General features: G+C 43.3%; 10 protein-coding genes across 16 annotated transcripts in view; 4 read left to right on the plus strand and 6 right to left on the minus strand.

Annotated features, from left to right (window-relative positions):
- Positions 1–3254: 3254 nt before the first annotated feature.
- Positions 3255–40602, plus strand: LOC106588084 (integrin alpha-L). The gene is made up of 31 exons (XM_014176752.3): positions 3255–3388; positions 7724–7838; positions 10889–10986; positions 11212–11279; positions 11643–11757; positions 11969–12099; positions 14611–14753; positions 14880–15033; positions 21612–21747; positions 21971–22047; positions 22297–22420; positions 22564–22706; positions 22943–23083; positions 23287–23484; positions 23607–23737; positions 23924–24078; positions 25691–25857; positions 26066–26188; positions 26343–26413; positions 26532–26673; positions 28009–28107; positions 35832–35911; positions 36116–36193; positions 36293–36371; positions 36616–36720; positions 36824–36865; positions 36985–37110; positions 38216–38329; positions 38435–38464; positions 38564–38674; positions 38775–40602. Exons 1-31 carry the CDS (start codon positions 3340–3342, stop codon positions 38826–38828), a joined length of 3399 nt encoding a protein of 1132 aa, XP_014032227.1. The 5' UTR covers positions 3255–3339; the 3' UTR covers positions 38829–40602.
- A 3965-nt stretch (positions 40603–44567) lies between these two features.
- On the minus strand, positions 44568–54052 carry LOC106588056 (uncharacterized). 2 transcript variants are annotated; one of them, XM_082965183.1, is made up of 12 exons: positions 53582–54052; positions 53299–53415; positions 53008–53143; positions 52325–52556; positions 51671–52233; positions 51403–51519; positions 51125–51240; positions 50781–50889; positions 50534–50673; positions 46432–48140; positions 46233–46334; positions 44568–46051 (listed from the first exon to the last, which is right to left on the minus strand). In XM_082965183.1, the coding sequence occupies exons 2-12, from the start codon at positions 53370–53372 to the stop codon at positions 45384–45386; spliced, it is 3966 nt and encodes a 1321-aa protein (XP_082821309.1). In that variant the 5' UTR covers positions 53373–53415; positions 53582–54052; the 3' UTR covers positions 44568–45383. The 2 variants fall into 2 exon arrangements, with proteins under 2 accessions (XP_082821309.1, XP_082821313.1); XM_082965187.1 differs by having other exon boundaries at positions 52325–52550; positions 53299–54052.
- Positions 54053–54242: 190 nt separating this feature from the next.
- LOC106588082 (group XIIB secretory phospholipase A2-like protein) lies at positions 54243–57398 on the plus strand. 2 transcript variants are annotated; one of them, XM_014176751.3, is made up of 4 exons: positions 54243–54730; positions 55685–55761; positions 56493–56658; positions 57007–57398. In XM_014176751.3, the coding sequence occupies exons 1-4, from the start codon at positions 54472–54474 to the stop codon at positions 57123–57125; spliced, it is 621 nt and encodes a 206-aa protein (XP_014032226.1). In that variant the 5' UTR covers positions 54243–54471; the 3' UTR covers positions 57126–57398. The 2 variants fall into 2 exon arrangements, with proteins under 2 accessions (XP_014032226.1, XP_014032225.1); XM_014176750.3 differs by having other exon boundaries at positions 54273–54730; positions 55685–55773.
- A 1776-nt stretch (positions 57399–59174) lies between these two features.
- Positions 59175–70163, minus strand: LOC106588043 (uncharacterized). 3 transcript variants are annotated; one of them, XR_006761562.2, is made up of 6 exons: positions 69923–70163; positions 68595–69477; positions 64055–64267; positions 60690–63896; positions 60243–60406; positions 59175–60141 (listed from the first exon to the last, which is right to left on the minus strand). XR_006761562.2 is itself a non-coding variant. In XM_045706416.2 (6 exons), the coding sequence occupies exons 2-6, from the start codon at positions 69435–69437 to the stop codon at positions 60132–60134; spliced, it is 4365 nt and encodes a 1454-aa protein (XP_045562372.2). In that variant the 5' UTR covers positions 69438–69477; positions 69923–70163; the 3' UTR covers positions 59175–60131. The 3 variants fall into 3 exon arrangements, 2 of the variants coding, with proteins under 2 accessions (XP_045562372.2, XP_045562374.2); XM_045706416.2 differs by having other exon boundaries at positions 60315–60406; XM_045706418.2 differs by having other exon boundaries at positions 60311–60406; positions 69923–70162.
- A 132-nt stretch (positions 70164–70295) lies between these two features.
- LOC106586544 (uncharacterized) lies at positions 70296–81792 on the minus strand. Its single transcript, XM_014173958.3, has 5 exons — positions 81553–81792; positions 79686–81057; positions 76381–76521; positions 71657–75207; positions 70296–71560 (listed from the first exon to the last, which is right to left on the minus strand). Exons 1-4 carry the CDS (start codon positions 81588–81590, stop codon positions 74356–74358), a joined length of 2403 nt encoding a protein of 800 aa, XP_014029433.3. The 5' UTR covers positions 81591–81792; the 3' UTR covers positions 70296–71560; positions 71657–74355.
- Positions 81793–81888: 96 nt separating this feature from the next.
- LOC106588031 (uncharacterized) lies at positions 81889–102870 on the minus strand. 2 transcript variants are annotated; one of them, XM_045706432.2, is made up of 5 exons: positions 102830–102870; positions 102595–102706; positions 90224–90742; positions 87049–87189; positions 81889–85301 (listed from the first exon to the last, which is right to left on the minus strand). In XM_045706432.2, exons 3-5 carry the CDS (start codon positions 90689–90691, stop codon positions 82944–82946), a joined length of 2967 nt encoding a protein of 988 aa, XP_045562388.2. In that variant the 5' UTR covers positions 90692–90742; positions 102595–102706; positions 102830–102870; the 3' UTR covers positions 81889–82943. The 2 variants fall into 2 exon arrangements, with proteins under 2 accessions (XP_045562388.2, XP_014032176.3); XM_014176701.3 differs by lacking the exon at positions 102595–102706.
- A 92-nt stretch (positions 102871–102962) lies between these two features.
- On the minus strand, positions 102963–109933 carry LOC106588003 (uncharacterized). The gene is made up of 4 exons (XM_014176667.3): positions 109665–109933; positions 103837–106791; positions 103593–103667; positions 102963–103363 (listed from the first exon to the last, which is right to left on the minus strand). The coding sequence occupies exons 1-3, from the start codon at positions 109728–109730 to the stop codon at positions 103611–103613; spliced, it is 3078 nt and encodes a 1025-aa protein (XP_014032142.2). The 5' UTR covers positions 109731–109933; the 3' UTR covers positions 102963–103363; positions 103593–103610.
- An 896-nt stretch (positions 109934–110829) lies between these two features.
- Positions 110830–118609, minus strand: LOC106587987 (secernin-2). Of its 2 annotated transcripts, none has more exons than XM_014176651.3 (9): positions 118526–118609; positions 117422–117590; positions 116671–116852; positions 115271–115470; positions 114342–114557; positions 113864–114029; positions 113223–113403; positions 112806–112965; positions 110830–112702 (listed from the first exon to the last, which is right to left on the minus strand). In XM_014176651.3, the coding sequence occupies exons 2-8, from the start codon at positions 117587–117589 to the stop codon at positions 112810–112812; spliced, it is 1269 nt and encodes a 422-aa protein (XP_014032126.1). In that variant the 5' UTR covers position 117590; positions 118526–118609; the 3' UTR covers positions 110830–112702; positions 112806–112809. The 2 variants fall into 2 exon arrangements, with proteins under 2 accessions (XP_014032126.1, XP_014032133.1); XM_014176658.3 differs by having other exon boundaries at positions 110830–112718.
- Positions 118610–128117: 9508 nt separating this feature from the next.
- LOC106587977 (gamma-crystallin M2-like) lies at positions 128118–129141 on the plus strand. The gene is made up of 3 exons (XM_014176640.3): positions 128118–128185; positions 128408–128650; positions 128790–129141. Exons 1-3 carry the CDS (start codon positions 128156–128158, stop codon positions 129087–129089), a joined length of 573 nt encoding a protein of 190 aa, XP_014032115.1. The 5' UTR covers positions 128118–128155; the 3' UTR covers positions 129090–129141.
- Positions 129142–135711: 6570 nt separating this feature from the next.
- LOC106587962 (transcription factor Sp6-like) overlaps positions 135712–141715 on the plus strand; it is a 12052-nt gene continuing 6048 nt past the window's right edge. The window contains exon 1 of the mRNA XM_014176625.3: positions 135712–135981. The gene's annotated coding sequence lies outside the window, so the exon portion shown is untranslated. The remainder of the gene's footprint in view (positions 135982–141715) is intronic.

Raw genomic sequence — 141715 nt, forward strand, 5'->3', positions numbered from 1 at the left:
AATGTTTGCAGTATAGCATAAAAGCCCCACAGGGAACAGAACAGAATTTTATGCGAAACAAACACACACAAAGCACAAAAATCTAGTGGAAAGACAGGATTCCAAGCTGGTCCAGAGTCTATAATGTTTTTTGTACTGTTATTATGATGAAACTTGCCACAAATAGCAACGGGTAAAGAGAAAGTTTGAAGTATAGTTCAGTAATCAAATGTTGGGTAGGATGGGGGTTTCATACGGGAAGAGACAATACAAACAAAAACTACTAGATGGTGTGTAGATAGTTCAAACAGAAGGGAAATGTTGCAATCTGCAGAGGACATCCTCTGAACTTCAACACACTGCAATAAGCTGTGCACTGAAAGATCAAACACACAAGGGGTATCCCAACACTTATGTAAAAATGTATTGTATTATTTCTTATATTTTATATTTAACCTTATCTGGACAGGTAGTCTTATTGAGACCAAGGTCTCTTTTGCAAATGAGGCCTGTAATTACAAAGATAGACATCAAATAGAATTATAAAATGCAAAACTGCACAAACATCAAACATGAGGGTATTGAAACTCAGCAACAGCTCACACTGTACGTGTCAGTGTCAAACGGATGCCACTACATAGACAAAGAGCATTGTGGTTAAAACGGTACCTGAACCTTTCCTCCCACAGACTATTTGTGTACTGAGCTATCATACTCTACTTATCTTATCAGAGCAAATGTCAATGTGTACAATGTGCCAATTGGGACTAAATTTGATATATTCATATGTAAAATAAAACGAAACTCAACTGAATAACCAGATAGACTCAGGGTCACCCTGTTGAAGGCTGTTGTAGCCGCAACGCATCAGTGTTTTTTGTTTATGCCATACATAAGCCATAAGACTTTAAACATTTTTCCACTACATGAGTGTCTTGAGTTCTTCTGGAAGTTTGTTTGGACAAACGCTTTCCCGGCATTGTTTACTATCCAGCATCAACTTATTTTTGTTCTATAGTATTTTATCCCATGATCAAAGAGCACCTTGTGGATGAATTCTAAACCACAGAAGCACTCCTCTCCTGTGTCTCTAATCTTTCTCATATGTTTGTTGTTAGCCTCATTTAAAGCATCACTTCCAGACACCTGTTCTGTCTCAAATAAGACATTGTTGTAGATTGGGTGTAGTATGTAATCTGTATGTAGGTTTCTCACATTTAATACTTATACGGTTTTCTCACTATGGAAGTGTAAAAGAAGGGGATGGGGGAATGTACCAATACTATTCATGCAAAAGAGGAATGAGCAAAAAACATGTACAGCGCCTTCAGAAAGTGTTAACAGCCCTTGAATTTTGTTGTTACAAAGTGGGATTCAAATGGATTTACTTGTCATTTGTTGTCAAAGATCTACAAAAAAATACGCTGTGATGTCAAAGTGGAAGGGAAATTTGAACACTTGTAAAACCTTAATGAAAAATGAATAACTAATATATCTTGTTTAGAAAAGTATTCCATCCCGAGTCAATACATGTTAGAATCACCTTTGGCAGCAATTACAGCTGCATGTGAGTCTTTCTGGATACGTTTCTAAAGAGCTTTCCACACCTGGATTGTGCAACATTTTCCCATATGTAACGGCCGTCGTATGAAGTGGAGCAAGGCGCAGCGGGTTGAGTGCTCATTTTAACTTTTATTAGAACACATATGAAACAAAACAAGAACATTAACGGATGACAAACAGTCTTGCAGGCTACACACAGCTATGCAAAAACAACTTCCCACAAGGGACATGTGAAAACAGGGCTACCTAAGTATGACTCCCAATCAGCAACAACGATGTACAGCTGTTCCTGATTGAGAGCCATACCAGGCCAACACAAAGAAATACACAACATAGACAGATCATAGAAATACAAAATATAGAACATAACCAAAAACCCCTGGAATACTCTAAACAAACACCCCTCTACATAAATACATATCCCAACAAACCCCGAACCACATAAAACAAACACCCCCCTGCCAAGTCCTGACCAAACTACAATAACAAATAACCCCTTTACTGGTCAGGACGTGACACCATTATTATTTTCTAAATTCTTCAAGCTCTGTCAAATTGGCTGTTGGTCATTGCTAGACAACCGTTCTCGGATCTTTAAGTCAAAACAGTAACTCAGCCACTCAGGTACATTCACTGTCTTCTTGGTAAGCAACTCCAGTGTAGATTTGGCCTTGTGTTTTAGGTTATTGTCCTGCTGAAAGGTGAATTCATCTCCAAGTGTCTGGTGGAAAGCAGACTGAACCACGTTTTCCTCTAGGAGTTTGCCTGTACTTTTTATCCTGAAAAACTCGCCAGACCTTAATGATTATAAACATACCCATAACATGATGCAGCCACCACTATGCTTGAAAATATGGAGAGTGGTACTCAGTAATGTGTTGTATTGGATTTGCCCCAAACATAACACTTTGTATTCAGGACAAAAATTTCATTGATTTGCCACATCTTTTGCAGTATTACTTTAGTGCCGTGTTGCTATAAGGATGCATGTTTTGGAACCACAGCCATTAAACTCTGTAACTGTTTTAAAGTCGTGCTGAAATTCCTGAGCGATTTCTTTCTCCTCCGGCAATTGAGTTAGGAGTTAGGAATGACGCTTGAATCTTTGTAGAGACTGGGTGTATTGATACACCATCCAAAGTGTAAGTAATAACTTCAACAGCTCAAAGGGTTATTTATTTAGTCGAATACCTATTGACTCAAGACATTTCAGCTTTTCATTTTTAATTAAATTTCACATAAACTTTATATGTTCGAATTCATAATCAAATATGCTTCCCAAAAATAACATGGGCGCTGTGGAAGAATGTTTATTTTGATTGGTGATGTTCTGCATTTATCAGAGTGCCATAAGGTAGCCTAATTTCAGATGGATCCATTTAACAGGATTATTAAGGAAATTGTTATTCTAGCAAAGCATGTACATGTTTTAATCAAACTGTTATCTTAATCTGAATATCCACAATAATCAAATTATTGTGTACATGTAACCGTACTCATTATGGGGTATTGTATGTATGCCAGTAAAAAAAAGAAAATACTCTATTTAATACATTTTAAATTCAACAAAATGTGGAAAAAGTCAAGGGGTGTGAATACTTTCTGAAGGCAATGTACATCCACATTCTCACCCAAATTATAGTGAACTGCCACAGCTACTTTTGGGGGTGGAGACACCTCATATAAGAAGAGGCACACAGGAAACAAAGTGCAGGAAGACGAGTAAGTTTCATTTGCAAAGGTTGAGTGTTGCAATATTTTCCTCACTGCATGCTAGTGAACAAAGTGAAATAGAAGATGTCCAGGCAGGCACCCCTCTGCCTACTCACCTGCATGGCAGCCATGGGTAATCGCTGATTATCAGGATTTCACTCAGCTTAATATTCAATTACATATTAAAGTGGTTGGAGAAAACATCAGCTGAACTCGTAAAAAAAGTAAATGACTTACATATTTTAAATTACAGTTTATTTTTTGGGGAGCTGAGTATGAAATACTGAAGTATGTTGAACCGTTCACACCATTGTAACCAATAAGTATAGTTGAAGTAGAGGAGGATATGTTTTCAAATGGATGCTTAACTTGCACAGGGATCATTTATGAATCTTCCACCAACATGGTTCTGTGGCAATGCACCACATAACCAATAAGCAAAGCATTAACAATGAAGGTGCCAACACACACTGGACCAGAGCCATGTATTTGGGCTGGACTAACCAATTATGGGACCCAGGGCAAGAACGTATTTAACCAACTGTTAGCCTTAATGTAATTCAGAACACAGTGGCATGTTGTAACGATTTGGGAGAAGCCCAGGTAAAATGGAGACACGTATAGGCTAACCTGTGTTGTCCAGGCGATGTGCCAGCCCATTGTTTAGCTGTTTTGTGCGTCTCCGCGGTAGGAGTGGCAATATCAGGACAATGGCCAGAGGCCAAGCGCTCGGCCAAAATGATAACACAACAGTCTAATCACAATGCTCAACAACAGATATGAATGAATTTACTTTAGGAAACTTTCTGAATGGACATAGAGAGAATAAGCAAAGTCACACGCATATCCGTCAAAAGGACCCACCATTTAAAGCCACCAGCGCATTTCAAACACACAACAGCAAATCACATTTCTCCTTTCCTAAAAACGTTGGCTAATAAAAACCTAGGCCTTGGATAATGCTAAAACAATGTAGCCTACCAAATTAATTGACAAGGAAAGTTTGAAGGGGGAGAGAGAGCTATGCCTATTATTAGAGCACATGTATTGATGCAAGGGACATGTTTGGACCGGAAAAACCTTCTCCATACCGGGGATTAAGGCTGTGTGGCGTTTCTGATTTATTCTGCAATTCATTGTGTATTGACAGTAAATCAACTTTGGCTTTGATTATTGTATCAAACCTAGAGAACGTCTGACAGTCAGGAGTCTTAAATATTGGTTTCAGTGATCAAATGGTAACCTACTGTACCCATAAGAAATCCAAAATGCTACTAGAGGCAGGTAATAACTACATGAAGGTACGGTCTATGAAACAATACTCCAAGGAATGTTTTGTAGAAGTACTTGGAATTTTGGATTGGTCTCATGTACTAAACTGTGATGATGTTGATCAAGCTTGTTTCTGTCTGCACTCGACTCTCTGGCTCCGATGAAACAAAGTAGAATCAAACAGTGGTCAAGGAAATGGATCACTTCCGCGATCTTAGACCTCATAAGGAAAAGGGATCGCTACCTGGCCAAATTCAGAAGGACAAATCTACGACAAGATTATGATGGTTATTTTAACTGTAGAATCCAGGAATGATACAAAATGGATGAGGCCAAATCCCAACATTACATAGATGCTGTTAATGACAATTTACTGTACATCAGCCTCGTAAACTGTGGAACATTTTAAAGGACATTGGCTCAAAAACTCCCCATAAAGTAAAATCCTGTAGGATTGGCCTGGATATTGATGATATTTTATGCACTGACCAGGCAAAGGTTGCAAATTATTTTTACAATTTTTTGTACCGCTATAGCTTAATCTCTAGTTAAGAAGTTACCGAGCTGCTCTGGACACTATGGCCCGTCTTTCAATAAGAACCGTTACCATAGCAAAGGTATCACAAATTATTTGTTTGAGCTGTGCATGGTAACAGAGGACAAAGTTTCCAATCTACTATGCTTGATGAGCACAAACAAAGCAACTGGGCTGAAAACCTTCCTGCAAGATTCATAAAGGATTGTGCTTGTATCACTGCTAAAATGATAACGCATATTGTAAACCTTTCTATTAGTAGTAGTACATTTCCCAATGATCTCGAAACAGCCCGGGTTGTTCCGCTCTACAAGAAGAGCAGTAAAACAAATGTAGCAAACTACAGGCCTGTGTCGATCCTCAGAACCTTATCCAAAGTTGTTGAGAGATTAGTTTTTAATCAACTTGAGGGATACCTTCTCGAGAACTTCTTTTTGAACTCCAATCTGGCTTTACAACGGCTCATTCCACTGATACTTGCCTTATCCACCTTTTTGATCACATTAAGCAGGAAAGTGAGAAAGGGAACTATACAGATATGGTCATGTTAGACTTGCAGAAAGTGTTTGACACTGTAGACCATGATATTCTCCTGATGAATGCATGGGTCTATATGATGTAGCAGTGAATTGGTTTAGGTCTTATCTGACCAACAGAACACAAGTATGTAATGTTGGTGATGTTCTGTCAGAGGCCAAAGAAATATCCTGTGGAGTACCACAGGGATCTATTTTAGGGCCTCTCTTATTTCTTATATAAGTCAATGATATGCCAGATACAGTAAAGTGCAAGCTCCTGCTTTATGCTGATGACTCAGCCATACTTGTATTAGGGAAGGATACAGTTTACATAGAGGAGACCTTGAGTAAGGAATTGCATTTTGTTAGAGATTGGTTGACTGACAACAAATTGTTGCTACATTTGGGAAAAACTTAATCGATTTTGTATGGAACAAAACACAGATTGCTTAGGGCTGACAAGATAAAGGTAAACTGTGCAGGCATGGATCTAAAACCAACTTATATTGGTGTGTCTCTAGATCAATCCCTTTCTTGAGACTTGATTGCTGCCAAAATTCTTTCTAAAATGGTGAACAAATTGAAATTTTTATATCGTAACACTAGATATTTTAACATCAAAGTTAAGAAACTGCTTGTCTCCATCTTGATTGTGTCATTTTGATTATGCCTGCTCTGCTTGGTATAGTGGGCTATCAAAAAAGCTGAAAAAGAGAATGCAGGTCATGAGAAATAATGTTATCAGGTATATGCTGAATGTTCCCCCGAGGACCCACATAGGGTTACAGGAGTTCCGGGGGTGGGCTTGTTGCCTTTGGAGTCCAGAGCAGACAAACTTAAACTTAATCATATGTTTGACATCTTAAATGATTGTGCCCCAGGTTATATGAAAAACCACGTTAATATGGTCTATAACCAACACAGTTACAATACCAGAGCTAGTGTTGTCTTGTAAAATCCCAAGAGTAAACAGTACTGCGAAGAGTACGTTTTTCTATACAGGCATTTATCTATGTAATAGCTTCCCCTTGGAGATCAAGCAAAGAAAAAGCAGAAATATCTTTAAAAAGCAGGCAAAGGTTTTCATTTGGACAAGGTTGCCTAAGTAAGAGAAACCACTCCACTGCCTCTTGTGCCCCCTACTGCTGGTCAGGTCCATTTATTTGAATGATAGGTACGATGTGCAATGAATAGATTGTTTTTAAATGTCAAATGAATATGGTTCATTTTTACGTTTGGGAAAAGTGCAGTGAATAGTGCCACTTTTTAGGTTGTCAATATAAATGAATGTATTTATGGTCATTTGTAATTTTGTCTTGCCTTTTAATCATTATATGTGTTATTGTTTTTACCATCGAGGACCACTTTGGAAACAAGCATTTTAATGAATACTTTCAAGTGATATCCTCTGGGTTCACATTGTACATTTTGTTCTACATGTATGTTACCCAAAATAAATTCAATTAAATATGTGATTGTAGGCCTATATTATGAAGGCCTGTATGATGATATCTAAATCTGTCTCTAGTGGATATTATTTGCCTCTGTCTTGCATAGCACAGGTCAGGTGGTATGGCAGCATAGGCCTAAGAATTATAGATTAATATATGAATTACCCTCATTTCTAATTTACACATCTCTCAATCTTCATTGTTCCTGTCCTGCACAATTCACACATATCCGCTGGCATCATCTCTTCCCTCTCCTCTCTCTATTCCTAATAGCTCTTGTATGAGTTGGCTAGCTCAATGCGAGTCCCAGGAATAGCAATATAGTTTGGTCACTTATTTTGAGCAAGTTTTTAAAACTAAAATTCGAGGGGATAAGGGGGGACTTTACAGGGTGGTGAAAGTGCAAGATGATGAGCTTGATGATCATTTCCAATAAATATCGAAGGTCTTATTCTGGTGACACGATCATCAACGCTTGGCTGCCATTTGACAAATAAAAATAATCTAGCTTTTCATGTGCACTACCTCATTACGCACACAGTTTAATCCTCAACAAGTCAATTCGATCTCTGGTGAGAAAGAGTGCATATTGTTTTTATGGAGATTTTTGAATATTCGCATGAAAATCTGTCACCAATTGGATGGACACCTAGCTAATCATCTGATTGTGCTTCTCTACCCTTCTTTGCCAGCTGTCTCTTCAATGGCTTTCAACATCGATGAAGCAAACACAAAAATCTACAAAGGGGAGGAACAGGATTTCTTTGGATACAAAGTCCTGCAATTCATATCTGGCAAGGAGAAAGGGCAAGTGTTACTGTTATCATATTAGTGAACAATGTCAAGCATTATGTTACAAACTTCATCTGCAACAGTATTGCACACTTGAGGAAACAAAAATGACCAGAAAAATGTCTGCAAACATGCACTATATACAGTACCAGTCAAAAGTTTGGACACACCTACTCATTCAAGGGGTTTTCTTTATTTTGACTATTTTCTACATTGTAGAATAATAGTGAAGGCATCAAAACTATGAAATAACACACATGGAATCATGTAGTAACCAAAAAAGTGTTAAACAAATCAAAATATATTTTAGATTTTAGATTCCTCAAAGTAGCCACCCTTTGCCTTGATGACTGCTTTGCACACTCTTGGCATTCCCTCAACCAGCTTAATGTGGAATGGTTTTCCAACAGTCTTGAAGGAGTTCCCACATAGGCTCAGCACTTGTTTGCTGCTTTTCCTTCACTCTGCCGTCCAACTCATCCCAAACCATCTCAATTGGGTTGAGGTCGGGTGATTGTGGAGGCTAGGTCATCTGATGCAGCACTCCGTCAGTCTCCTTCTTGGTCAAATAGCCCTTACACATCCTGGAGGTGTGTTTTGGGTCATGATCCTGTTGGAAAACAAATTATAGTCCCACTAAGCGCAAACCAAATGGGATGGCGTATCGCTGCAGAATGCTGTGGTAGCCATGCTAGTTAAGTGTGCCTTGAATTCTAAATAAAATCACAAACAGTGTCACCAGCAAAGCACCCACTACACCATCACACCTCCTCCTGCATGCTTCCTGTGGGAACCACACATGCGGAGATCATCCCTTCACCTACTCTGCGTCTCACAAAGACACGGCGGTTGGAACCAAAAATATCCAATTTGGACTCATCAGACCAAAAGACAGATTTCCAACGGTCTAGTGTCCATTGCTCGTGTTTCTTGGCCCAAGCAAGTCTCTTTTTCTTATTGGTGTCCTTTAGTAGTGGTTTCTTTTCGACAATGAAGGCCTGAGTCACGCAGTCTCCTCTGAACAGTTGATGCTGAGATGTGTCTGTTACTTGACCTCTGTGAAGTATTTATTTGGGCTGCAGTCTGAGGTGCAGTTAACTCTAATGAACTTATCCTCTGCAGCAGAGGTACTCTGGGTCTTCCTTTCCTGTTGCGGTCCTCATGAGAGCCAGTTTCATCATAGCGCTTGATGGGTTTTGCGACTGCACTTGAAGAAACTTTCAAAGTTCTTGAAATGTTCCGGATTGACTGACCTTCATGTCTTAAAGGAATGATGGACTGTCGTTTCTCTTTGCTTATTTGAGCTGTTCTTGACATAATATGGACTTGGTCTTTTACCAAATAGGGCTATTTGCTGTATACCACCCCTACCTTGTCACAACACAAATGATTGGCTTAAACACATTAAGGAAAGAAATTCCACAAATTAACTTTTAACAAGGCACACCTGTTAATTGAAATGCATTCCAGGTGACTACCTCATGAAGCTGGTTGAGAGAATGCCAAGAGTGTGCAAAGCTGTCATTAAGGCAAATGGTGGCTACTTTGAAGAATCTCAAATATAAAATATGTTTTCATTTGTTTAACACTTTTTTGTTGACTACATGATTCCAAATGTGTTATTTCATAGTTTTGATGTATTCACTATTATTCTACAATATAGAAAATAGTAAAAATAAAGAAAACCCCTTGAATGACTAAGTGTGTCCAAACTTTTGACTGGTACTGTATGTCCGTAGCAATGTATTTAGAAAATATATGTCTCTGTATATGTCTATATTCTTCAGTGCACATTTACTTACGTTTCTTAAATTATGTGAGCTGCATCAAATGCCCATGACTATTACACAGTGAAACTACCTAATGTGCATCAGTGTATTAGTTATGCATATGTTGATGGAATGGAAATTCTGAACTGTGCTTCTTCAAATCACACCTCTGATAACATCCTGCCTATGCTTTCTTTCATCCTTCATCATGCAGTTGTCATTGTAACCTTAATAACCAAAATGAAACGGATGTACAAAAGTAATTTACTACATTGTCACAAATGTTTTGCAACCACTCTTAATCTAAAGTTTGTCATACACTCAGTGGCCTGTTTATTAGGTACACCACCCTGTTCACGAAAATGGATCGCTCCTATAGACAGTGAGTCTCGTGGCCTTGGCTTGCTATATAAAGCAGGCAGACAGACATCGAGGCATTCAGTTACTGTTTAGTTGAATGTTAGAAAGGACTAAAAGAGTGACCTAAGCAACTTTGAGCGTGGCATGATCGTCGATGCCAGGGGTGCTGGATCCAGTATCTCAGAAATGTTTTCCCCCCTGGGCTTTTCACAGTGTCTAGGGTTTACTGAGAATGGTGCTACAAACAAAAAACATCTAGTCGGCGGCAGTCCTGTGGGCGAAAAAAGCTTGTTAATGAGAGAGGTCGAAGGAGAATGGCAAGAATCGTGCAAGCTAACAGGCGGGCGGGCCACAGACAGACAAATAATGTCGCAGAACGGCATCTCAGAACTCGTCAATCCTTGTCATGGATGGGCTACTGCAGCAGACGACCACACCAGGTTACACTCCTATCAGCTAAAAACAAGAAGAAGCGACTCCAGTGGGCACATGAAGCAACAGGAACCGTGATTCATCGGACCAGGCAATGTTTTTCCACTCTTCAATTGTCCAGTGTTGGTGATCATGCTGATGGCAGAATCAGGATTTGGCGTAAGCAGCAAAAGTCCATGACTGGTATAAAGTCCACCTGCCTGGTATAAACGGTACAGGCTGGTGGAGGTGGTGTACTGGTGTGGGGAATGTTTTCCTGGCACACGTCAGGTCCCATGGTACCAATTGAGTAACAAACGTTTCTGACACCTTAGAATCCATGCCCCGAACAATTCAGGCTGTTCTGGAGGTAAAGGGGGTCTGACCCGGCACTAGATGGGTGTACCTAATAAACTGAGTATATATATAAGTAGTGACACAGGCTCATCTAAATCGACCAATCTATACTGTTATTTCTCACCCACAGGGTAATGGTCAGTGTATACTGTTATTTCTCACCCACAGGGTAATGGTCAGTGCACCATATCAGAAGAATGGATCTGGTGGAATCTGTAGATGTGCTCAAGACCGAACAAACTGTACAGACTGTTACACTCCTCAAGGTAGAGATGGAAGTTGATGATACACTATACTGTACTTACTGGACTGCAATTTAGAAAGGTGGCTACCATAACAAAATGAATAATTATAAGTATTATTAGAACATGTAACAGCTATCACGGTAACCATGGCTAATTGAGTATTAAAATATTGTTGAAATGTCAACAAGATCTTGAAAATGAGAAACACTAGTTGATTCTGCAAGTCTGCCTTTTCCCTTCCAACAGAAACTGACACAATCAAGTACATTGGACTGTCTATGGCTGGACAATCTACTTCTCCTCCAATGTTCACTGTAAGATAACCACCAAACATTTAATTTGATCATGTTCTTGTTTTCAAATACTCCATGTGAGTGTACTGTGCATATGTAATATGTTTGGCAGCATTTACATAGGCAGCCCAATTCAGAATTTTTCTTCACTAATTGGTCTTTTGACCAATCAAATCAGCTCCACCAATTAGTGGAAAAAGAATCAGAATTGGGCTGCCTGTGTAAACCTGAATGACTTGTTTCACTTGAGTTATAAAACAATATCTAAGCAATCTAAATATGGTCATGGCAAATTCCTGTAACTCTCTCTTTTGAAGACATCTGAGGTCCACCAGACAATCCATTATTTTATCACATTTACAATGACGTATTCTCCTCATTCAGGCCTGCAGCCCTGGCCTGGCACACGAGTGTGATGGGAACTCCTATCTGAACAGTATCTGTTATCAGTTCAACAGCCAGCTCCACATCACCTCGAACTTCACACCTGCCTTCCAAGGTATAACAGTGAAACTTGAACATATCTGTAGATAACATAACCTAAGATTTTTTGGTATATATTGACTGTTTATTCATGTCATGCTAAATTACATTAGGATTAGGTCACAAAATATTAATTGTGAATGATAAGATCTGGATTCCTGAATATGTGAAGAATGTTGTGAGTGTTATACATCATATACATTCATGTAATTCACTTTCTCTTACAGAATGTACTAAGAAAATAGTGGACCTCGTTTTCCTCTTTGACGGATCAGGAAGCATGACAGATGATGAATTTAATAAGAACAAAGGTTTCATAAAGAATATCATGACAACCCTAAAAAACTCCTCAATCAAGGTATTCTTCCCTTTTAAAGTTCATAACTGAAATCATGCTCGTGAGGTTGCTGAACATACATCTGTTTATCTACACTCTTAGAAGTAAAGGTGCCTAGAAGAACCTTTTGAGTTGCCACCCCGGCGGAACCTTTCCAGTTCAAACAGGTTCCTTGAGGAACCTCTTCTTAAAAGGGTCTTGGAGGAACCCCTGTGTAAAGGTTCAAACCATAACCTTTTTCTGATGGGAGGAGTTACATTTTGAACCTTTTTAATAATACACTGCTCAAAAAAATAAAGGGAACACTTAAACAACACAATGTAACTCCAAGTCAATCACACTTCTGTGAAATCAAACTGTCCACTTAGGAAGCAACACTGATTGACAATACATTTCACATGCTGTTGTGCAAATGGAATAGACAACAGGTGGAAATTATAGGCAATTAGCAAGACACCCCCAATAAAGGAGTGGTTCTGCAGGTGGGGACCACAGTCCACTTCTCAGTTCCTATGCTTCCTGGCTGATGTTTTGGTCACTTTTGAATGCTGGCGGTGCTTTCACTCTAGTGGTAGCATGAGACGGAGTCTACAACCCACACAAGTGGCTCAGGTAGTGCAGCTCATCCAGGATGGCACATCAATGTGAGCTGTGGCAAGAAGGTTTGCTGTGTCTGTCAGCGTAGTGTTCAGAGCATGGAGGCGCTACCAGGAGACAGGCCAGTACATCAGGAGACGTGGAGGAGGCCGTAGGAGGGCAACAACCCAGCAGCAGGACCGCTACCTCCGCCTTTGTGCAAGGAGGAGCAGGAGAAGCACTGCCAGAGCCCTGCAAAATGACCTCCAGCAGGCCACAAATGTGCATGTGTCTGCTCAAACGGTCAGAAACAGACTACTTGAGGGTGGTATGAGGGCCCGACGTCCACAGGTGGGGGTTGTGCTTACAGCCCAACACCGTGCAGGGCGTTTGGCATTTGCCAGAGAACACCAAGATTGGCAAATTCGCCACTGGCACCCTGTGCTCTTCACAGATGAAAGCAGGTTCACACTGAGCACGTGACAGACGTGACAGAGTCTGGAGACGCCGTGGAGAACGTTCTGCTGCCTGCAACATCCTCCAGCATGACCGGTTTGGCGGTGGGTCAGTCATGGTGTGGGGTGGCATTTCTTTGGGGGGCCGCACAGCCCTCCATGTGCTCACCAGAGGTAGCCTGACTGCCATTAGGTACCGAGATGAGATCCTCAGACCCCTTGTGAGACCATATGCTGGTGCGGTTGGCCCTGGGTTCCTCCAAATGCAAGACAATGCTAGACCTCATGTGGCTGGAGTGTGTCAGCAGTTCCTGCAAGAGGAAGGCATTGATGCTATGGACTGGCCCGCCCGTTCCCCAGACCTGAATCCAATTGAGCACATCTGGGACATCATGTCTCGCTCCATCCACCAACGCCACGTTGCACCACAGACTGTCCAGGAGTTGGCGGATGCTTTAGTCCAGGTCTGGGAGGAGATCCCTCAGGAGACCATCTGCCACCTCATCAGGAGCATGCCCAGGCATTGTAGGGAGGTCATACAGGCACATGGAGGCCACACACACTACTGAGCCTCATTTTGACTTGTTTTAAGGACATTACATCAAAGTTGGATCAGCCTGTAGTGTGGTTTTCCACTTTAATTTTGAGTGTGACTCCAAATCCAGACCTCCATGGGTTGATAAATTGGATTTCCATTGATTATTTTTGTGTGATTTTGTTGTCAGCACATTCAACTATGTAAAGAAAAAAGTATTTAATAAGATTATTTCTTTCATTCAGATCTAGGATGTGTTGTTTAAGTGTTCCCTTTATTTTTTTGAGCAGTATATATTGTAGTGGTGGCAGCCTATCAGATTGGAGCCGTGGCTTTCATATAGGCACTTTTTGGACACCCGTTAGCATAAATGTCATTCCTGTTCATCATGTTAAGTTTGTACACTGCTTTAAAAAATCTTGAATATTTATGCATATTATTTATTCTAATATAATATGAATAATATTACAATTTCTGTTTACATATAGTAATACAGTGGTAACTATTCTAACTTTGGGATTTGCGGAGGCTCTTGAGGAACTGTAAGCCTCTGTAAGCCTCATTGAAGCTACAAAACTGTCGGTGTTCAATCTTAACATGTGATTACAATACAACAGATCAGATGAACAGGAATGACAATTACTTTAAAGGTGACCCCAAAAATATCTACGTTATTACCAAACCCCTACTACGCCGCACCTCCATTCCAGGCTTCATCCAGGAGCCCAATGCTACATTGAACCATTAAAGGTTACTCCAAGAATCCCTCAACTAACCGAAGCTGCAAATATGAACCATTGACTAGCAATGGTTCCTTGAGGAACTCCAGGGGTTCCTTGAGGATCTTCAGGGTTCCTCGAGTCACCACTAATTCTAAGAGTATATGTGCTATACACCCACGCTGCTGCATGGAAAGTATGGTATGAAATCAATATTAGTTCTCTTTTTCTCTTTTTTAAATCACAGTTCGCAGCGGTTCAGTTCTCAACAAACACCAGAACAGTTTTCAACTTTCATGACTACCAAGAGGGAAGAGCCTTGACTAAACTTTCGAGAGAAGTGCACATGGCTGATCTAACCAACACACATAAGGCAATAGACTTTGTCTTGTAGGTCACAGTTGATCATTATTAATCAGTTTTACTTTCAAAGTTCTGACCGAATACTCCGAATCAGATCAAAGGGAATTGTGGTGAAAGAAAGATAGCTTGATCTGTTGTTTGTGTCTAATTCAGAAAAAACATTTTTGAAAACCAAGCTGCCGGCGCCACCGCAGATGCAACTAAAGTGCTGGTCGTAATAACAGATGGAAATCCCAGTGATAGTGATAAAAGGTTAAACTCTATCAAAAGAAGTGATGAGAAAAACATCATCCGCTTCATCATCGGGGTAAGTCCTTAAAAGGGGATCCTGCATAACCCCAACACAACACCACACAATTGTATGACTTACAGTGCATTCGGAAAATATTCAGATCCCTTGACTTTTCCACATTTTGTTACGTCACAGCCTCATTCTAAAATGTATTAAATTGTTTTTTTCCCTCATCAATCTACACACAATACCCCATAATGACAAAGCAAAAACAGATGTAACTTTAATTTAGCAAAAAAAACATGAAATAACACATTTACATAAGTATCTAGACCCTTTACTCAGTACTTTTTTGAAGCACCTTTGGCAGCGATTACAGCCTTGAGTCTTCTTGGGTATGACGCTACAAGCTCGGCACACCCGTGTTCTTCCATTCTTCTCTGCAGATCCTTTCAAGCTCTGCCAGTTTGGATGGGAAGCGTCGCTGCACAGCTATTTTCAGGTCTCTCCAGAGATGTTCGATCGGGTTCAAGTCTGGGCTCTGGCTGGACCACTCAAGGACATTCAGAGACTTGTCCCGAAGCCACTCCTGAATTGTCTTGGCTGTGTGCTTAGGTTCATTGTCCTGTTGGAAGGTGAACCTTCACCCCAGTCTGAGGTCCTGAGCACTCAGAAGCAGGTTTTCATCAAGGATCTTTCTGTACTTTGCTCCGTTCATCTTTCCCTCGATGCTGACTAGTCTTCCAGTCCCTGCAGCTGAAAAAAATCCCCACAGCATGATGTTGCCACCACCATGCTTCACCGTAGGGATGGTGCCAGGTTTCCTCCAGACATGACACTTGGCAGTCAGACCAAAGAGGTCAATCTTGGACCAAGGCCCTTCTCACCTGATTGTTCAGTTTGGCCAGGAGGCTAGCTCTAGGAATAGTCTTGGTGGTTCCAAACTTCTTCCATTTAAGAATGATAGAGGACACTGTGTTCTTGGGGATCTTCAATGCTGCAGCAATTTTTTGGTACCCATCCCCAGATCTGTGCCTCGACACAATTCTGTCTTGGAGCTCTACGAACAATTCCTTCAACCTCATGGCTTGGTTCATGCTCTGACATCACCATCAACTGTGGGACCTTATATAGACAGGTTTGTGCCTTTCCAAAACATGTTCAATCAATTTAATTTACCACAGGTGGACTCTAACCAAGTTGTAGAATCAATGGAAAAGGGATGCACCTGATCTCAATTTCGAGTCTCATAGCAAAGGGTCTGAATATTTATATAAATACGGTATGTCTGTTTCTTAATTTTGAAACATTTGTATAAAATCTAAAAACCTGTTTTTGCTTTGTCATTATGGGGTATTGTGTGTATATTTATGAGAAAACAAATGTATTTAATCAATTTTAGAATAAGTCTGTAACGTAACAAAATGTGGAAAAAGTCAAAGGGTCTGAGTACTTTCTGAACGTACTTTAATTCCATTACAACTATTTAATTCCCATAACTACAGCTGGCTGATCACTAGCCAAAACATTTTGACTAGAAGGTATGCTCTCCTCCTAGTTGAAACGACCAAATGCCAATATATTTGCATCTCTGTGAACTTCAAGTGAAATGGTTTGCAAACGTACCTCAATCCAGGGATGGAAGGTTTCGCTGTAGTCCTACTTATCCCACAACAATTTATGGTGAATGGAGAAGATTTAAATAGTGCTAGTTTTTTATTAAACTGCCTTGTTCATCCTAATGCTAGTTAGGTAATGCTAAAGCAGCAGTATTTGATCTTCTCCATTTACCCTTGTGGGATAATTAGGAGAACAGCAACACCTTCCATCCCTGGATTGAGGTACACTTTCAAATCGTTTCACTTGAAATTCACAGAGGTGGAAATATATTTGCAAATGGTTGTTTCTCCTCCTAAAAATGTGTCTGTTCCCACTCCCATCAATACCTCCACAACTGCTAGTAAATGTACAAATGCTTTTTAATCCTCTACTAATGATCCTGTTCTGTCATCACACTGATGATTTGCTGAACAGGTTCAGTGGCACCAGTTAAAACCACAAATCAACTGTCTGCCTTGGTTAAATGACCACACTATTGCCTTAAAAAGTGTACTAGGAATGCAGAACGGAAATGGAAGGCCTACAAACGTCAAGTATTCTATGAGATACTGAAGGATCTGATGAAAAATTACAGTGTTGCGGTTAAAGATGCAAGAACAAACAACTTCTCTACCCTGATCTCTGAGAACTCCTACAACTCGAAAATTCAGTTTTAAAAAAGCATGCTGTTGGTGCCCCCCTAACAGGGACAGGCTCGCATCCCCTGATCTCTGCAAACAGTTTTTACGATTCTTTACAGAATTGTAAAAAAGTTGCCCTCGACTGGTGCAGGTCATATCTATGTGGCAGACGTTTCTCAGTGAGCATGGGTGCTTCAGTATCGACCCCAGCACCTATTCACTATGGCATCCCTCAGGGGTCAATTCCGGGCTCCATTTTTTCCCTCTGTACATGCTTGGTGACATCATCCGCAATCATAATATTCAGTTTCACTGCTTTGCAGATACCTTTATTTAAATAATCAGACCCAGGATTCTACTAGGCTAACATATGGAATTGTTTTAAGGTGGTCATACCATGGATTATTTAGCTATTTTTCTTTTAGCTATCCCAAAAAACAAAACTAAAATAATTTGATAAAATATTGAATTTGGCCTTTACTACTATAGACCATAGCAACAGTTTGAATAACACATTCGTGAATTGCAAAAGAGACAGTCAAAAAAGAAGTCCGAAGGAATAAGGATTTGAAGTGTCTGTCCTATATCTAGGAGATATAACAAAGCTCAGGAAATATTCATGTTTTTTGGACACATATTTAACCCCTTATTTTTGTTGGCACAAAACTACCTCCATACTTCCATTAATTTGTATGGGTCTCCTTCATTGTGTTTGTAAGAGACTCATCTTTCCATAGAGTGGTCATAAAGCACCTCCTCCCAGCTGCCCACTGCACTGAGGCTAGGAAACACTGTCACCACCGATAAATCTACGATAATGGAGAATTTCAATAAGCATTTTTCCACGGCTGGCCATGCTTTCCACCTGGCTTACCCCTACCCCGGTCAACAGCTCTGCACCCCCCACAGCACCTTGCCCAAGCCTCCCCCATTTCTCCTTCATCGACCTGGCCAATGCTTTCTACTCTGTCAATCACCACATTCTTATCGGCAGACTCAACAGCCTTGGTTTCTCAAATGACTCTCACCTGGTTCACCAACTACTTCTCAGATAGAGTTCAGTGTGTCAAATCGGAGGGCCTGTTGTCTGGACCTCTGGCAGTCTCTATGGAGGTGCCACAGGGTTCAATTCTCGGGCCGATTATTTTCTCTGTATACATCAATGATGTCGCTCTTGCTGCTGGGGATTCTCTGATCCACCTCTACGCAGACGACACCATTCTGTATACTTCTGACCCTTCTTTGGACACTGTGTTAACAAACCTCCAGATGAGCTTCAATGCCATACATCACTCCTTCCGTGGCCTCCAACTGCTCTTAAATGCAAGGAAAACTAAATGCATGCTCTTCAACCATTCGCTGCCCGCACCCGCCTGCCTGTCTAGCATCACTACTCTGGACGGTTCTGACTTAGAATATGTGGACAACTACAAATACCTAGGTGTCTGGTTAGACTGTAAACTCTCCTTCCAGACTCACATTAAGCATCTCCAATCCAAAATAAAATCTAGAATTGGCTTCCTATTTCGCAACAAAGCATCCTTCACTCATGCTGCCAAACATACCCTCGTAAAACTGACTATCCTACCGATCCTTGAATTCGGCGATGTCATTTACAAAATAGCCTCCAACACTCTACTCAGCAAATTTCATGTAGTCTATCACAGTGCCATCCGTTTTGTCACCAAAGCCCCATATACTACCCACCACTGCGACCTGTATGCTCTCGTTGGCTGGCCCTCGCTTCATATTCGTCGCCAAACCCACTGGCTCCAGGTCATCTATAAGTCCAGGTCACCCAACCGTAGCACGTGCTCCAGCAGGTATATTTCACTGGTCATCCCCAAAGCCAACTCCTACTTTGGCCGCCTTTCCTTCCAGTTCTCTGCTGCCAATGACTGGAACGAATTGCAAAAATCACTGAAGCTGGAGTCTTATATCTCCCTCACTAGCTTTAAGCATCAGCTGTCAGAGCAGCTTACCGATCATTGCACCTGTACACAGCCAATCTGTAAATAGCCCACCCAACTACCTCATCCCCATATTGTTATTTATTTTTACTCCTTTGCACATTCATCTTCTGCACATCTATCACTCCAGTGTTTAATTGCTAAATTGTCATTATTTCACCACTATGGCCTATTTATTGCCTTACCTCCCTAATCTTACTACATTTGCACACATTGTATATAGACATTTCTATTGTGTTATTGACTGTACGTTTGTTTATTCCATGTGTAACTCTGTGTTGTTTGTGTCGCACTGCTTTGCTTTATCTTGGCCAGGTCGCAGTTGAAAATGAGAACTTGTTCTCATCTAGCCTACCTGGTTAAATAAAGGTGAAATATATAAACGTCCCCTTTTCAGGACCCTGTCTTTCAAAGATAATTCGTAAAAATCCAAATAACTTCACAGATCTTCATTGTAAAGGGTTTAAACACTGTTTCCCATGCTTGTTCAATGAACCATAAACAATTAATGAACATGCACCTGTGGAACGGTTGTTAAGACACTAACAGCTTACAGACGGTAGGCAATTAAGGTCACAGTTATGAAAAACTTAGGACACTAAAGAGGCCTTTCTACTGACTCTGAAAAACACCAAAAGAAAGATGCCCAGGGTCCCTGCTCATCTGCGTGAACGTGCCTTAGGCATGCTGCAAGGAGACATGAGGACTGCAGATGTGGCCAGGGCAATAAATTGCAATGTCCATACTGTGAGATGCCTAAGACAGCACTACAGGGAGACAGGACAGACAGCTGATCGTCCTCGCAGTGGCAGACCACGTATAACACCACCTGCACAGGATCGGTACATCCGAACATCACACCTGCGGGACAGGTACAGGATGGCAACAACTGCCCGAGTTACACCAGGAACGCACAATCCCTCCATCAGTGCTCAGACTGTCCGCAATAGGCTGAGAGAGGCTGGACTGAGGGCTTGTAGGCCTGTTGTAAGGCAGGTCCTCACCAGACATCACCGGCAACACCGTCGCTGGACCAGACAGGACTGGCAAAATGCGCTCTTCACTGATGAGTCAAAGTTTTGTCTCAGCAGGGATGATGGTCAGATTCACATTTATCGTCGAAGGAATGAGCGTTACACCAAGGCCTCGCGATCGATTTGGAGGTGGAGGGTCCGTCATGGTCTGGGACAGTGTGTCACAGCATCATCAGACTGAGCTTATTGTCATTGCAGGCAATCTCAACGCTGTGCGTTACAGGGAAGACATCCTCCTCCCTCATGTGGTACCCTTCCTGCAGGCTCATCCTGACCCTACAGCATTACAATACCACCAGCCATACTGCTCGTTCTGTGTGTGATTTCCTGCAAGACAGGAATGTCAGTGTTCTGCCATGGCCAGCGAAGAGCCCGGATCTCAATCCCATTGAGCACATCTGGGACCTGTTGGATCGGAGGGTGAGGGCCATTCCCCCCAGGAATGTCTAGGGACTTGCAGATGCCTTGGTGGAAGAGAGGGGTAACATCTCACAGCAAGAACTGGCACATCTGGTGCAGTCCATGAGGAGGAGATGCACTGCAGTACTTAATGCAGCTGGTGGCCACACCAGATACTGACTGTTACTTTTGATTTTGCCCCCCCTGTTCAGGGACACATTATTCCATTTCTGTTAGTCCCATGAATGTGGAACTTGTTCAGTTTATGTCTCAGTTGTTGAATCTTGTTATGTTCATACAAATATTTACAAATGTTAAGTTTGCTGAAAATAAACGCCGTTGACATTGAGAGGACGTTTCTTTTCGGACGCTATAGACGTTTTCGCGAGAAGACCGATTTTCAGGATGTCTCATGGTCTGACAAACAACTGTGGTCCCGCCACTGTCCACTGCAGATGCGGAAGGCAGACATTGGCGGATACGGCGGATTGTGACGCACGCAGCCCATGCAAAAAAAAAAAAAACAACAGCTCGCTATCTTAAATTGACGGATTTTGATGGGGACTTTTTTATTGTGTTACTTAGATTGACACACGGGGTCAGTCAATAGATAATGAAATCCCTGCTGAATACGCTTTTATAAAGAAGCTTTTAATGTATGATGTTAATTTGCTTTCTTTTTTCATTCTTCTTCCTCCTGTCTTTGTTAATTTGTTAGTACTTTTATTTTATGATGTGAAGCACTTTGTTACTTGTATTGAAAAGTGCTAAAAAGTATAGTTATTATAATTGTTGTTATTATTACTAGTCTCAAGGGTCCAGTCCAACTTCCCAGTTACAATGTGAATGTTTAAATATTGTTCATATTGAAAAGGAAATTAGACTTCACTATAATCCCACAAGCATTTCGCTACACCACAAGCATTTCGCTACACCCGCAATAACGTCTGCTAATCACGTGTATGTGACCAGTACAATTTGTTTTGAATTGATTTTATATTTCTTGGCAGGTCAAGAATGTTGATTTGACGAAACTAAAGTCCCTGGCATCAGAGCCAAAAGAGAACAACACTTTCCTCATCGAGGACTACAACGGACTAAAAGGAATCCTAGACAACTTTCAAAAAAAGATCTTCAACATTGAAGGTACAACTCCGGATTCAGATAAACTCTTAGTACTACTTACTTATTTTTCAGCAAAGTCCCTGTCAACTGAAAGTTGTTATTCATTTAAAAAACCTGAAGTGGAAATACTGGTCACTTCCTGAAATATACTGGTATTTATTTTTGGTGATAACACCTTACTCAAGAAATTCCACAGTAGAAGTATTATTGTATCGCTAGTTATATCAGTGTCCATATGTTCTAGGTTCCAAGACTGCTCTGGCTGGAAACTTGACTAAGGAGATGTCTCAGAGTGGGTTCAGTGCTGTCTACGTTGATAAGGTGAGATACACAATAGTATGTCCAGCATGTTTTATCATCTTAAATGTTCATTTGTAATATGAATCAATTGTTTTAAAATGTTTACTACAATGCTTCTACATTGTGCTACAAATCCTTGTAAATGCTTAAATATGAATGTATAAATGTAATGACCACCATTGAAACTAGTTTATAGACACAGTATATAGTTAATGAATGCTTATTAATAAATGTCATACAATATGACCCAATGTTTTATTTCCTCTACAGGACACCTTGGTTCTGGGCTCAGTGGGATCAAACAACTGGCGTGGATCTCTCTTTGAGACTGAGGGTCTGAGATCAGAGGAAAGGGAAATTCAGGACCCCACATTGGACAAAGATTCCTATATGGGTAATGGAATATTAAGCTCAACAAAATTATATTGCTCAAATGTGAATTTGAACAAACACTATTTTCAAGGCTCTGTTAGTTCAGATGTTTCAGTGAAGGGAGTGTAGTTACAATGGACCTACATTTCTTCATTGTTATTACAGGATACTCTGTAGCTGTTGGGAAGAAGAATGAGAACCTTCTATATTTTACCGGAGCACCAAGATCTGAACACATGGGACGGATCCTACTTTTTCACAAGGTTAACAACAACTGGACTGTGGCACAAAGATTGCCTGGAGAACAGGTTGGTAACATTAGCTAATTCTGCAAGCAGTGTGGTATCTGAATCAAGTTATACAATAGGGACAGCATGAAATCAGCTTTTGGGGTTACTTCAAAGGTTGAATCACTCCTCTGATAGTAAAGAGGAACACATGATGTCACTTTTTATGTTTACTTATGAGTTCCATTCAAAACCAGAGGACTTCTTAGAACATTTCAAAAACATTTTTGTATGAATGTAAGTTTTGATTTTCTCAGATGGGCTCCTACTTCGGGGCAGAGCTGTGTTCTGTGGACATAGACTCAGACGGCAACACAGACTTCCTACTGGTGGGTGCACCAATGTTTCACAAACCTCCGAAAGAGGGCAGGATCTACGTCTACACACTGAGTGATAAGGTGGGCTGAACTGTGAACCTCTGAACATCAGATTCAAATGCTGGATTTTTTGGTTGAATATGTTCATCAGGGACAAGGTAATCTGGAAGCCCATATTGATTCATTTGGATATAAATATCCATCATCTTCAATAATAATGCACAAAAAGACAGTGTAATATGGATTTATCTTCATGTGATCTCTCCTCGCCCTTCCGTTATTAGCTGGAACTGAGGATGGAGATGAATGTTTCAGTGCTGTCTCAGGGTAGATTCGGCTCCTCCATCTCGTCTCTCACAGACCTGAATGGAGATGGGCTGAAGGATGTAGCTGTGGGCGCTCCACTTGAGGATGATCACAGGGGGGCCGTGTACATTTACCTGGGTGAAAAGCTAAACGGGATCCGCCCTAAATTCAGCCAGGTGAGGCCGACGAAGATGGAAATCATTCAAAACGGCCCTTCACAATCAAATAAAACAGACATCCCTCCTGGGATATGAATATCAATGGCTTTTCATTAAATGTGTATGTTTTCTTACTGCAGCGCATCTCAGCTGTGATGATGAGATCTAAGCTCCAGTTCTTTGGCCAGACGATTGATGGGAAGATGGACCTGGGTGAGGATGGACTGACTGATATCGTAGTAGGAGCGCGTGGCGCAGTTGTCGTCTTGAGGTACGAGTCCAAAAAATGATAAGAAAAGACAGCTGGTTTAAACAGACAGTTGTTTAACCAGTAAAAATATCCCACTAGGGTGCGATCTGCACTGAACGGGGGCTGCGCTCAATGAGGTGTGGGCGGAGCTACCCAACATCGTACAATGTAGGCTAACATCCCAATCTTTATCTCGATCGCTCACAGGTCCAGACCGGTCCTCAGCATCTCTGCTCATCTCCACTTCCATCCTTCGGAGATCAGCACTGATAACTTTGACTGTCTGGCAAAAGAGATAATTTCCCCCGTGGTCACTTTAACAGCCTGCTTTAACATGGCAGAAGCAACAAAGAGTAAAGCTGGTAAGAACTCTCAGATCTTTAGGAACACTAAAGGCTTTGTGCATTCCAACAGAAATGGAGTCATGATCTGAGACTACATACACTACATGACCAAAAGTATCTGCTCGTCAAACATCTCATTCCAAAATCATGGGCATTAATATGGAGTTGGTCCCCCCTTTGCTGCTACAGCCTCCACTATTCTGGGAAAGCTTTCCAGTAGTTATTGGAACATTGCTGCGGGGACTTGCTTCCATTCAGCAACAAGCATTAGTGAGGACGGGCATTGATGGGCGATTAGTCCTAGCTTGCAGTCGGCATTCCAATTCATCCCAAAGGTGTTCAATGGGGTTGAGGTTAGGGTTCTGTGCAGGCCAGTCAAGTTCTTACACACTGATCTCAACAAACCATTTCTGTATGGACCTCACTTTGTGCACGAGGGCATTGTCATGCTGAAACAGGAAAGGGCCTTCCCCAAACTGTTGCCAAAAAGTTGGAAGCACAGATTCGTCAAGAATGTCATTGTATTCTGTAGTGTTAAGATTTTTCTGCACTGGAACTAAGGGGCCTAAACTGAACCATGAAAAACAGCCCTAAACCATTATTCCTCCTACACCAAACTTTACAGTTGGCACTATGCATTCAGGCCGGTAGCGTTCTCCTGGCATCTGCCAAACCCAGATTAGTCCGTCGGACTGCCAGATGGTGAAGCGTGATTCATTACTCCAGAGAACGCGTTTCCACTGCTCCAGAGTCCAATGGCGGCAAGCTTTACACCACCCCAGCCAACGCTTGGCATTGGGCATGGTGATCTTAGGCTTGTGTGTGGCTGCTCGGCCATGGAAACCCATTTCATGAAGCTCCCAACAAACAGTTATTGTGCTGACGTTGCTTCCAGAGGCAGTTTGGAACTTGGTAGTGAGTGTTGCAACAGAGGACAGACGTGTTTTACGCATTTCAGCACTCGGCCGTGCCGTTCTGTGAGCTTGTGTGGCCTACCACTTCATAGTTGAGCCGTTGTTGCTCCTAGACGTTTCCACTTCACAATAACAGCACTTACAGTTGACCTGGTGCAGCTCTAGCAGGGCAGAAATTTTAGGAACTGAGCTCTTCAGTCTCTTCTTCTACTTCCAATGTTTGTCTATGGAGATTGCATGGCTGTGTGCTCAATTTTATACACCTGTCAGCAACGGGTGTGGCTGAAATAGCCGAATCCACTACTTTGAATATATATAGTGTAATTGTGGCCTTGATGGTCTAGGTCGGAGCATAGTTAAATCACTGACAACAATAAGTGGATCTTGGTCTCTTCCTAGTCTGACGACCAGCGGAGGCTGTTGACAGGAGGACGGCTCATAATAATGGCTGCAAAGGAGCAAATGGAATGGCATCAAACACAGAGAAACGATGTTTGATACCATTCCACTTATTCCACTCCAGCCATTACCACAAGCCTGTCCTCCCCAATTAAGGTGCCAAAGGTTGTTCCTGGGTATGGATCTGGGACTTGAGAGTTAAGGTCTTGACTCCATCTCTGCTTTCTATTTCAATGCTGTCCGTCAGCAGGCAACCATGAGGTTCTGAACTTCTCTCCCTGATAAGGAGGCCATTTAAGATTTGTGTACTTTTCCAGGGGCACTGAGTGCAGGGATAAACATCTCCTACTCGCTGGATGTGGATCCACTGAGACAGAGGAGCCGAGCATTTTACAGCGACATGAACAAAGAGGCCAGAAGTCTTCTCGCTACAGTGGAGCTGAGAAAGGAGCGGACCTGCTTCAACCACTCAGTCTATATGACAGTATGAACAATGACAAACTGTAGCTATGCAACAATACAACAACCATGATGTCTCTCATAAGGAGGGGATTTAATGAATAACATTAAGTTGCTAGGTTGTTGAATTATTACTGAATTATTGTGTATTGATTTTATTCAGTGATGAGAATAATGAGGGTTTTTCAGGACTATGGATAGGGAAATTAATGCCACATTTTATTTTCTTCCAGCAATGCGTGATCGACACATTATCGCCCATAATCATCCAACTTGTTTTTTCTCAATCTGAAAGCCAACAAGAGGGTCTTACTGCCATTCTGAATACTGCCAGTCCTACACAGGCTGTGGTCGAGGTACGAAGATACATTCTGGGTCTGACTTAAACCTGTTCACTTACAATGATCAACAGTACTAGCAATGACTTTGGACTGAGTACTGTAATTTAGCCAAAGACCTGTAAAAACAGGTAATCTAAACACATTCACCGTTGTCTTGAATTCGTCATAGGTGCCCTTTGAAAAGAACTGCAAAGAAAATGAAACATGTGTGGCAGAGCTTGAGGTGGACTTCAACTTTATGTAGGTATCTGATAAACAGAGGCAACATAAAGTAACTTGTTTGTAGCTGTAATAATTACTGACTGCTCAAAAAAATGCATGTTTTCTCTGACTGTATGTATTTTGTCTCTCTTTTCAGCACATCAACTTTATTAGTGGTGGACCAGACTTACTTCCACGTGACTATAAGACTGTCCAATCACGGGGATGACTCCTACAACACCAGTCTAACTCTCCTCTACCCTCCTGGCCTCTCATTCTCCATGATGCATCTTCTGAAGGTAATACCGACACCACTCCATCTATTGTGTAATTCATTCTGATGTTTTCTTCTTGCTCTCATCTAAACCAGTGTTATTCAAACCTGGAGACCTAAAACATGTTCAGCCAATCAAGGGTTAGATGATTAGTTTAATCAGGGGTGTTCCTTCTGGGCTGGAACAAAAGCTTGCCTTGCTCATCTTGTGGGACTGCAGAACCAGGATAGAAGAACATTGATTTTAACATCAGTTTGCAGCCAAACATTTAAATGTTCACTACATGTGATAATTATTCATAAATTATTCATAAATCACTCCATTTCCTGGTTACTAAAATTGTAATAGCCTAATTTCAGTTTTGACAAAACAAGCAAGTATAGAGAATCACTGTACCATCTAAACAACTGTGAAATATATTTTCCAAAACCAAACATATTGTATTTTCAGCTGTTTGAAGCTGGTGTACGAAACCGAAAGTAAAACACAAAAACAAAATGCAACGGGAAGCACAGTTTTAGGTTCCTAACAAGCAGAGTAAAAAGTAAAACGGACAACTAGAAAAAACACAACCAAGTTTATTCACCCACTGGGTCATACAGCTGCAAAGACAAGGTATGATTACACAAGCACATATTTATAACCTCCCTACAAGGCGGGGTCAACACATACGTTTCTGTTGCAAGGCAGGAACTTAATTGGCTCCTCTCACTGGTGTAGTCATGGCCCTGCCTGATGCTAGAACCTTCGTGGGCGTGGAAGTGTATGTATGTGAGATAGTACTGTAGTAGGAGGGTCTGTGGTGGGCCCCTTTGGCTCCCCTCCCAGACGTTTCTTCTCACTTCATCAGTCCTCCCTAGTTCTGCAGCTGGCCTGCCTTATCAGGAACTGAAGCTAGACTGCTGCCCTTTGCCTTTCTCTGTAGGGACATTGATATTCAACAATAACATCTTTGAACAGAATATTAACTTAATGCACTTCCCCTTGTCTCCCTAACTTTCCATACACCAAATTCCTATACACGTAATCAATACGTTCTAGTATGGTAACATGAATAAGTATATTTGAAGCTAGAATCCAACAGAAATAGCACACATAGAACAGATCTACCCCTTCTCAGACTTGCTTTCAATGAGAATGACAGATCTATAACTCCCATTTGTATGTGAATTTGGTCGGGTCGCCCAAAAACGTACATATTGCGATTTATGCGTGGTGCACCTTTAAGTGTTGAATTGATTAGTTCCGTAAAGTGGTTCATTTTTAACATGCTTGCTTGTTTATTTTAGACTATGTCAGTGACTCAGTTGTACAAACCAGAATTATTTACACACTTGACATATTGTCTGTATTCCATAGTCTACAAGGAGAACGGTGTTCAGCTGTGGTGGTCTGGAAGGTGAAATGGACAGAACTACATGCAGTGTCAGCATACCTGTCTACCGTAGTAAAACTACAGTGAGTGATTACTTAGATATACCCGTAAATAATGCTCAACTGTGAATACACCGGTAAAGCTTTAAAATCTTCTTAAATGATAAAGACAGAGCTAAAAGCAGTAACTCAATGTCTAATTGAGTGACAGCTTTGATATGAGGATACAGTGCCTTCAGAAAGTATTGTGACCCCTTGACTTTTTGCAAATGTTGTTGTGTTGCAGCCTGAATTTAATACCCCATATTGTCAAAGTGGAATTATGATTGACATTTTTACAAATTAACAATGAAAAGCTGAAATGTCCAGACTCAAAATGTTTAACCCCTTAGTTATGGCAAGCCTAAATAAGTTCAGAACTAAAAATGTGCTTAATAAGTCACATAAATTGCATGGACTCACTGTGTGCAATGATGAGTAGAGTAGAGCATTACTTTATTAATCTCAACTTGGGATATTGTTTTATCACAGCATGCATCAATGACAAAATGACAGGACACGCAACAATGACCAACATGATAAAAACCAAACATTAAGACAAAAAGGCACATACACCATATCCCTAAAATAATCTGATTCAAGTGCTGTTTTTTTTTATCCTGCTTTGGGAAAGACAAAAACAAGCAACAACATTTTCTAATAGGAAGGCCTCATAACAGTTAATCAATTACTCATTAAACAGCTGTATGGCTGTTTGGTAAAAAGGACCATCTAAACCTCTCTATGGAACATCTGGGCAGGCTTAACCTGCTACTGAAGCTGCTCCTGTGTTGCATTACAGCCCTGGTGGAGTGGGTGTGTGTGTGTCATTGTCCATGATCATGTGCAGCTTTTTATGAACATGTCTTGCATTGATTCCAGGCTGCTGCCAATTGTAGCACTCTTAATGATTTTGTCAAGCTTGCATAAAAGTCCTCCTAAGGTAAATTCCCTTTCCAGCACAAAATGGCATAGGTCGCTACACTCGCCACGACATTGCTATGGAACATACGAAGCATTTTGTCACATACTTAAAAAAAATCAAAGCTTCCTTAAAGTACATTCTGGATTGGGCTTTTGTAGCCACGGAGAATCCTCCTTCCAGTTCAGTTTGTTGTCGACTGTTACACCTAAGCACTTATAAGTGTCAACAGTGCCAATCTCTTCACCAGTGGCTCAGTTCATTGTTGTGTGAGAAGTTATTTGTGTAAAGGGTAAACACAAAAGGTGACAGGAGAGTCCCCTGCAGCACCCCTGTGTTTGTACAAATCCAATCTGATACTGCCTGGTTCAGTCTTACGAACTGTGGTCTATTTGTCAGGTAGTTCACAATCCATTTGATTGTGTGTGGCTTTTCCAGGTGCTCATATACTCTGGAGGAGACAGAGCAGACCATCTTCAACACCAGTTTTTGGGTGGTAGGTAAATTACAAAGGATCCAGATAGGCTGACACCTCAACTCTTAATAAGGGTATTAAAACCCGCTCAAAAAGGTTATGACTTGTGATGTGAAAGCCACTGGTCTAAAGTCTTTCAGTGCAGTCCCTCCTGATTTCTTTGAGATGGGAACTACGCAGAATGTTTTCCATTTAGTAGGAATATCTGAGCATGTCAGGGACAGGTTGAAAATATGCTGCAGTATGAAAGCCAGTAGATTAGCACACACCTTGAGTACTCTGGCGTTAACTCAATCAGGCCCTGCTGACTTACTGGGATTGGTCCTCTTCAGCTGCCTCACTTGTTTCTTCGAGATGCTCATGGGCTCAGTGCTTCCCAGATCAGAGTCGAGTACCTCCCCTATCTGATGATGCTCTGCTGACAAATCGTACTTATCGAATCTGGTAAAAAAATGTTTAACTTTGTTGTTGTCCGCTGTTGCTGTAACCGGTATTCTTCCTACCATACTAGATATCCTGCATGTGTTTTGCTTGCAGCTTGCGTTCTAACGTCAGTATGTATTCATGTTTTGCTTGGCACAATAATGTCAGTAGAGAAGTTAACATAATCCGTTATGCATTCAGCTACCCTTAAAATCCTCCTCCCAGTCGTCTATAAATAGATTCCAAACTGTACCTTCAAAGCAGCTCTGTAGCGCCTCTCCAGTTTCGGGTGTCCATTCGTGAATCACCGCCTGAGTGACATGTTACTTCTGGACCAGTGGGTGGTACTTTGGTAGCAGCTGGACGAGGTTGTTAGATTGTCCAGTGGAGGCAGAGCAGTAGGCGTCTTCACATTGGTGTAGAGAATGTCAATGGTCTTGTCCAGACGAGTTTGAACTTAAACATACTGTTTTAAGGTAGGAAGTGTTGTGGACAGCAAACAGTGGTTGAAATCCCCAGAGATAACCAAGTAGGGTGATCGATGGAGTAGGTAATGTGGTGACTTCGTGGCCAGTTAAAGATTTGCAGACGGCGGGATGTAGACAATTACTATCACGCTAGGGAACTCTTAGTAAATAGTAGGGTCAGCAGCCCACTGCTAACACCTCCACATGAGGGGAACAGACCCTCTTCACTGACACCATTGACTGTTCACATACAGGCAGACGCCTCCCCCCACTTGACCCCCGAATGTTCCAAGCTCCTGTCAGCTCTGATGATCGTGAAGCCAACCACCTCCACATGGGAAACAGGTATAACCTCCGTTAGCCAAGTTTCCGTAAACCATACCAGACTTGTTTGCCGATGTGATCTCATATACGAAGTTGTTGCCGATAGTACCTCCGTCTTGATTACAAGTGAGCGGACATTTCCCATGATAAAGGATAGGAGATTGAGCTTATTTCCTCTCGTTTGGTAGTCATACGCCTCCCTGCTTCCCCTTGGTTTCATCTCAGGGGGCAGCTCTAGCTGTAGTGGGCTAACTTCACTTGGCTGTAGGGCATGAGGTTCATCCAGGCTGAACGTTACCAAGGTCTCTGCACTATCAGTGTTTGGTGCACTCCACAGTATCTAAACCCAGTGCGGCTAGCAGTAGTAGAATAAAGTAATTTAGCTCGTCTGGTAGGCTCGTATCACTGGGCAGCTCTCGGCTGTGCTTCCCTTTGTAGACTAATAGTTTGCAAGCCCTGCGACATCTAACGAGTGTCAGAGCTGGTGTAGTACGATTCAATCTTAGTCCTGTATTGATGCTTTTCCTGTTTGATTGTCCACAGTAGAATAAATACATACTTCCAGTACTCCATTTTCTTAGTGCCATCAGTACAACCACAAAAAAAAAAAAATACACAAGACAAGAAAATAATTTGCTCACTACAACAGGGTTAGAGCTGCATTTTGAATGACTACCTCATCTCTGAACCCCACACACAAAATGATCTGTAAGGTCCATCAGTCGAGCAGTGAATTTTAAACACCGATCCAACCACAAAGACCAGGGAGGTTTTCCAACGCCTCACAAAGAAGGGCTCCCATTGGTAAATGGGTAAAAATACATTGAATATCCCTTCGAGCATGGTGAAGTTATTCATTACACTTTGGATAGTGTATCAAAATACCCAGTCACTTCAAAGATACAGGCGTCCTTCCTAACTCAGTTGTCAGAGAGGAAGGAAACCGCTCAGGGATTTCACCATGAGGCCAATGATGACTTTAAAACTAATGATTGATAGGAGAAAACTGAGGATGGGTCTACAACATTGTAGTTACTCCATAATACTAACCCAATTGACAGTGAAAATAATGTAGAATGGCGCCGGAGAGGATGTCTGATGTTTCACGTGCTCCTAACCAACTGTGCTATTCAGTTAGTTTTTTTGCTTTGTTTGTAACTTTAAAAAAATATATATTTTGTACGTAATGTTACTGCTCAAGACCAAAAATAACTTCTGGACATCAGAACAGCGATTACACACCACGAACTAGAAGAAGCTTTTTCCTTTAACGAGTCCGACGTGAAGGATATAGTGCTTTCCCGGGAACAGGCCCAAATCCCTGTCATTTGCGTGAAGAGACAGAGAAAAAGGGGGTGGAGGTCAGGCTGCCTTTCGGAGAATTCGTAGGCGAGCGATTAAACCCCCACTGCCATCCATTCTATTGGCCAACGTGCAATCACTGGAAAATAAAATCGATGACCTACAAGCAAGATTAAACTACCAACGGGACATTACAAACTAATATCTTACATTTCAGAGTCATGGCTGAACGAGGACATGAATAACATACAGCTGGTGGGTATACACTATCGTCAGGATAGAACAGCAGCCTCTGGTAAGACAAGGGGTGTTGGTCTATGTATATTTGTAAACAACAGTTGGTGCACGTTATCTAAGAAAGCCACGATATCTAAGGAAGTCTCGAGCTCTCATGATAAGCTGTAGACCACACTATCTACCTAGAGAAATTCTGTATTTTTCGTAGCCGTCTACATAGCAACACAGACCGATGCTGGCACTAAGACCACACTCAATGAGCTATATACCGTCTTAAGCAAACAGGAAAACGCTCATCCTAAGGTGGCGCACCTAGTGGTTGGGGACTTAATGCAGGGAAACTTAACTTCCACCAGCATGTTAAATGTGCAACCAGAAGGAAAAAATATTAATAATTATAAAACTCTAGACCACCTTTACTCCACACACAGAGACTCATACAAAGCTCTCCCTCGCAGTCCATTTGGCAAATCTGACCATAATTCCAACAAAACTTAAAGCAAGAAGCACCAGTGACTCGGTCAATTTTTTAAAAGTGCTCAGATGAAGCAGATACAAAGCTACAGGACTGTTTTGCTAGCACAGACTAGAATATGTTCCGGGATTCTTCTGATGGCATTGAGTACGCCACATCAGTCACTGGCTTCATCAATGACGTCATCCCCCCAGTGACTGTACGTACATACCCCAACCAGAAACCATGTATTACAGGCAACATCCGCACTAGGCTAAAGGGTAGAACTGCAGCTTTCAAGGTGCGATACCGTAACCCGGAAGCTTATAAGAAATCCCACTATGCCCTCCGATGAACCATCAAAAAGGAAAAGCGTCAATACAGGACTAAGATCGAATCCTACTACCCCGGCTCTGACACTCTTCAGATGTGGCAGGGATTGCAAACTATTACAGTCTACACAGGGAAGCACAGCCGAGAGCTGCCCAGTGATACGAGCCTACCAGACGAGGTAAATTACTTCCATGCTCGCTTCGAGGTACGTAACACTGAAACATGCATGAGCGCATCAGTTGTTCTGGACGACTGTGTGATCACGCTCTCCGCAGCCGATGTGAGTAAGACCTTTAAACAGTTCAACATTCACAAAACCGCAGGGCCAGATGGATTACCAGGACGTGTACTCTGAGCATGTGCTGACCAACTGGCAAGTGTCTTCACTGACATTTTTAACCTGTCCCTGACTAAGTCTGTAATACTAACATGTTTCAAGCAGACCACCATAGTCCCGGTGCCTAAGAACACTAAGGTAACCTGCCTAAACGACTACCGACCCGTAGCACTAACGTCTGTAGCCATGAAGTGCTTTGAAAGGCTGGTCATGGCTCACATCAACACCATTATCCCAGAAACCCTAGACCCACTCCAATTTGCATACTGCCCCAACAGATCCACAGATGATGCAATCTCTATTGCACTCCACACTGCCCTTTTCCACCTGGACAAAAGGAACACTTGTGAGAGAATGCTATTCATTGACTACAGCTCAGCGTTCAACACCATAGTGCCCTCAAAGCTCATCACTAAGCTAAGGACCCTGGGACTAAACACCTCCCTCTGCAACTGGATCCTGGACTTCCTGACGGGCCACCCTTAGGTGGTAAGGGCAGGTAACATCTGCCACGCTGATCCTCAACACGGGGGCCCCTCAGGGGTGTGTGCTCAGTCCCCCCCGTACTCCCTGTTCACTCATAACTGCACGGTCAGGCACGACTCCAACACCATCATTAAGTTTGCCAATGACAACAGTGGTAGGCCTGATCACCAATGACGAGACAGCCTATAGTGAGGAGGTCAGAGACCTGGCCGTGTGGTGCCAGGACAACAACCTCTCCCTCAACGTGATCAAAACAAAGGAGATTGTGGACTACAGGAAAAAGGAGGACCGAGCACACCCCCATTCTCATCGATGGGGCTGTAGTGGAGCAGGTTGAGAGATTCAAGTTCCTTGGTGTCCACATCAGCAAACTAACATGGTCCAAGCACATCAAGACAGTCGAAGAGGGCACGACAAAACCTATTCCCCCTCAGGAGACTGAAAAGATTTGGCATGTGTCCTCAGATCCTCAAAAGTTTCTACAGCTGCACCATCGAGAGCCTCCTGACTGGTTGCGTCAATGCCTGGTATGGCAACTGCTCGGCCTCCACCGCATGGCAATACAGAGGGTAGTGCGTACGGCCCAGTGCATCACTGGGGCCAAGCTTCCTGCCATCCTGGACCTCTATACCAGGCGGTGTCAGAGGAAGGCCCTAAAAATTGTCAAAGACTCCAGCCACCCTAGTCATAGACTGTTCCCTCTGCTACCGCACAGCAAGCGGTACCGGAGCGCCAAGTCTAGGTCCAATCGGCTTCTAAACAGCTTCTACCCCCAAGCCATAAGACTCCTGAACATCTAATCAAATGGCTACCCAGACTATTTGCACCCCCCCACCCCTCTTTTACACTGCTGCTACTCTTTATTATCTATGCAGTCACTTTAATAACCATCTACATGTACATATAACCTCGACTAACCTCTACCCCCACACATTGACTCTGTACCGGTACCCCCTGTATACAGCCTGGCTATTGTTATTTTACTGATGCTCTTTATTTGTTACTTTTATTTTTTAAACTGCATTGTTGGTTAAGGGCTTGTAAGTAAGCATGTCACTGTAAGGTCTACATCTGCTGAATTCGGCACATGTGACAAATAAACATTTGATTTGAAGGAGGAAGCCTGTACATAATACAAATATTCCAAAACATGCATCCTGTTCGCATAAAGGCACTCAAGTAATACTGCAAAAACTGTGGCAAAGAAATTCACTTTTTGTCCTGAATACCAAGTGCTATGTTTGGGGCAAATCCAATACATTATCGAGTACCACTCTCCATATTTTCAAGCATAGTGGTGACTGCATCATGTTATGGGTATATTTGTAAATCGTTAACTGGAGTTTTTCAGGATAAAAAAATAAACAGAATGGAGCTAACCACAGGCAAAATCCTATATCCATGGTTGTCTGCTTTCCACCAGACACCAATGAATTCACCTGTCAGCAGGACAATAACCTAAAAACACAAGGCCAAATCTACACTGGAGTTGCTTACCAAGAAGACAGTGAATGTTCCGGAGTGAGTTACCGTTTTCACTTAAATCTACGTGAAAACTATGGCAAGACCTGACAGTGGTCAACAATCAATTTGACAGAGCTTGAAGAACTTAAAATAAAAATGGGCAAATGTTGCACAATGCAGGTGTGGAAAGCGCTTCGACTTACCCAGAAAGACTCACAGAAGTAGTCTGCTAAAGGTGCTTTTACAAACTATTGACTCAAGGGTGTGAATACTTATGTAAATGAGCTCTTTCATTTTCAATACATTTGTTAAAATAATATAAAAACATGTTTTTACTATGTCATTATGGGGTATTGTATGTAGATGGGTGAGATGTTTTTTTTATTTCATCCATTTTGAATTCAGGCTGTAACAAAATGTGGAATAAGTATACAGGTATGAATACTTTCTGAAGGCATGCCTTCCATTTTTTTCCCCCACTTCCACAGTTATGATCAAGTTCAAATCAAGTCTGACTTTGTGAACTATGCCATTTTCCTTTTCAGGCAGTGTTCACCAGTAAATTCCATATTTTGAATACATACGACTGGAACAACACAATGGAAATGACCGTCATCGGCCTGAGGTAGAAAATCTGCTTCCACAATGTGAATGTGTGAGAGAATCAGTCCAAGAAAATCCAATTTCCCCATGCAGTCAAAGTATTGAACATACATTGCTTAAAACTATTTTTATACAACCCCAATACCTTCTACTCAATTAGCTGAAGGACTTCATAGCATTCCATTTATGTACACAAAAAATGCATTTGCCTTTCCTTTATTCACAGTGACAATGGAAACTCAACCAATAGTTCCCTTACCAGGACCATCCCTGTTCAATTTGCAGTTGACCTGGTAGTAAAAGCGTAAGTCTTTACAAGCCTGTACTTAACATTTTGTTTGAGAATGACTCCAAGTTAATTGAATAAAATCAAGGTGACTTATATATCTTGTTGTTGTTGAAGCCTTCCCCAAGACTCCACCACATACATGAACTTTACTCTGGAGGACACATCACCTAAAAGACTGGTGAATGTATATGAGGTAAACAATCAACTGCTATTGCTGTGACTGATATTAAAAGTGTGATTCACACGATGTGGGGGTAATGTGCTATATCTTTTTATACTCCAAAAACAAACTATTTTAATATCTCTGTCACTCTAACCTTGAACTTTTGGTAGTTATGGTCTATGTTTTGTTACAAATTCTGTGACAAATGCCTTTGTATGAAATCTCTATACAAATGTTAGTATGGTTGAGTGATTAAATGTCCCACTGTTTACAGGTGCAGAACTTGGGACTTAAGTCTGTACCCGTCACAGTCACCTTCACTTTCCCAACTAAGCTTGAGCACAGATTTGAAATGAACTACCAAATATCTGTCTTACAGGTAAATTGTTCACATTGCTTACGAAAATGCTGACATTTTACTGCCACAATTTATTTCAATAGGAAACAGCCTAATACAAGTTGTGTTTCTTTTTTTTATAAAGAACCATACTCAATGTGGAAAGATTATCAATTCAACAACAGAGGTGAGTATTCAAATATGCCCCTCACTCTTGACATTGTTGGTAACCTATCCAATCAGGTTACAACTCAGTATAGTAATCATGTTACTGAAACGCACATTTTGCTTTCTGACTGTTTACAGTACTGCTCTCCAGAAAAATACTGCAAGTCCATCGAGTGTGAAAGTTTCCTTTTGGATAAGTTTTTGACAGTTACATTTGTGCTGTCTGGAAATGTAGCTTTCAAGGATCTCGATCAACATGCAAGGGTCTGTATTAAGCCAACTTGAACAAATGATGGTACAGAGTAACAACATGCTAATAATTAACGAGACTTTGGGACAGCAAACATCCCTCTTTAAATCTTTGTCATGCTTATTATTCATTAGCACGCTACACCATTTAAGCTAGAAACGCCATTCAAACTTTAAAACGTGCAGTGTTCAGGACCAGTGTGCTTGCATAAAACCTGTTGACGTATGTTATACTTTTTAAAGTATTGTTTTTTGTCCTCCATCTACTTCCGTTGGATTTCTTCAACATTCTAAAAGTTCCATTGTTACAGACTCCCATGAATTCCAACATTCTATTATACAAATCAAGAGATACAGATGTCTTAATAACAGCATCAACTTCATTCATTAAGTTGACTTCCCACTGTTGAATTACGCAATGCAAGAGACATGGCAAGTAGCCTTGTAGTTTTTGAACTTTTGTAGGCTTTTTTAATGGTCTTCAATGGGCAAAAATTGTAGCACAAGTTATCGCAAAAACGTCATAAAAGGCATCCGATTTTCTGATAAACTTGAAGCCCATGCAAAAGACCAGGAACACAGAAATATGACGTAGGAACTCGTCACTTGCCTGGCTTATTAACTGACAAATAAGCTACTTTCCCAACATCTTAGAGGGTATGACATCTTGGTCTACTTCTCTGCTTTTCAATTCTAAAATCAGAACAGAAATATCTTCCACCCATCAAATGATGCAGGTTTGTCAGTTACTGCATTGACAAAATTTGTCAACTTTTACAAACTGAAAATGTTATCACTTTCCGAGCTTTTTATACCACAACTTAGACGTTATGACATAGGAGTCTACTTCTCTGCTATTCAAATCTGAAATCAGACAGCTGTTCTAGTAACCACAACTACTTTGTCTGAACTTTTTTTTAAACATCTGCCGTTTTGACCACTTTCCCAACCTGTTAAGACAAAAACGTAGAGCTTCATCTAACTTCTCCGCTAATTAAATCTGAATTCAGAACACTTATTCTACTACCACAAAATACTTTTAAAGAACTGAAGCAAGTAACACAATTTTACTTAATGTAAAATTACCACCTAGTTCTACTAACAATATCTCACTCTACAGAGCTTGTCATTGCCAAAGAAATTCACTGGGGATAGAGAAACAGTCAATTTCATCAGTTTTGTCAAACTCAGCTATGACAAAAAACGATATGTCCAGACAGCGAGTGACCCAAGGGTAAGTTTCCTGTAAAAAAAAAAGAAAAACTTCAAAAGATATAAATATTTCTTGAGCAAAGATTCACAAAAGCATCAATTTTGTATGTATTTATTTGCTCATTAGGATAACTCTTCAAGCTTCCACCAAACACAGGTAATTCCATTTGTGGAATGAAACTGGTTTACTGTATAAGAATGGTTTTTAAATTGCTTGTTCCATCGTCACTCATTGTCTCAAAATGTATTTCTCCAGATTGATGTTCAGGCTGAGATCATCATTTCTCCCCATAGAGACCTGATAATAGGGACAGGAGTTGGAGTAGGACTCTTCCTCTTGATCATCATTACAATGGCCATGTATATGGTGGGTATCAAAGCTGCAACAGAACCTTTGCTTCTGCAATGTAAAGGACCAACACTTTGATTGTTGAACTGTTCAACATTGTTTTTTCCTTTCTACTCAGATGGGATGCTTCCAGAGAAAAAGCCATGATAATGAAGAGAATGAAGGGGAATAGAGTGAGCAAGATGACGCTGCAAAGGCTAACAATGTGTATGCTAACGCTTTGGAGAAGCAGCCACAGCCTGAGAGCAGAGCCAAAACCTCTCCTTGTTGACATTCAGACAGTAAAAAATGGCTTCTACGCTAGCAATGAGGGGGTAGGGGAGGGACCAAAAGAGAAACAGGATGTGTCAGAGGCAGGCTAAAGGAGTAGTAGTCTAAGCAACAACAAAAAATTAAACTCAGGCCGATTCAGATTTAGGAAATGTACTTGGTATTCAGACTTATGCACACTGAATACATGTAATTCAACCGCCTAAAAGCCTCCCACTTGTTGGCCAACAGATTTTCTCATGGAGTTTTCAGTACATTTATCTAGTGTAAATATTATCCAATATTTAATGGATTGAACTACTGAATGGCAACTTTCAGGATTAATCAAACCATTATACTGAGAAGGGCATACATTTTCTAAAGGGGCCCGACTCAGATTTAGGAAATATGCCTTTTCTTTTGCACACCTTTCCTACGCACTTCTCAGTAGTTGGTATTCAGACTTAACTTATGCAGCTGTGCAACGGGCTTTGCAGGCGTGGTTTCCTTGGGCACAGCGACTACATTTAATTAAACAGCTGAAAACCTTCCCACTTGCTGGCCAACAGATTTCCTTGTGGAGTTGTCATTCAATAGGGTTCAATACAGTGATCTTAAGCCATCCCTTTAAATATATTGTTGCTTTAATTCGAATTTGTCGACAGACTAGACTACATAGAGAACGTGTTCAGAATATATGGATCAATGAAAGATAAAGATGAATATGCATATAATTAGATGGCTGTTTCAGCACCAACTGGTATATTTAGGGACATTTTTGGGTTAGAAAAGTATGAATCATTAAAAAAAAACTGCTTTAGCGAGCCTTTAGGCACAATATATATATATATATATATTGATGAATGAAAAATAGTGGTTTGATTCATGCTGAAAGTTGTCAAATTCAATCCATGAAATTTGGGAAGGTGTATAAAAAGTGTACAATAAGTTTTGAACAACAGTCCTACCATAATCATGGAGCTGTATGACAACAATCCAGCCGCCGTGCGCCATGCTAGCAAATTATTGCGCAACATGTTGGCTTGGTGGGGGTGGAGGCCCACTTTGTTTTCTTTTCCCGTCAATGCAAATAATAATATGTTCTTAACTGACTTGCCTAATTAAATAAAACATGTATTGTGCTAGATGTTATTACTTGTGCTTTGAGATTATCAAAATGATCAATAATTTGTAGTTATGTGCCTTTTGTAATGTCATTATGGTGTGATAAGTGAAATAAATGATTATAGGTAAATGAGTAAAGAATCCACTCTGAAACTTATCTAATTAGTAATTGATGTAGAATGTGTCATGAATAATTAAAGTACTGAACGTAAGTCCCATAAAGGTCTAGAGGCTGGAGAGGGAGAGAAATGTGTGTGCGTATTAGAGGACCTAAGAGAACTGTAGACATTTGTTCTACCTGACCTAGCAACTTTGAGAGGCTTTGGAGGAAATATGGGAGTAACTCTCAAGGTCTCAGTAATCTCGGGGGAAAGCACAGACAGCGCTGGATAGTGATTAACAGTTGTGAGAAGTCCGGGGAGGGATACTGTTCACCTACTGTTTGTGTGTGCGTAGGTTATCTACTGTTGGTGTGGTGGTTTGTGCGTAAGCGGAGAGAGGATAAAATGAACTTCTTTGTTAATGTTGGGCAGAACGTTCTCTGAATAAACTGTACAGACCTTTTGCAGAAAGCCGAGTCCTTGCCTAATTATTAACCCATTGTCTTACAAACCATGGGAATTAGTCAAGGCTTAGAGTGTTTTTTTTTTACATTTAAGTCGCTCTTATCCAGAGCGACTTACAGTAGTGAATGCATACATTTCATCCATTTTTTCCGTACTGGTCCCCCGTGGGAATCGAACCCACAACCCTGGTGTTGCAAACACCATGCGCTACCAACTGAGCCACACAGGACCAATTGTTAATTATTATCATTGGGATAGAATAATTCCTATGACATGGTGGCAGCCCAGGTGCAATGTATGAAATGGTGAATTGAAAATGTAAAAAAATTGAGAAATGGAAATCAGATTAAAAAGGTATTTATACCCTTTGTAACGGCAAGCCTAAATTTGCTCAGGTGCAATATATATCCTAAACAAGTCAATTTGTTGGACTCCTGATCCTCTTCCAAGCTGTACGAAATTAATAGATCACCTGCCTTCAAATAATCTGTAAGGATAAATACCGCTCTCTCTGTATGGTCCCACAGTATGATAGTGACATTCTAAAGAAAGAGCAAGTCTGATGTGATTATAGAGAAGCACAAATCTGGGGAAGGGTACACGACCATTTTAACGTCATTGAACGTCCCTCTGAGCAGTCTGAGTGGAAAAATTAAAACCACCACGACACTCCCTACATCAGGCACCCACTCTAAACTTAGTTGCCGGACAAGAAAGGAACTTCTTAGGGAAGCTACTGAGGCCAACTGTGACTGAATGAGTTACATTAGTCAGTGGCTGCAATTGACGATGTATCAACAATCTCCAAGGCATTCCACAAAAAGGGTCTTTATGGGAGAGTGGCAAGGACGAAGCCCTGGCTGAAGAAAAGCCTTGTCTGCAAAGAGTTTGCAAAACATCCCCTAGAAGATGCTGCCGTTGTGGCAGAATGTCTGGTGAACGCTAAGCAGGATGTGCGGCTTTTCAGCAAAAGGGACTGGCAATATTGTCAGGATTGATGGAAAGATGAAAGGTGCAAAATACATAGAAATGCTGGATAAAAACTTGCTCCCCTCTGCCAAGAAATGTCCTGTGGAAGTTTTTCAACAGGACAATGACCCAAAGCACACTCCCAGAGCAACACTGGAGTAGCTTAAAGAAAATAGATGTTCTTGAGTGGCCCAGTCAGACTCCTGACCATAATCTCATCAAACATCTGTGGAAAGACCTCAAAATCGCAGTCTACAGTTCCACAACTTGAGGAATTTTGCAAAGAGGAATGGGAAAATATTGCTTTATTACAGTGTGCAAAGTTAGTTGAAAAGACTAATAGCTGCCAGAGGTGGTCCAACCAAGTATTGACCTAGGGGGATGAATACATAAAATGAACTGTCATTACTTTATTGTTTACCATTTTCTTTTGTGTGTGTTGGGGGGGGGGGGGGGATCTGAAGAAGAATGTGACTCAAATAAAATTTCCCAATCTAACGCATCAAAATCCAAGGCTGTGAGACTTCAAATGTGAAAAAGTGATGGAAGCCAAATACTTTTTCAAAGCACTGAAATTAAAACATTCTGAAGTGCATACAGTACAGAAACTCTGCTGGTTCAGCCTTAGAAGCCTAATGCCCGATGCATACGAGTTTTGTTATAACAGATGTCTATGCCGCATTTTCCGTTCCTGACACGTGCTTTGCTTTTCAACTAGCTAAAAGCTAGCTACTTGGAGTGTGTGTTAAATGTTTAACGCATGAAGTACACAGAACGCACCGCAGCCTAGTGCGGCTCACCCCAAAATAGCGTTGCGGACTGCTCCTTTGACAATTAATGACTTCTGCCGGAATGCAAAGAGTTTGATGCATCTGGTGGACTTAAGGCATAAAGTTTGGGTCTCCTATTACAATTGTGAATAACAGCAGAGCATTTTCTGGAGAAGGAGCCACAATACAATCATGTTGACATGATTTTCAGTGTGCTTCCATGACTGATTTCACATTAGTCTCCCAGTGATCATAGGGGGGAAAAAAATCAGCTCAAAGAATTGCCATGTCTTCAAGCGGATTACTCATTTACCTAGCTCTTATCAATTTATACATTACAGTGGATGGAGAACGCTGTTATTTCTATTATTAACAACAAAAAAATCTATTATATGCTTTTCCCACTAAAAACCGGCAGGTTCGCTCGACCTTATACAAGATTCCTCACGCGTAAAGATGGTGGAATTAAGTCAAGGTCAAATACAACTTATCTTTAGACACACGTCCACGACCTGTTGGGGCTACGGGTTAGCAATGAACCCCGAGACGGGATTGCTAACAAGGCTGGAAATTCAAAACATCAAAAATCTAATCATTTCAATTTCTCAAACAATCAACTATTTTACACCATTTAAAAGATAAACATCTCCTTAATCTAACCACATTGTTCCATTTTCAAAGAGGCATTACGGCAAAAGCATAAAATTAGATTATGTTAGGACAGTACATAGCCACAAAAGTACAAACATCCATTTTTAATGAAAGGTCAGGCGTCACCAAAAGCAGAAACCAGCTAAAATTATGCACCAACCTTTGACAATCTCCATCAGATGACACTCCTAGGACATTATGTTATACAATACATGCATTTTTTGTTTCATCAAGTTCATATTTATATCCAAAAACAGCATTTTACAGTAGCGGTGAAATTCAGATTTTTTTCTTCTCTGAAATGCTTCCGGTGAACAACGTTACAATTTACAAAATTACTATTCGAAAACATTGGTAAATTATAATATTGTCATTCAAATAATTATTGTTTAACATTTCGTAAATGCTACTGTATTGCCAGATTTCATAATAACTTTACTGGGAAATCACAAGTTGCAATAAACCGGGTGCTGTGCTAAGAACAATAGGCTAGGCTATACAGTTAGCACCATCTTGTAACCAGCTAATATCAATAATACTATCGTCAATAATCCCTTACCTTTGATTATCTTCATCCATTGGCACTTCCAGGAATCCCAGGTCCACTACAAATGTGGTTTCTTTTGACAAAGTTCATAATTGATGTCCAAATAACTCCAAGTTGTTAGCGCTTCGGTGGCTACTAAAAAGTAGCGCGGGGGGGGGGGGTGGGAAGTCACGGCGAAAAGTTACAAAAGTTTTTAAAAAATAATCTATTTACGTTCGTTCAAACACGTCAAACGTTGTTTAGCATCAATCTTTAGAGCCATTTTTAACGTGAAACATCAGTAATGTTTCAACCCGACCTCTCCTGTGTCTAGAAAAACGTTTTTGAAAAGTGTCTCGCGTCACATGATTAATGGAAGTGACAACATCCCAGGGAGGTCAACTTCCCTGCATTCTAATTCGATCTCTGTTCATCATAGACGCTTCAAACAACTTTATAAAGATCGCTGACATCTAGTGGAAGCCGTAGGAGTTGCGAAATGAATCCTTTCTCACTGTGGTATCTATTAAACAATGACCCCAAAAAAATTGTACAGCCACAAAATTCTTTTTTTCTCTCAGGTTCTCTCAGGTTTTTGCCTGCCATATGAGTTTTGTTATACTTAGACACCATTCAAACAGTTTTAGAAAATTCAGAGTGTTTTCTATCCAAATCTGGTAATAATATGCATATCCTAGCTTCTGAGTTGGTGTAGGTGGCAGTTAAAAAAGAGCACATTTTTTTCAAAATTCTCAATACTGCCCCCTAGCCCCAACAGGTTAATGTCTTACATCTCCACTCCGAACAAATAGCAGGTGAATAACCTGCTGTTCTCATGCTTAAGTTATAGGTCAGAATATGCATAGAGAGAGCGCATTAAAGGGAATTAAGTTTGAGTTACGTGCGCTTAACTTGGGTCGGAATCGTCCCCATAGAGAATAACTGCTAAATACATTTAGTCCGACCTGACCACAGAACCAGGAAAATCACTCAATGTGATTACGTCTGAAAGGCTTTTTCAAAAAAGTGGGTAATTAATTTCTCACACTGGGGCATTGGGTGTTGCATAACTTTGTTTATGAAATAAGTAGCAATTGCTTTTTATTAACTCAGGTTCCCTTTACCTAATATTAGGTTTTGGTTGAAGATCTGAAAACATTCAGTATAAAAAAATATGCAAAAGTAGAGGAAATTAGAAAGGGTTGACAAATACTTTTTCACAGCACTGTACCTTACTATAAGAAAAGAGAAGCACTACATGCAGAGCAGAACTGGTGCGGCATTAGTTGAAATAATGACCTTTACCACACGGGAATAAGAATCAGTTGAGTAATAACACTCCATTGTTCACTCATCGAATAACAGGAAATGTAGTCGGCAGGAGTGGAGGAAGAGAGAAAGGGTAAGTTGTCACTAGTTTACTGGCTAATTGTTCCAATAGGTAACTTTCTGCTTTAATAAAAATTAAATAAAATGTCATTCGTTTTTTTAACCTTAAAAATGTACATGATTGATGATTTAGTCTGTAAAAAACACAACATGCTTCATCTAAGAAAATCCCAAAACAATTCTCACCGAGACAGACTAGGCTGACAATTCATCAGTAACATTAGCTGTTGCTAAGTAAAGATATCAATGGGAGTAACACTTTTTATCAAATGGAGTTGAGGGTTGTGTGTAGTGCGCGCGCATAACTGGTGTCCTGCATTTTACACAATCATTTTTTGCAATGAATTGCTGTTCTGATCTGTTAGCGGGAAAATACACTAGAGCAAAAGTGGTCATATGAAGGACAAGTGTTTGTGTAAGTCTTTAGGTGCGTAGTCCATTGACCGACAGTGCATACAATATGAGCCATAGTCCAAATGCAGTTACTGTCCGAAGGGAGATGATGTGGGGTCAAAAGTCTTAAAAAGGTCTTTCAGTGTTTTATTGTCACCCACGTTGCCACTTTTGCACCTCATTTGTCCAGACAGTCTCTTTGGTTGTACATCAGTGTTACGTTGAGTGATCCGTACCATCGCTTGGATTGGTAGGTTGTGAACGCCGGGGGTATCCACCTGGACCTGTCTCCTACCTGAATTCCTGGAGGGAATGAGATGCTCTCCTGCAGCCTCCTGAGAGTTGGAGTCCTGTGGGGAAGGCTGTGGCCCGAGCCCTGCAGGGCTGGACAGTCCAACAGCAGGACCTGATGTTCTCTCAGCAGAGCGGGAGGCCAGAGGGACAGACGGCTGGTGATGGAGTGAGAGGGGAGGAAGAGGGGCAAGGTCTTCAAAGGACCACACCACGTCTTGGGCAAAGGTGGACCGTGGCAGGGTGATATCAGCCTGGCGATGGTGGCGAGGGTCACCGAGTGGCACGTACGGCATTAACGGTTCTAATGGAATCACCAACAGCTCATCTCTCAGAACGCACTCCTCCGGCTCCTCTCGCTCACTCTCCAGCTCATCAACCTCCACCTCCTGGCTCTGCCTCTGCTGTCCTGTGGAAGTAGATCCTCTGGTGATTTCGTCTTCACTGGAACACAGGCCATCACCTCCTGAAAGGGGTCACAACAGGTCTGACACACATCCAACGGTAATGGAGACAATCCTTAATATATTTTGATACACACTAAGACCCAAAACATTCTAATAGTTCAGCCAGAAGTAGGTGAGAAAATAAGAATAAAAAAATTAAGGACAAATGCACTACTTCTAGCATGATGTGTCTGACTATACCTGGATCTCTGCAGCTGTTACTGATTTCCTGCTCCCCTTCCTGGCGACATGGGCTCAGGCGTAGGAAGAGGGTCCTCAGAACAGAATGGGTTGTGGATGGCTCTGGAGGCCATGAAGTGGTGATGAAATGTCAATAATATAGTTGCATTTCCCGCAAAGGGACATTTAAAGTATTGTATTGAGTAAAGCAGGGCCTTACCAGTGAGTGGTGTTGGGTCTGGCTCCTCCTGTTTAGGCTTGACTATGGGGGGATACAGCCGGGTCTGTGTTGGAGGGTCAGGGAGGGTTGTCTGGCTGATGGGGCCTGCAAAGAGGCTTCGAAAGGGTTTTCCCACTGGCTTCTGAGTCTCAAGCATAGCCTCAAGTGAATGAGAAGTGACATTTCTAGGGGAATCTGGTTGGGTCTGTGTTAGATGGCCTGAAGTAAAGGTCTGTGTGAGGGGGCCGGCAAAGAGGCTACGGAATGGATTTTCCATGGACTTCTGGGACTCACTGACAGCCTCAACTGAGGATGTCCGGCTCTTGCAGACTGGAAGAGGCTCAGAAAACCGAATGGGGTCTGGAGGACCAAATGCAGTGCTGGGGGGATTTGGTCGGGTCTGTCTGGGAGGGTGGTTAGTGGATGTCTGGCTGATGGGGCCTGCAAAGAAGCTACTGAAGGGTTTTTCCATGGGCTTTTTAGAAGCTGGTGCCTTACGACCTGGGGAGTTTAGGGACTGTGAGGGAGGGTCGGGAGTGGTCTGGCTGATGGTTCCTGCAAAAAGGCTGCAGAAGGGGTTTTCCACAGGCTTATAGGTCTCAAGCACAGCCGTAACAGAATACGAAGCCGGCCTTTTACAGCCTGCAGGAGGAGCAGAGTCTGAAGGACCAAATGTAGCGCTAGAGGAATCTGCTTGATCCTGTGTGGGAGGTTGGGGAGAGGTCTGGCTGATGGGGCCTGCAAACAGGCTGCTGAAGGATGGTTTTAAAGGTTTAGGAGATCCAAGCACAACTTTAGCTGAATAATAAGCCGGCCTCTTATAGACTGAAGGAGGATCAGGGGGCCTAATGGAGTCTGGAGGATTTAATGTAGTGCTAGGACGATCTAGTTGGGTCTGTATATCAGGGTGGCGAGAGGACTGGGTGATGGGGCCTGCAACGAGGCTGCGGAAGGGGTTTTCCACAGGCTTGTGGGACTTTAGAACAGCCTTAACTGAATAAGAAGCTGGTCTCTTACAGCCTGGGGTGTTGATGGGAGAATTAGCAGAGTTCTGTATGAGAGGTGTAGTGGAGGTCTGGCTGATCGGTCCTGCAAAGAGACTGCAAAAGGTTTTTTTCACCGGCTTCTGGGCCGCAGAGAAAGCCTCAACTGAATAAGAAGCCTGCCTCTTATTCAGACGAGGACCAGACAAACTAATGAGGTCTGGAGAAATGAATGTAGTGCTGGGGGAATCTGATTGGATCTCTGTTGGGAGTGTGAAGGTCTGGGTGATGGATCCTGAAAATTGGCTGCAGGAGGGTTTTTCTACAGGCTTCTGGAATCCAAGCACAGCTTCGACTGAATAAGGAACATTTCTCTTGCCGCATGTAGAGTTTAGGGGTGGATCAGGAGGGTGGATAGAGTCTGGAGGAACTAATGTAGTTGTGAGGGGATCAGGTTGGGTCTGTGAGGTCTGGCTGATAGAGGCTGCAAAGAAGCTGTGGAAGGGTTTTTCCAGGGGCCTATGGGACCCAAGCACAGCCTCAACTGAATAAGAAACCGGTTCCTTAAAGCCAGGAGCGCTTTGGGGAGGATCAGGAGACCGAATGGACTCTGTAGGAGGGGCAATTTCCTTCTCCACGACCTCAGCTGACACTTCATTCTGACATACGGGGGTACTTTCCTCAGCATGTGGCTCAGAGGGGCATGAGCTGTTGTAAAAGTTTGGCCTGAAATCCAGACAAATGTAGCCAATCAATAAAACACTAGTGAATAACTTTAAATTTACTATCAACAGTGTAAAATGTAAAGCTCAACCACATACTATGCTAATACACTCCTGCGGTGTGGGGGTCTTACTATTCTGACACTACTGCGGTGTGGGGGTCTTACTATTCTGACACACTCGTGCGGTGTGGGGCCTTACTATTCTAACACACTCGTGCGGTGTGGGGCCTTACTATTCTAACACACTCGTGCGGTGTGGGGCCTTACTATTCTAACACACTCGTGCGGTGTGGGGCCTTACTATTCTAACACACTCGTGCGGTGTGGGGCCTTACTATTCTAACACACTCGTGCGGTGTGGGGCCTTACTATTCTAACACACTCGTGCGGTGTGGGGCCTTACTATTCTAACACACTCGTGCGGTGTGGGGCCTTACTATTCTAACACACTCGTGCGGTGTGGGGCCTTACTATTCTAACACACTCGTGCGGTGTGGGGCCTTACTATTCTAACACACTCGTGCGGTGTGGGGCCTTACTATTCTAACACACTCGTGCGGTGTGGGGCCTTACTATTCTAACACACTCGTGCGGTGTGGGGCCTTACTATTCTAACACACTCGTGCGGTGTGGGGCCTTACTATTCTAACACACTCGTGCGGTGTGGGGCCTTACTATTCTAACACACTCGTGCGGTGTGGGGCCTTACTATTCTAACACACTCGTGCGGTGTGGGGCCTTACTATTCTAACACACTCGTGCGGTGTGGGGCCTTACTATTCTAACACACTCGTGCGGTGTGGGGCCTTACTATTCTAACACACTCGTGCGGTGTGGGGCCTTACTATTCTAACACACTCGTGCGGTGTGGGGCCTTACTATTCTAACACACTCGTGCGGTGTGGGGCCTTACTATTCTAACACACTCGTGCGGTGTGGGGCCTTACTATTCTAACACACTCGTGCGGTGTGGGGCCTTACTATTCTAACACACTCGTGCGGTGTGGGGCCTTACTATTCTAACACACTCGTGCGGTGTGGGGCCTTACTATTCTAACACACTCGTGCGGTGTGGGGCCTTACTATTCTAACACACTCGTGCGGTGTGGGGCCTTACTATTCTAACACACTCGTGCGGTGTGGGGCCTTACTATTCTAACACACTCGTGCGGTGTGGGGCCTTACTATTCTAACACACTCGTGCGGTGTGGGGCCTTACTATTCTAACACACTCGTGCGGTGTGGGGCCTTACTATTCTAACACACTCGTGCGGTGTGGGGCCTTACTATTCTAACACACTCGTGCGGTGTGGGGCCTTACTATTCTAACACACTCGTGCGGTGTGGGGCCTTACTATTCTAACACACTCGTGCGGTGTGGGGCCTTACTATTCTAACACACTCGTGCGGTGTGGGGCCTTACTATTCTAACACACTCGTGCGGTGTGGGGCCTTACTATTCTAACACACTCGTGCGGTGTGGGGCCTTACTATTCTAACACACTCCTGCGGTGTGGGGCCTTACTATTCTAACACACTCCTGCGGTGTGGGGCCTTACTATTCTAACACACTCCTGCGGTGTGGGGCCTTACTATTCTAACACACTCCTGCGGTGTGGGGCCTTACTATTCTAACACACTCCTGCGGTGTGGGGCCTTACTATTCTAACACACTCCTGCGGTGTGGGGCCTTACTATTCTAACACACTCCTGCGGTGTGGGGCCTTACTATTCTAACACACTCCTGCGGTGTGGGGCCTTACTATTCTAACACACTCCTGCGGTGTGGGGCCTTACTATTCTAACACACTCGTGCGGTGTGGGGCCTTACTATTCTAACACACTCGTGCGGTGTGGGGCCTTACTATTCTAACACACTCCTGCGGTGTGGGGCCTTACTATTCTAACACACTCCTGCGGTGTGGGGCCTTACTATTCTAACACACTCCTGCGGTGTGGGGCCTTACTATTCTAACACACTACTGCGGTGTGGGGCCTTACTATTCTAACACACTACTGTGGTGTGGGGCCTTACTATTCTAACACACTACTGTGGTGTGGGGGGCTTACTATTCTAATACTGTGGTGTGGGGGGGCTTACTATTCTAATACTGTGGTGTGGGGGGGCTTACTATTCTAATACTGTGGTGTGGGGGGGCTTACTATTCTAATACTGTGGTGTGGGGGGGCTTACTATTCTAATCCACTACTGTGGAGTGTGGGCTAGTAAGGACAGTAAAACAAGACATTCTCCTTTGTGGGTACATTTCTCAGGACTATAAGCTTAGGGTTTAGGTTTAAAATTAGGATTAAGGGTTAGGGGAAATGAATGGAAATACATTTTATGTCCCCACAAGGACAGTAAAAGAAACGTGCGCGCACTCGCGTTCTTAACCTTAGGGGATTCAGGAATATATCAATGACAGGCTTTGTCTCCTCAGCGGTCGCCGACTCCGTTGTGGCCACTGGCTCCTCTGTGTGGATTGGCTTGTCCTTTTTAGCCAGTTCCTCAATTTCCTTGTCCCTCTTCAATGCCTGCATAGGAGAAATAAGCCCTAGTTAGTAGATAATGGTAACAGGGAGCAACAATATGTCAGTGTGTAAGGGCAGGAGTGTCATCTCAGGGTAAGACAGTTACTGACTGCCTCCAGTAGCTGTTTGGTGAGCTCAGTCAGGGGTTCATGGGAAAACCTGCACTGGTCTCCTTGGTAGCACTTTTCGTAAGTATGGAAGAACTTGCAGGGGAAACTCTGTGGGTACTTGGTCAAGGAAAGAAAGCAAAAACATCTGCATCTACCCCTATGGCAGCCATTTTGTTGTTAATGCACTATCCGCTATGGGCCGTTAAGTTATTTTTAGACGTTTTTCACAAAATATAACAAGGGGTAGAAGGACAGATACACAAGGAAACAGTATAAAAACAGTACAGTCATTTCCCCCTCACCCACCACACAAGGGACATTTACAATAAGCAGAGAAAAGGATATTGTGCATGTATATGCAGCTCTCTCCTTTCGAACAGGATCCCTGGACGTAGAATTTACACACTTCGTTGATCGAGTAGTTGACGTCCAGAGCATGTTCTAGCTGGCAGTCATCACCCTGCAAACAAAATAAGTTGTCGGGGTCAGGCCACTGACAGTATATACTGTAAAAGATAACATTAACATACCTGACTCATTTGAATATACTGGGTTTAGGTTCAATTTGTCAAGTGCCCATTAATATTGTTACAATTTCTAATCATAAAATATAGAAACCTGCCTTGATGCACTTTCCCCTGAGGAAATGTCGACAGATTAACCTTCCGTCAATCTCCAAAGCATTCTGGTCTTTGAATTCCTTTGTCATGTTCTTCTTCCCCTTTCCTGTCAAAGTTTCCTGGAAGAGGTTGGAATCAGCTGTGAAAATGTACATAAGACTGAAATCACTGACTTGGGTTACTTAGCTGTAACCGAGCACGTCATAAAGCTACAAATGACATTTCTATGGATATCGACAAGGAAGTTTGCATGATTTCATTTTGAATTACCAGTGTTAAACGTCCATCATCTGGGAACTGTCGTCCACCACTAAGTGACCGGTCAGTGCCTCTCTTGTCACAGCCCCGACCTCTATTGCTCCACTCTCCACTCCTGTTGGAACCACCTCCACCCCTAACTCCACCCCTGTTGGAACCACCTCCACCCCTGTTGGAACCACCTCCACCCCTGTTGGAACCACCTCCACCCCTGTTGGAACCACCTCCACCCCTGTTGGAACCACCTCCACCCCTGTTGGAACCACCTCCACCCCTGTTGGAACCACCTCCACCCCTGTTGGAACCACCTCCACCCCTGTTGGAACCACCTCCACCCCTGTTGGAACCACCTCCACCCCTGTTGGAACCACCTCCACCCCTGTTGGAGAAGACTCTGGGCTGGTTAGTTCCGTGTCCACCCATTCCGGTAAAATCCCCACCCCTCCTGGCAGAGTTTCCCCCTCTGCCTCTGGCCTGGTTGTCAAGTCTCTGCTGCTGAGGCTCCCATCGCAGCTTCTTCTGCTCCTGTCCTTTCTTCTTGTTTACACCTTGAACATCCTTGTTCTGATCAGGATCTGTGGAAACAGTTAAATGAAATAAAAATCATACACACCTTTTAAAGTCAATACATTGCTAATAGTAAAGGGTTAATCCATAAAAACACACCCTTGGCTTCTCCGGACCTCCTGTTCTTCCAACCCAACTTCTCTGTAGCATGATCTGGGTATGCACCCTCCTTGCTGTCACTGTAGAAGTCCAGTTCTCTACTGAAGTCAAAGCTTGGTTGCTCGAAATCACACTTCACCATGTTGTAGTCTTGGGCCACAGAGTCAAAGTCTTTATAAGATTGTGGTGGGCATTTATGAAGCTTACTTTTCTTGGCCTGGCCACACTGCTCCTGCAGAAAAACACAAAAAGGGTAACGTCACAACAAAATCAAAAGGGGCAACACCAAATGGTAACGGTTTGCGGCCTATTTCTATACTAACTTTATAATCTACAGTAGGGCTTGCCGACACCGTTCCTGGAGAACTTCCGTCCTGTAGGTTGTCACCCCAACCCTAATATGGCGCACCTCAATCTAATAATTAGCCGATTGATGAACTGAACCAGATCAGTTACAACTGGGATTGGAGCAAAAACCTACAGGAGAGTAGCTCTCCAGGAACAGGGTTGGAGAGGCCTGATCTACAGGTATGTGGTGTGCAATTCGCCTAGTGGTATAAAGCACGGCACAAACGCAAGATAAGCCTAACTAACATAGGCCTATGTCAATGTTTAGCAAAAAAAAAATAATCTCCATTGTGAATTGGCCTACTCAGCATCTGCTTAGTACATGACAAGTTCACCTGTTGGTCCCCCTTTTTCCTCTTCCTGGGGCCACTCTGCTGACCCCTTTGCAATGGCCACTTTCTGGACTGGGCATCCCTTCCGTCCTCCTTCTCCAGTTTAACTGGTTCCAGTTGCCTTTCATCCCTTTGAAATCTGCGAAAAATGGAAGAAACAATCAATTCTAAGTTGGCTATGTACTCCAATTCAAAGCTGAAATACTTGACTAAGTTAGTTAGCTTGTTAAATTAATTCAGCATAGTAGAAGAGAGAGAGTAGAAGTAATTACTATTTGTGTTATAGTAGCTTACCTCTTCATCGGCTCACAAGGCGCCGTGTCATATTCTTTGTTTGGAAGACTTGAAAAAAGGCTGGTGAATGCCATGTCGCTGACCTGCAATGTTGTGTTGGGTAGGCCTACTCCTCTCCTCAAAATAGAAAAGAGTGGTTTTCATTCATGACCACTACAAAATGTGTCTAGGTCATAGTTACATACTGCAGTAGCTAAGCCAGGTAACTTGCTAACGGCTTTAAAAAAAAGTAGCTGGCAAACTGTCGAGGTTATAGCTAAATAATGTAGTGCTAAATGCTCACTTCAGACAACGTTGCACGTGCGTGTTGGTCGTGCACCCGCACCACTCAATCTTGACGCTCGCGCACTTCACTTGCAAACGGTTTGTCTTAGGTGAGCGAACAGCACAAACACGTTTTGGATGTTTCCATGATAACTACTCCCAAAATATAATTTCCACTACGAAAGCCAGTGCTATCACCAGACAAACAGCTCACCAGAGAAAGACATGACGTTTTCCCTGCTTACTTCCGAGCACGTGTGCACTACGTCGCCGCCTACTTGTCCACTGCGTTCCTTCAGAAGTAGTACTGATCGAAGGGCACGTTCTACAGCACACTAGAACATGTTGAGAGATAAATTATCAGTAGTATTCATGACACAATTAGGTCTCTGGGCCAAGCTTTGCCAATGTTATCTTTGAATTTGTTTAATAAGTCATGTGTAGTAATGCAGTGCATTGATTATTTTTCTACCATAATTTGTAAGAAAACTGAATAGTCAACAAGTGTGAAGTACAATTAGTTGACTGTTTCATGCCATAATCACCAGTCTATTGATATAGTCAAAATTGGTGACAGAACATCAGTCTTTATAGGATCATAGTCAAAACACTGAGACCAATATGATTACAACGAAATACATTAACATTACAAACAGATAAATATAGCACACCTTGGGCACCTTTAAAACATAAATACAATCTAGATAGGAGCTGACCTTCGTTCCTCCACAGTGGAGGCTGTCCCGGTGTCTATCTCAAAGTCCAGGTCTGGGGGCCGGTTGACGTGACAGAGTGAGTTGTCTCGTTCCCTGTCTCTCTGTGTTTGTGCTTCTCTCATTCCTCCAGCTGAACTCTGAGGATCGTCAACGCTGTGTCCCTAGCTGCCCCTCCGCTTCTCTGAACCACAATATGACACACTGGGCCTCCCTTGCTCTCCTTCTGGTTTTGAGCCTCTCCATCCAGGGGACCCTCTCCCAGGACGCTGAGGAACCTGCACCAGTGGACCCAAGCCCGGCGGCCCCTGTCGACCCCTCCCAGGCAGAGGATGAGGACGAGTGGGGACTGAACTCCGTGAGGGGAAGCTTTGAAGCCGTCAATGGATACTTTGACTCCGTGCTGGAGCTTATGGGCGGACGCGATGGAGTGTGCCAGTACCGCTGTCGATATGGTAAGAACATGACCAACTCCTCTGGCTAGCCTATCATACATGTATCATATGCGTGGCATGCCAACGATAGTAAGAGGAGTTAGCTAAACAAGCCCACCTAGATCTAGACCAGGCTAGTGATTAGTTAGCCGAGATATTCTGTTTTGTACAGACCGCTTCCATGTGATCCTAAATTCAAATTGTGTAACGATTATCCGGGCAGGTAGAGATCCATTATAGATTAGCGAGATGGTACCCAATGGAGATAAACATGGACATTAAGATTTTCTGAAGTCTTAACACATCCTCATGTTAAAGCCATTTAAACTCTTAAATGCAAGAACACCATATAACTGATTAGGGAGAGCTTATACTAGGAATCCCTTTGACATTACTAATAACCTTTATCACCTCACATCTGATAATGCACATTAGTCAGTGGACTATGAGCAAGAAGAGATAGCTGGCAGAGGTGTCATGAGGTAAAGTGTGAAATACTCAGCGATTCACAGCTAGGCTGTAGTCTTCACTTTTGATATCACATGTCCATGGACTTTACCTGTATTGACCACGGACTCTGTTTTGGTTACCACCATTGATGAACTGAAAATCTTCTCCAACAACGTCTGTTGTCTGACATACAACTTATGGACATCCAACCTCCCACTGGGCACACACTGGTTGAATCAACATTGTTTCCACATCATTTCAATGAAATTACGTTGAACCAATGTGGATTAGACTTTGAATTGACGTCTGTGCCCAGTGGGCTCCCTTTTCTGGGTTGATCAATCAAGTGTGGATGGCAAACAAGGTTGGGTTCAGTTCCATTTCAAGTCAATTCAGTCAATTTATCAAGTAAACTGAAATTCTAGTTCCTACTTTCCTCATTGGATTTTAAAAGAATTTAAAATGTACTTGTGGCATTTCTTGAATTGAAGGGAACTGATGTCTCTAACATTCTTTCTACCTCAGGTAAAGCTGCTCTTCCTCGCCCTGACTACCAGATGCCAGAGCCTAACGGATGCAGCGCCTACTTCCTAGGCCTTCCGGTACCCAATAGTGTATGCATATGTAGATGATTGGATACTCACGCACACCCACACATTAATGCTTGGTGAAACATTTCCACAATCAAGTATTTTTCGACTTGTACATTGGTCATACAACTCCAATAATATACAGATTGAAGAGTATGCATACACTGAGTGTACAAAACATTAGGAACACATGCTCCTTCAACGACAGACTGACCAGGTGAAAGCTATGATCCCTTATTGATGTCACTTGTTAAATCCACTTCAATCAGTGTAGATGAAGGGGAGGAGACAGGTTAAAGTAGGATTTTTAAGCCTTGAGACAAGTGAGATATGGATTGTGTATGTGTGCCATTCAGAGGATGAATGGGCAAGACAAAATATTTAAGTGCCTTTGAACAGGGTATGGTAGTAGGTGCCTGGCACACCGTTTTGAGTGTGTCAAGAACTGCAATGTTGCTGGGTTTGTAAACGGTCAACCGTTTCCTGTGTGTATCAAGAATAGTCCACCACCCAAAGGACATCCAGCCAACTTGAGCATTGGAGTCATCATGGGCCAGCATCCCTGTGGAACGCTTTTGACACCTTGTAGAGTCCATGCCCGACAAATGGAGGCTGTTCTGAGGGCAAAAGTTGGTGCAACTCAATATTAGGAAAGTGTTCCTAATGTTTTGTACACTCAGTGTATAACACCATTATAGCACACCGCACACACACACTCACCACCCATGTCCTGTTCTATCAAGGTTGATCTGGGTATCCCTGCCATGACTAAGTGCTGCAATCAGCTGGACATGTGTTACGACACCTGCGGCTCCAACAAGTACCGCTGCGACTCCAAGTTCCGCTGGTGTCTCCACAGCATCTGCTCTGACCTCAAGAAGAGCCTGGGCTTCATGTCAAAGGTTGAAGGTCAGTCAACCTGATGCAGTGTACATGGAAAGTTCCACAGTCTGAAAAGTGTATAAGCCATCAAGCCCTTGATTCCTCTGTTCCTCAACTCCCTCTCAAAGTCCATTGCAGGAGGCTCCAACGTCCCTCCCCTCAAACTTTCTCCAATGAACTTTGAGGGGATGCAAGGAATTAAGTAAAATTCTAAGATTTGACAGCTTGTACACTTTTCATAGAGCCACAGATTTCACCTACAGCCCTATACCTGAACTTCATTGCACTTTCATCAGGCCTATTGATATTTTGTTCCAAGATGTTTCAATAGGCCTGTAATTAACTCTCATCCCCATGTCCCTCTTTACCTTCTAGCCTGTGAGACGGTAGCAGACACCCTGTTCAACACAGTCTGGACTCTGGGCTGCAGGCCCTACATGAACAGCCAGAGGGAAGCCTGCCTCTGTGAAGGAGAGGAGAGGGATGAGCTTTAAATTAGACATACACACACACTCACGTATGCATGCATGCACACGCACATACAGACAGCTCTCCTATTCACCAAGTCATATGGGATGATACGTCACTCCAAATGACTGCCGGAGATGCGACTCGATTAGGGTTTTTTCAAAAGACTCCTATTTTGGCTATTTGTGTAATTTATTTGGTGTTTTACTTGGTTTTGTTTAACAGAACAAGTGCTGTATATTTGCAACAACTGTTGGGTTATTTTTTAAATCTACAAAAAAAGATGTACTACAATACAATCTTGTATTTGTCTTCTTGAGTTGTGGAAAATATGAGAATGCCATGTGCTTCAGACTGCATCTCTTCCTGAAAACAGGGGAACACAGAATGCACACAAATCTAAAGTTCAAACTATACACCAACTATACAAATATACTGTACATGAATTTACAAAGATGAATGCCAGACATTATCTTCTATTAAATTCAAATGTGTTTTATATCTCGCCATAACTTAATTCATGATTAATTTTTTAATTAACCCCATTAGGTAGAAATTATACATTACTCCACACTTAGTCCTGAGATACAAAAATGCTGTTTATTCAGTTAAATATATACAAAGTGAAACAGGACAGGATCTATAGAAATAGAAGCTTGGGATTGAAAATATTTAGACAGTTTCCTGGCTTTTATAACTAAAACAACCTCCTGGTACTGCCCATGCCATAATGACATAAAAGCAATCTGAACATACAGTACACTGAAAAAAAACGTCAATATGAATCCTCAGAGGATATGGCCAGAAGACAAGCCTATGGTGGTATTATTATACTGAACAAAGATATAATAGCAACATGCAACAATTCCTAAGTTTGTACTGAGTTAGAGTTCATATAAGGAAATAAGTAAATTTAAATAAATTCATTAGGCCCTAATTTATGGATTTCACATGATTGGGCAGAGGTGTAGCCATGGTTGGGCCTACCCACTTGGCAGCCAGGGCCACCCACCACCAGGCTCAGCCAATCACAAATATTTTTTTCCCCACAAAAGGGCTTTACTACAGACAGAAACGCTCCACAGCAACCCCCACGTGGTCTGCGGTTGCGAGGCCGGTTGTGCGTAGACAATTTCTCTAAAACGACGGAGGTAGCTTATGGTAGAGAAATTAACATAAAATTATCTGGCAAGAGCTCTGGTGGACATTCCTGCAGTCAGCATGCCAACTGCATGCTCCCTCAAAACTTGAGACATCTGTGGCATTGTGTTGTGTGACAAAACTGTACATTTTAAAGTGGCCTTTTATTGTCCCCCTGCACAAGGTGCACCTGTGTAATGATCATGCTGTTTAATCAGCTTCTTTATGACAACTGTCAGGTGGATGGATTATCTTGGCAAAGGAGAAAAGCTCACTAACAAGGATGTAAACAAATGTGTGCATATGGAACATTTCCTGGATTTTTTTTTCTTCAGCACTTCAAGTTGCATTTATGTTTTTGTTCAGTGTACAAATCTAGAAATATTCTGGTGGTAGAATGCAATGACATTCCAGGTGGTAGAATGCAATCAGTGGTGGAAAAACTACCCAATTGTCACACTTGAGCAAAAGTAAAGATAGCTTAATAGAAAATGACTCAAGTAAAAGTCACCCAGTAAAATACTACTTAAGTAAAAAGTATTTGGTTTTAAATATACCTAAGTATCAAAAGTAAATGTAATTGCTAAAATATACTTAAGTATCAAAAGTAAAAATAATTTCAAATTCCTTTTATGAAGCAAACCGGGACGGCACAATGTGTTTTCTTAATTTACGGATAGCCAGGGACACACTCCAATACTCAGGCCGCCAGATCAGAGGCCGTAGAGATGACCAGGGATGTTCTCTTGATAAGTGTGTGAATTGGACCATTTCCTGTCCTGCTAGGTATTCAAAATGTAATGAGTACTTTTTGGTGTCAGGGAAATTGTATTGAGTAAAAATACATTATTTTCTTTATGAATGTGACGAAGTAAAAGTAAAAGTTGTCAAAAATATAAATAGTAAAGTAAAGTACAGACACTCCCAAAAACAACTCACTCATCGGCCAGTTTATTTGGTACACCACCCCATTTACGAAAATGGATCGCTCTTACAGACAGTGAGTCACGTGGCCGTGACTTGCTATATAAAGCAGGGAGACAGGGATTGAGGCATTCAGTTACTGTTCCATTGAACGTTAGAATGGACAAAACAACTGACGTAAGTGACTTTAAGCATGTTATGATCGTCGGTGCCAGACACTCCTGTTCTCAGAAATGGCCACCTTCCTGGGCTTTTCAGGCACAACAGTGTCTAGAGTTTACCGTGAATGGTGCGACAAACAAAAAAACATCCATTCTGCGGCAGTCCTGTTGGCGAAAACAACTCGTTGATGAGAGGTCAAAAGAGAATGGCAAGAATCGTGCAAGCCAACAGGCGGGCCACAAACAGACAAATAATGACGCAGTACAACAGTGGTGTGCCGAACAGCATCTCAGAACGCACAACTTGTCGATCCTTGTCGGGGATTGGCTATTGCTGCAGACAACCACACCGGGTTCCACTCCTATCAGCTAAAAACAAGAAGCAGCGGCTCCAGTGGGAACATGATCATCAACAATGGACAATCAAGGAGTGGAAAAACATCGCCTGGAGCATGACAGAAAGTTCAGTTTACTTGAGTGGCCTGCTCAGTCCTCAGACCTCAACCCAGTACAGCATCTTTGGGATGAGATGGAATGGGCTGTTCGCAGCATGAATGTATTGCCGTTCAATCTGCAGCAACTGCGTGATGCCATCACGTCAGCATGAACCAGCATCCCTGTGGAACGTTTCAGACAACTTGTAGAATGCCCCGAAAAATTCTGGCTGTTCTGGAGGAAAAGGAGGATCCGACCCGGTGTGTACCTAATAAACTGTCCGGTTAGTGTATATTAGATAAAGAGAATGTTAGCCAACGGATGTCCACAGGGTCTGGATGGGTCAGCAGCAGGTTCGAAGGGGAGATGAGCTCATGACGCACTGTGAAGATCAGCAGAAAAGAAGAAGACTTGAGATGAATGATGTCATTGCGTAAGTGTCACAAATAAAATATTCTCTAGGTATTATTAGTGACATCTTACTTTTTAAGGTGTGATATGAACACACATTCATTGACATGAAACAGATGTTGTATTTCAAGCTGTTTTACCTACAACAGCCGCCCTTTCAGGTTATGTTGGGGCTTCTGTTGGGCTTCTTTTAAATGCGTTGATTTCTGCTTCATCTTCAGGTTGAACTCGCCAAGCTGGGAAAAAACAACTGAATTATTGTCTTTAAAAAGGCTTTGTCATATTGATATATTAAATCATCACTATTTAATTAGTAGAAAATCAAGAGGGACATATATCAAGGTTTTGGTGTTTCTGCCACTGTCTGGGGATGAAATGTATTAACATTTAGAATAGACGCAGACATGCATTCTTCATAGCCAATAGAGGACATCACAAGTTAGTGAAGTACCTTCATAGCAAAGACAGTACTTTGATTCTTTAGAGCAAATGTAGTCTCGAACTCTAAATGTCACAAACCTTTTTCTTTAATTTCTCCTTCATCTCTTCGTCTGTCTTTTTCTGCTCGATCTCCCAGTCAGGCTTTTTCTCAGCCTCTGGTTCAGAGAGGGCAAATAGGTCCGTTGCAGCCACATTCGCCACAGAGTCTGCAAACAGTCTCTGCCATTCTGTCAATGATTTGTCCTCCGCTTCTGGCTCCGTCTTGGGCTCTGGTTCAGAGGGGACCTCAAGGCCTTTTGCAACTGCTTCTGCCAAACGCAGTTTCCACTTTGTCATATAGGCTCTGTTTCTCATGGATAAACCTTGGTTGAATATACATCCTTTTTCTTCCAGTGTTTTCCCTTTTCTCCATTTTCTATTTGGGAATCCTGTTCTAGAGGGTGCCCCAGAATCATTTGTAGCCACCGGAGGGACCACTAAATGCCGTCTCTCACCTTCTATGACTGCATCTCCTTCTGGCACTTTCTTTGTACCTGGCTCAGAGGGGGGCTCCTTGGCAGCCACCCGAGGAGTTTCTTTAAGCTGTCTCAATTCTTGTAGATTATTGCGATTCCTCAAATTAATCCTATAGCGTTGCCTCTTTAGTTGCATTTTTATACTCAACTGGTTTAGTCTGGCAGGCTTTGAGTCTTGGTTTATGCTGGGATGGACAAGTCTGGGCCACACAGTCTCTATGTCCTGTTCAGGGATGTTCAGGGATGGGTCTGGGTCCTGCACTTGTACATCCATGTTTGTGAACTGGGGGTTTCCAGTGGCCTGTGTGTATGCCTGGAAAAACGTTTCTGAAGTGCCATTATAGTAATAAGGTGGGCAGTTGGGGTACAGTGGATAGGGGGGGCACTGTACCAGGGGGCACGGGGGCACTGTACCAGGGGCACTGGTACAGTGGGGCAGGGGCACTGTACCAGGGGGCATGGTACCAGGGGGCACGGTACCAGGGAACACGGTACCAGGGGGAAAGCCACACCCTGGAGGGAAGGCGCTGGCGTATTGGCTGCTGTGGTATGCCATGTACTGAGAGTACTGCACTGAGTCGGTTGCCATCAAAGATGCATGAGGGTGTGTAGGATCGTTGGAGTACGGGTAAAGCCCCAGGAAGCTTTCCTTGTCCCCTTCCCAGTCTTTGTCTCGCTCCCACCATCTCTCTCTGTCCTTGTCTCTCTCAGATCTGTCTCCATCACCATCTTTCTCTGATCCGTCTCTGGTACTAGATAGTATGTTTCTGTCTCTCTCAGATCTGCTCCTGTCCCACTCTCTGTCCCCGTCTCTAGTACTAGGGCATATTTTCCTTTCTGTCTCCCACCATCTATATCTATCCAGCTCTCTGGTACTAGAGTGTCTGTCTCTCTCTCGGTTTCGCTCAGATCTGCCCCCGTCTCTCTCTCGGTCCTGGTCTCTGGCGCTAGAGCGTCTGTCTCTGTCTCTCTCAGATCTGCCCCCGTATCTCTCAGATCTGCCCCAGTCTCTGTCTCTGTCCTGGTCTCTGTCTCTCTTAGATCTGCCCCCGTCTCTCTCTCTGTCCTGGTCTCTGGTGCTAGAGCGTCTGTCTCTCTCAGATCTGCCACCGTCTCTCTCTCTGTCCTGGTCTCTGGTGCTAGAGCGTCTGTCTCTGTCTCTCTTAGATCTGCCCCTGTCTCTCTCTCTGTCCTGGTCTCTGGTGCTAGAGCGTCTGTCTCTGTCTCTCTCAGATCTGCCCCTGTCTCTCTCTCTGTCCTGGTCTCTGGTGCTAGAGCGTCTGTCTCTGTCTCTCTCAGATCTGCCCTTGTATCTCTCTCTGTTTTTCTCAGATCTGCCGCCGTCTCTCTCTCTGTCCTGGTCTCTGGTGCTAGAGCGTTTGTATTCTGTCGTCCACCGATGGCAAGGGGGGCTGGAGTTGGAGCTATCTGATAACAAGGAAATAGTGTGACATTTACTTGAGCATGCTCTCTCCTCTTTATCTTTCCCTTTCTCGCTCTCCTCTTTCTCCTTCTGTTTATCTTTCTCGCTCTCCTCTTCCTCCTTCTGTTTATCTTTCTCGCTCTCCTCTTCCTCCTCATCTTTCTCGCTCTCCTCTTCCTCCTTATCTTTCTCGCTCTCCTCTTCCTCCTTCTGTTTGTCTTTCTCGCTCTCCTCTTTGTCCTTCTCGCTCTCCTCTTTGTCCTTCTCGCTCTCCTCTTTGTCCTTCTCGCTCACCTCTTTGTCCTTCTCGCTCACCTCTTTGTCCTTCTCGCTCACCTCTTTGTCCTTCTTGCTCTCCTCTTTGTCCTTCTTGCTCTCCTCTTTGTCCTTCTTGCTCTCCTCTTTGTCCTTCTTGCTCTCCTCTTTCTCAACCCCCCACACGCTTTCTTTCTTGCCCCCCTTCTTCTCCAGGTCTCTCTTCTTCCCATACAGCCTCTCCTGGATCCTGTCGTTCAGTTGGCCCAACTCCTCCACCCCCAGATCCATCCCAATAGGCTGCAGCAGGCTCTGGATCAGTCCGTACTTCTGCTCATCCTCATCCTCAGGCCTCATTTTCCTTTTCTCCTCCAGCTGTGGAGACATGGACTTATGCCTCTCTTTCCTCTTCTCCTCAACAGGTGGAGACTTGGACTTATGCCTCCCTTTCCTCTTCTCCTCAACAGGTGGAGACTTGGACTTATGCCTCCCTTTCCTCTTCTCCTCAACAGGTGGAGACTTGGACTTATGCCTCCCTTTCCTCTTCTCCTCAACAGGTGGAGACTTGGACTTATGCCTCCCTTTCCTCTTCTCCTCAACAGGTGGAGACTTGGACATATACCTCCCTTTCCTCTTCTCCTCCACCTGTGTAGATTTGGGCTTTTTGTTTTTTGGGCCATCCATAGCCTGGATGAAGCCCAAGCTAAGGCTATGTTGCCCAATCTCTCTTCCTCCACTTTGTAAGAGACTGCGGTCCTGTGGCAGAACGCAACCTGCTGGGACCACTTCACGCAACAGATCCCCAAGCGGATTGGGCTGAACCCCGAGTAGTGTGGGCTGACCCGAGAGTATATTGAACCAACTTGGCGGGAGCTCATCAAACCGGGAGCGCCTTTTGCGAGAGGGCACCTTCCTCTGACTCTTAGAGGTGGTCTCGGGCTGGCCATCAAGTGGAGGCGGCTGACCTTGTGGCAGCTCCTCTCCCATAGAGGGTAAATCCTTGAAATTGTTGACAATCTTTGAGAGCCTGTCGATGTCCACCCCTTTGTTGAGGACATTGAGGAAGTACTGGAAGCCCTTGGCTGCTTTGTCCTGAACAATGGGATAAGGGACCAAACATGAGGAAACATCAACAAATAACCATCCACTGCAACAGCTATATACATTTTAAATGTGTATGCTGGTCCGCTTCCTTAAGAGTGAGGGGACTCAAAACACAATTGATCCCAGATATGCTACATAGTACATACCTCCTTATTCACCGTGGGATTGCGTCGCTGCTCCAATAAAGCCTCCACTTTGAGTTTCAGAGGATGCTCCTCTTCATGGACGTCCAGGGTAAGGTTGCCCTTCATTATGCTGTCTTTGTGCAGGATGGATTCGTTCATCCTCTCCACAAAGCTTTTGACCACTTTGGGCGGATAGAGAACAAGCTTGGGAGGGACCTGCTGGTTGGCAGCCTCCTGGAGTAAATTGAGGAAAATATTGAATGTACCAGTACCACCAGTATCAGAGAATTAAACAAACTATTCTGACCAAAAAGAAAAACATTTGATTTTGAAACCATTCAATTTTGAGATGGGGGTGAAATACAAAGTTGTGCTATATATTCATTGGCTATGTCATAGATCATTTGTAAATGATAACTATTGATACATTACTAGCTCTAACACTTAATCTGCAAAAATGACAAGTTAGTGGATTATGCTGATTTCGGAACCATAAAACATTGTCCCCCATAATCTGCCATGGGGGTGGTGGATGCCTAGTCTCCCTTACAGCCAGATCAGGTGCCTATATAGTGCACACACCATAGACATACAGTGCCTTCGGAAAGTATTCAGACCCCTTGACATTCTCCAAATTTTGTTACGTTACAGCCTTATTCCAAAATTGGCAAAAAATATATAATCCTCAGCAATCTACACACACAATACCGCATACAAATCTGAAATACCTTATTTACATAAGTATTCAGACGCTTTGCTATGAGACTCAAAATTGAGCTCAGGTGTATCCTGTTTCCATTGATCATCCTTGAGATGTTTCAACAACTTGGAGTCCAGCTGTGGTAAATTCAACAGAATGGACATGATTTGGAAAGGCACACAACTGTCCCACAGTTGACAGTGCATGTCACAGCAAAAACCAAACCATGATGTTGAAGGAATTGTCTGTAGAGCAACGAGACAGATCTGGGGAAGGGTAACAAAACATTTTTGCAGCACTGAAGGTCCCCAGGAATACAGTGCCGTCCATCATTCTTAAATAGAAGTTTGCAACCACCAAGACGTTTCCTAGAGTTGGCCGCGAGGCCAGACTGAGCAATCGTGGGAGAAGGGCCTTGGTCAGGGAGGTGACCACGATGGTCACTCTGACAGACCTCTAGAGTCTCTGTGGAGATGGGAGAAACTTCCACTAATCAGGCTTTTGTGGCAGAGTGGCCAGACGGAAGCCACTCCTCAGTAAAAGGTACATGACAGCCCACTTGGAGTTTGCCAAAAGGCACCTAAAGAAACAAGATTCTCTGGTTTGATGAAATGAAGATTGAACTTTTTGGTCTGAATGCCAAGCGTCACGTCTGGAGGAAACCTGGCACCATCCCTATGGTGAAGCATGACGGTGGCAGCATCATGCTGTGGGGATGTTTTTCAGTGGCAGGGACTGGGAGACTAGTCAGGATCGAGGGAAAAAGATGACTGGCGCAAAGTACAGAGAGAGCCTTGATGAAAACCTGCTCCAGAGCGCTCAGGACCTCAGACTGGGACAAAGGTTCACCTTCCAACAGAACAACAACCCTAAACACACAGCCAAGACAACGCAGGAGTTTCTTCGGGACAAGTCTTTGAATGTCCTTGTGTGGCCCAGTCAGAGCCCGGACTTGAACATCTCTGGAGAGACATGAAAATAGCTGTGCAGCAATGCTTCCCATCCAACCTGACAGAGCTTGAGAGGATCTGCAGAGAAGAATGGGAGAAACTCCCCAAATACAGGTGTGCCAAGCTTGTAGAGTCAGACCCAAGAAGACTTGAGGCTGTAATCGCAGCCAAAGGTGCTTCAACAAAGTACTGAGTAAAGGGTCTGAATACTTATGTAAATGTGATTTCAGTTTTTTTTAATGATAAATTAGCAAAAATGCCTAAACCTGTTTTTGCTTTGTCCTCTTGGGGTATTGTGTGTAGATTGATGAGGAGAAAATTGATTTAATCAATTTTAGAATCAGACTAATGTAACAAAATTTGGGGTCTGAATACTTTCCGAAGGCACCGTATATAATTTACACACACACACAGCTCCAGCTCAGAGAGGCCCAGCTTATGAGCTAAATCAGAAGCATATTTGAATTCAGAATGGAAAATGTATGTGTTTATGCAACAAATGTGAATGTATCAAAACAAATCTATTAATCTCTAATCAAACCGAATCGTTTCAAACTAAACCGTATCGTATCAGAGCCCATGTATCTAGATTAGAGGTCGACCGATTATGATTTTTCGCCGCCGATACCGATTACTGGAGGACCCAAAAAAGCCGCTACCGATTAATCGGACAATTTTTTTTACATGTATTTATTTATTTGTAATAATGACAATTACAACAATACTGAATGAACACTTTTAGTGTAACTTAATATAATACATCAATACAATCAATTTAGCCTCAAATAAATAATCAAACATGTTCAATTTGGTTTAAATAATGCAAAAACAAAGTGTTGGAGAAGAAAGTAAAAATGCAATATGCGCCATGTAAAAAAGCTAACGTTTAAGTTCCTTGCTCAGAACATGAGAACATATGAAAGCTGGTGGTTCCTTTTAACATGAGTCTTCAATATTCCCAGGTAAGAAGATTTAGGTTGTAGTTATTATAGGACTATTTCTCTCTATACCATTTGTATTTCATATACCTTTGACTATTGGATGTTCTTATAGGCACTTCAGTATTGCCAGTGTAACAGTATAGCTTCTGTCCCTCTCCTCACCCCTACCTGGACTTGAACCAGGAACACATCGACAACAGCTACCCTCAAAGCATCGTTACCCATCGCTCCACAAAAGCCGCAGCCCTTGCAGAGCAAGGGGAACAACTACTTCAAGGTCTCAGAGCGAGTGACGTCACCGATTGAAACGCTATTAGCGCGCACCCCGCTAACTAGCTCGGGAGTTGATAGGCGTGAAGTCATAAACAGCTCAATGCTTGAAGCACAGCGAAGAGCTGCTGGCAAACGCACGAAAGTGCTATTTGAATGAATGCTTACGAGTCTGCTGCTGCCTACCACCGCTCAGTCAGACTGCTCTATCAAATATCAAATCATATACTTAATTATAACATAACACATAATAACACGAGCCTTTGGTCATTAATATGGTCAAATCCGGAAACTATCATTTCGAAAGCAAAACGTTTATTCTTTCAGTGAAATACGGAACCGTTCCATATTTTATCTAACGGGTGGCATCCATAAGTATAAATATTCCTGTTACATTGCACAACCTTCAATGTTATGTCATAATTACGTAAAATTCTGGCAAATTAGTTCACAACGAGCCAGGCGGCCCAAACTGTTGCATATACCCTGACTCTGCGTGCAATGAACGCAAGAGAAGTGACACAATTTCCCTAGTTTAATATTGCGTGCTACCCTGGATTTCTTTTAACTAAATATGCAGGTTTAATAAAATATACATCTGTGTATTGATTTTAAGAAAGGCATTGATGTTTATGGTTAGGTACATTCGTGCAACGATTGTGCTTTTTTCGCAAATGCGGTTTTGTTAAATTATCGCCCGTTTGGCGAAGTTGGCTGTCTTTGTTAGGAAGAAAGTATTCACACATTTCGCAACGAGCCAGGTGGCCCAAACTGCTGCATATACCCTGACTCTGTTGCACAGAACGCAAGAGAAGTGACACAATTTCCCTAGTTAAAAGAAATTCATGTTAGCAGGCAATATTAACTAAATATGCAGGTTTAAAAATATATACTTGTGTATTGATTTTAAGAAAGGCATTGATGTTTATGGTTAGGTACACATTGGTGCAACGACAGTGCTTTTTTTGCGAATGCTCTTGTTAAATCACCCGTTTGGCGAAGTAGGCTGTGATTCAATGATAAATTAACAGGCAACGCATCGATTAAATTCAACGCAGGACAAGCTAGATAAACTAGTAATATCATCAACCATGTGTAGTTAACTAGTGATTATGTTAAGATTGATTGTTTTTTATAAGATATATTTAATACTAGCTAGCAACTTACCTTGGCTCCTTGCTGCACTCGCATAACAGGTAGTCAGCCTGCCATGCAGTCTCCTCGTGGAGTGCAATGTAATCGGTCATAATCGGTGTCCAAAAATGCGGTTCACCGATTGTTATGAAAACTTGAAATCGGCCCTAATTAAATCGGTCATTCCGATTAATCGGTCGACCTCTAATCTAGATACATATCGAATCGTCTTGAAAGGGAAAGATGCACATCCCTATTGTATTTATGTATATGTGGTGAAGTTGTACTGTTGAGTTTGTGATGTAAGACAAATATCCTGAAAGGGACACACAAAGAATTATGATGTATGATGCTGATCAAGCCTACGTTGTCCCTGAATACTGATCTAAGGTCAGTTTAGTATTTTTACCTGTAAATAGTTAATGGGACAGGTTTATGGGTAACTGATTGTAGATCTTCACTTGGGGGTTATTCTACTGCCTCTCAGTCTATGTAATGGAACAGAACAGTGCATCAATCATCAGGAAATAAATCTATTCATCAATACAGATGTAACAAGCACATACCTTTGAGCGACATTCATTGGTCCATGCCCGCTTTCTCAAAATGCTATTCAACCTCTCTTTAAGAGTAACATCCTTATTGGAAACATTTTCTGTTAACATCTCAAGGTCCTTGTCCTTCGTCTTCTGTTTACGAATGGCCTTTGATTCAGGTCCAACCAATTCCATAGCAAGAGCAGCTTTTTTGCGGGCAATCTGTTCCTCTATGATCTCCAGCTCCATCCTCTTACGAAGGAGCTCCCGGTCCTCCACACTGAGCTCCACAGGATCTCCATCAACGTCACCATCTGTGTCTGGGGAGAAGGGAGCACCGCTACCCCTCAATGAGTCCTCGCTCCAGTCTCCGGAAGATGGGTCCATGATGTAGCTCATATCAGAGGAAGTACCATACTCCTCCCAACCTTCTCTAGTCCTCCTCATGCTGGAGTATTCACTGTAGGGCTCTCTGGCCATAGCCTGGCCGTTGTCTCTCGTCTCAAGGTCATCGTCCCATTGCCCTGAGCTCGGTTCTCCATACTCCCTCCTCTGACTGCATGTCTCTGGTTCTTCATACACCCTCCACTGACTGCATGTCTCTGGTTCTTCATACTCCCTCCTCTGACTGCATCTCTCTGGTTCTTCATACTCCCTCCTCTGACTGCATCTCTCTGGTTCTTCATACTCCCTCCTCTGACTGCATCTCTCTGGTTCTTCATACTCCCTCCTCTGACTGCATCTCTCTGGTTCTTCATACTCCCTCCTCTGACTGCATCTCTCTGGTTCTTCATACTCCCTCCTCTGACTGCATATCTCTGGTTCTCCATACTCCCTCTGGTGACTGTGCCTCTCTGGATACATTGGGTACATTCTGCCAAGGTGCCTGAGCTGAACTGATACTCCAGGTTCACTGCAGAGAATAAAATGGTGGTGAACTGTACTGTGTGTCTGGGTGACATCTATATAACACTAACGTTAAGCATGTGATGAATATAAACATGTTTGTCGTTGATTATGCTATATTGGATGTTCTTTGCCCAGATATCCATGTTCAAGGCAAGACATAAGGACTCAAAGTAATTAACAGGCTTCTAACAAACAAGTTCCAATATATAGGTAGCTAAATTTGACTTATATAATGCTAACCTGCTTGTAAGATATTGTTTTGAATGTCAGCTGAAATGTGCTAGTTAGTCATCTAATTTTCAGAGCAGGCCCGCATATAGCTTGCTACCTAAATATTGTAAGATGTAAGCATGCCAGGTAGGGGAATATAGACAAATATATAAAATAGCCAAATCTAAAGTCACGTCGTCACTTAAAAGGTTCAAGCGTCGAAAGTAATAATTGTTTACCTCCAGTCTGCGCTAATGCTACCTTCGCGCAGGCCTTTGTGTTCTCCGTCTCGTTCTGGAGCTTGAGGGTTCAGATAACTTGCACGTACACAATCAGAGTCTGAAAAATCGAAGTGCTTTGACTTGGAAATACTATTGTATATTGTTCAATTGTTAGAACGGCAACTGATCAAACAATAAACTCGTTTCCAGGCCCCTACTTCGAATTAAATCATTTCAGCTTCATAGGATCAAAAATCCAACACTGCCACCAATAGGGCAGAATGCGAAAGTGCATGAGATTTTCTAATACAAAACCAATGGAAGTCGTCCCTGAAAAGGAATGTGAAGCTCAATGCGTTGAAGTTACTTTGAAATATGATACACTACACACTTACAATATTAGACAGAATATTTTATTCAATTGCATATTTACAAAGTGAAAGATGATCTATAGAAATAGGATGACTGAATGAACCGGGGAATGAAACAAGGGCAGTTCTTACTTTTAGCTATCAGGCATGAGAACTTACAAACATAATGCCGTCATTAGTCTTTTCATCACATTGATACACATGTACTATGTCTAAGGCCAGGTGTTTTTCCTGACCCCATGACCAGACCAAGTAAACTCCACGCCCTTATTTGGTTTATAACAGGCGAATTGTCTCTGGCAGCCAAATACTCCATCTAAATTGAGGTACGGTTCTAGAAACATAAAGCCATCTACTTTCATATGCAAAATATACATTTACTCTAGTGTTATATAAGCAATAAGGCCAGAGGATGAGTGGTATATGGTCAATATACCACGGCTAAGGACTTCTCTTATGTACGACGCAACACGGAGTGCCTGGACACAGCCCTTAGCAGTGGTATATTGGCCATAATCACAAACCCCAGAGGAGCCTTATTGCTATTATAAACTGGTTACCAACATAATTAGAGCAGTAAAACTAAATGTTTAGTCATACCTGTGGTATACGGTCTGATATACCATGGCTTTCAGCCAATCAGAATTCAGGCCTCAAAAACCACCCAGTTTATAAAACCGGTTTTAACACAGTTGCAGCTGACAGTATTTTTCAGTGATGAGTTTGTGGCGTCCATCATCCGTTTACACACAGGTTTTTGGAGACGCAGATCGCTAATTAGCACAGGTAGTCAACTGTCTTCTGAACGTTTTCCGTAAACAAGCACTGTAACATGGAAATATGGCCGTGTGGGAACCCTAACCCAATAAACGTGCGTTGTATTTCTCCACTGATATGAAAGATAGTTCCTTACGTTTCCAAAATCGTACCGCAAACGATGCGTGAAACTATGCATGTTAACATTTAGTGCAAGTGTCGGGGCTCTTAATAAAACTCCCTAGGCCAGAAGATACTATCGTCAATAGACGCTAAAGGTACTTAGCATATATGAATGGCCTAGGCCCTACCACATACACACAATACCAATAAATTACACTGAAAATAACTTCAATATGAAGCATTTAAGGACAAGGCTCAACTTTAACAAATCCATTGCTAGTGTCATTACAAATCTATAAATGGTTGATAGGTAACAATGTAAGCCAACTGATGTCCATAGGGTCTGGATGGGTCAGCAGCAGGTTCTATTCTAGTGGGAGATGAGATCATGATGCCCAGTGAAGATCTGCAGAAAAGAGAAAGAGTTGAGACGAATGGCTTGCTATGATAGAATACAATCATGTTCTCTTGAAACCGATGTATTTCTGGTGTTTTTACTTACAACAGCTAGCCATCCTTTGAGGCTATGTTAGGCGTGCCCATCTTCAGGTTGAACTCTTCAAGTTGAGGAACATTTAAGAAATTCAATGTCATTAAAAGGCTTTGCCATAACAAGGACAAAATGTGGTTGAATGGTGAACGCCAAGTCATAGGTAGATAAAAGGTCAACATAACCTCATCTTAGTGAAAACATGGGTATTTCAGATAACCAAGGGAGAACTTGTTGTTTCTCCCCTTGTCTCTTTCTCAGCCTCTGGTTCAGAGAGGAAGCCAGGGCCCATTTGCCGCTCCCACAAGGTCTGCTAGCAGTTTCTCGCCATCTTTAATTGCGTTGTCCTCTCCTCCTCGGCCTTTGGTTCCAAGAGGGCCCTTTGCAGACACTTTCTCCACATGATCTGCAAGCAGTTTCTCCTCTTCTAATGTAGTTTCTTCCTCTCTTTCTGGTTCCTTGTTGGGCCCTGGTTCAGAGGGAAGCCCAGAGTCATTTGTAGCCACCTGAGGAACTACTTTCTCTATTGTGTCTACAAGCAGTTCCTCCCCTTCTGTCATTCCTCCCTCCCCTTCCATCTTGGGTGCTGGTTCAGAATTGGCTTCAATGCCTTCAGCATCTGCTTTTGCCTTTGACAGTTTCCCCCTTGTCAAATAGGTTCTGTGTACCCTTGTGAATATCTCTCCTTTTTCCTCTAGTGTTTTCTTATTTTTCTTTTTCTTGGGCTTTGGCTCAGAGGGGTTCCCAGAGTCCTTTGCCTCTAAAGGAGGCACTTTCTCCTTAGTGTCTACCAATGGTCTCTTCCATTTGTACTGGCAAGCCTTGTTCCTCCTCTTTGCAAGATGCTTCTTCTTCCCTTTTATCTTGTACTGATGCCTCTTTAAACATCTGATTAGAATCATCATGAAGATACCTGGATACAACTCTTTTTTTCTTGGGGCACATTTCAGAGGGGGCCACAGGGTCCATTGCAGTCACCTGAGGAGCCACTTTCTCTGCAGTGTCAGCATGTGGTTTCTCACCTTCTGGTTCTTTCTTAGGCCCTGTTTCAGATGGTGTCTCCAAATTCTTTGCAGCTTCCTGAGGGACCACTTCTTTAGCAGTGTCAGCATGTAGTTTCTCCCGATCTATCCTTGCTTCTCCTTCTTGGTCTTTCTTGGGCTCCGGTTCAAAGGGGAAGTGAGGGGCCACTTTCCCTGCTGCAAGCAATCGCTTTCTTTTGCGCTGGTGAGCCATATTCCTCCTCTTCTCAAGCCATTTCATATTATACTGACACTTCCTTAGATGACAGTGATAACTCTTAATGAATATACCTGTGAAGAATATATTGTTTCTCCTCTTTGCTTTCTTCTTGGACCCTGGTTCAGAGGGGGACTTTTTGTCGCTGTCCGAGTGGTCAATACCGCGGGGGACTTCTTTGTCGCCATCTGACAGGACACTTTCACTACGGCTTCTGCATGCTTCTGTGTCTTTTCCTTGTGGTTGCTAGCATGCTGGGTGTATGTGAGATGGTGGTTGCTAGCGGGTTGGATATATGTGCATCTCTGACTTAAGACTGCTGGAGTGCTGGGTAGATGTGAGCTGGAGGTTGCTAGTAGCAGGCTGGGTAGATGTGAGCTGGAGGTTGCTAGTAGCAGGCTGGGTAGATGTGAGCTGGAGGTTGCTAGTAGCAGGCTGGGTAGATGTGAGCTGGAGGTTGCTAGTAGCAGGCTGGGTAGATGAGAGCTGGAGGTTGCAAGTAGCAGGCTGGGTAGATGAGAGCTGGAGGTTGCAAGTAGCAGGCTGGGTAGATGTGAGCTGGAGGTTGCTAGTAGCAGGCTGGCTAGATGTGAGCTGGAGGTTGCTAGTAGCAGGCTGGCTAGATGTGAGCTGGAGGTTGCTAGTAGCAGGCTGGGTAGATGTGAGCTGGAGGTTGCTAGCAGGCTGGGTGTATGCGTATGTCTGGTTTAAGGCTGTGGTTCCATTAGAGTAATATGGGGGGGAGCTGGGGTAGGGTGAATCCCCAGGGGGGTTAGGTAGGAGGGGCTTGTTACCAGGCAGCATGGCACCAGAGGGCATGATTCCAGGAAGCATGGTACCAGGGGACATAATACCAGGAAGCGTGGTATCAGGGGGCATGGTAAGGCAATGGTGTAGGGGCTGCTATGGTATGCCATATACTGAGAGTACTGGGTGGGGGAGTAGGTTACCATCATAGATGCACGAGGAGGATGAGAAACAGGGTATATAGGGTCCATGGAGTATGAGTAGAGCTCAATTGAGCTGTCTATGGACTCATCCCCATACCAATCCCTCTCAGATCTCTCTATGTCCCAGTCTCTAGTAATAGCGTGGTTGTCGGTGTCCCAGTCGCTGTTCCAGTTCGTGGTCCTAGAACGTTCGTCTCCGGTCCTTTGCAGCCACCTGTCTATGTCGTTGTCTATCTCTCGGTTTCTGTCTCTCTCAGATCTGTATCTGTCCCGGTCTCTCTCTCGGCCTCCATCAGTCTTTCTCTGGGTCTCTGTCCCCGTGTCTCTCAGATCTGTATCTGCCCGACTTTCCCAGATCTGTCCCGGTCTCTCTCTTGGCCTCCGTCCCAGTCTTTCTCTGGGTCTTTGTCCCCATCTTTATCTCTGTTCCTTTCTGATCTGTTAGTTTCTCTGACTACTGGTATGTCCTTGTCTCTCTCTCTGGTACTAGAGTGTCTGTGTCCATCTCCCTTTCGGTTTCTCTCAGATCTGTCCCTTTCTCTGACTCGGTCCTTGTCTCTGGTACGAGAGCATCTTTGCCCGTATCTCTCTCTCGCAGGACTGTCCCCTTTTCTGACTCTGTCCTTGTCTTCCTCTGTCCCCGTCTCTGGTACTAGAGTGTCTGTGCCCATCTCTCTCTCCATCTCTTTCAGATCTCTCCATTTCTCTGACTATATCCTCTTCCCCCCCTCTGTCCTTGTCTCTGGTACCAGAGTGTCGGTGCCAGTCCCTCTCAGATCTGTCCCTTTGTCTCTCTATGTCCCATACCCTGTTACTAGAGCTGCTGTATTCAACGGTCATGTTTGAGTGCTGGTTTAGAAGGGGGCTAGGGCTGGCGCGGTCTGATGGTAATGAGGAAGTACTGAGATGTTTAAATGAAGGCTCGCTCTCCTTTTTCTCTTTTCCCTTCTCATTCTTGAACTCTTTCCCTTTCAAGTCTCCCATCTTCCCATACAACCTGTCATTGGTCCTGTCTGTCAGCTGACCCAACTCCTCAACCCCCAAGTCCAGCCCAACGATCTCCAGCAGGGTCTGCATCTGCTCGTACCGCTGCTCATCCTCAAGCCTCACCTTCTTCTCCTCAACTGGAGAAGACTTGGATCTACTGCTGGAGTCAACATGACCCTCGGGCAGAGACGGCCAAACTTGTGGTAGCTCCTTGCCCACAATGAGTAACCCATTTTTGTTGTTGACGATCTTTGAGAGCTTGTTGATGTCCACCCCTTCATTGAGGACATTGAGGAAGCGCTGGAAGCCTGTGGCTGCTATGTCTTTCTCCTGTGTCCTGAGTGAATGAACTGGCCTCTGATTATGCCGTTTATCATTCAGGACCACCTAACAGGAAACATATGATGAAATATCAATGAATATCTAACCACTTCAGCTATAAACAAACTAGTGCTGGGCGATTAACCAACATTTTGGGTATTTTTCTTTTTTTAAACTAATTGACCGACTACGTTCAATTACTGGAATACCACGTCGTACAGTTTTTTTTAGTAGGGAATTAGTAGGGAAATGTAGTTTCCAACAGGCCAGCATGCTTTAGCGCATAACTACAATGACCATAATCCATCTACTTGTCTGGTCTGTTTCTTTTACGCCATCTATTGGAGAAGAATCCACAATTGTGAGGTGATATAGAGAGCAGCTGTTGCTTCGTGAGGCATCTCTACCTGAAAATACATAATCTAGTTGGTATTCAGCAGTCATAAAAGTATGCCTTATTTACTTTGAAGAACTACGAAATAGTGATTTTGTAAGACAGCATAGGCAGAAGCTCTATAGAGATGAGATGATGACTTGGAATGAAATAAGGTCATCAAATAAAACAAATGTAATATACACAAATGAAATATTTTATTAAATTAAAGTAATGTGAATAAATGATGGTTAATAAGTGATAAGCAGTAATTGGCAGTCACTACCATCATGGAACTTTTATTAAATGTTTTACTCTGTTAGAACATCCAACCCACATAATCCACAATGCATTTAATGTTCAAAAATAATAATAATCGAAACCGAAAAAGCACTAATCGCTCAGCACTAAAACAAACAAAATGTGTATGATCTGCTTGCATCATCAACACCGCCCATCAAACGTATCCTTCATTTACGTATCACTTATGTGTTTATCTGAATGTCACAATGAATGCATTTGGTTGCATTTTACTCATATTGACTCATTCGGCAATGATTGGCTTTTAGCTGGCTAGTTATGCTACAAGTTCTCAATGACTGTTCGCATGCTAGGTAGCAATTAATGCATCAGGTGGTTGACAAGGATAACACTAATATAGCGGTGACATTTTAGAAAAAAACTATAGGCCTATAAGAACACAAAAAATATTATGAAGCGTACAATTAAGTAGGCACTTCATATCCTGCCTATTTGGGATGGGTGTCAATCGCAGAAATCAATTGTATAAATTGGGGGCCATGGTTTTCTTGACTTCCTTCTTATGATACTTTTGCAGACCTCTATGTTTTGTTATGGCTACATACCTCCTCATTGTCGGGATAGCGTCGCTGGTTCATTAAAGCCTTCACTCTCAGAGGACGGGCCTCTTCATTTTCTAGGGGAGCACTAATCATCAGCTCCAACGCTCGCATCTTGTTTTGTTTCTTCAGCTTGGCAGGGGTATCCTGGAGGAAAATAGACAATATTTTAGTATGTGTAATGCAGGTCTCAAAACTGATATAAGGTCAGTTTCTGTTTACCTCTTAGACTCTTAATGGCTTTGGGTAACTGATCTTAGATCTGTGTTTGGAGAAAAGGGGGTCTGCTGCTAAGTCCATGTAGCAGAAACAGAATCCAAACATCAGGAAAGATCTGATGGTCACCCTGATGAAGGCTGTTGTAGTCGCAACGCATTGGTGGATTTTTTATTTTTGCTATGCATAAGCCATAAACAATAAAAAGCTTTAAATGTTTTACGCTACACGCTAGTGCCTTGATTGTTTTGGACAAAGGCTTTTTTGGCATTGTTTACTATCCATGATCAACTTCTTTTGGATCTATCAGGGAAGATTTATTCATAACAGTGTTGAGATCAATTCGGAATTTAATTCAATTCAACACATGAATTGAAATTCGAATTTGAATTGTTAACACCCAACAGGAAGCAGATTTTTTTTATAAAGTAGAATTTTAAATAAATTAAACTTAGATATGGACATATGAGTCTCAATCCTTTGACAAATACTTTGCCAAAATCACCTGACACCTCTTACTAAAGAATAGATACCATTTTAAATGTTAGTTTGATTGTAACTCAATGATGTCAAACAGTATTTTGTTTGTATTTTTGTCATGAAATGTTTCTTCCATTTTGGAGTGTTTGACTAAATGCATTCTGAGAAATGTATGTTTTTCTATTATAAACATTTATTAACACGTAAAGTGAATGATTCATAATTAGAGAACCTACATAACTAACTTTGAATATCTCCAGGCCACTGTAATTAGTTTTAGGAGGATGAGTTTAAAAAATGAAATGTTTTAAGAACATGTTTTTCCCAGGGGTCTAGCAGTATAGCATTTTTGTCGCACTGCTTTGCTTTATCTTGGCATAGTCGCAGTTGTAAATGAGAACTTGTCTCAACTGGCCTACCTGGTTAAATAAAGATTAAAAAATAATAATAAAAATAATAATAATAGCACTTACCCACCTTGCGTCTTATTTCCCGACCCTAAACTGTGCCCTAAACTCTTGAACGCGCCGTGCTTGGCCAGCTCTCTTGCTATCTCTCTCAGAATGACCTTCTTGATCCTAATCAGTCAGGTTTCAAGACTGGGCATTCAACTGAGACTGCTCTTCTCTGTGTCACGGAGGCTCTCCGCACTGCTAAAGCTAACTCTCTCTCCTCTGCTCTCATCCTTCTAGACCTATCTGCTGCCTTTGATACCGTGAACCATCAGATCCTCCTCTCCACCCTCTCCGAGCTGGGCATCTCTGGCACCGCGCACGCTTGGATTGCGTCCTACCTGACAGGTCGCTCCTACCAGGTGGCGTGGCGAGAATCTGTCTCCGCACCACGTGCTCTCACCACTGGGGTCCCCCAGGGCTCTGTTCTTGGCCCACTCCTATTCTCGCTATACACCAAGTCACTTGGCTCTGTCATATCCTCACATGGTCTCTCATATCATTGCTATGCAGATGACACACAATTAATCTTCTCCTTTCCCCCTTCTGACAACCAGGTGGCGAATCGCATCTCTGCATGTCTGGCAGACATATCAGTGTGGATGACGGACCACCACCTCAAGCTGAACCTTGGCAAGACGGAGCTGCTCTTCCTCCCGGGGAAGGACTGCCCGTTCCATGATCTCGCCATCACGGTTGACAACTCCCTTGTGTCCTCCTCCCAGAGTGCTAAGAGCCTTGGCGTGACCCTGGACAACACCCTGTCGTTCTCCACCAACATCAAGGCGGTGACCCGATCCTGTAGGTTCATGCTCTACAACATTCGCAGAGTACGACCCTGCCTCACACAGGAAGCGGCGCAGGTCCTAATCCAGGCACTTGTCATCTCCCGTCTGGATTACTGCAACTCGCTGTTGGCTGGGCTCCCTGCCTGTGCCATTAAACCCCTACAACTCATCCAGAACGCCGCAGCCCGTCTGGTATTCAACCTTCCCAAGTTCTCTCACGTCACCCCGCTCCTCCGCTCTCTCCACTGGCTTCCAGTCGAAGCTCGCATCCGCTACAAGACCATGGTGCTTGCCTACGGAGCTGTGAGGGGAACGGCACCTCCGTACCTTCAGGCTCTGATCAGGCCCTACACCCAAACAAGGGCACTCCGTTCATCCACCTCTGGCCTGCTCGCCTCCCTACCTCTGAGGAAGCACAGTTCCCGCTCAGCCCAGTCAAAACTGTTCGCTGCTCTGGCACCCCAATGGTGGAACAAGCTCCCTCACGACGCCAGGACAGCGGAGTCAATCACCACCTTCCGGAGACACCTGAAACCCCACCTCTTCATGGAATACCTGGGATAGGATAAGGTAATCCTTCTAACCCCCCCCCCCTTAAAAGATTTAGATGCACTATTGTAAAGTGGTTGTTCCACTGGATATTATAGGTGAATGCACCAATTTGTAAGTCGCTCTGGATAAGAGCGTCTGCTAAATGACTAAAATGTAAAATGTAATGTAATTTTCCCAAATAGGAGGGAATTTCCATGGTTGGTAGACAGTTGCGTCGCCGAGCAGTGCCCAGGAAAAAATTCAATTGATGGATGCTACCCGCCTCCCATCCAAATCAAACATAGATTCCAATTTCTGTTTTTGCTTTACGCGCACACCTGTGTTTCCCACCTGTTTGGCCTAACTAATCAGCCTCGCAATACGGGCGCGGTGCTGCAACAGACAGGAAGTAGAAATTGAGTGTGTGTGAGCAAACATTTGCGCAAACATTGAAATCCATCATTGATTAATAGTAATTTCAGCGTGACTTTATCTTGAACGCTTCTCCAATGTCAAGCCCCAAGACGGAATGTTAAATAAATTTACTTACACGTTATTAACTGTATACATGACGGCGAGCTGGTACGGCTACAATATGTCAAACACAGTTTTGGTAACCATGCATGATGTCAACATGAACATAATGATGTATGGAATAAATTAAGGGGAATTTGACACAAATCTCGATTTTTGCATGAACTATCCCTTTAATTAAAATGTAATTCTGCTTCCTGTGGAGTATGGCCAATTCAAATCTAATACTTTGATGGGAATTAAAGACCAATTAGCAATTCAGAATTGACCCCAACACTGATTAATAAATACAGCACTAATAGGTACATACCTTACTAAAAATGTCCAGCACCCTCCGTTTAAGAGGTAGGCATATGCGTGAGGACTGGTCCGCGACATTACTGTTGAATGTTGTATTGTTCGCCTTCCTCTGTTCAGACATGGCCTTCGCTGTTGCGTATGCAGTCTGTGTTTTAGGCATGTCCTTAGCTCCGCGTTTAATCTTTTGCATAGCAAGAACAGCTCTCTTCTCTATGACCTCCAGGTCCTCCACACTGAGCTCCACAGGATCTCCAACATCCCCATCTGTGTCTGGGGAGAAGGGAGCACCGCTACCCCTCAATGAGCCTTCGCTCCAGTCTCTGGACGATGGGTCCATGATGTAGCTCATATCAGAGGAAGCACCATACTCCTCCCAACCTTCTCTACTCCTCCTCATGCTGGAGTATTCACTGTAGGGCTCTCTGGCCATAGCCTGGCCGTTGTCTCTCTTAAGGCTATCGTTCCATTGTCCTGAGCTCGGTTCTCCATACTCCTTCCGCCGACTGTACCCCTCTAGTTCTCCATACTCCCTGCGCTGACTGCATCTCTCTGGTTCTTCATACTCCCTCCGCTGACTGCATCTCTCTGGTTCTTCATACTCCCTCCGCTGACTGCATCTCACACTTACTCCATACTCCTGCCGACTGCATCTCTCTGGTTCTCCATACTCCTTCCTCTGACTGCATCTCTCTGGTTCTTCATACTCCCTCCTCTGACTGCATCTCTCTGGTTCTTCATACTCCCTCCGCTGACTGCATCTCACACTTACTCCATACTCCTGCCGACTGCATCTCTCTGGTTCTCCATACTCCTTCCTCTGACTGCATCTCTCTGGTTCTTCATACTCCCTCCTCTGACTGCATCTCTCTGGTTCTTCATACTCCCTCCGCTGACTGCATCTCACACTTACTCCATACTCCTGCCGACTGCATCTCTCTGGTTCTCCATACTCCTTCCTCTGACTGCATCTCTCTGGTTCTTCATACTCCCTCCTCTGACTGCATCTCTCTGGTTCTTCATACTCCCTCCGCTGACTGCATCTCTCTGGTTCTCCATAGTCCCTCCGCCGACTGTACCTCTCTGGTTCTCCATACTCCACCCGCTGACTGCATCTCTCTGGTTCTCCATACTCCTTCCGCCGACTGCATCTCTCTGGTTCTCCATACTCCCTCCTCTGACTGCATCTTTCTGGTTCTTCATACTCCCTCCTCTGACTGCACCTTTCTGGTTCTTCATACTCCCTCCTCTGACTGCACATCTCTGGTTCTCCATACTCCACCCTCTGACTGCATATCTCTGGTTCTCCATACTCCCTCTGGTGACTGTGCCTCTCTGGATACATTCTGCCAAGGTGCCTGAGCTGGACTGACACTCCAGGTTCACTGCAGAGAATAAAATGGTGGTGAACTGTACTGTGTGTCTGGGTGACAACTATATAACACTAATGTTAAGTATGTGATGAATAAACATGTTTTGTCGTTGATTATGCTATATTGGATGTTCTTTGCCCAGATATGCACGTTCAAGGCAAGACATAAGGCCTCAAACGAATTAACAGGGTTTTAAACAAACAAGTTGAGTTCCAATATATAAGTAGTTGCATTTGTCTTCTGTAATGCTAACTTAGCTTACTTGTACGTTATTGTTCTGAATGTCAGCTGAAATGTGCTAGCGTTAGCCATAGTTTACTACCTAGCTAGTTTGTAATGTTCTTTTCAGAGCAGGTTGGTATATACCTTGCTAGCTAACGATTGTAAATGCAAGCATGCCAGATAGAATACCGACAAATACATGAAATTGCCACATTGAAATGGTCACATTGCATATTTTCCATAATAAGTGTTGGCAAACATTGACTATAGCTAATGATTGCCTACCTCGAGTCACACGCAGGCTTATGTGTTCGCCGTCTCATTCTGGATCTTGTAGGGTCAAACAATTTGCATACCAGTCTCTCTTAAAAATCGCTTTGCTTTGATTTTAATATAAATTGTATAGATCGGGTTAAGTTTGTTATAAAGGCAACTGGTCAACCAACATAAACTCGTTTCTTGTCTACTTCGTCTATAGTTCTGTATTCAGCTTCATAGGATCCACATTCCAATCCTGCCACCAATAGGACAGAGTGCGAAGAGCATGGCATTTTCTAATCCTAAACCAATGAAAGCTATGCCTGAAAAGAAATGTTAAATTACTTTTGACATACTCCACACTTAAAATATTAGACAGAATATTTTATTCATTTAAATATTTACAAAGTGAAAGACGATCTATTAGACTGAACTGGGGAGTGAAACATGGGAAGTTTTCTTGCTTTTAGCTATCAGGCATGAGAACTTACTAACATGCCATTGCATTGATACACATGTACTATGCCCAAGGCCAGGAGTTTTTCCTGACCACATGACCAGACCAAGTAAACTCCACGGCCTTAATATTTGGTTTATAACGGGAGAGAAAATGCGTTTGCTGAGCATATATCATAGTCAAGAAAAACTCCTGGTCCTACCCATACCACACACAACACAAAACATTACACTGAAAATAGCTTCAACATGAATCATTTAAGGATGAGGATAAACTATAACAAATCCTTTGCTAGTGTCATGACAAATCTAGCTCCCTGAGGAACCACTTCTTCTGTGTCAACACGTAGTTTCTCCCCATCTTTCACGGCTACTCCTTCTGGATCTTGGGCTCCTCTTCAAAGAGGAAATCCTTTGCAGCTACCCGAGGGGCCACTTTCCCTGCTGCTTCTGCAAGCAATCCCTTTATTTTGTGCTGGTGAGCCTTATTCCTCCTCTTCAAAAGCCATTTCCTCTTACACACACGCTTCCTTAGATGATTGTGATAACTCTAAATGAAAATACCTGTGAAGAATATATTGTTTACCCCCTTTGCTCTCTTCATTCATCCCGGTTCAGAGGGGGACTTCTTTGTCACCATCTGAAAGGACACTTTCGCATTTTTCCCCTTCTGCATGTTTCTGTCTCTTCCATGTTAATTCTTTTCACTTTCGCTACGGCTTCTGCATGCTTCTGTCCCTTGTGGTTGCTAGCGGGCAGGGTGTATGTGAAGATGGTGGTTGCTAGCGGGTTGGATGTATGTGTATCTCCGAGTTAAGATCAATCAATCAAATGAATTTATTTATAAAGCCTTTTTTCATCAGTAAATGTCACAAAGTGCTTAGACAGAACTCAGTGCTTAGATAATGTGGCCCAGTCCGATGATACCCCCAGACAGGGCCAACCAGGCAGGATGTAATTGCTTAGGTGAAGTGAAGGCCATCCTCACATGGGGAATGCTGCTTTTTAGTTATCTTTTCGACAGTATCAAAAATACATTTTGGATTGTTTTTATCCGCTTCAGTCTGGTTGGAAAAGTAGGCTGATCGACCAGCAGTGAGGGCTTTTCGATAATGCGCTTTACTGTCTTCCCAAGCTAGTCGGAAGACTTCCAATTTGGTGGAGCGCCATTTCCGTTCCATTTGTCTGCAAACTTGCTTCAGGGTATGGTTTTTTTCTTTATTCCAGGGAGCATGTTTCTTGTGACAAATGGGGGGGTTACGTAGGAGAGGCAAGACTGCTGCAGTGCTGGCAGCCTGGGTAGATGTGAGCTGGAGGTTGCAAGTAGCAGGCTGGGTAGATGTGAGCTGGAGGTTGCTAGTAGCAGGCTGGGTAGATGTGAGCTGGAGGTTGCTAGTAGCAGGCTGGGTAGATGTGAGCTGGAGGTTGCTAGTAGCAGGCTGGGTAGATGTGAGCTGGAGGTTGCTAGTAGCAGGCTGGGTAGATGTGAGCTGGAGGTTGCTAGCAGGCTGGGTGTATGCGTATGTCTGGTTTAAGGATGTGGTTCCATTAGAGTAATATGGGGGGGAGCTGGGGTAGGGTGAATCCCCAGGGGGGTTAGGTAGGAGGGGCTTGTTACCAGGCGATATGGCACTAGCAGGCATGATTCCAGGTGGCATTGTATTAGGGAGCATAATACCTGGAAGCATGGTACCAGGGAGCATAATACCAGGGGGCATAGTACCATGAGGATAACCCCACCCTGGAGGGAAGGCAATGGTGTAGGGGCTGTTGCGGTATGCCATATACTGAGAGTACTGGGTGGGGGAGTAGGTTGCCATCATAGATGCACGAGGAGGATGAGAAACAGGGTATATAGGGTCCATGGAGTATGAGTAGAGCTCAATGGAGCTTTCCCTGGACTCATCTCCATACCAATCCCTCTCAGATCTCTCTATGTCCCAGTCTCTAGTACTATAGTGGCTGTCACAGTTGCTCTCACTGTCCCAGTCTCTGGTCCTAGAATGTTTGTCCCTGTCCCTTTGCAGGCACCTCTCTCTGTCCCTGTGCCTCTCAGATCTGTATCTGACCTGGTCTCTCTCAGATCGGTCACTGTTTGTCTCTCGGCCTCCGTCCCCGATGATCTCTGAGTCTCTGTGCCTCTCAGATCTTTCCCTGTGTCTCTCAGATCTGTTTCTCTCAGATCTGTCTCTCTCAGATCTGTCTCTGTCCCTCTCAGATCTGTCTCTGTCCCTCTCAGATCTGTCTCTGTCCCTGTCTCTCTCAGATCTTTCCCTGTGTTTCTCAGATCCATCCCTTTCCCTGTTTCTCTCAGATCTGTCCCTGTCTCTCTCAGATCTGTCTCTGTCTCTCTCAGATCTGTCTCTGTCCCTGTCTCTCTCAGATCTGTCTCTGTCCCTGTCTCTCTCAGATCTGTCTCTGTCCCTGTCTCTCTCAGATCTGTCTCTGTCCCTGTCTCTCTCAGATCTGTCCCTGTCCCTCTCAGATCTGTCCCTGTCCCTCTCAGATCTGTCCCCGTCTTTCTCTCCATTTCTTTCTGATCTCTTAGTTTCTCTGACTACTGGTATGTTCTTGTCTCTCTCTCTGGTACTAGAGTGTCTGTGTCCATCTCCCTCTCCATCTCTTTCAGATCTGTCCATTTCTCTAACTATATCCTCCTCCCTCTCTCTTTCCTTGTCTCTGGTACCAGAGTGTCGGTGGCAGTCCCTCTCAGATCTGTCCCTGTGTCTCTCTATGTCCCATACCCTGTTACTAGAGCTGCTGTATTCAACGGTCATGTTTGAGTGCTGGTTTAGAAGGGGGCTAGGGCTGGCGCTGTCTGATGGTAATGAGGAAGTACTGAGATGTTTAAATGAAGGCTCGCTCTCCTTTTTCTCTTTTCCCTTCTCATTCTTGAACTCCTTCATTTTCAAGTCTCCCATCTTCCCATACAGCCTGTCATTGGTCCTGTCTGTCAGCTGACCCAACTCCTCAACCCCCAAGTCCAGCCCAACGATCTCCAGCAGGGTCTGCATCTGCTCGTACTGCTGCTCATCCTCAAGCCTCACCTTCTTCTCCTCAACTGGAGAAGACTTGGATCTACTGCTGGAGTCAACATGACCCTCGGGCAGAGACGGCCAAACTTGTGGTAGCTTCTCGCCCACAATGAGTAACTCATTTTCGTCGTTGACGATCTTTGAGAGCTTGTTGATGTCCACCCCTTCATTGAGGACATTGAGGAAGCGCTGGAAGCCTGTGGCTGCTTTGTCTTGCTCCTGTGTCCTGAGTGAATGAACTGGCCTCTGAATGGTTGGATTATGCAGTTTATCATCAGGGACCACCTAACAGGAGACATGAGGAAATATCAATGAATATCTATCCACTTCAGCTACAAACAAACAAAATGTGTATGATCTGCTTGCATCATCAAGATGGCCCATCAAACGTATCCTTCATTTACGTATCACTTATGTGTGCATTTCACACTACCTTTGTTATCATGGGCTTGGTATATTTATCTGAATGTCACGATAGATGTACAGTGCCCTCCATAATTGTTGGGACAGTGAATACATTTTTTCTTCTTTTGGCTCTATATTCCAGAAGTTTGGATTTTAAATCAAACAATGACTATGAAGTTAAAGCGCAGACAGTCAGATTTAAATTGACGGTATTTTCATCTATAAATCGGGTGAACCGTTTAGAAATGACAGCACTTTCTGACATAGTCCCCCCACCCCCCCATTTTAGGGGACCAAAAGTATTGGGACAAATTCACTTGTATGTGTATTAAAGTAGTAAAAAGTGAAGTATTTGGTCCCATATTCATAGCACACAATGACCACATCAAGCTTGCATCCGACAAATGTGTTGGATGCATTTGCTGTTTGTTTTGGTTGTGTTTCAGATTATTTTGTGCTCAATAGAAATTAATGGTAAATAATGTATTGTGTAATTTTGGAGTCACTTTTATTGTAAATATGAATAGAATATGTTTCTAAATACTTTTCCATTAACGTGGATCAAAAGTTCAGTATTCGGTTACCATGATTACGGATAATCCTGAATGAATAGTGAATAATGATGAGTGAGAAAGTTAGACACGCAAATATATCATACCCCCAAGACATGCTAACCTCTCACCATTACAATAACGGGAGGCTAGTCTTGTGGGTATGATATTTGTGCATCTAACTTTTTCACTCATAATTATTCACGATTCATTCAGGATTATCTGTAATCATGGTAGGAGCCACATTAATGGAGAAGTTTTTAGAAACATATTCTATTCTTGTTTGCAATAAAAGTGACTCCAAAATGACAATACATTATTTACCATTAATTTCTATTGGGCACAAAATAATCTGAAACACAACCAAAACAAACAGCAAATGCATCCAACAAAGCTTGATGTGGTCATTGTGTGCTATGAATATGGGACAAAATACTTCACTTTTTACTACTTTAATACACATAAGTGAATTTGTCCCAATACTTTTGGTCCCCTAAAATGGGGGACTATGTATAAAAAGTGCTGTAATTTCTAAATGTTTCACTCGATATGGATAAAAATACCCTCAAATTAAAGCTGACAGTCTGCACTTTAACCCCACAGTCATTGTTCGATTTCAAATCCAAACCTGTGGCGTAAAGACAAAATAAGATCAAATGCTTCACTGTCCCCAAATAATTACGGAGGGCACAGTATTTGGTTGCATCTGTCAACTGCATTTTACTCATAATTACTCATTCAGCAATGATTGGCTGTTATCTGACTAGCTATGCTACAAGTCCATCTCAATGACTGGTAGCATGATAGGGAGCAATTGATGCATCTGAAAGGACAACATTTTCATGCAGGTGGTCGACGGAGATGACGCTAATATAGCCATGACATTCTAGACAACACTGTAGACCTATAAGAACACAAAAAGATGATGTGTACAAGTAGGTTGACACTTAATATCTAGCGTATGTGGGATGGGTGTCAATCGCAGAAATCAATTGTATAAATTGGGGGCCATGGTTTTCTTGACTTCCTTCTTATGATACTTTTGCAGACCTCTATGTTTTGTTATGGCTACATACCTCCTCATTGTCGGGATAGCGTCGCTGGTTCATTAAAGCCTTCACTCTCAGAGGACGGGCCTCTTCATTTTCTAGGGGAGCGCTAATCATCAGCTCCAACGCTCGCATCTTGTTTTGTTTCTTCAGCTTGGCAGGGGTATCCTGGAGGAAAATAGACAATATTTTTGAATAATATATGCCATTTAGCGGACGCTTTTATCCAAAGCGACTTACAGTCATGTGTGCATACATTTTACGTATGCGTGGTCCCGGGAATCGAACCCACCCTGGTGTTACAAGCGCCATGCTCTACCAACTGTGCTACAAAAGGACCACATAGTAAAAGCACCATTTTAGTATGTGTAATGAAGTTGCCCCTGGATAGTAATCCAAGGTCAGTTTTTATTTACCTCTTAGACTCTTAATAGTTCATGTAAGAACCAGGTTTTTCTACTGCTAAGTCCATGTAGTAGAAACATCAGAATCCATTCATCAAGAAAGATCTGGTGGTCACCCTGATGGTGCGGGTTTTTTCATTCTCGCTATGCATAAGCCGTAAACAAAGGCGTTTTACTTTTTCCCCCACTACACACCTTGATTAATTCTGGTAGTTTTTTGCACAAATGCATTTTTGGAATTATTTACTATCAAGCAGCAACTTCTTTTTGATCTATCAGGAAATATCTATTCATAACAGGGTTAACGTCAATTCGGAATTAAAATTATATTCAACACATGAAATTTGAATTGGTCACACCCCACAGGAAGCAGAATTTTAAATAAAGGAAGTAGAATTTAATTCAAATCAAAGAAATTCAACTGAGACATGAATATATGAGTCTCAACCCATTGACAAATACTTTGCCAAAATTATCTGCCACCTCTTGCTAAAGATTACAGATACCATTTTAAATGTTAGTTTGATAATAACTCAATGATGTCAAACAGTATTTTGTTTGTATTTTTGTCATGAAATGTTCTCTTCCATTCTGGAGTGTTTGATCAAATGCATTGAGAAATGTATGTTTTTCTATCATTACATTTAACAACATGTAAAGTGAGTTATACTGAACAAAAATATAAACGTAACAATTTAAAAGATTTTACAGAGTAACACTTCATATAAGGAAATCAGTCAATTGAAATAAATTCATTATGCCCTTATCTATGGATTTCACATGACTGGGAATACAGATATGCATCTGTTAGTCACAGATGCCTTTAGAAAAGGTAGAGGCATGAATCAGATAACCAGTCAGTATCTGGTGTGACCACCATTTGCCTCATGCAGCGCGACACATCTCCTTTGCATAGAGTTGATCAGGCTGTTGATTGTGGCCTGTGATATGGTTGTCCCACTCCTCTTCAATGGCAGTGCGAAGTTCCTGGATATTGGCGGGAACTGGAACACGTTGTCCTACACGTCGATCCAGAGCATCCCAAACAGGCTCAATGGGTGACATGTCTGGTGAGTATGCAGGCCATGGAAGAACTAGGACATTTTCAGCTTCCAGGAATTGTGTACAGATCCTTGCGACATGGGGCTGTGCATTATCATGCTGAAACAAGGGGTGATGGTGGCGGATGAATGGCACGACATTGGGCCTCAGGATCTCGTCACGGTATCTCTTGCATTCAAATTGTCATCAATAAAATGCAATTGTGTTCGTTGTCCGTAGCTTATGCCTGCCCATACCATAACCCCACCGCCACCATGGGGCACTCTGTTCACAACGTTGACATCGGCAAACCGCTCGCCCACACAACGCCAAACACGTTGTCTGCGGTTGAACATACTGCCAAATTCTCTAAAATGACATTGGAGGCGGCTTATGGTGGAGAAATTCAAATTCAATTTTCTGGCAACAGCTCTAGTGGACATTCCTGCATTCAGAATGCCAATTGCACGCTCCCTCAAAACATGAGACATCTGTGGCATTGTGTTATGTGACAAAACTCCACATTGTAGAGTGGCCTTTTGTTGTCCCCAGCACAAGATGCACCTGTGTAATGATCATGCTGTTTAATCAGCTTCTTGATATGCCACACCTGTCAGGTGGATGGATTATCTGGGCAAAAGGAAAATGCTCACTAACAGGGATGTAAACAAATATGTGTATAACATTTAAGAGAAATAAGATTTTTGTGTACATATATAATATTTCTGTGATATTTTATTTCAGCTCATGAAACCAACACTTTACATGTTGCATTTATATTTTTGTTCAGTGTATGAGGGAGACAACCTACAAAATAATATTTAAATATCTCCAGGCCACTGTAATTATAACTTTTTTTCAGGAGGATGAGTTTAAAAAATGTCATGTTTTTAGAACATGTTAAGCCCAGGGGTCTAGCAGTATAGCACTTACCCACCCTGCATCTTATTTCCCGACCTTAGACTGTGCCAGTTTGGTGACACTTTTCCCATGTCGAAAGATATTTCCATGGTCGGGAGAGGGTTCTGATTGGGAAATAATTAAATTCAATTGATAGATGCTACCCCCCTCCAAATCAAACTCAAACATGGATTCCATGTTGTGTTATTGCTTTGCGTGCACACCTGTCTGTGTTTCACACCAGTTTGTCCTAACTAATCAGCCTGGCAATACGGGCGCCGTTCTGCAACAGACAGGAGGTAGAACGCCGTCTGTGCGCGTAAACATGGACATGTTTGATTTTAATACTTTCTTGTGCACAGGTAATGTGAGGGATGCCGATTTAATAAGAACGGTATGCCGACTATGGACATATCTTCAACGTCAGACAAGTGTTGCTAAAACAGGTAGTCGTTTCAGAGTGACTTAACTTGAACGCCCTAAGACTGAATGCCCCATGACGGAATGTTAAATAAATGTACTTACACGTTATTTCCTGTACACATGACGGGGAGCGTGTAGGGATACAACATGTCAAATACAGTTTTGGTAACCATGCATGATGTCAACATGAACATAATAATGATCTATGGAATAAATGATCTATTTGAATTTCATTGAATTCAATTTTACAGACAACTCAAAGTAAAGGGAATTTGACCCAAATCTATCCCTTACAATTGAATTAAATTCTGCTTCATGTGGAGTGTGGGACATTTCAAAACCCAACATTTTATGGAAATGGGAGACCAATTAGCAACTAAATTCAGAGTTGACCCCAACCCTGATTAATAAATACAGAACTAATAGGTACATACCTTACTCAGAATGTCCAGCACCCTCCGTTTAAGAGGTAGGCATACGCGCGACAACCTGTCGGCGACATTGTTGTATGTTTTGAATATTGTATTGTTCATCTTGGTCTGTTTAGACATGCCCTTCACTGTTGTGGATGCAGTCTGTTTTTTAGGCATGTCCTTAACTCCGAGTTTAAGCTGTCGTGTAGCAAGAACAGCTTTCTTGCGCGCTATCTTCTCCTCTATGACCGCCAGCTCCTTCTTCTTACGAGCGAGTTCCAGGTCCACACTGGGCTGCACAGGATCTCCATCAACGTCCCCATCTGTGTCTGGGGAGAAGGGAGCACCGCTACCCCTCAATGAGCCTTCGCTCCAGTCTCTGGACGATGGGTCCATGATGTAGCTCATATCAGAGGAAGCACCGTACTCCTCCAAATCTGCACTAGCTTCTCCTTCCTGCCACCGCGGACTGTACCTCTCTGGTTCCATTGGGTATGTTATCTTCCAGCGTGCCTGAGCTGGGATGACTCTTCAGGTTCACTGCAGCATAAAATAAAAATGTAAGAAGAAATTGGTGAGCTTAATGTAAGATACATGTTGTTGTGTACGGTTGTGCTAGGTTGCCTGGCTACCCAAACTCCTTGCTCCGGCCAAACGCTATGCCCAAGGACGTTCATTTATTTATCTGCAATGAGTCTGGATCGGTTGTCACTAGTTACCACAGCCACAAAGTCAAAATTGGCTATATTGTAAAGATTCAAGAAAACAAAAACTAGCTGTTTGGTTTTAATTTTAGGTTAGGCATGAGATTAGCAGTGTGGTTAGGTTTAAAGATTTTAAAGACATTTTAGAAATAAGGTTTATGACTTTGTGGTAACTAGTGACGACAGTCTGGATCTGAGTACCTCCCGACAATTTCTAGAACGCAATCACATTCTAACTGTTCTGATTGGTCCCAGAAACCGATCAATTGGGCCAGAACACGTGGGTAAAGCACCGTTTTTAAAATACGTTATTGGCTTTGATAGTCTGATTGATTAGAAATGATCCAATCGTTGATGACTTTTGGACAACACCCCTCATTTTGACATTACCACAAACAACTACAATAATGGCAGTCACTAGCTAGCTCCCATCCATTTGGAAACAGATTCATGCTAATATTCTAGAATCTGGATAAAGAAATAAATTGCATTTTCCCACCAGTGGTGTGATAGAAATCACTGGGTGATGATATAGCGCACACAAAATGTACATTCAGTTTTCATGAACTGAATTCTATTGCATTTTCAACTCTGTTGCGTAAAATAGCAAATGTGCCCACTCTGGTATTGGCACACGCACTCTAGCCAACAGCTTGCAGATAGAGTGCAGGTAGGTTGTGCTGGTAGGCTAGTCTACATGATGAGATTATTATGGTGTGGCAAAGAAGGGGGTCGAGTGATAAATGGCAGATATGTGAGGGCAGAACTAATAAACGGGCTCTGCCCGATCACTAAAATGGCCACCCCGATCAGAACTACAGATCACAAAATGGCCGACTGCCAAAACTACAATTCCCAGCAGCAAGGGGAACCCTCAGAAGGTGGAGCCGACCCACAGATAAAAGGTCAAGAAAAACCAGGAAGAGAGAGAGAGGTCGGGAAGGATCTATGAACCATAGAGAAAGAGACAATCTACATTGGCTGGATTTACCGTGTACGTGCTGGACTGTTTTGGACTTACCTGTTGGCGTTTAGACCTGGACCTACCGAGAACCAGATTTGTGTACCGAACCCTGCTATCCTTGACCTTACCTGCGGCCTGGGTGGACCAGGACAGCGAAACAAACACACAGGTACTGTCATGTTCGAAAGAACTTTCATTCTGGGCTGACTTTGGTTTCCCACTTAATTTGTGACAAATGCTCCTAACTTTGAAGAGGTTTGCCACAATGGATAAGAGTGAGAATATTTTTATTTGTCAAATGGCAGTCAAGCATCGATCATCATGTCACTTAAATAAGACCTTCGATATTTATTGGAAAGCAGCATCAAGATCACCGTGTACTAGTGCTGAGCAATTAAATGTCGGTTATTTTTCCGTTTTTAAACTACAATATTTTGTTTTTGTAAACAACTACAACTAATTGACCAATGTCTGTTCAATTACTTGAATTCCTTTTTATTCTGGGTTTTACTGTGAGCTCAATGCACATACTGCAGTTTCTGTAGAGATAAATCAGACCCAGTCTGAACTGTGCGATGTGGTAGGGAGTTGTAGTTTCCAACAGGGCCAATATTCATCATAGTTTATCGCATAAAACATGGCAATTAACTACAATGACCACAATTCTTTGAGCATCTACTTGTCCGGTCTGTGTTTCTTTTACAGAAGAATGCGCCATCACGAGGGGATATAGAGCAGCTATTGCTTTGCACGGTATCTCTCCCTGAAAATACATGATCTAAAAGTGATTGATAGTTGGTATTTAGCAGTCATAAAAGTATGCATTATTGACTTTGAAGAACTACAAAATAGTGATTTTGTAAGACAGCATAGGCAGAAGCTCTATAGAGATGAGATGATGACTTGGAATGAAATAAGGTCATCAAATAAAACAAATGTAATATACACAAGTGAAATATTAGAATAAATGATGGTTAATAAGTGATAAGCAGTAATTAGCAGGCACTACCATCATGGGACTTTAATTAATAGTTTTATTCTATGTTTATTCTATTGTTTTATTCATTCAACCCACATAATGCATAGTGAATTTCAATTAAAAATCATCGAAACCTAAATCGAAAAACGTTTATTTTTTAATAATCAAACCCGAAACCTACCTCAAAAAGCACTAAACTACCATTTACTTTCACCACACTGTGAAGTTCATCATAACTCATCTGTAGTCTAATAAACTGCATGGTTTCATAGTAGTCATAGTGGCAGGACCACACAGTGTCACCGTGTGACTCCAACTTTAATATGATGGTTATTAGATCAATATTTCCGCATCAAGGCGTTTCTACCGCAATTTCTTGCTAAATACATTTTACCTACACAAAAAGATCCCACCATGTCGAACAACCAAATTATCTTTTGGCATTTATAAAATTGTACCATCATAGCTTTATACGTACAGTGCATTCGGAAAGTATTCAGACCCCTTGACTTTTTCCAAATTTTGTTACGTTACACACACTATCCCACAATGACAAATTGAAAACCGGTTTTTAGACTTTTTTTTTTGTTGCAAATGTATAAAAATAATCGACATTGACCTCTGCTGAATCCTGCGTCCATTGATCATACTTGAGATGAGAGTCCTTTAGGGGGCTTTTGGCATACTGCAAGCGGGCTGTCATGTGCCTTCTACTGAGGAGTGGCTTCCATCTGGCCACTCTCCCATAAAGTCCTGATTGGTGTAGTTCTGCAGAGATGGTTGTCCTTCTGGAAGGTTCTCCCAGCACTACAGAGGAATTTTAGAGCTCTGTCAGCGTGACCATCGAGTTCTTGGTCACCTCTCTGACCAAGGCCCTTCTCCCCCGATTTCTCAGTTTGGCCGGGCGGCCAGCTCTGGGAAGAGTCTTGGTGCTTCTAAACTTCTTCTATTTAAGAATGATGGTGGCCACTGTGCTCTATTCCTTCAACCTCATGCTTGGTTTTTGTCTGACATGCACTGTCAACTGGAGGTCGACCGATTTCGGATTTTTCAACGTCGATACTGATTATTGGAGGACCAAGAAAAGCCAATACCGATTAATCGGCTGATTTTTATACATAAACTATAGTTTCGGCAAGTCGGATAGGACATCTACTTTGTGCATGACACAAGTAATTTTTCCAACAATTGTTTACAGACAGATTATTTCACTTTTAATTCACTGTATCACAATTCCAGTGGGTCAGACGTGTACATACACTAAGTTGACTCTGCCTTTAAACAGCTTGGAAAATTCCAGAAAATTATGTCATGGCTTTAGAAGCTTCTGATAGGCTAACTGACATCATTTGAGTCAATTGGAGGTGTACCTGTGGATGTATTTCAAGGCCTACCTTCAAACTCACTGCCTCTTTGCTTGACATCATGGGAAAATCAAAAGAAATCAGCAAAGACCTCAGAAAAAAAATTGTAGACCTACACAAGTCTGGTTCATCCTTGGGAGCAATTTCCAAATGCCTGAAGAAACCACGTTCATCTGCACAAACAATAGTACGCAAGTATAAACACCATGGGACCACGCAGCCATCATACCGCTCCAGAAAGGAGACGCGTTCTGTCTCCTAGAGATGAACGTACTTCGGTGCGAAAAGTGCAAATCAATCCCAGAACAGCAAAGGACCTTGTGAAGATGCTGGAGGAGACAGGTACAAAAGTATCTATATCCACAGTAAAACGAGTCCTATATCGACATAACCGGAAAGGCCACTCGGCAAGTAAGAAGCCACTGCTCCAAAATCGCCATAAAAAAGCCAGACTACGGTTTGCAACTGCACATGAGGACAAAGATCGTACTTTTTGGAGAAATGTCCGATGGTCTGATGAAACAAAAATAGAACTGTTTGGCCATAATAACCATTGTTATGTTTGGATGAAAAGGGGGGAGGCTTGCAAGCCAAAGAACACCATCCCAACCGTGAAGCACGGGGGTGGCAGCATCATGTTGTGGTGGGGTTTTGCTGCAGGAGGGACTGGTGCACTTCACAAAATAGATGGCATCATGAGTGAGGAAAATTATGTGGATATATTGAAGCAACATCTCAAGACATCAGTCAGGAAGTTAAAGCTTGGTCGCAAATGGGTCTTCCAAATGGACAATGACCCCAAGCATACTTCCAAAGTTGTGGAAAAATTGCTTAAGGACAACAAAGTCAAGGAATTGGAGTGGCCATCATAAAGTCCTAACCTCAATCCTATAGAAAATTTGTGGGCAGAACTGAAAAAGTGTGTGCGAGCAAGGAGGCCTACAAACCTGACTCAGTTACACCAGCTCTGTCAGAAGGAATGGGCCAAAATTCACCCAACTTATTGTGGGACGCTTGTGGAAGGCTACCTGAAAAGTTTGACCCAAGTTAAACAATTGAAAAGCAATGCTACCAAATACTAATTGAGTGCATGTAAACTTCTGACCCACTGGGAATGTTATGAAATAAATTAAAAGCTGAAATAAATCATTCTCTCTACTATTATTCTGTCAATTCACATTCTTAAAATAGTGGTGATCCTAACTGACCTAAGACAGGGAATTTTACTAAGATTAAATGTCAAGAATTGTGAAAAACTGAGTTTAAATGTATTTAGCAGAGGTGTATGTAAACTTCTGACTTCAACTGTATAAATTGGTAATAATGACAATTACAACAATAGTGAATGAACAATGAACACTTATTTTAACTTAATATAATACAAATAAAATCTATTTAGTCTCAAATAAATAATGAAACATGCTCAATTTGGTTTAAATAATACAAAAACACAGTGTTGGAGAAGAAAGTTAAAGTGCAATATGTGCCATGTAGAAAACGTTTAAGTTCCTTGCTCAGAATATGAGAACATAAACTTCAGTTAGTGCTAAATACGGCTGCTAGAATCCTGACTAGAACCAAAAGATTTGATCATATTACTCCAGTGCTAGCCTCCCTACACTGGCTTCCTGTTAAGGCAAGGGCTGATTTCAAGGTTTTACTGCTAACCTACAAAGCATTACATGGGCTTGCTCCTACCTATCTTTCCGATTTGGTCCTGCCGTACATACCTACACGTACGCTACGGTCACAAGACGCAGGCCTCCTAATTGTCCCTAGAATTTCTAAGCAAACGGCTGGAGGTAGGGCTTTCTCCTATAGAGCTCAATTTTTATGGAATGGTCTGCCTACCAATGTGAGAGACGCAGACTCAGTCTCAACCTTTAAGTCTTTACTGAAGACTTATCTCTTCAGTAGGTCCTATGATTAAGTATAGTCTGGCCCAGGAGTGTGAAGGTGAACGGAAAGGCTGGAGCAACGAACCGCCCTTGCTGTCTCTGCCTTGCCGGTTCCCCTCTTTCCACTGGGATTCTCTGCCTCTAACCCTTTTACAGGGGCTGAGTCACTGGCTTACTGGTGTTCTTCCATGCCGTCCATGGGAGGGGTGTGTCACTTGAGTGGGTTGAGTCACTGACGTGGTCTTCCTGTCTGGGTTGGCGCCCCCCCCACCCTTGGGTTGTGCCATGGCGGAGATCGTTGTGGGCTATACTCGGCCTTGTCTTAGGACGGTAAGTTGGTGGTTGGAGACATCCCTCTAGTGGTGTGGGGGCTGTGCTTTGGCAAAGTGGGTGGGGTTATATCCTGCCTGTTTGGCCCTGTCCGGGGGTATCATCGGTTGGGGCAACAGTGTCTTCTGATCCCTCCTGTCTCAGCCTCCAGTATTTATGCTGCAGTAGTTTATGTGTCGGGGGGCTAGGGTCAGTCTGTTACATCTGGAGTATTTCTCTTGTCTTATCCGGTGTCCTGTGTGAATTTTAAATATGCTCTCTCTAATTCTCTCTTTCTGTCTTTCTCTCGGAGGACCTGAGCCCTCGGACCATGCCTCAGGACTACCTGGTATGATGACTCCTTGCTGTCCCCAGTCCACCTGGCCGTGCTGCTGCTCCAGTTTCAACTGTTCTGCCTGCGGCTATGGAACCCTGACCTGTTCACCGGACCTGCTTGTTGCACCCTCGACAACTACTATGATTATTATTATTTGACCATGCTGGTCATTTATGAACATTTTAACATCTTGACCATGTTCTGTTATAATATCCACCCTGCACAGCCAGAAGAGGACTGGCCACCCCTCATAGCCTGGTTCCTCTCTAGGTTTCTTCCTAGGTTTTTGGCCTTTCTAGGGAGTTTTTCCTAGGGAGTTTTTCCTAGCCACCGTGCTTCTTTCACATGCTTTGCTTGCTGTTTGGGGTTTTAGGCTGGGTTTCTGTACAGCACTTTGAGATATCAGCTGATGTACGAAGGGCTATATAAAAATACATTTGATTTGATATGAAAGCTGGTGGTTCAATATTCCCAGTTCTTCAATATTCCCAGTTAAGAAGTTTTAGGTTGAAGTTATTATAGGAATTATGACGCGTCGACTATTTCTCTCTATACCATTTGTATTTCATATACCTTTGACTATTGGATGTTCTAATAGGCACTTTAGTATTGCCAGCCTAATCTCAGGAGTTGATAGGCTTGAAGTCATAAACAGTGCTGTGAAGCAAGCATTGCTAGGAGCTGCTGGCAAACACAGTAAAGTTTGAATGAATGCTTACGAGCCTGCTGCCGCCTACCACCGCTCGGTCAGACTGCTCTATCAAATCATAGACTAAATTATAATAAATACAGAAATACGAGCCGTTGGTCATTAATATGGTCGAATCCGAAAACTATCATTTCGAAAACAAAACGTTTATTCGTTCAGTGAAATACGGATCCGTTACGTATTTTATCGAACGGGCGGCAACCCTAAGTATAAATATTGCTGTTACATTGCACAACCTTCAATTTTATGTCATAATTATGTAAAATTCTGGCATATTAGTTCGCCAGGCGGCCTAAACTGTTGCATATACCCTGACTGTGCGTGCAATAAACGCAAGAGAAGTGACACAATTTCCTTAGTAATATTGCCTGAATTGAATTTCTTTTAACTAAATATGCAGGTTTAAAAATGTTTACTTCTGTGTATTGATTTTAAGAAAAGCATTGATGTTTATGGTTAGGTACATTCGTGCAACAATTATGCTTTTTTCACGAATGCGCTTTTGTTAAATCATCCCCCGTTTGGCGTAGTAGGCTGTGATTCGATGATAATTTAACAGGCACCGCATTGACTATACGCAACACAGGACAAGCTAGTTAACCTAGTAATATCATCAACCATGTGTAGTTAACTAGTGATTGTGAAGATTGATTATAAAAAACAAGATAAGTTTAATGCTAGCTAGCAACTTACCTTGGCTCCTTGCTGCACTCGCGTAACATGTGGTCAGCCTGCCACGCAGTTTCCTCATAGAATGCAATGTAAATCGGCCATAATCGGCGTCCAAAAATGCAGATTTACCGATTGTTTTGAAAACTTGAAATCGACCCTAATTAATCGGCTATGCCGATTAATCGGTCGACCTCTACTGTTTTCTGTTTTTATTGTATTTATGTTTTGCAAAAATGTATAAAAACCTGTTTTCGCTTTGTCATTATTGGGTATTGTGTTGAGGAAATGTTTGATCAGGGTTGGGTTATAAAAAAAATATCAGAAACTTTTTACATCCCACAGAGCACCATTAAATACATTATTCAAAAATGTAAATAATATGGCACCACAACAAACCTAAGAGAGGGCCGCCCACCAAAACTCACGGACCAGGCAAGGAGGGCATTAATCAGAGGCAACAACGAGACCAAAGATAACCCCAAAGGAGCTGCAAAGCTCCACAGCGGAGACTGGAGTATCTGTCCATAGGACCCTTTTAAGCAATACACTCCACAAAGCTGGGCTTTACGGAAGAGTGGCCAGAAAAAACCCATTGCTTGAAGAAATGAATAAGCAAACACATTTGGTGTTCGCCAAAAGGCATGTGGGAGACTCCCCAAACATATCGAAGAAGGTACTCTGGTCAGATGAGACTAAAATTTAGCTAATTTGGCCATCAAGAAAAAATCTGTCTGGCACAAACCCAACACCTCTCATCACCCCGAGAACACCATCTCCACAGTGAAGCATGGTGGTGGCAGCATCATGCTGTGGGGATGTTTTTAATCGGCAGGGACTGGGAAACTGGTCAGAATTGAAGGAATGATGGATGACGCTAAATACTGGGAAATTCTTGAGGGAAACCTGTTTCAGTCTTCGAGATTTGAGACTGGGACGGAGGTTCACCTTCCAGCAGGACAATGACCCTAACCATACTGCTAAAACAACACTCGAGTGGTTTAAGGGGAAACACTTAAATGTCTTGGAATGGCCTAGTCAAAGCCCAAACCTAAATCCAATTGAGCATCTGTGGTATGACAAAGAATGCTGTACACCAGCGGAACCCATCCAACTTGAAGGAGCTGGAGCAGTTTTGCCTTGAAGAATGGGCAAAAATCCCAGTGGCTAGATGTGCCAAGCTTATAGAGACATACCCCAAGAGACTTGCAGCTGTAATTGCTAAAAAAGGTGGCTCTACAAAGTATTGACTTTGGGGGGGTGAATAGTTATGCACGCTAAAGTTCTGTTTTTTTGTCTAATTACTTGTATGCTTCACAATAAAAAATATTTTGCATCTTCAAAGTGGTAGGCATGTTGTGTAAATCAAATGATACAAACCCCCCAAAAATCTATTTTAATTCCAGGTTGTAAGGCAACAAAATAGGAAAAATGCCAAGGCAGGTGAATACTTTCGCAAGCCACTGTATTTTGCGCAATGACGCTGTCGGTGTGTTCGAAGGGTAATAGGCTAACCACACCGCTCGCGTCGCAAATAAATGTAGAAATCCATGTTATTCAATTATTGTACCAACACTGCTCGCGCGCACCAACGAGCGTCTGCGTTGCCAAGGGCTAAAATAGAAATCAGTTCTATTTCTGACGCAGATCGCGCTGCAAGTCCTGCCTCTCCCATCTCCTCATTGATTTGTAGAAGCAGGTATCCACGTGCCATCTCCTCATTGGTTATACCCACATGGGTGACTGAAGACGAACGAGATCAGTTGCAGTAATTCCCCTAATTTATGAAAGTTGCCAATCTCAATATAAAGTCAAGAGAAGAAAAAGCCTGGAAGGAAGAGAGATGATAGCTTTATCACTATTATAAACTGGTTAACAATGTAATTAGAAGAGTACAATAAATGTTTTGTCATACCCGTGGTACATGTAAAGGATAAACACCGACGTTCTGTACATTACATGCAGCTGGACAAGGTGGACAGAGTCCCTTCTTCCAAGGTAATGTACAGAACAGAGGCGTTTATCCCGCTTATACCGTAGTTGCCAAAGAAAACAATATGAAAGCACACATTTCCCGGTAAAATTACCTATCTTTTGCTGACATTTTCATTTATATAAACAAATTCATACTTTATCATCTTTTGGTCGCTAGCAACGCGACCTAGTCATTCATTCTTTATGTTCTGTTGTCATGCTCGCTGGCAACATTCCTATCCCTTGCTTGAGGCTAACACAGTCACTACCTTTGCAGGCAGAATAACAGCAAAGTAGCTGTTTTCTGTTGACATTCATTTGGATACATCCATAAAAATGAGCAGATAATGCCCAGCATAGCTAGAAAACATCTTTCCACTAGATGTTGGAACATTGCTGCGGGGACTTGCTTCCATTCAGCCACAAAAGCATTAGTGAGGTCGGGCACGGATGTTGGGCGATTAGGCCTAGTTCGTAGTCGGAGTTCCAATTCATCACAAAGGTGTTCGATGGGGTTGAGGTCAGGACTCTGTGCAGGCCAGTCAAGTTCTTCCACACCAATCTCGACAAACCATTTCTGTATGGACCTCACTTTGTGCACGGGGCATTGTCATGCTGAAACAGGAAAGGGCCTTCCCCAAACTGTTGCCACAAAGTTGGAAGCACAGAATCGTCTAGAATGTCATTGTACTGTATATATAGTGTAGATGTCCTGGATGGCAGGGAGCTCAGCCTCAGTGATGTACTGGACTGTCTGCACCACCCCATTTGGCGCCATGCGATTGAGGGCAGTGCTATTGCCATACCAGGCAAGATCTGAACACAAATCAGATGACATAGCGACTATTGTGCGTCAGTCTTTTCCATGTAATTTCCGTATTCTGATACTGTAGCAGAAGTCACATGTAAGTATCAAGTGTAGACACCAGGTTGTGTCTATACTTGACACCTACATGTGACTTATGGTACCAGCAGGGGTGCAACTTCCACTGGGGACGGCAGGACATTCTGAAATTGCATTTTAGCAGTATTTAACAGCTGTTGTGTGTATGGAAATTGTTTGTAGCTTTTGTTTTGTCCTGTTTCAACAGAAGTAAATTAACTTGGCTAGTTTTCGCCAGTTGATGTACCATTAGCCAAAAGTTGTCTAACGTTAGCTAGCTCACTAACTTTAGTTATTATTTTTGCACTAGATGAAACCAGCAGCCAAACGATTGAAAACCAATATTCTGACGTTTGACAGCGCAATGTGAGTTTATTAGAATCAATATAGCAATGTAACATTATTGATCTGTTTCCATAGCTATTCCCTACTTTTCACACTGACACGGCATAAACAGCTCTACAGGCTTTCCTGTCATAGTGCAGTCAGCACACACTACACAACACTATGCTCGGGATCAGATGGTGACAGATGTCCCTGCAGGGTCAGACAGCCAGGGAAGACAAGCCTTCAGAGCTCAGGTGAATTTCGCAGTACATTATAACAATCAGTGAATGATAAAGTTCCATCTTGAGTTGATGGATAGGCCTACAATAGCCACAGGACAGCAGTTCCGCATTTGTGGGTTTGATTACAGGCTCAAAATTGCCAGAAACAAATAACTTTTTCTGGAACTCGTCAGTCTATTCTTGTTCCTGAGAAATGAAGGCTATTCCATGCAAGAAATTGCCAAGAAACTAAAGAAACAGACTTGTCACAAGTCCTCAACTGGCAGCTTCATTAAATAGTACCAGCAAAACACCAGTCTCAAGGTCAACAGTGAAGAGGCAACTCCGGGATGCTGGTCTTCTAGGCAGTTGCAAAGAAAAAGCCCTATCTCAGACTGGCCAATAAAAAGAAAAGATTAAGATGGGCAAAATAACAGACACTGGACAGAGGAACTCTCCCTAGAAGGCCAGAATCCCGGAGTCGCCTCTTCACTGTTGACTTTGAGACTGGCGCCCCCCTTCACTTCTAAAACCAAAGTTGCGCCCCTGGCTCTCAGAATATGACGATCTCATAGGGGTCTAGACGCAGCGAAGTGGCTTTGTGCTGATTGTGTTCAGATCTTGCTGACCACTTCGGGACGTGGTAAGGAATGCATTGCGGACGACTTCTCAGTCTGGACGCAATCAGGCTACCGAAAGCGCATACAGGTGGCGACGTTATAAGCACTCCTCCCACAAGTGTCCATAACACTTGTGTTTTGGGACCGACTGGCACCTTTTCATTATAACTTGAGGAAATTCGTTTCTAGCATGTGAGGAACGTGATTGCTGGCCTCATAAACGCTAACCATGTTCAGAATACTAAAGCTGCATGAATCTGATGCAGAACCTCTGCTACTAAGCTAGGTAGCTAACGTTACAAACTGTCAATTTCAGAACTTGCTGTGAGCGTGCCAGAAACATATAGCCCAATAATTGCTTTTATCATAACCAAACACATGACCGTACTCTTAAAAATAATGTGCAAGCAGTTAACTATAAAACGATTGTTTACCTCCTGTCTGCAACCTCACCCGCGCTCTTCGTCTTAGGCCTGAAAGAGGGTACCACCTCTATGTTCGCCGTGTCATTTCGGTTTTTGAGGCGTCAAACAAGTTCCACGTACGCTACCAAAGACCGACAGAGTGCTTGACTTGAAATACAATTGCATAAAAATGTATATATCAGCTAGCACAAAAGTAACGATCTAGCTAGCCAAAGACAAAAAGTATTGAATTTTTCTGCTGTACCTGCTTCTGTAGATTTTTTCTCTCACCTTCTTATGATTAAAATAACCAATACTGCCGCCAACAGGACGGAGTGTGAAGCATAGTTTAGAGCATTAGAATGACTTCCATATTGAAGTAACTTTTTGAGAAAAAGAAATAAAATAACTCTTTATTTGTATATATACACAGTGAAAGAGGATCCACAGAAATGGGTTTAGAGTTTTTCCTGACCAAATGACCAGCCTAGGAAAATCTCCAGGACCTAATTAAAGCGAAAAGCCTGGAAAGGCAATCATTTTTGCTAATCAGATCACGTTGTCAAGAAAAGCCCCTGACCGTAACCACGCTACTACAGATAAATCCAATCTGAAAAAAAATCTTCACTATGTAGCCTTAAAGGATATGGCTCAAAGATAAATCCTTTGCTAGTGTCATTACAAATCTATAAATGGTTGATAGGTAACAATGTAAGCCAACTGATGTCCATAGGGTCTGGATGGGTCAGCAGCAGGTTCTATTCTAGTGGGAGATGAGATCATGATGCCCAGTGAAGATCTGCAGAAAAGAGGAAGAGTTCAGAGGAATTACTTGTTATGACAGAAAAACAATCATGCATTCTTGATTTGATAAGAGAATCATTGCATAACTGACCCAAATCAAATATTCCAGGGTCATTAACTTAAGACGCATCTCAATTTTCCAAATTTCTCCAAAGTGGAGTGAACACGCCAGAATACGCATTCTTTGGCGAAATAGATGGAGTATTTCTACTGCTTTTACTTACAACAAACTGCCTTTGAGTTTATGTTGGTGTTTGTTGCGTCGATTTCCGCTTCATCTTCAGGTTGAACTCTTCAAGCTGAGAAAGGGTTAACACTCACATGTCAACAAAAATATGACTGAATGGTGAATAATATCGTTAGTAAAAAGACACAAGCAATAATGACAAAAGTGAGAACAGCATAGAAGTAAGCCAAGGTCTATCATACCAATGATAATACTGTACTTCCAGAAGTAATTACACAAACCTTCTTCTTTAGTTTCCCCTTAATCGCTTCTTCAGGCATTGTTTTTTTCTCCCCTTCAACATCGCTCTCTGCCTCCGCTTCAGAGAGGGCCCTGGGATACTTTGCAGCCAACTGAGCGGTCACTTTCGCTGCGGCTCTTGCAATCAGTCCATCTCTCTTCCCTTGGAGATCTCGATATATTCTCCTCTTTCTCAGAATCTCTTTCCTGTATTTATTACACCTTTCTTCAAACGCCTGCCTGTTTCTCGTGACTCTTGACCGTCTCATGCGGCGGTTGCTGCCCTTGGGCACCACCGTCTTAACGTAATGCAGACAGCGGGGGGGTGACAGCTCCTTCAGTTGTTGGGCCTTGCTCAAGGAGATGGGGCCTGGGGTCAACACTTTCAGTTCTGGCGTCAGTACAGCCGTGCTTGTGAACTTGAGTTCACTATTGGGCTGGGTAGATGTGACCTGGGGGTTGCTAGCAGTCTGGATGTATGTAAGCTGGCGGGTGCTAGCGGGCTTGGTAGATGTGACCTGGGGGTTGCTAGCGGGCTGGATGTATGTAAGCTGGCGAGTCCCACCAGGCTGGGTAGATTTGACCTGGGGGTTGCTAGCTGGCTGGATGTATGTAAGCTGGCGGGTGCTAGCGGGCTTGCTGTTTGGGAGTTGGAGGTTCATGAGCTGGAGCAGGTTGCCAGTGGACTTGGTGTTTAGCTGCTGGAGGGTGCCAGTGGGCTGGTTGTATGGGAGTGGGATATATGTTAACTGGTGGTTACTGGCAGGCTGAGTAGATGAGAGCTGGAGGTTGCTAGCAGCCTGGGTGTATGCGTATGTCTGGCTTGAGGCTGATGTGCTATTAGAGTAATTTGGTGGGGCGCTGGGGTAGGGTGGATACCCAGGGGGGGGGTATGGGAAGGGAGGCATGGTACCAGGGGGCATAAAGCCAGGGGGCATAAAACCAGGGGGCATAAGGCCAGGAGGCATGGTACCAGGAGGCATAAGGCCAGGGGGCATGGTACCAGGGGGCATAAGGCCAGGGGGCATGGTACCAGGAGGCATAAGGCCAGGGGGCATGGTACCAGGAGGCATAAGGCCAGGGGGCATGGTACCAGGGGGCATAAGGCCAGGGGGCATGGTACCAGGGGGCATAAGGCCAGGGGGCATGGTACCAGGGGGCATAAGGCCAGGGGGCATGGTACTAGGAGGCATAAGGCCAGGGGGCATGGTACCAGGGGGCATGGTACCAGGGGGCATGGTACCAGGGGGCATGGTACCAGGGGGCATAAGGCCAGGGGGCATGATGCCAGGGGGCATGGTGCCAGGGGGATAACCCCAACCTGGAGGGAAGGCATTGGCGTAGGGGCTGCTGGTATACAGAGAGAACTGGGTGGTGGAGAAGGTTGCCATCATAGATGCATTAGGAGGGTGAGAAAGAGGATATATAGGGTCCTTGGAGTATGTGTTGAGCTCAGCAGAGCTTTCCTTGGACTTGTCCCTATACCAATCCTTGTCACTTTCTTTGTTCCAGTCGCCATCTCTGTCCCAGTCCCTGGTACTACAGCGCCTGTCCCTGTCTCTGTCCCTGTTACTAGAGCGCCTGTCCCTGTCTCGGTCCCTGTTACTAGAGCGCCTGTCCCTGTCCCTGTTACTAGAGCGCCTGTTCCTGTCCCTGGTACTAGAGCGCCTGTCCCTGTCTCTGTCCCTGGTATTAGACCGCCTGTCCCTGTCTCTGTCCCTGGTACTAGACCGCCTGTCCCTGGTACTAGAGCGCCTGTCCCTGGTACTAGAGCGCCTGTCCCCGGTACTAGAGCGCCTGTCTTCGTCTCTGTCCCTGGTACTAGAGCGCCTGTCCTCGTCTCTGTCCCTGGTACTAGAGCGCCTGTCCTCGTCCCTGTCCCTGGTACTAGAGCGCCTGTCCTCGTCCCTGGTACTAGAGCGCCTGTCCTCGTCCCTGGTACTAGAGCGCCTGTCCTCGTCCCTGGTACTAGAGCGCCTGTCCTCGTCTCTGTCCCTGGTACTAGAGCGCCTGTCCCTGGAACCAGAGTGCCTGTCTCTCTCACTGTCCCTGGTATCAGAGTGCCTATCTCTCTCGCTGTCCCTGGTACTAGAGCGCCTGTCCTCGTCTCTGTCCCTGGTACTAGAGCGCCTGTCCCTGGTACCAGAGTGCCTGTCTCTCTCACTGTCCCTGGTATCAGAGTGCCTATCTCTCTCGCTGTCCCTGGTACTAGAGCGCCTGTCCCTGTTGCTGTCCCTGGTACCCGAGTGCCTGTCCCTGTCTCTGGAACCAGAGTGTCTGTCTCTGTCCCTGGTACTAGAGTGCCTGTCCCTGGGACCAGAGCGCCTGTCCCTGGTATTAGAGCGCCTGTCCCGGTCTCTCTCAGATTTGTCCCCGTCTCTCTCTCGGTCTCTCTCAGAACTGGCCCAGTCTCTGTCCCGGTCTCTTTCTCCATTTCTCTTAGATCCGTCCCTCTCTGTGTCCTCGTCTCGTTCTCTGTCCCAGTCTCTAGTACTAGAGTGCCTGTCTGACGTCAAGGGACTCCTCTCCTGGTCTCTCTTCATTCCGTATATCTTCTCCTTGGTCCGCTCTGTCAGTCGGCCCAACTCCTCCACACCCAGGTCTAGCCCGATGGACTCCAGCAGGCTCTGGAGCTGGCCATGTGGGAGATCCGGCCTCCTTTCTCCACGAATGTGTGAGTGACTGTGGTCTTGTGGCAGAGCTCTACTGTGGGGCCCCAAGCAATCCTGAGAGTTCTGAGCTGGGGGCCCCTTATACTCACTCCTGTGGGCAGTCTTGGGATGGCCCTCCTGCATAGGGGGTAACTCATTCACGTTGTTCACAATCTTTGAGAGCTTGTTGATGTCCACCCCTTTGTTGAGGACATTGAGGAAGCGCTGGAAGCCTGTGGCTGCTGTGTCTTGCTCCTGTGTCCTGAATGAGTAAATGGTGGATTCGTGTTGTTTATCCTCAGGGACCTAACAGGAGACATGAGAGAATATCAATGGATAACCATCCACTAAGATACCTGCTTGCTTTATAGCTTAAAAATGGATGAAGGTTGACATGATTCATACTCAATTCATACCAGTTATATGGTCAAGTTCTGCAAAGAAGGACATAGGCAAAGTACAGTTGGCCCAGAAACGAGTAGCATGTCTGGCCCTTAAATGTACACGGGGGGCTAACATCCACAACATGTATGTCAGTCTTTCCTGGCTCAAAGTAGTCTGTCTATTTTCTTTAATTTAATCAATAATTTTGACAGTAACCCTCAAAAAAGTAATTAATATTAACGCTTTTAATTTCCATAGGTAAGCTAAATGTGAATGAAAAAGTGCCTCAGGCCTTGAAAAAAATAAAATCACTGATTGAGGGGATATCGGTGAACAAATGCCGTGGTTAAGGCTGCGACGGCGCCAGTGCAATGAGTGGAGCTTACTCGGGGGTTCAATAGCTCATATCAGACCGAGAACCTAATGCGTCGAAGTTAGTTCCTTATGAGTTTTAGTTTAGAAAACGATCTCTCCGCAGAAGCGACTGTTAGAGGACTGTAAACACAGCTTGATTGCCATAGCAACATCTGGGAAACTGGGCAGAAGTGAGTTGTGCTTCAAATACAGCAGTTCTGCAACATCTTTAATTGAGCCTCTCCTTCTCCTTAATTGCCGGCTTCAACACGTTATGGAAAGAAATTAATGTTTTGGAAGCTCTGGGGACAGGTCGTCCTGGATACTGGACAGACAAAAAAAGCGGTTTGCGATTTCGTTCATACTGGTGAACCGGTGTTTGAGTTGTGTGGTTGGAAATATCAACAGTCCCTTATCTCAGGTATATCTTGGCATACATTATTCAAGAATACATTTACATTTTGTGCAGCGCAATGGACATAGGCCTATAATGAAACATGTCAGGAAAAACTGTCTGGGTTGGCAATACTCCGTATAGAAAACAGTGGGGGCCGCAACCTGGACTTACAGGCCGCGGTGAACAGATTTGCACACAAAAAAATTGAGGACTTCAGGAGACTCTCTCAAGTTAAATTTAATTTACCTTGAATATTGTAGCCCATTTGTGTAGGCTATTAGCCAGACAAAACCCGCTGAGTTCAACAATAAATAGTGGCTGATTTTACTCTCAAGCCAAGTACTTTTTCCCCCTGTTTTTTTATTTTATTTAACTAGGCAAGTCAGTTAAAAACTAATTCTTATTTACAATGACGGCCTACCCCGGCCAAACCCTCCCCTAACCCGGACAACGCTGGGCCAATTGTGCAACACCCTATGGGACTCCCGATCACTGCCGGTTGTGATACAGCCTGAGATCAAACCAGGGTCTGTAGTGACGCGACTAGCACTGAGATGCAGTGTCTTAGACCTCTGTGCCACTCAGATGAAAACTTGTTAGGCAATTTTTTTTATTTAACCTTTATTTAACTAGGCAATAATGAAAGAATCCCTAGTAAACTAGTGTTTTGAGGGTGGACTGACTTATTTGGCATTACTCACAACAACGTTCTATTTAAGGTAGGCGAGAGCACGAGGACAGCTCATGACATGCAGGTTCAGGTAGCCTATACAGGACAGTTGTATATTATTTTTTTTAAATCCATTGGTAGCTGATTAGTATGCGGTTGCATAGAAACATGAATTTACAATCTGAATTTTCAATTTTAATTACTGAACAAGTAATTACATTATTGCCACCAGTCAGCAGTCTAAAAATGGCAACATTACGACATGTATAGGTTTGTGAAATGTTAGGCTTAACATGAGAAAATGACTAACAAATAGGCCTACCAATAAACATTTATCCATTAGCCAAAGCAAAGCTATAGATGCCTTCGCAATTTCAGCACCATGGACAGCCATCGTTTATTTTTTGGGGGGGGTCAAAGAAACTGTGTTACACTGGGGGTATTGAAAGTACCAAACTATCTGTTCAATAAGTTAACACACAGCTCAGACACCCATACATACCCCACAAGACCTGCTAGTATGCTACCAGGGTTCTCTTCACCGTCCCCAGATCCAGAACAGAGGCTAGGAAACTCACAGTACTATATAGAGCCATGACCACATGGAAATCTCTCCCAAAATGTAATGTAGTAGTGGAGCAATGTACATTTGTATGTACAATTGTGATGTAGTGGTGCACAATGTTTTGCATGATGTGATTGATGTTTTGTGTGTTCCCCCTGGAAGAATAGCTGCTGCCTTGACAACAGCTAACGGGGTGCCTAATAAAATACTAAACTGGAGTTTGTAGTAGTAGATGTAGTATATAGTAAGCGAGAGGGTTAGCTGTGCGTGAGTTGTGTGTGTCAGAAATTCATGGAGGAAACTCAACCCAACACTCAATTTCTGTTCTGTATTTCGACTGCCAGCGCATGGAAGAGAAGAATCCACTTGGCAAACCACACTATTTTCCTAACTTGCAAAATGTATAATATATGCATCGTCAAAATAAAACCTGAAGTTTGGTAATTGAGAGAATTTGTAAGGAACGCTTGGATATGGAACGCTTGGATGTGGATGTGCATGCATGTGGTAGGTCAGACAGTTTAGTTGGTCGTCATACCCGTTACATTGAATTAAACTTGTAAAAACATGATATAAAAGAAATCCAGTCCACATATTTTAGAAGCAGATCAGTTTCCTAGCAACTAGCTAGCTTACGTCAGATTAGCTAACGTTAGCTAATGTTATTTTCAGAGCAGGCTGGCTATTTAAACATAAATATGCCAGTCAGGAAGGTACCGGCAAATACATTAAATCACCAAATGTAAATAGTCACATTGCCAATACTTCTAGAAATGCAAGTGCAAGAACGGACAAAATTGATTATTTACCTTCTCGCCTTTCCTCCTGGTAGCATCGCGCAGGTCTTCATCATTATATGTGGTGTGTCGTCTCATTCTGGATTTTGAGGGTTCAGATATTTGATCGCCCTACCACTGAGCTCTTTGACTTGAAAACCAAATTGTACTATTAAAGTGTAGAAATAAAAAGGTTTATAAACTATGGTTTTACAGCTAGTTAGCTTTTCCAGTCATACCTCTCCAGCGGGGTTGGGAGAAAGCGGATGTTTCCGGTTTTCACGGATACAGTATTTTCAACCTAACTTCCGTTTCCACTGAAAAACGGATGTGGGGACTCCGTAAGGTCAGAGAGCAAGAGGCAAAGCGTGAGGTTTTACTCCGCCCAAAATCTAGCCATTAAAATAAGCCCAGGAAATGAGGCATTTTTGTATTGAGGTCAATGAGAGCGTGTCGAATTTGGTCAACAAAAATTGTAATTGCTAATTTGTTACATCAGGCTTATTTGATCGAATATACGTTTCGTAATGGCTAGGTTGATACGAATGCACTGATATATGTGGATGCACGTGGCAATTCGGCAATTTAAAAAAAGAAACACTTTATATTGGAGTTGGGCTATGGAGATATAACTTGCCATGATCTCTCTTGTCTTAGCATGGACATTGAAATTGAGGGCTTCCACTATTTTAAAGTAGTCAACTGGGTGGGTATTCCTATGAGTTGGAAGAAATCAGACAATGAAAAAGAAAATATACTGATACAATAATAGCTCCGATTGAAAGACGAGTCTTCTTTCAATCGCTATGGCTGTTGTTTAAACGCGTATCTGCCCTTTCATTGGCTGAATGGCCCCACCTGATCTCGCCTCCTCCAACCTGGCTTCAATCTTTGAGGACATGTAATTTACATTTCCAATGTTAGATCGGTCACTCAAAAATCTTGTCAATATAATAGACAATCTTTGGTTAGGTTACTTCTGAAGTGGTTAGTTAAGATATTTTATAGGACTGGAAGTGCAACACTGCCACCAACAGGACAGATTTAGAATTTCCCCAACTTTAACAAAACTGTACAACATTTGTTGAATTCTTTACTTAACTTCACTAAATACGTCAGTATATACTCAATTACTGAATTGAATACTGCAGTGTTTGTTTTAAACTACAGTGTTAATAAATACAGGCCACATCAGCAGTCAGAGCTAATATTTTATTAGTTAATTCTCATGTGGGCAGTCAGTCAACAAACCCCCATTCACTTGTAACAATGAATAGCATGTTTTACAAATGGCGTACTTACAGTAGGTGTTAAATGTGAAACAGTCACATACATACAGTACCAGTCAAAAGTTTGGACACACCTACTCATCCCAGGGTTTTTCTTTATTTTTACTATTTTCCATATTGTAGGATAATAGTGAATATATCAAAACTATGAAATAACACATTTGGAATCATGTAGTAACCAAAAATGTGTTAAACAAATCAAAATATATTTTATATTTGAGATTCTTCAAAGTAGCTGCACTTTGCCTTGATGACAGCTTTGCACACTCTTGGCATTCTCTCAACCAGCTTCATGGGGTAGTCACCTGGAATGCATTTCAATTAACAGGTGTGCCTTGTTAAAAGTTAATTTACTGAATTTCTTTCCTTCTTAATGCATTTGAGCCAATCGGTTGTGTTGTGTCAAGGTAGGGGTGGTATACAGAAGATAGCCCTGAAAAAGCCCAAGTCCATATTATGGAAAGAACAGCTCAAATAAGCAAAGAGAAAATGACAGTCCATCATTACTGGTCAGTCCATCTGGAACATTTCAAGAACTTTGAAAGTTTCTTCAAGTGCAGTCGCAAAAACCATCAAGCGCTGTGATGAAACTGGCTCTCATGAGGACTGCCACAGGATAGGAAGACACACAGTTACCTCTGCTACAGAGGATAAGTTCATTAGAGTTAATTCCACCTCAGATTGCAGCCCAAATTAACGCTTCAGAGAATTCAAGTAAGACACTCAAGATCTCAACATCAACTGTTCAGAGGAGACTGCGTGAATCAGGCCTTCATGGTCAAATTGCTGCAAAGAAACCACCACTAAAGGACACCAATAAGAAGAGACTTGCTTGGGCCAAGAAACATGATTAATGGACATTAGATGATGAGTCCAAATTTGAGATTTTTGGTTCCAACCGCTGTGTCTTTGTGAGACACAGAGTGGGTGAACGGATTATCTCTGCATGTGTAGTTCCCTCTGTGTAGCATGGAGGAGGCGGTGTGATGGTGCTTTGCTGGTGACACTAAGTGATTTATTTCGAATTCAAGGAACACCTAACCAGCACGGCTACCACTGTATTCTGCAGCGATACGCCATCCCATCTGGTTTGCGCTTAGCAGGACTCTGTTTTTCAACAGAACAATGACCCAACACACCTCCAGGCTGTATAAGGGTTATTTGACCAGGAAGGCGAGTGATGGAGTGCTGCATCAGATGACCTGGCCTCCACAATCCCCTGATCTCATGAGTTGGACAGCTGTGTAAAGGAAAAGCAGCCAACAAGTGCAAGGCATATGTGGGAACTCCTTCAAGACTGTTGTAAAAGCATTCCAGGTGAGGCTGGTTGAGAGAATGCCAAGAGTGTGCAAAGCTGTCATCAAGGAAAAGGATGGCTACTTTGAAGAATATCAAATATATTTTGATTGGTTTAAACTTTTTTGGTTACTACATGACTCCATATGTGTTTCATAGTTTGGACATCCACTATTATTCTACAATGTAGAAAATAGTAAAATAAGAAAAACACTTGAATGAGTAGTTGTGTCCAAACTTTTGACTGGTACTGTACACTAATGTGGGGCGAGCATTGCTCCCTAAAGTGATACAAATGCTAATGATGCTCCAATCCCATGGAAAGTTAAGACATTTATATTCTGTGTCAATGATGGATGGAATGGCATCAAGGAGGTTCGTATGCATGAGACGGGAGGGAACCAATCTAACAGGAGCACAGGACGTAACAGTCCCAGGGCCCTCTCCTGCCGATCTGCAAGCACTAGCGATCTTCACATGAGGGCGCTGTAACAGAGAGCAACTGGAGGCAGCATTGGCATAATGAGGTTACTGTACTTCTGAAATACACACACACACACACACACACACACACACACACGGTTCTTACCTCCTCACTGGTAGAACTTCAGCTCCGTGTCCACACAGTCAAAGAACAGGTCCCCCAGCTCCTCTTCTACTGGTGATTCTCCACTGAGCAGGGCTGATATGTCCGTCAGACACTGGCCCTCCAACATCCTCAACGTCTCAGTCAGAGCATTCCCTGCATCCTGAGTGACAAAAACACACACATGCAAAAATACACACATTAAATGCCCCCACACACAAGCACGTGCACAAGCAGAGAAGACCTGACAAACAGTGAAGTTTATAGGAAATTATGAAAGTTCATAGTCGGTGACGTACGTCACATAATATCTATCAGTCCATACTCGCACTCATCAATGTAAAAATATATATATATATATAAACACGATGAAAGTGTTGTCTATTACCCATATTTGATTCTAACCCCTCTTACACGTACCGGGTTGGTCTCCATAGTCTGCAGGGCCCCTTCATGGGCCTTGTACAGGTCGTGCCTGCGGTCCACTTGGCTCTGGAAGCGCGGCTGCTTCCTGACTGGGTCGTCTGGGCCGTACTGTGGGGAGATCACCCTCGACACTGGGGTCACAGACTCAGAGAAGACAAAAGGCTTGAAAACAGATCTGGCAGGACGGAGGACAGCCCGGTAGGAGGAGGGGAGGTGGTAAGGACCAAATGAAACACACAGACACAGAGAAACTCCTATCAGGATGCAGTTTTGCCAAAGGGGGAAATTATGAAGATGAAAAAGAGCAATACAGAGATAAAAGGAAAGAGCGTATCTGAGTCTGAATCTTAAGAGGCACTTTCAGATAGCCTGAGGGGTTCCTGGGCCTGGTTCCAAACCAATCCCTTTCCACCTCTCCTACACCCTTGTTGAGTCCCTCTTGCAAATCTGAAAGAACTGGAAAGGTATCAGCAAAATAGTAACATTACCACATAGCTCTCTGGTAAGCCAGGAGGAGTTTCCTAAACATTTGTCACACACTTATCCAGCTCATTTAGATTAAACACAAGGAGCAGACAACAATGGGGTTAGGGTCAGAGTGATTCGTTTGGGACCAGGCCGGTGAGGTGACGCACCTGGAGGGGTCGGGGGTGGCAGTGAGGAAGTGGATGCAGGGCAGGCTGGGGTCGCGGGGCAGGATGGACACCATGCTGCCAGTGGTGCGGAACCCCCCAGAGTCCATGCAGATCCCACTGGGCTTGTCCCTCAGGATGGACATCATCACCTCGGCCGTCACAGAACCTGGGGAACCCAGAAAATGTATTGTCTAAGTAGGTTATTAGTCGTCTATTTTTATTGGAAAGCCGACCGGAGAGGGAATGGCAGGAGACAGGAAATGACATAGCTAGTTACATTCAACGTACTTTCTATGGTAAGAGGGGATACCAGGCCTTTATTAAAAATAGCTGTATAAGCAATACGGCAACCAAACCAACCATGTATAGTGTTGTTAATAGAGCCTGCTTTAACATCATTTTGGGAGTTTTTACAGTTATAAGGAGTTGAATGGGTTGAATTAGATTAGAATAGAATAGAAAGAATAGTCTCCCTCACCATCATGCTGTTGGAGGAGCAGTGTGCCCCCACTGTAGCGCCTCTTGGCCAGTTCCATCCTGGCAGGGGGGGTTTCAGACTTGAACACCTCGTTGAAGCAGAACTCTCCCTCGCCGCTCCACCAACCCTGGGCCTGGGCCACACTCCGCAGCTCTGGGTGCTCCGCTGAGATATCCGTCCCGATGGTCAGCGCATTGGAGATGTTCTTCACCCCCTCTGTGGGAAGCAAAGACAGGAGGGGGGTGCATAGTTGTATGCTGCTGGTATAAGTTGCTCAGATATGCACAGTTCTAGGATCAGCTTACCCTCCCACTATCCTAACCACAACCATAAGGGTAAAAGCACAAAACTAATCTCCCGTGGGCAGATTTTGCATGTAGACTGAAGTATCTGCAGAGACTGAATGGGATGTGTGAGATAAGGAGCAGCATTAGTTCTGGTTTTGGGGTTTTCGTCACTGGTTATTTGCACGTATCAGGATTGGGCGAAGACGATGCTTAAACTGCTTTGGTTCGCACGTGTGCCCACACAGATCGGAAGGGGGGGCACTTTGGCTGAGATTTCTTTATGTGAGGGTGGAGACTTTATATTTGCCACTCTCAATTTCTAACATGGACTGTATGAACAAAGAAATTAATCACTCAGCTGACCAAGTTCTGTGAGATTTTACTCTTTAACAGAGATTACCCCGGAACGAACCTGTTTCAAAACTTCTGTCCACACCACAGCTCCAGTGATGTTAGAGCAATTTCCGCACCATGTAACTTCCTGTGCCATCCCCCCCCCCCCCCCCCCCCCCTTCCATTCACACTACAGCTCCCACGGTGTTCCAGCAGTTTCCTCACCTATAACTTCCTGTGCCACCCTCAGTCACCCCCACTACATCCATTCACACTACAGCTCCCACGGTGTTATAGCAGTTTCCTCACCTGTGACTTTCTGTGCCACCCAGAGCTTGCCGGCGGTCTCCAGGACCCAGGCCTCGTTGCGGTCCACCAGGAGGAAGGAGTTGTGGTAGCTGAAGGGAGCCGGGTCCTCCCTGCATGGCCCCCCCTGGCCGTGCTGCTCCAGCAGACCAGTGATCACACCCACCGCCCCCCAGGCACTGTCTGCACGCTCCAGTCCCAAGCTGTCAAGCAATAGAATAGAGTAGAGTAGAGCAGTAGAGTGGAGTAGAGGAGTAGAGTAGAATAAAGTAGAGTAGAGTAGAATAGAGTAGAATACCGGTAGAATAGAACAGTGTTTCCCAACCCTGGTCCTGGAGTACACCCAACAGTACACATATTTTGTTGTAGCTCTTGACAAACGCACCTCATTCAGCTCATTGAGGGCTTGATGATTAGTTGACAAGTTGAATCAGGTGTGCTTGTCCAGGGTTACAATCAAAATGTGTACTGTTAGGGGTACTGGAGAACCAGGGTTGGGAAACACTGGAATAGAATAGTGGTAGAAGAGAATAGATCATGAGTAGAATAGAATCAAATAGAATAGAACATTCTGTCTTGTACTATTCCCCGGACACAATACATACACACAGCTGTGAGGCTGGTAGCAGCATAGGGTCAGCCACAGAGCAGCAACCCCTGGAGTAGGTTAGTCCTGCTGCTGCTATATCACTGCAGTCAGTGGTACAACAGGACCAACCTGCGGCTGCCATTGCAAACTGTTACATTGATTTGTTCAGCATTACACTTCAATAGGCTCCATGGTGCGTGAGCGTTACAAAATCCTTTAAAATGTTATGCTTATGACAATGTAAAGGCAGCTTTATGACATAAGTGAAAACACACTTGGGCCAGATTCAATCAAAACTCCCATAGAAATGTTTTGGCAGTAGGCCTATCTTTGTTTACACATCCCTACGCACACATGTAAGTATTAACCTGTGATGAAGGAAGTCTACCTAGTACATTTACAGTAGCCCATCTGCTACTGCCTAGCCCTATATTGCATTTATGACTATGGGCTGAAATACTTGCACATCTCCAGTTAGGATATCTACTATTCAACAAATTTACCAATGACATTAATGCATTGATTATTCACACCAAACTTTGAGTGATGTGATTCTGAAGTTAGTAAATTGATTCTTAAAGGGCAGCGCTACCCTATCGTTCCTGGTCCTGGGATCCAGTGTTGTCTGAAATAGTCCGGCCAGTCATTCAATCAGACCGCTCGGTCAGGAACCTGACCCAACTGCCAGCCAGCCCAGCCAGCTCAACTCGTCTCTCTATCTTTCGGACCAGGAGGTGATTCTGAAGTTAGGATTCACTTGGCCCCAAAACAACACTACTGTTTGGTATGCTGGCCTACGGTTAGCCGTGCTTACCGGACCAGGTCCATTCCTAGCAGGGCTTCCCCTGGATCGATAGCTTCGCGGGTCCACACAGCCTCATTCCCGATGCAGACCCCCTTGTCGTTGGCCCCCATCTCAGCCCCCCACAGCCAGGAAGGCCGGCTGAGGACCACAGCATGGGTGTGTTCTGCTTGAGGGATCTGAATGTACGTGCACTGCAGGAGAAGAGATGCAGGACTTACATTGTTGTTCAATTCTCTTTTTATGTGATTGTAACATCAAATCTACTGGCAAACCATACCAACACATACTCAGCCAATACCTCAAACCTGTCATATAAACCGTTGGTAACATAAAGGCATGAAAATACATATAAATGATAGTCTATCATTCAAACTCTAAACTTTGTGAATAGTAAATTAGAACATGTTGATTGTGTATACAAAGGAGGGGTATTTTAGAGGTTTGATAACCCTTCTCTTTTATATTGCCCAGACTGACTGCTCACCAGTGAAAACAACTCTAATCCAATTAGTGATGTTGGTCACAGTGCAAAACACCTGTTGTGACCATTTTTAACATAAATGCCTACACTCTGACTACAGGCCTACATACAATGTTCAGAGGGCAGATGGATTTGAGTTCTTTAACCATGCTTTATCCAGGTTTAATCTCATTAAGATCAAATCTCTTTTTCAAGAGAGCCCCGATCCAAGATGGCAGCGGGATTGTACTTTGCAGCAGGGTCAATCTATGGGGAGAAGTGAAGCTAGGCCTAGCTTACCTCCAGCATGGTCCCAGATGGGTGACTGGTTGCTGGGTAGTAAAGAACCTCCTGGACCTCATCTCTAGGACGGTCCGAGTTCTTCCCAAAGATCACGTGATCATCTTGTGAGCCAGGGGGCAAGGACACAAAGCAGTCACACGAGAGGGGCGGCTCAGGCTCTGCCATCCTGCATGAACAAGAGGACAAACAAACACCATAACAAATATATTACCAGAAAATAAACTGCTATCATATCAGAGGCCAGGAGTTTTTTCTGGTCAGGACAAATTATCAGGGAAAAGTCCTAGCCTTAGTCATACATCGGTAAAATCAGGAAGACTCATAGTTATGTTGGTCAATAAATTGTATAAGCGTTTTTATTTAACCTTTATTTAACTAGGCAAGTCGGTTAAGAACAAATTCTTATTTTCAATGAAGGCCTAGGGGTTAACTGCCTGTTTAAGCAAACTAAAAAATATACACATACTGTATATCACTGTCACTATCAGTTAGTCATGTTTTTACAGTTTTACCATTTTTGTTTCATTTCACACTATGACTATTGTATATAGGCTAAGAAGCCTATAGAATGGGCACACATATAGAATGGGCACACGTGACATAAGGCATCCATCCCCTATACAGTTTATTTAGGGAAGTCTCAGGTATAATATGTTCTTCCTGTCAACTAGTGCATTGTCCATCCCTTCTCAAACAGAGCGATAAGGAGGCAGTCTTATGGACTGCACTTCTCGGTAATCTTTACAAATCCGAATGGTCCTTGCGGTCTCCTTCTTCTTATCAACATGGCTAATTTGTAACGCTGTTCTATTATAAAATGCGGAAACATTTTAAACAATGTGATCGAAGTCTTGTGGAGACGTGATAGCCTAAAATGGGCTTTAGTCAAATGTTTATTTAAGATAGGGCCTATATAAACGGTATCGTTAGCGATGTGCCCTTGTTGTCACTTCCCGGTTTCAGGAGATATCACGCTAAAATGCACAAATAAACGACTGTCATTTCATTTCAATCCAAGGGTTGGCTGTCATTATAATCTGTTGAGTAATAGGGCTACTGTAGCTACTGATATGTTGCAAATTCCTACAGGAAAAATGTTACCTTTTTAATCGCAAAACCAGACGTGGTAGCTACGAGAAGGCAGATTGTAGTTGAGATACTGTACCACGTGATCGTATCCAAAGGTTGTATTTAAAGGTCTCGTCTCGTTGATTACTTGCTGCAAGTACATAACTGAAAAACAAGTGTATAGCCCTATTCAACAATTAGCCAACAAATGTTGCTGTAACAAGCGCACAATGAGATTGTTCCAAATAAACTAATTGGAAACATTTCAGCATGATTTAAAAAATATATATATTTCACCTTTATTTAACCAGGGAGGCAAGTTGAGAACAAGTTCTCATTTACAATTGCGACCTGGCCAATATAAAGCAAAGCAGTTTGACACCTACAACAACACAGAGTTACACATGGAGTAAAACAAACATACAGTCAATAATATAGTAGAAAAATAAGTCTATATACAATGTGAGCAAATGAGGTGAGATGAGGTAAAGGCAAAAAAGGCCATGGTGGCGAGGTAAATACAATATAGCAAGTAAAACACTGGAATGGTAGATTTGCAGTGGAAGAAAGTGCAAAGTAGAACTAGAAATAATGGGGTGCAAAGGAGCAAAATAAATAAATAAATACAGTAGGGGAAGAGGTAGTTGTTTGGACTAAATTATAGATGGGCTATGTACAGGCGCAGTAATCTGTGAGCTGCTCTGACAGCTGGTGCTTAAAGCTAGTGAGGGAGATAAGTGTTTCCAGTTTCAGAGATTTTTGTAGTTCGTTCCAGTCATTGGCAGCAGAGAACTGGAAGGAGAGGCGGCCGAAGGAGGAATTGGCTTTGGGGGTGACCAGAGAGATATACCTGCTGGAGCGCGTGCTGCAGGTGGGTGCTGCTATGGTGACCAGCGAGCTGAGATAAGGGGGAACTTTACCTAGCAGGGTCTTGTAGATGACCTGGAGCCAGTGGGTTTGGCGACGAGTATGAAGCGAGGGCCAGCCAACGAGAGCGTACAGGTCGTAGTGGTGGGTAGTATATGGGGCTTTGGTGACAAAACGGATGGCACTGTGATAGACTGCATCCAATTTATTGAGTAGGGTATTGGAGGCTATTATGTAAATGACATCGCCGAAGTCGAAGATCGGTAGGATGGTCAGTTTTACGAGGGTATGTTTGGCAGCATGAGTGAAAGATGCTTGGTTGCGAAATAGGAAGCCAATTCTAGATTTAACTTTGGATTGGAGATGTTTGATGTGAGTCTGGAAGGAGAGTTTACAGTCTAACCAGACACCTAGGTATTTGTAGTTTTCCACATATTCTAAGTCAGAACCGTCCAGAGTAGTGATGCTGGACGGGCAGGCAGGTGCAGGCAGCGATCGGTTGAAGAGCATGTATTTAGTTTTACTTGTATTTAAGAGCAGTTGGAGGCCACGGAAGGAGAGTTGTATGGCATTGAAGCTCATCTGGAGGGTAGTTAACACAGTGTCCAAAGAAGGGCCAGAAGTATACAGAATGGTGTCGTCTGCGTAGAGGTGGATCAGAGACTCACCAGCAGCAAGAGCGACATCATTGATGTATACAGAGAAAAGAGTCGGCCCAGGAATTGAACCCTGTGGCACCCCATAGAGACTGCCAGAGGCCCGGACAACAGGCCCTCCGATTTGACACACTAAACTCTATCAGAGAAGTATTTGGTGAACTAGGCGAGGCAATCATTTGAGAAACCAAGGCTGTTGAGTCTGCCGATGAGGATGTGGGGATTGACAGAGTCGAAAGCCTTGGCCAGGTCAATGAATATGGCTGCACAGTATTGTTTCTTATCGATGGCGGTTAAGATATCGTTTAGGACCTTGAGCGTGGCTGAGGTACACCCATGACCAGCTCTGAAACCAGATTGCATAGCGGAGAAGGTGCGGTGGGATTCGAAATGGTCTGTAATCTGTTTGTTGACTTGGCTTTCGAAGACTTTAGAGAGGCAGGGTAGGATAGATATAGGTCTGTAGCAGTTTGGGTCAAGAGTGTCCCCCCCTTTGAAGAGGGGGATGGCCGCAGCTGCTTTCCAATCTTTGGGAATCTAAGACGACACAAAAGAGAGATTGAATAGGCCAGTAATAGGGGTTGCAACAATTTCGTCAGATAATTTTAGAAAGAAAGGGTCCAGATTGTCTAGCCCGGCTGATTTGTAGGGGTCCAGATTTTGCAGCTCTTTCAGAACATCAGCTGACTGGATTTGGGAGAAGGAGAAATAGGGAAGGCTTGGGCGAGTTGCTGTGGGGGGTGCAGTGCTGTTGACCGGGGTAGGGGTAGCCAGGTGGAAAGCATGGCCAGCCGTAGAAAAATGCTTATTGAAATTCTCAATTATAGTGGATTTATCGGTGGTGACAGAGTTTCCTATCCTCAGTGCAGTGGGCAGCTGGGAGGAGGTGCTCTTATTCTCCAAGGACTTTACAGTGTCCCAGAACTTTTTGAGTTTGTGTTGCAGGAAGCAAATTTCTGCTTGAAAAAGCTAGCCTTGGCTTTTCTAACTGCCTGTGTATATTGGTTTCTAACTTCCCTGAAAAGTTGCATATCACGGGGGCTGTTCAATGCTAATGCAGAACGCCAAAGGATGTTTTTGTGTTGGTTAAGGGCAGTCAGGTCTGGAGAGAACCAAGGGCTATATCTGTTCCTGGTTCTAAATTACTTGAATGGGGCATGCTTTAAGATGGTGAGGAAGGCATTTAAAAAAATAACCAGGCATCCTCTACTGAAGGGATGAGGTCAACATCCTTCCAGGATACCTGGGCCAGGTCGATTAGAAAGGCCTGCTCGCTGAAGTGTTTCAGGGAGCGTTTGACAGTGATGAGTGGAGGTCGTTTGACCGCTGACCCATTACGGATGCAGGCAATGAGGCAGTAATCGCTGAGATCTTGGTTGAAAACAGCAGAGGTGTATTAAGAGGGCAAGTTGGTTAGGATGATATCTATGAGGGTGCCCGTGTTTACGGCATTGGGGTGGTACCTGGTAGGTTCATTGATAATTTGTGTGAGATTGAGAGCATCAAGCTTAGATTGTAGGATGGTTGTTGGATGATTCAAGAATACATCACAACTTTTTAGATTTGGGTCCTCTATATTCTATTATCAAATAGATAATTTAATTGCTCAAAAAGAGCATGTCCATCCCATCCATGGCATGTAGGCTACACTGTAATGATTAATAACCAGTATGTTTTTATTCTCAGTGCACTAATAGCCTGGTCCCAGATCGGTTTCTGCTAACATGTCAAATCATTAGATGTGCCTGCTGAAAGCAAGAACAACTTCAAAATTCTGACATACTTATTACTCTCCTTCTGCTGCCACCTGTAGCCCAAAACTGTAAAAGCAACCCACACCAAAACAACTTTAAAATGTCATTTTTCAATCATTTTTGATACTACTTATAGCTTACCTTTCACACTACAAACACTTTTGCATATATCCCAATGTATTTTAATGGCCATGGGTTTAAATGGAGAGGACAGGTAAAAAATGGAGCCACTACTCCTCCAGAACCGTTAAAGCTAAAAACTCCATTCAATCTTTAAAACGTGCAGACCGGTTTGGAATGGTGTGCTTGTATACAGCTTTTTGATACTATGTATACTTTTTGAACAAAACTGGTTGAAATTTGCATACATTTCCATAGATTTAAAGGCAAAATGTGGATTTGCCACTGTTCCAGCTACAAACACCAACCCAAAGTTGACATTTGCAGACTGAATCAACTTAGATTGCTTTAACACAGTTTGTTGCTACCATTCATACTTCATAAACTATAGATTTTTATATCCCATTTTAAAGGCAGAATGCCGGTTTCAACATTCTAAACTGAAATCACTGCCACAAAACATTCAGAATGTTCAAACTGAAGACCTTAGAGAGCTTAAAAACACACAATATGGCTACTGTGTCACAACGTCCAGAGAAGGTGGCGCCACTCCCCAGTCAGGCAGCGCTCGGCGGTCGTCGTCGCCGGCCTACTAGCTGCCACCGATCCATGTTTCAGTGTCTGTTGGTTATGTCTGTTTTAGTCCGCACCTGTTCCTTGTTTGTAATTAGTGGGGGGGTATTTCGTTTGTCCATTTTTTGTCTGGGATTTGTGCGGGATTGTTTTGTGTTACGTCGATGGTAGTGGGCTGGATTATTTTTCTATGTGTTTTGTGTACGCGACAATATTTGATAGGTTTTAGGGTTGCTGGGCTGTGCCCTGTGTATTTTGGAGTTTGGAGCTGTACTCCCTCCTGTTTGTGGATTACACCCTGCCTAGTCGCTGTATTCACTCTGGACATTATTAAACATATATTCTACGGACCTCCATTCTCCTGCGCCTGACTCACCCGTTTCTTGCTACCTTGAATATCGTGACAGAATCCCGCACCACAAGATGGAGTCAGCAGGAGCCGAAGCACCATCCATGGCAGAACAAGTGTCACTCATGCCAGCCTCCTTCAATGCCTGGGCACGGCCATGGATCAGGTGCTGGCCCTTTTGGAGAGCTGGGAGAGAGTCGCCCCCCCCCCCCCCCCCCCCCCCCCCAGTGCCTACTCACCACCCTGCGCCCCTACCAGCACCCACCGAACCCAGCACGAGTGGGATCCGGATCATGGCTCCCAGGGAGTTTGATGGGGCGGCCGCCGGGTGCAAGGGTTTTCTGCTTCAATTAGATCTGTACCTGCCGGCCGTTCGCCCCCCTCCCTCGGATGAAGAGAGGGTGAGTGTCCTCGTCTCATGCCTCACGGGTAGAGCCCTAGAACGGGCCAACGCAGTCTGGGAGGGCCCAGACTCGGCTAGGAGCGACTACCCGGAGTTTGTCCGCCGCTTCCGGCGGTATTCGATCATCCCCCGGAGGGCAAAGCGGCGGGTGAGTGATTATTCCACCTGAGGCAGGAGACGAGGAGCGCTCAGGACTTTGCCCTGGATTTCCGGACTCTCGCCGCCGGATCGGGGTGGAATGAGCGGGCCCTGATTGACCACTACAGATGTAATCTTCGTGTGGACGCCCACTGGGAGCTGGCTTGCCAGGACAATACGACCACCCTGGACCAGCTTATTGATTTGTCCATCAGGCTGGACAACCTGCTGGCTGCCCGGGGGCGTTCCAGTCGGGGTCTGTTTGTTTCACCTCCCAGCCCTCCTGCTCCAACGCCCATGGAGATAGGAGGGGCTGCAGCTAGGAGGGCCGGAGGGGGGGGCCTCTCCTGCGCCCATTGTGGTCGTAGAGGGCACACTGCGGACCGGTGCTGGAGAAGTCCACCCGGGAGTTTGGATGGCAGGCAGAGCACCACATCGACCCCCCAGGTGAGTCAGCACCAGTCACACCCAGAGCCCCCTGTCGATCACATGTACACCTCTGTTTGTTTCCCTGAGTTTTCCCCTCACTTCCAGTATAAGGCACTAGTCGGTTCAGGCGCAGCTGGGAGTTTTATGGACCGTGGGGTCGCCACTAAATTAGGTATTCCCCTGGTTCAGCTGGACCAACCCTTTCCTGTGCACGCCCTAGATAGTTGACCACTAGGGTCCGGCCAAGTGAGGGAAGTCACAGTGCCACTAGTCATGGTGACGCGGGGGGGGGGTCATGAGGAACGAATCAGCCTGTTCCTCATTGATTCCCCGGCGTTTCCGGTGGTAGTGGGAATTCCCTGGCTGGCAACTCACAACCCTAAGATTTCATGGAGGCAGAGGGCTCTTAAGGGGTGGTCGAGGGAGTGCTCATGCAGGTGTATAGGAGTTTCCATCGGTGCGACCACGGTGGAAAGTCCAGAACCAGTCTCCACCGTGCACATTCCCTCTGAATATGCCGATTTGGCTATCGCTTTCAGTAAAAAGAAGGCGACTCAATTACCCCTCATCGTCAAGGGGATTGTGCGATAAACCTCCAGGCTAACGCGGCCTTTCCTCGGAGTCACGTGTATCCTCTCAGGAGGAGACAGCGGCTATGGAGACATACGTCGATGAGTCCTTGAGACAGGGATACATTCGGCCATCTAAGTCACCCCTCTCCTCGAGCTTCTATTTTGTGAGGAAGAAGGAGGGAGGTCTGCGCCCGTGCATTGATTATAGAGGTCTAAATTCCATCACGGTGGGTTTCAGTTACCCACTACCTCTCATTGCCACGGCAGTGGAGTCTTTTCACGGGGCGCGCTTCTTCACAAAATTAGATCTCAGGAGCGCGTATAACTTGGTGCGTATCCGAGATGGAGACAAGTGGAAAACCGCATTTAGTACCACATCTGGCCATTATGAGTACCTCGTCATGCCGTATGGGTTAAAGAATGCTCCCGCCGTCTTCCAATCCTTTGTAGACGAGGTTCTTAGAGACCTGCTCGGTCAGGGTGTGGTGGTATACATCGATGACATTTTGATCTACTCCGCCACACGTGCTGAGCATGTGTCTCTGGTGTGTAAAGTGCTTGGGCGGCTGCTGGAGCATGACCTGTACGTCAAGGCTGAGAAATGTGAGTTCTTCAAACGAGCCGTCTCTTTTCTGGGATATCGCATTTCCACCAATGGGGTAGAGGTGGAATGTGACTGCTTTACAGCCGTGCGTAATTGGCCGACTCCAACCACGGTGAAGGAGGTGCAGCGGTTCTTGGGGTTTGCCAATTACTACCGGAGGTTTATCTGGGGCTTTGGTCAGGTGGCGGCTCCCATTACCTCACTGATGAAGGGGGGGCCGGTGCGGCTGCAGTGGTCAGCAGAGGCGGACAGAGCCTTTAGTCGTCTGAAGGCTCTGTTTACCGACGCCCCGGTGCTGGCTCATCCGGACCCCTCTTTGCCATTCATAGTGGAGGTGGACGCGTCCGAGACTGGGGTAGGAGCGGTGCTGTCGCAGCGCTCGGGCGCGCCTCCGAAGCTTTGCCCCTGTGCGTTCTTTTCTAAGAAGCTGAGTTCGGCAGAGCGCAACTATGATGTGGGGGACCGGGAGTTGTTAGCTATGGTCGAGGCCCTGAAGGTGTGGAGACATTGGCTTGAGGGGGCACGTCACCCTTTCCTCATCTGGACTGATCACCGTAACCTGGAGTACATCCGGGCAGCGAGGAGACTTAACCCTCGTCAAGCCAGGTGGGCCAGTTTTTTTTTTACGAGGTTCCAATTCACCTTGTCGTACATTCCAGGTTCCCGGAACCGGAAGGCTGACGCACTGTCGCGTCTCCACGACACCGAGGAGCGGACCATCGATCCTACTCCCATCCTCCCTGCCTCCTGTCTGGTGGCACCAGTGGTTTGGGAGATGGATGCGGACATCGAGCGGGCGGGGCAGTCAGAGCCTATTCCACCTCAGTGTCCCGCTGGTCGGAAGTACGTCCCGCTCGGTGTTCGCGATCATCTGATCTGGTGGTTGCACACTCTACCCTCCTCGGGTCATCCTGGTGTGGAATGGACAGTGCGGGCCCTGAGAGGGAAGTACTGGTGGCCCACTTTGGTTAAGGATGTCAGGCATTATGTCTCTTCCTGTTCGGTGTGCACCCAGTGTAAGGCTCCTAGGCACCTGCTGCGAGGGAAACTACAGCCCCTCCCTGTTCCACAGCGACCGTGGTCCCACCTGTCGGTGGATTTCCTTATGGATCTCCCGCCTTCTCAGGGGAACACCATGATCCTGGTCGTTGTGGATCGGTTCTCTAAGTCCTGCCGTCTGATCCCTTTGCCCGGCCTTCCTACGGCCCTACAGACCGCGGAGGCCCTGTTTACGCATGTCTTCCGGCACTACGTGGTGCCCGAGGACATCGTCTCTGATCGGGGTCCCCAGTTCACATCCAGAGTGTGGAGGGCGTTTATGGAGAGGCTGGGGGTCTCGGTCAGTTTGACTTTGGGTTTTCACCCCGAGAGTTATGGGCAGGTGGAACGTATTAACCAGGATGTGGGCAGGTTTCTGCGGTCCTATTGCCAGGACCGGCCAGGGGAGTGGGCAAAATTTCTGCCAAGGGCCGAGGTGGCGCAGAACTCTCTGCGTCACTCCTCTACTAACCTGTCGCCCTTCCAGGTGGTATTAGGGTACCAGCCGGTCCTGGTGCCTTGGCATCAGAGCCAGACAGAAGCTCCTGCGGTGGAGGAATGGGTTCAGCGCTCGAAGGAGACCTGGAGTGTCATCCAGGAGTGCCTTAAACGAGCTGTAGGACAGCACAAGGAGAGCGCTGACTGCCGCCGCAGTGAGGCCCCCGTGTACAAACCAGGGGACAGAGTCTGGCTCTCGACCCGGAACCTGTCCCTCCACCTGCCCTGCCGGAAGCTGGGGCCGTTCAAAGTCCTGAGGAGAATAAACGAGGTGTGTTATAGGTTACAACTTCCTTCATATTACCGTATTAACCCCTCGTTTCATGTCTCTCCTCAGGCCGGTGGTAGCTGGTCCGCTGCAGGACGCTGAGGTGCGGGAGGTCCCTCCGTCCCCCCTGGACATCGGAGTGGTCCCGGCGTACACAGTCCGGTCCATCTTGGACTCCCGACGTCGGGTAGGGGGCCTGCAGTACCTCGTGGACTGGGAGGGGTACAGTCCAGAGGAGAGGTGCTGGGTCCCGGTGGGGGACATTCTGGATCCAGCCCTGTTGCAGAGATTCCACAGCCTCTGCCCGGATCGCCCTGCTCCTCATCCTCTGGGTCGTCCCCGAGGCCGGTGTCGGGGGGGGGGGGGGGGGGTACTGTCACAACGTCCACAGAAGGTGGTGCCACTCCCCAGTCGGGCGGCGCTCGGCGGTCGTCGCCGGCCTACTAGCTGCTACCGATCCATGTTTCAGTGTCTGTTGGTTATGTCTGTTTTAGTCCGCACCTGTTCCTTGTTTGTAATTAGTGGGGGGGTATTTAGTTTGTCCGTTTTTTGTTTGGAATTTGTGCGGGATTGTTTTGTGTTACGTCGATGGTAGTGGGCTGGATTATTTTTCTATGTGTTTTGTGTACGGACAATATTTGATAGGTTTTAGGGTTGTCGGGCTGCACCCCGTGTATTTTGGAGTTTGGAGCTGTTCTCCCTCCTGTTTGTGGATTGCACCCTGCCTAGTCGCTGTATTCACTCTGGACATTATTAAACATATTCTATGGACCTCTATTCTCCTGCGCCTGACTCACCCGTTTCCTGCTACCTTGAATAGCGTGACATAATGATGCTATAGTACTCACTATCTTACTGTACTAGCCCACTATAACCATCTATAATAACTCTAAACCAACAAACCACCCCAAAATAGGTAACTATAACTAACCCATAGCCTATGAAAACCCTATTACTACCAATACTACTTCTACCATTACTATAGCTGTTGCTACCACTATACTACTATTTCACAACCATAAAAACTTCAAGACTTTCAAGCACACACATTTACTTCAGGAAATGTCATTTTCTAGTTAATTAATAAAAGTTATCCTTCAAGTAAGATTTGAAAACTTATGTATGAAGAACTTTCAAATTTGAGAGTAATTTGAGAGTAAACTCTCAAAAGCCTTTATGTTACTTTGTAAGAGAAACAACCAATTGAAAAGCAGCCTTTCTGGAAATGTGGACGTAACCTCAGTGGCCTCAATAGGCCTCTATAGCATGTTGCTGGGTCAGGGATTTGAACAATGGAGCTAGCGATTCTTTGGGTTTGGTCAGGTATAAAAGAAAGGGTTAAACCAGGTAGGAAGTCAGTTCAGGAGCAGCAACCAGCAGCACAGTTAGCAAACATGTCCACCACCAGCATGAGCAGGGGCAAGGTAAGCACTGGGAAAGTTTTGAAAATACATACCAACATTTTTCTAGATTGGTATACATTAGGGCTCTAGCGCTCTAGCACCACAAACTAAAACATGAATGTTTGACTCATCCCAATATCCTGGTTGCTATTGTGATTGAACAGTAGACAATCCCACATTTCTCTAAAATGTTTCTTTCATACAATTGTTTAATTCATAGAAATTATTCCATTATATTTTCAGATCATCTTCTATGAGGACAGGAACTTCCAGGGTCGTTCCTATGAGTGCAGCAGTGACTGCAGTGACATGAGCTCCTACCTGAGCAGGTGCCACTCCTGCAGGGTTGAGAGTGGCTGTTGGATGCTGTACAACCGCAACAACTACATGGGAAACCAGTACTTCATGAGGAGGGGCGAGTACCCTGACTACATGCAGCACTTTGGAATGAGTGACTGCATCAAGTCCTGCCGCATGATCGCCATGGTAGGTTGAAAATATCTCATCTTAAAATAGTCACATCTTGTCATTGAAGGTAAAACATATTTTAATGGTCACACTCTCATATTAAACAATGTTCTAAATAATTATCTCATCTATGAAACCTGTACTTTTATCCTAACAGCACAGAGGAAACTACAAGATGAGGATCTACGAGAGAGAGAACTTCGGAGGTCAGATGCACGAGATGATGGACGACTGTGACAACATCATGGATCATTACCGCATGTCCAAATGCCAGTCCTGCAACGTGATGGAAGGCCACTGGCTGATGTACGAGCAGCCCCACTTCAGAGGCAGGATGATGTACATGAGGCCTGGAGAGTACAGCAACTTCAGCATGGGCATGGGAATGGGAGCCATGGGCGGCATGAGTGGTATGAGGTTCATGAGCATGAGGCGTATCATGGATTCCTGGTACTAAATACCCGTAGCAAGTAAAGCCATTGAATAAAATAATTCACAAACCTATTAAATCTTTCCCTTTTTATGTGTGACAAAAAAATGTGCCTGCTGATTTGTTGTCCACACATCTGCATCCCTTGTCATATACAGTCCCTTGCATATGTATTTGGACAGTGAAGCTAAGAATTAACATTTTGAGAATTTTGGATTTGAGATCAAATGTTTCATATGATGCGACAGTACATAATGCCATATTTTATTTGAGGGTATTTTCATTTAGTGCAGGAAGATTCGCAGCAACAACAAAGTGATCAAATTAAGATCTATGTATCTAGTTGTAACTCATTGTGGTGCAAAACATGCACTAGGCCTTCTATGCAAATTGTTTCAGTGCTAAAACTCAATGTTACATCACAGTTGGTGGTCTTGTAGCTGGACTAGACTGTCAGCCTCAGGACACTGATCCTGTCTGTGAGTTTATTTGTTTTGACAATGATACTCCATGGAAGTAACTTGGCAATACAAAAGGAAATGATATAAACCAGCCTAACAGCATTTCTGAAATTACTGTCAAAATTAAGTTTAGGACATTGTTATTACCCTCTGTTACTAATATGTTTGGCACCAGTAAAGGGGTTGTGTCCATTCCAAGTCTACAAGTCTAAAAGTCTCTTCACGCTTTTGATCAATAGCTAAAGTATTTCCCTTTGTTGTCTAAGCCTAATAGGGTGTCGTCCACACATACGAAAGGATACTTGGGAAGTGAAGTATAAACACAAACACCTTTAACCTATAGGTTTTTGGCTTCTGATTCCATTTGTCGTTGAACACTTGGCCATATCAGTGCTCAGCTATGCCCAGCTTTGTTTGGGTGTTGAGTGTCTAAGAAAAAGGATGTCAAAGCACTAAGGTGGTGAGAGGTGTTTCCTTGTGGCACTGTGCAGCACACTTGGAATGTATGTAGAGGTGGAGGGAGCAGGCTCGGATTCTTTCAGGTAGACAGCCTGCTATCTGACCGGCACGACTACCCCCCCCCCCCCCCCCCCCCCCCCCGTTCTTTCATCTCATGAACTGTGCTGACAACCTCTGCACATCCTGTCTGTACTAAGACACAAACACTAACAGCCCTGAAAAGTAAACGCCAACCTCAGGCACAGACAGCCACACCCAGTTAACACCGCTCAAACTGACACACACAGACAGACAGACAGACAGACAGACAGACAGACAGACAGACAGACAGACAGACAGACAGACAGACAGACAGACAGACAGACAGACAGACAGACAGACAGACAGACAGACAGACAGACAGACAGACAGACAGACAGACAGACAGACAGAAACACACACATACACAGACAGACACACACACAGAAACACACACCCACAGTCAGACACACACTTACGCACTCATGCATACCACACACAGACTACACAAAACAGACACACTTTATATCAAACAAACTGTGGGCGTACACCCCCCCCCCCCCCCAAGTCACTCTCAAAACAAACACCGGTTGACGACGTACACAGCATATTTACATAAGTTAACATTACATTTTACAAATGTTATATTTAAGTTGCATTATGATGAACAAAATAGTATTGTAATCTAAAATGTAAAATTTTCTGATTTAATCCAAATTAATAAAGTGAACGGCTATAATTTTATTTGATTTCATCAACAAAAGGTGGGGGCACTCCAAAGTTTTGAGCTATGTGACACAAGGCTCTTCCCTTAAAGCTGTCCATACAGGTTATACATTTTATATGACCAAATTCTTATTTACAAGGGCGGTCTGGCATGTGGCGATGTGAACACACTGACACTCCTGATAATGGGCGTGAGGGCAGCTATTCTCTCATAGACACACAGGCACTGCGACAATGCGGCCCTATGGCCCAGCCCCAAAGACAGACTACCATCTGCCACCTGAACCAAGAGGCCAGCGGCCCGGGAAGATGAGGGGTGTTCTGGCACGGAAACAGCTGGTGGAGATCGGAGAGGACATTAATCTGGAGGGGAAGACAGGATGGCAGGGATGAGAGGTTGGATAATAAAGCCTGGTATTAAGGGTGAGGGGAAGAGGGCCGTGTGTGTGTGTGTGTGTGTGTGTGTGTCTGCTCTGTTCACACTCTTTCTGTACTGTTGATACGACCTAAGACAGGGCAAACAACTCTGACAGCCATTTCTACTAAAGTTACCTCTAATTCTGACTTTCCTCGCATTCAGGAGAATATTCATAATCTAGTTGATTTAGAGCTAGAATGTTATGGCTCTGCTTCCTGGCATGATTTCCGCAGCTGTCACACACAGGAATATGAGATTCAAAGTCTTCATCTACAACTGAGATACTTTGGAAAGGTGGAACGGGGATAAAATAAAATGGAGCTCGCCATACTCCAAGACTAATTCAAGTTCTGGTTTAAAAGGAACTTAAGTGGAGGAGGAGGAGGGGAAGCAGGGCGGCATCAGTCTCTCAGACAGTAATGGCGGCGCCACTGCTGTTTAACAATCAAAGATGGGAGGCGGGGGCTACTGAGGAAGTCTCTCCCCAAAAATACAGGTGTTTGGTACAATCAAAGTAGCAGCTTGCAGAAATGACTGGGTTTGAAGTTGAAAGGGGAGGTAGAGAGCGAGGGAGAGGGGGCTGCTGTGGTGAGTGAGTGAGTGTCTAGGTGTGTTTGCATGAAGAAGGGAAGAAAAAAAACGTGACTCAGTCAGACTCAGAACCCCTGGCAGCCGGTACCTCCTCTTATGGGATTTTGAATAGTAAACAAGGATATAGGAAGTCTACTACTGTACACTTACTGTTTACTCTAGTTGACTTTTTTTCCCCCCTCAGAGGGGAAATGAGGCTTTACCTGGCCAATCCCTCTGGAGGCTCCAACGGTGATATTAGGCTTTAGCTGAGACAACATTGTAGTTCCCGTGGGACACACATAAAACATGCTTTATGGTTGGTTAGTCAATGTTAGGCTACTTAAAACAGGTCTCCCTTGCAAATTAGATTTTTTTCTCTATGAGACAAATCTGTACAAATTAAAGTTAAATAAGCTATAGACATAGACGAAAAGAAACTAGTACACCATAGACATGAACACATCAACTATGAGTATGATTATGATAATCATTTTCTTCTTTTATCATTTTTTTTTTTTTTAGATTCCTCTTAATGATACTGGATGACGAAAGCAAGTGTGGAACAGAAAACTACAAAAGATAAGTTCCTTGAATTGTTTATCTTTGGATACTTCAATGAAACAGCTTTAATCCAAGGAGAATGGCCAACAATGTGACAAAATGTACTTTGTTCACTATCCGTGATAGATGATTCATTTCATAGGGATTTGTGGGATTTTGCTGCCGCATTCGACTAGAGAGATTCAGCTATACAGAATGTGCCTCAGGACTAGAGCGCTATGTAAGCCTCAGAGAGTGTGAATGGATTTATATAGGGTGGATGAGGTCTATAGTGGGTCCTTGGCACCCGGGTTATAGCTGAAGGATTTAAGGTCCAAAATGATGGTGTGTCCTGTCCTGAAATGGAGTCTGTGAGACAGTGTACTGTCAGTATATACGATATACTATACATTTACAGTATATGACTAAGCATCTTCAACCAACTGCTAGAGGTTCAAATCCAGCTGTGAACAGTGTATAGGCCTACTAGCAGCTCTACGCCTGGAAGAGGGCGGACCGAATTTTAGGTAAACCATCTGAACAGACTACCGTTTAAGTACAAGCCCTATCAAATGGTCTTTAACGTCAGTTTGAGGGGTTGAAGGTAAAATCCACGAACATACACAGACAATTTAGAAACACACACAACCTTATGAAAGACGCTTAAAAGAATGCAACCACTGACAGAAAAGGGGGCAACGTGCCATCTAAACAGATTCAAAACCTTAAGAGAATTTGTAAGCCCCTTGTAATTGATCTTAAATGCACTGTAATTAAATGTTATTAAACAGTCTCTTTTGGAGTTGGAAGAATTTTATTCACAAGGAAATATGTCTGACTATTGAAAGACATTGGTAAACATCATTTAGGCATTGTGTGTGGTCCCCAATTCAGCTACTTGATCCCTCTCTGTGTACATGCGTATCCAGATTAATTTCACTAGTGAGAACGCACACAAGGTCAATCCCCTATTGAAAGGAATTCTTTCTGTGTGAACTTTTCAATACAGGTTTGGAAAGCGAATAAGTATAGAAGAAAAGCCTAATCCCTTATCGAGGAAGCACTTTTATAGCACAGTGCATGAAGGCTACAGTTTTCTGTTGTAATACACAGTCAGTCTGTTTTATTGAAACACGCTACGCACATACAGTGCCTTCAGAAAGTATTCACACCCCTTGACTCTCTCCACATTTTGTTGTGTTACAGCCTGAATTTAAAATGGATTAAATTGAGATTTTGTGTCTCACTCTGTGTGCAATAATAGTGTTTAACATAATATTTGAATGACTACCTCATCTCTGTACCCCACACATACAATTATCTGTAAGGTCCCTCAGTCGAGCAGTGAATTTCAAACACAGATTCAACCACAAGGACCAGGGAGGTTTCCCATTGCCTCACAAAGAAGGGCACCTATTGGTAGAAAATAAAATAAATCAGACATTGAATATCCCTTTGAGCATGGTGAAGTTATTCATTACACTTTGGATGGTGTATTAATACACCCGGTCACTACAAAGATACAGGCGTCCTTCCTAACTCAGTTGCCAGAGAGGAAGGGAAACCCTCAGGGATTTCACCATGAGGCAAATGGTGAACTTTAAAAGAGTTGCGGAGTTTAATCACTGTGATAGGAGAAAATTGAGGATGGATCAACAACATTATAGTTACTCCACGATACTAACCTAAATGACACAGTGAAAAGAAGGAAGCCTGTACAGAATACAAATATTCCAAAACATGCATCCTGTTTGCAACAAGACACTAAAGTAATACTGCAAAAAATGTGACAAAGTAATCTACTTTTTGTCCTTTATACAAAGTGTTATGTTTGGGGCAAATCCAATGCAAGACATTACTGAGTACCACTCTCCATATTTTCAAGCAATGTGGTGGCTGCATCATGTTATGGGTATGCTTGTAATCGTTTAGGACTGGGGTGTTTTTCAGGATAAAAAATAAATAGAATGGAGCTAAGCACAGGCAAAATCCTAGAGGAAAACCTGGTTCAGTCTACTTTCCACCAGACACTGGGAGATGAATTCACCTTTCAGCAGGACAATAACCTAAAACACAAGGCCAAATCTACACTGATTACCAAGAGACAGTAAATGTTCCTGAGTGACAAAACTTGAAAATGTTTGTAAATTTGCAAAAATTTTGAAAAGCATGTTTTCACTTTGTCATTATGGGGTATTGTGTGTAGATGGGTGTGAAAAAAACCATACATTTAATCAATTTTGAATTCAGGTTGTAGCACGACAAAATGTGGAATAAATTAAGGGGTATGAATAATTTCTGAAGGCACTGTATCATTCATGATTGTGAAAACGTGAATCAGAGTCAATATTTCATAATTTGATTCAAAACAAAATACATATGTATCCTGTTATGTTGCAGTCCAAACCATAGACACACTGTACATGCATCATTGCTACAAACTCAGCGTTTTAAAAACTGCTGCTTCAGAGAAAGAGAAGAAGATGGCATTAAGTAAGTAAACCACTTCCCGCCGGTCTGTCTGTGGTCTCTGTTTGTCAGTTGATTTGAAGTCACTCCACCAACATGCTGTGACAGGAAAGGAATTAACTGAGAGGGAAAAAATAAAAACTTTAGAAGAAGAGGCTGATAAAACGGTGAAGAGCAGTGATGTTGGATTGGATTTAATCAGTATTTTCATTGGTATGACAGACAACAGTTAACAAGCGTTTCCTTTCATTTGGCAAAAGTAAGAGGACCAGCTATGTATTTGGGCACAACTGAGCTTTGATAAGGCACCTACACTGCCTGTAACATGCAGTAGATGAAAGGATATGATACTGTTTTGTAAATTGTGGTCTCTTGACAATTGAGAATTGAACTGACACTGAAGGTTAGATATAAACAGGTTACAGTTGATTAAGTATGCATAACAATTAAGAGATACAATCTGTGCTAAAGAGACCTGTTGCCAGTAGTTTACATAGGATGACATTGGAGCCTACATGGTGACCAGACCAGTGACAATAATGACCATTGCAATGGTCACTGTGTCACCATGGGGTCAATGAGATGACTGACATGTATTTTTAACAAGCAATCTAATAAACAAGTAGGCTACTGTATTGTAAGTGACCAGCTACTAGTAATGCATCAGTGCATTGCGACATAATTCATTAGAGTGTTTTTTTAATTTGACAGGTCAAATGCTTTGAATAAAGTTTTTCTGAGAGTAAGTTGCGGTGGGCAAACATTAGATCCATTTAAAATGCAAGTATTAGGCACTGAGACAACCCCAAATGATGTAACAAGAGTGTTCAAAAGAGTTGTCAACTTTCTCATGGGTTCGAATGTTGTAACGTAAGTGAGCCATGCCCATGTACACTTCCTGACCTCCTGCCGCGCGAGCGCATCTTCAAAGGAAAAGCACACACCGAAAGAGGGCGGAGCCTGCGAAAAGAAAAAGATACATAACCTATTATAAACTTTGCCACCGCTGAGTACGCTTACCTGTACGTGGAAGCGTTGTCTCGTCTCACCTGAACCGCCCGAGATGGAGGGAACTGTATGATATACGAGGATATCTATTTATTTATTCGATTATTATTTATTTTTTTACCAAAGGCTTTTACTTGACTTCTCCCAAGGTGGTTTATTTATTTTCATACCAGTGAATACAATAGGCAACAAAAAGCTATTCCTACATCGCGTCGGAATAGAACTACGGGCACCATTGTATAAACAGGTAGCTATATATGTTTCAATATCAACGTTTTTGATTAATCAGCATCGCATTTTGTTACCAACGAGGTAACCGTTGCATTGTATTTCTTGTGTAGTGGAACAATATCGAAGTGACGGGTACATCATTTTGACAGTTGCATGAACAATGAAACAGAGGAATGTACCTGGAATATCTAGAACCGCTTGAAATAAAGATATATGGCAAATATTTAAGTATTTGTTTTTAAGAAAAAGTAAGAAAAGAATATTGCAAATATCTGTATAAGTATTTATTATCTTCAATGTGTATTTTAATTTAGATTTGGAAAGACATATTTCAATTCATAATTTGTAATGAGTCATGGAGTCATGAATATATATATATACCATATTTGAAAATAGTATAATTTGTACAATTTGCATCAAAATAAAGTAGGATAAAGTAGAAATTGAATAAATCTCCTTTCCAGTTTGAGTTAATATTTAGGTGAATGTTTCCTGGTCACAGATTAAACATAAAGCAGGAGGTAAAGAGGCCCTAAAAGGTTGTTGAATGTCTCCTATTTTTAAGTGTTTTCACCACCCAAAGACCTCGATTTAGAAATTGGTTATCCCACACAGGGGTATTCATTATGACTGAGGGAAACAATTAGTACCAGTAATCTGTATGCCTTCCCATGTTGAAAAGCACACTGAGGATGATGAACCATCATCACCATCAAAACCAACAATCAAAATAAACAAAAAGCATTTTAGGTACTTTTTTTAATAAAAAATGTATTTTTTTACAATGAATGGTATTCCAGTCATTAGAATATGTTATAGTGAATTTTTATTATTTTTTATTATAGGGTAATCCTATCTTGCACTCTCTCATACAAAATATTCCAATGCTGTAGTAGACTATAAAACTACAGTATGAATGTTATGGTGACTGAAATGCATAAAGAAGTGACTTTAAGTTGACAAAAAATAAGACAACATTACATCATGCCTCATATAGACCTGTGTAGGCCTATGAGTGCAAGCTGATTCTCTTCAACCCAGATTGATCCAAGACATTCAGGACCTTGATAATGTATGTGTAATCAACAGGGACAGGGAACAACCCATTCAGTGAAAGGAAATGATATAATCCTAAATGATTTTAAGTACAAAAACAAGAAACAAGAGATCACGAATGTCAGAACGAATCCAGTTGACAACCCAAATAACACTGTATCAGAAATCCAAATGCAATATATGCGTATATACACCAAAAACAATATGTACAGCAGTAGATCGAGAATCCAGTATATAAATAAACAGTGTAACAAAATGCAATGTACAGTAGTAGATACAGTGCCTTCAGAAAGTATTCACACCCCTTGACTTTTTCCACATTATTGTTATGTTACAGCCTGCAATTAACATGTATTCAATTTAGATTTTGTGTCACTGGCCTATACACAATACCCCATAATGTCAAAGTAGAAATATGTTTTTAGAAATGTATTTTTTTTTAAATAAATAATGATAAGCTGAAATGTCTTGTGTCAATAAGTATATTATAGCAAGCCTAAATAAGTTCAGGGGTAAAAATGTGCTTAACAAGTCACATAATAACTTGGATGGACTCACTCTGTGTGCAATAATAGTGTTTAACATGATTTTTGAATGACTACCTCATCTCTGTACCCCACATACAATTATCTTTAAGGTCCCTCAGTTGAGCAGTGAATTTCTAACACAGACTCAACCACAAAGAACAGGGAGGTTTCCAATGCCTCGCAAAGAAGGGCACCTATTGGTAGAAGGGTAAACATTTAAAAAAGCAGACATTGAATTTCCCTTTGAGTATGGTGAAGTTATGAATTACACTTTGGATGGTGTGTCAATACACCCAGTCACTACAAAGATACAGGCCTCCTTCCTAACGCAGTTGCTGGAAAGGAAGGAAACCGCTCAGGGATTTCACCATGAGTCCAATGGTTAAAACAGTTACAGAGTTTAATGGCTGTGATAGGAAAAATGTATCAACAACATTGTAGTTACTCCACATTAAATACATAAATGACAGAATTAAAATATTCCAAAACATGCATCCTATTTGCAATAAGGCACTAAAGTAAAACTGCAAGAAATGTGGCCAAAAACGTTATGGCCTGAATATAAAGCCATAAGACTTCTGAACAGGTAATCAAATGGCTACCCGGACTATTTGCATTGTGTCCCCCCCTCCAACCCCTCTTTTACGCTGCTGCAACTCTCTGTTTATCATATATGCATAGTAACTTTAACTATACATTCATGTACATACTACCTCAATTAGCCTGACTAATCGGTGCCCCCGCACATTGGCTACCCGGACTATATGCACTTAAAAATTGCACTGTTGGTTAGGGCCTGTAAGTAAGCACTTCATTGTAAGCTCTACACCTGTTGTATTCAGCGCACGTAACAAATAAACTTTGATTTGATTTGATTTATGTTTGGGGCAAATCCAAAACAACACATCACTAAGTACCACTCTTCATATTTTCAAGCAAGGTGTTGGCTGTATCATGTTATGGGTATGCTTGTCATGGGCAAGGACTAGGGAGTTTTTTAGGATAAAAATAAACAGAATATAGCTAAGCACAGACAAAATCCTTGAGGAAAACCTGGTTTAGTGTGCTTTCTAACAGACACTGGGAGACAAATTAACCTTTCAGCAAGACAGTAACCTAAATCACATGGCCAAATATACTTACCAAGACGACATTGAATGTTCCTGAGTAGCCTAGCTACAGTTTTGACCTAAATAGACTTGAAAATCTATTGCAAGACTTGAAAATGTCTGTCTAGCAATGATCAACAACCAACTTGACAGAGCTTGAAGAATTTTTTTAAATAATAATGTGACAATATCGTACAATTCAGGTGTTTAAAGCTCTTAGAGACTTACCCAGAAATATTCACAGCTGTAATCGCTGCCAAAGGTGATTCTAACATGTATTGACTCAGGGATGTGAATTCTTATGTAAATTAGATATTTCTGTATTTCATTTTCAATACATTTTCTAAAAACATTTTTTCACTTTGTCATTATGGAGTATTGTGTGTAGATGGGTGAGAAAAATAAAATATTGAATCCATTTTGAATTGAGGCTGTAACACAACAAAATGTGAAATAAGGGGTGTGCATACTTTCTGAAGGTCCTGTATATTACAATGAGCTATATGAAGAATACAGTATATGAATACACAGAGTAAACAAAAGTATAAAATAAACGGTCCAGTGTTTAATGTCTCTATATACATGGGACAGCAGCATTGGCTGTGTGTGTGTGTGTGTGTGTGTGTGTGTGTGTGTGTGTGTGTGTGTGTGTGTGTGTGTGTGTGTGTGTGTGTGTGTGTGTGTGTGTGTGTGTGTGTGTGTGTGTGTGTGTGTGTGAGTATGGGCGTATGCGTGTGTGAGTCTATTTGTGAGTACAGGAGTCTGCGTGTTTATGAGGTGTGTGTGTGTGTAAGCTTGTGTGTTTTGTGTGAGGGAGTCTGTTGAACAGTCTGATGGCCTGGAGATAGAAGCTGTTTTTCAGTCCTTCTGTCCCAGCTTTGATGCACCTGTACTGTCTCTGTCTGCTAGATGGTAGCAGAGTGACCACACCACCCTAAAGAGCGATTTGGTTGAGGGCGGTGCAGTTGCCATACTAAGCGGTGATGCAGCCCGACAGAATTCTCTCAATGGTGCATCAGTAAAAGTGTGTGAGGGTCTTAGGGGCCATGCTGATTTATTTCAGCCGTCTGAGGTTGTATGGACGCCGTTGTCCCTTCACCACGGTGTCAGTGTGGTGGAATCATTTCAGGTCCTCAGTGATGTGCACACCAAGGAACTTGAAGCTTTTGACCCTCTTCACTGTGGCCCCGTCTCCTGTAGTCCACGATCAACTCCTTTGGGGTTTTTTTACGTTGAAGGAGAGGCTATTTTCCTGGCACCACTCCACCAGACTCTAACCTCCTCCCTGTACACTGTCTAGGCAGGTTTCCATTGAACCAGGTTTATTTGACAAAAACAATGTTGAGTAAATCATTGCGACATGTGTAATAGAAACGGCAGTAATAAGCAAATTTTTCTAAAGATCGACAACATTTTTATATATTTATTCGACGGGTGGATATTTATTTTGTCTAACTTTCTTTATTGTGACAAATGATGGAAACTGTGTTTTTCAAATGAATGATGATTGACAAATAATTGTTGATTATCATCACTTAACTATAAAGCTCCTTAACCACTTCCTGTTATTCGAAGTAGGGGTGCCGAGGGTGCTGCAGCACCCCTTTGATAAATAGAAATTGAAAACAAATAAAACATTGTATAAATCACAAAATGATATTACTCCTGTGTGAACTAGGGCTTTATTACTCCTGTGTGAACTAGGGCTTTATTACTCCTGTATGAGCGAACCAAAAAAATACTCCTCAGTACACGTTACGTAGCTACTGGTAGGTTTGAGTAGATTACTGATCAATCAGTGTATGATAGGCCTACACTATAATCGCTATACTAAGCCCTAAGCTCAACCTTGGAGATCAATTTAGGGCTTATTGTTAAACAGCTAAATACTTACCTCAAACATAGGTGTTTAAGAAGGATACCCTAATTTGTTATTAAGTGTATGGGACTTTGGGGGCCAACCCAACCAGAGCACTTGAATTTCTAAAAAGACATTTAAATGTCAAAGTTGACAGGCAATATGCCTCAGAGGACCCTAAGCCTCACGGTTGTCACAGTGGCTAGTGAGTTTTCCCATTCAATGACCATAGAAATGTAAAGATGTATTCTAAGTATATGTTGTAGTCTAATACAATGAGACAGGAGGTGTCATATTACTTGTGTACTCTTTGTCCAACTGTCAACACATGGGTTGTGCTCCTCTGTGTAGACCTGTCTTTATATGAGTCATGATGATTTATTGACACGCTAGTTGAGACACTTCCTCTACTCCATCTTCACATTTTGATTGAGTATTTGAATTGGAATTTCATGTCTGTGCAAGAATGTTTACAATTATGCTCAAATTTGGACACATAATGCGTAACATTTACAACATTTGATGTAAAACCACATGAACATACAACAAATCAAGGTTGTTGCATTTGTCTGTGATACTAGTAGACAAACAACTGTCAGACGGTCACTATTCTACAGGGACACCAACGTAGAAGGGAATGTATTTCCCTATGTGTATGAGATTGCTTGTTGCCACTATCAATCCTCATCTGTACTTTAATGACATTTCCCCGTCTTAGTCTTCTAGAATGTCTTGGAACCTGTAACGTTATATCACATATCAGACTAAACCACAAGATTTTCTCAACTCAAAACACAAACACAGATATTTAGAAGTAGGAGTACAGATACTTCATACCGTACTGACAATTCCAAATGTCTGAGTTTGATAGAAATACATTTTGGATGGTAAAAAGAAACGTATGGAGAATCCACAAGCTCCGGTCCAGTATCGTTTTTTATTCATGGGTGTGACAGTAAACACCGGGAATCTTATTCTGCTATTATATTGTTTTTGTACTTTTCCCTTTACTGGCTGAATCGGAACGCTAACCAACATGGAATAACCCCAAAGTCAATTCGTCATCTACCGTGATGCGTTCCTCCCCCGGAGCATCTTCTCCTCTCTGGCAGACTAGTAAACCAGGGGGGGCTGGGTCTTGGCAGGGCAGAGTCTCCTCTGTCTCTGGCAGACTAGTAAACCGAGGGGGGGGGGGGGGGG

Source organism: Salmo salar, chromosome 02 (assembly GCF_965601325.2).
Source record: "Salmo salar chromosome 02, fSalSal1, whole genome shotgun sequence".
NCBI classification, from domain to species: Eukaryota; Metazoa; Chordata; class Actinopteri; order Salmoniformes; family Salmonidae; genus Salmo; species Salmo salar.

Bases quoted from the DNA above. Each gene is read 5' to 3' on its own strand.
- LOC106588003 (XM_014176667.3), bottom strand. From the start codon at position 109,730: ATGAGACGACACACCACATATAATGATGAAGACCTGCGCGATGCTACC. The intron at 106,792-109,664 runs GTAAATAATCAA...GTCTCCTGTTAG, and splicing joins CCAGGAGGAAAGGCGAGAAG to GTCCCTGAGGATAAACAACA. The intron at 103,668-103,836 runs GTTTGTGTAATT...ACCCTTTCTCAG, and splicing joins AGGGGAAACTAAAGAAGAAG to CTTGAAGAGTTCAACCTGAA.
- LOC106588084 (XM_014176752.3), top strand. From the start codon at position 3,340: ATGTCCAGGCAGGCACCCCTCTGCCTACTCACCTGCATGGCAGCCATG. The intron at 7,839-10,888 runs GCAAGTGTTACT...TCTCACCCACAG, and splicing joins ATATCTGGCAAGGAGAAAGG to GGTAATGGTCAGTGCACCAT. The intron at 14,754-14,879 runs GTAGGTCACAGT...TGTCTAATTCAG, and splicing joins AAGGCAATAGACTTTGTCTT to AAAAAACATTTTTGAAAACC.
- LOC106586544 (XM_014173958.3), bottom strand. From the start codon at position 81,590: ATGAGACGGCGAACACATAAGCCTGCGTGTGACTCGAG. The intron at 81,058-81,552 runs GTAGGCAATCAT...TATTCTCTGCAG, and splicing joins AAGCCTGCGTGTGACTCGAG to TGAACCTGGAGTGTCAGTCC. The intron at 76,522-79,685 runs GTATGTACCTAT...ATTTTCCTCCAG, and splicing joins TGCTGGACATTTTTAGTAAG to GATACCCCTGCCAAGCTGAA.
- LOC106588031 (XM_014176701.3), bottom strand. From the start codon at position 90,691: ATGGAACCAGAGAGGTACAGTCCGCGGTGGCAGGAAGGAGAAGCTAGT. The intron at 87,190-90,223 runs GTATGTACCTAT...ATTTTCCTCCAG, and splicing joins TGCTGGACATTCTGAGTAAG to GATACCCCTGCCAAGCTGAA. The intron at 85,302-87,048 runs GTATGTAGCCAT...GTCTCCTGTTAG, and splicing joins GCTATCCCGACAATGAGGAG to GTGGTCCCTGATGATAAACT.
- LOC106588043 (XM_045706416.2), bottom strand. From the start codon at position 69,437: ATGTACCCAATGTATCCAGAGAGGCACAGTCACCAGAGGGAGTATGGA. The intron at 63,897-64,054 runs GTATGTACTATG...CCCATTGTTCAG, and splicing joins ATCCCACGGTGAATAAGGAG to GACAAAGCAGCCAAGGGCTT. The intron at 60,407-60,689 runs GTTTGTGACATT...GTTTTTTCCCAG, and splicing joins AGGAGAAATTAAAGAAAAAG to CTTGGCGAGTTCAACCTGAA.
- LOC106587987 (XM_014176651.3), bottom strand. From the start codon at position 117,589: ATGGCAGAGCCTGAGCCGCCCCTCTCGTGTGACTGCTTTGTGTCCTTG. The intron at 116,853-117,421 runs GTAAGCTAGGCC...CTTCTCCTGCAG, and splicing joins CATCTGGGACCATGCTGGAG to TGCACGTACATTCAGATCCC. The intron at 114,558-115,270 runs GTGAGGAAACTG...TGCTTCCCACAG, and splicing joins GGTGGCACAGAAAGTCACAG to AGGGGGTGAAGAACATCTCC.
- LOC106588082 (XM_014176750.3), top strand. From the start codon at position 54,472: ATGACACACTGGGCCTCCCTTGCTCTCCTTCTGGTTTTGAGCCTCTCC. The intron at 54,731-55,684 runs GTAAGAACATGA...TTTCTACCTCAG, and splicing joins CCAGTACCGCTGTCGATATG to GTAAAGCTGCTCTTCCTCGC. The intron at 56,659-57,006 runs GTCAGTCAACCT...TTTACCTTCTAG, and splicing joins CTTCATGTCAAAGGTTGAAG to CCTGTGAGACGGTAGCAGAC.
- LOC106588056 (XM_082965183.1), bottom strand. From the start codon at position 53,372: ATGGCATTCACCAGCCTTTTTTCAAGTCTTCCAAACAAAGAATATGAC. The intron at 48,141-50,533 runs GTTAAGAACGCG...TCTGGATTTCAG, and splicing joins ATATTCCTGAATCCCCTAAG to GCCAAACTTTTACAACAGCT. The intron at 46,052-46,232 runs GTATAGTCAGAC...GACCCCTTTCAG, and splicing joins TAACAGCTGCAGAGATCCAG to GAGGTGATGGCCTGTGTTCC.
- LOC106587977 (XM_014176640.3), top strand. From the start codon at position 128,156: ATGTCCACCACCAGCATGAGCAGGGGCAAG. The intron at 128,186-128,407 runs GTAAGCACTGGG...TTATATTTTCAG, and splicing joins CCAGCATGAGCAGGGGCAAG to ATCATCTTCTATGAGGACAG. The intron at 128,651-128,789 runs GTAGGTTGAAAA...TTATCCTAACAG, and splicing joins CCTGCCGCATGATCGCCATG to CACAGAGGAAACTACAAGAT.